At 42.5% G+C, this 144179-nt stretch overlaps 2 protein-coding genes and 1 pseudogene across 7 annotated transcripts; all 3 read right to left on the reverse strand.

Annotated features, from left to right (window-relative positions):
• Nucleotides 1–3341: 3341 nt before the first annotated feature.
• Nucleotides 3342–95052, reverse strand: Prelid2 (PRELI domain containing 2). Of its 6 annotated transcripts, XM_063277588.1 has the most exons (8): nt 94410–94707; nt 80636–80693; nt 78194–78268; nt 77634–77668; nt 75878–76038; nt 53829–53934; nt 12598–12667; nt 3342–7987 (listed from the first exon to the last, which is right to left on the reverse strand). In XM_063277588.1, exons 1-7 carry the CDS (start codon nt 94482–94484, stop codon nt 12608–12610), a joined length of 570 nt encoding a protein of 189 aa, XP_063133658.1. In that variant the 5' UTR covers nt 94485–94707; the 3' UTR covers nt 3342–7987; nt 12598–12607. The 6 variants fall into 6 exon arrangements, 5 of the variants coding, with proteins under 5 accessions (XP_063133658.1, XP_038953050.1, XP_008770395.2 ...); XM_008772173.3 differs by lacking the exon at nt 77634–77668 and having other exon boundaries at nt 7003–7987; nt 78195–78268; nt 94639–94714; NM_001271333.1 differs by lacking the exon at nt 77634–77668 and having other exon boundaries at nt 7726–7987; nt 78195–78268; nt 94410–94520.
• Nucleotides 31582–39875, reverse strand: LOC103694262 (cyclin-dependent kinase 1 pseudogene; annotated as a pseudogene).
• Nucleotides 95053–118086: 23034 nt separating the features above from the next.
• On the reverse strand, nt 118087–131492 carry Grxcr2 (glutaredoxin and cysteine rich domain containing 2). Its single transcript, NM_001191078.1, has 3 exons — nt 131157–131492; nt 123910–124137; nt 118087–118688 (listed from the first exon to the last, which is right to left on the reverse strand). The coding sequence occupies exons 1-3, from the start codon at nt 131490–131492 to the stop codon at nt 118506–118508; spliced, it is 747 nt and encodes a 248-aa protein (NP_001178007.1). The 3' UTR covers nt 118087–118505.
• Between the last annotated feature and the right edge of the window lie 12687 nt (nt 131493–144179).

Genomic DNA, 144179 nt, shown 5'->3' on the forward strand with positions numbered 1-144179 from the left:
AAGCACCACACACATATAAATGCCCCAAACAAAGCTATTAACTTGCTTTAACATTAAAATTTTGAGAAAAGCAGACACCACAAAGGCCTTCTTCATACACATCTCAGAGACAGCTGTAGATCTCTAAGGGAACGGTGCCCTATTCTGATAATCACAAGCCATGGGCTTCAGGAAGAAGAACAGAGGGGAAAACACAGTCTGCCAGCCTCTCCCCCGGCCCCTGATTTGTCTCCACGAATCTCATCCTTTCGCTAAGGCCCAAAAGCATTGTTAACATTCATTTCTTCCAGGAGGTCATTCTTTATAACATTTGACAGAACAATTAACACCAAAGAAAACAGGTTCCAGTACTTGTCTCTGACTTCACACATAAACACTGTTCTCTATGCTACACTGGCTCCACTTGTAATCTAAGCCATAATGTTTCATCTAATTTAAAACTGTAATTAAAAACTGTAGTTAGCCAGCACCCAGACTGCACTGAGCTCTTTTCTGTTCTAAGGATATGGAAGATTGGGGGCACCGCAGCAAAAGGGAAGACATGATTGACCATTCTAAACCTCTCTGCCAGAGCCTGTGTCTCTGAAATGCCATTTGCAAAAGAAAACAGTCAATATCGTTCCCTCATAGCCACCCAAATCTAATCAGCCACAGGTATGGCCTCAGAAGGGCATTCCTCACTCTCCAACATCTTATTTCCGTTATAATAAACTGTCCTTTGGGGTCATTCATTCACGAAAATATTTTCCCTAACATTATAGGGACTTTTAATCTTAGAAAAATACCCATTTGCAAGCATGTGTTGAAAACAAACGTTTCAGTTTCTCTCGTAGCTTCTATATAACCCACATTTGAGCATGTTTTCTATAGCCTGAATTTCTAGCCTCCCCCCCCCAACAAAGCTCCTACCGTAAGGACCAGGAAGATTTTTTTTTCCTTTGACTCACTGACAAGGGCAACTTTAGTTTCCAAAGATCAGACTAATAACCACATCCTTAAACAAGCACAAATGACAGTGGGGCTTCCATCCAGAAAGTAATTTCCCCTAAACCTCTAGAAACAAAGCAAAACTAAAAGCCAGCAATGTGACAAGTTCCATGTGTGAACAATTGATGAGCTTCTGAATTCAAGGGGACACCTCAACTCCAAGTAGGAAAACAAAAGCATGAGGCAAGCAAGCAGCACTCTCTCCCGTCCTCCAATCTAAAAGTTCATCTTGGCGCCCACACAAAGAAGTAATGATTCCATCAACAGCTACCAGATGGCAGGCACGAAATGGCCGTAACCTTCTCAGAGAACGCTGGAGAATGGCTCCATGGAGTTTAATTTAATGGTGGCTGCCATTTTCTCTCTGCTACTTCTTGCTCAGCGTGTCTGTCCATAGTTCGTAGGTCCGACTGTGCAGTGACTGAGGTCAGCACCATGAGATAAGCAAGAATTGTGGGGTGGCATTTGTTTATGAGACCTTTTTTCTTCTTTACCTAGGATCCTGTTTGCAGAAAATGGAAATCGAATTTCTGGTCATAACCAAATAGGCTGTTTATGGCTGGATATATTTTACATCACTTTTCTTCTTTTAGTAATTAGGAAATATTGTAGCACTTTTTTTCATCAGGTAGATAATTAATCTCTTAGTAAGGGACCATAGGCAAACACCAAAGGGAGGTCTGCATCACACTTTCTCCTCAGGGGGCTTCTTACAGTGCCATTCCTCTAAAGTCAGTGCAAACCACTGTTATGACCACCTGTGGACCCCTCCCCAACCCTAACACAAGGGCTGCAACCAAGCCAGTCTACCAGAGTCTCCAGGCACAAGACCCAGGCATCAATCATTTCTCAAGTTCCTCTGGTGGTCCAAGGATGACTAAGGTATACAAGAAGTGATACATTTGAAATTTTTACATGCTTTTGTAAAGTGATTTATAGAAAGCTAGCTTCTGTTACTTAATTTCTATCCTGGGTCACTCTGACTTGGGTTTGGTACTTTTGGTAAGTCCCTTCTCTGGTCTCCCTCCGTTACCCTCAGTTTCTTCAAGGTTTTGTTAAAATGCTCGTGTTTGGAGGTTAACCTGTCATCATTCGCATGTCATCCTGTCCCATCAGAGAGACACTGTTCTGGCACTGCAGCTCTGAACTACAAGATGCCAGGTTGGGCTGCCAATGAGAGTCTGAAGGTAAAAGACTCACAGCTGAGTGCCCCATATCCCGTTACCACGACACAGCTCACTGCTATGGTAGAATGGTCGTAGGAGGCTGCTCCACCCTCTGTCTACTACAAGACACAAGATCTGGATCTACAAGAAGCCGTTATCATCTAAGATGCCACATGGCCCTCCCTAACTTAGGCAATATCCAGAATCTAGTTCAAGTCAAAAGAGATGGCACGGCCAGCCAGCCTTTATGTCTCGCACAGCAAGTGCTCAGTAAATGCCGGGTAAACTAGCGTCTACTCCTAAAGTCAAGTCACCAACCTAGGGAAGGAAAACATCGATAAGGTCTGCACAGGCACTTCAATAACAAGGTATAGCTATCACTCCAACACATCCAAGTGAAGATAGATGTCTTAGTCAGGGTTTCTATTCCTGTACAAACATCATGACCAAGAAGCAAGTTGAGAAGGAAAGGGTTTATTCAGCTTATACGTCCACGTTGTTCATCACTAACGGAAGTCAGAACTGGAATTCAAGCAGGTCAGGAAGCAGGAGTTGATGCAGAGGCCATGGAGGGATGTTACTGGCTTGCTTCCCCCTGGCTTGCTCAGCTTGCTTTCTTATAGAACCCAAGACCACCAGCCCAGGGACAGCACCACCCACAGTGGGCTGGGTCCTCCCACCTTGACCACTAAGTGAGAAAATGCCTCACAGTTGGGTCTCATGAAGGCATTTCCACAACTGAGGCTCCTTTTCTGTGATAACTCCAGCCTGTGTCAAGTCGACACACAGAACTAGCCAGTACAGCAGACAAACAGAAATACAGAAATACACAACAGAAACATAGAAGATAGTCTCAGAAACAATGTGCAGGAGACGGCGCAGAGGTTTGGGCCAGCCAGAGGCAGAGCAACTGTCCCCCCCTCCTCTCTGGGGCTACCTGGCTCCACTATGCACACTGTGTCTTTTCCTTTGGCCTACGTGGATCAAATGGTGGCCTCCCTTTATATCTCAGAGAAATGTTATGGGCTCATCTTGAGAGAGCGAGGAGTGAACATCTTGTTATCTATCACCTTTATCTAAAGCAGATGCCAAAAACCAGGATTGCTACTGCAACCCCTAAACACAGATTGGGAGGGGGCGGGGGAGAGAGGATGTGACGTTCCCAAGAAAGGAGTGTTCACTCATAAATACCCATTGTAATGTCTTTATTTCAGAGTAACTACAGAATGGCATTTCATAGCTCTAATTCACAGTAACACTGAATTTAAAACACGTTGTATATGTATAAAAAGCATTTGCATTTGGATTTTTGGATTTTAATCCATATTGGCTTCACATTATCAAGAGAATACATATGAAAATACAAACACAGCTGGGAAAATAAGGGTTTATACATCAAAAGACATGAGCCCGAGCTGCATCTCACTTGAAGTCACAGTCTGAGAACTGTGGCTGAAAGCAGGAAATACAAAGACAGTTAAGCCACTGAAACAATTCCTCAGGGCATGACAGCAAGTTCATTCATTTTAATGTGAGCAAGGCCTCTCACATCCTCATCAGATACTGTTCACTGCTACTTGACACAAACTGTGTTGTCACATGACTTCACGAGCCCACAGAAAGTGAGAGGACGGCAAGTAGAAGCCGACATGGTAATGGTGGCAGGCAATGGCAAGGAAAGGACACCTCAAAAGAAACTAGAATCCGGGCGTTGGGGATTTAGCTCAGTGGTAGAGCACTTGCCTAGCAAGCACAAGGCCCTGGATTCGGTCCCCAGCTCCGGAAAAAAAAAAAAAAGAAAGAAAGAAAGAAACTAGAATCCAAAGAGCAGTCAGTCGGTAGACAGGGGCTTTCAGAAACCTGGGAAGGACCCCAAAGAGTTAAAAAATATGATGGCCCTGAAGAATCTTCAATAAATTCCTTTTACAAAAGTGAGAAATATATACAAAATGAAGAGGGGGAACTTGCCTATACAAAGTAATTCACTTGAAAAGGTAAGAACCCTCCCTGGTGAAAGAATTAAGTCACCCAGAAGGCACTCAAGCTAGCTTCCTTCCTTACAAGGACCTTACACTGTATTCTGAGCAGTTGACTAAACTGATCAAGGGATTCCACTGGTGCAAAACCTTCTTAAAAGGCAGGAGACATAGAGACCAAAACTTGCCCCATCGGATTCTCTCAAAACGTAGTCTGTGTTACAGAACCACAAATGTACTACAGAACTTGCTTCAGAATGTACATCCAGAGACTGTACATTACAAGAATCAGAGTCTGTGGGAGAAGGGCTGAACCTGAACTGCACTGGTATCTGGGGGTGTCTAGAAAGTCTCCACATAATGGTACAGCCTCATCTTGAACGGCAGGCTCAGCAATGCAGTCAGGAAACTACCCAGGCCTGTGAGTGAACATTCCCCACTCTTGTGACTATGGTGCCCAATAAGGCCACACTCCTGACTTTGACATTTCTTATCTAACTCATTAGATGACAATATACATGCTTTGATAAAATATACATAATTTTAAAAAATTAAAAAGAATCCTAATTATAAACAGATTTTTAAAGGATTTTTGTTATTTTTACTTATGTTTATATGTGTATTTGTGTGAATAAATGTCACATGTATGTGGGAAACCCTCAAAGGCCAGAAAAGGGAATCAGATGCCTTAGAGTGGGAAATACAAAAATTTAAGAGCCTCCTGATGTGGGTAGGAACCAAACTTGGGTTCTCTGGAAGGACAGAAAGTGTTCTTAACCACCAAGTCATCTCTCCAGCCCCAGCCCTTTATATTTTTATAAATACTTTTTTTGTTGTTGTTAAGGTTTTCTTTTTAATACTGGGAGGAGGACTGTATGCACATGAGTGCAGTGCCCTCAGAAGCCAGAAGAGGTCACTGAATCACCTGCAATTGGAGTTACATATGGTTGTGAGCCACCCCAAGTAGGTATTGGGAACCAAACGCCTCTGGAGAAGAAATACCTGCTCTTAACTGCTGAGCCCTCTGTCTAGACCCAGGACTATAAGATTTCTAGAATGTGCCAGTCAAACTTTAAGCAACAGATGTCTGAGCAGGGAACAACATTGGGTGAGAAAGAGTATTTGATGCAAGTTAAGAGATTTGGGAACAAAGAAAGAGAATCAGCTAGAAGCTGCCTTGGCAGAAAGGCAGAGTGCAGCTTATATTTAGAGTACAAAAAGCATCCATGATGTCTGGCTGAGATAGTCAAGCCAATCCTAACACCCTCAAAGCATGGGCTCAAAAGTACTGGCTGGGCTGGCAAACGCCACTGCAAACAGAAGAGTTTAAGCCACTCTGAATTTGTTGTTGACACATAAAAGTTAAAAAGTTTCTCCTCCTCCTCCTTCCTCCCTCCCTCCCCTTTTCTTTTTCCTCTTCCTCTTCCTCTTCCTCTTCTTCCTCCTCATCCTCCTCTTCTCCCTCCCCATCAAGGTGAACAGTGCAAAAGCCACATTAAGCAGCCATGGGCTTAACAGAAGTCCACCTTCAGCCAAGCATGGGCTCCAGGGTCTCTGCAGTAACCTCAGGCAGCTTCACTCACCACAGCAGCTGTCAGGACCCACACACTTTCTCAGCAGCCATCCCAGCTTTCAAAGAATCTGGCACAGCTTCAGCCTCTCCCGGCCTTACATTCTTAGTGAAAATTCCTGCCTCACATGTGTTAAGGAAGAAATCAAGGAGAAGCTGGGGCAGGACACTTGCTCCAAGTTGGAAGCCAGGCTGGAGTACACAGCAAGTATTGGAGCACCCTAAGCTACGCAGTGAGACCCTATGTAAAATAAATAAATAAATAAGAAATAAAAGAAGGAAAAAATCAGACTTTAATATGGGGCTCTTATCCTTGGATTCCTATTGGGCACACCCGAGGAACTTTAAAGGCAGTGATCCCCAAAGTCTCACGTTCAGGGATTCTTATTTCTTGGTCTGGGGTGCACTCTGAGCTTTGAGATAGAATGAAGTCTCCCAAGGGACCCTCAAGGGTAGCTGAGGAAGAGAACTCGGGCTTTGAGAGGATGTGAGCTATTTAAGTGCAGAGAACTGTATTTACTCCAATGTCAACCTCCAAGTAAAAAACTCGTGCCTCTCTCATCCATAATAAATCACTTACTTTTGGAAAAGGGAAATTATTCCAAACGCCATTTACAAGCTGGAAACCAAGGTCAAATATGCTCTGACTTCTACCACTCATTTTCCCTCCAACACAACGGAAGAGTAGAACACTAAGGAAGGAGGGGAAATTATCCCAGGAGACAAAACTCAAACAGCACGAATGGCTCAGACACAATGAGAGAAGGCTCGTGGTGGCAGGCTTGTATGAAAAAGTACAATTGCTTTGGAATTCATCAATGCACTGAGCAGGAAAAAAGTTCAAATCATAAAAAAGAAAAGAGAAAAGAGGGAACAATTTCCTTACGTCGTTTCAATAGTGGCCTAATTTTTACCTTAAGATGAGTTCTAAATTATTACTTCCTTTCAAGCTTCCTGTTAGATGGTGCGCATTTACATTTTGGCTTCTCATCATGTCATGCAAACTAATGTCATCTAAATTTAAATATTAACACCACACACAACCCAGTTAAAAAGCGGGTGCCCGGGCTGGCAGGCTCCGTTGGTGTGGCACTTGGCAGCGTGCAGAAAGCTCTGAGCCCGGTCCTCAGCACATACCGCAATTCCAGCACTCTGGAGGCAGAAGCAGGAGGATCAAAAGTTCAAGTTCATTTTCAGTTACATAGAGTTTGAGGTGAGCCTAGGCTACACCAGACCTTGTCTCAAAAGAGGTAAAAGACAAAAAGAACACAGAAAAGCAAATGCTCCAAAAAAAAAAAATCACTTCACATAATAATGGAATCCATTTAATATTCCTACATACCATCTCAGGTCAGTCAGACAACCTCATTTTAAAGCCATTACCTCATCGCACAATTTTGATTTAAATTCGCTTTGTAGGGGTTTAAAAATGATGTGCAAGCCCACTAAATAATGGTAGGAGAAGCTGGGTTTAATCCACGCCAAACCAACTGGCCCCACGCCTGTACTCTCCAAGCTAAACCTACAGAGAGAACTATGTCTGACTACTCACACTTTCTGGTCAAAAGAGAAGTGGAGAGAACAAGTTAGTGGGAGCCACAGCCAGACCCTGCCTTATGCTCTCAACTCCATGTTCTCACGGACCAGCAAGTCAGTTCATGTGTTATCTCCTAAAAGCTGTCTGACTTCTGAGAATATCAAAAATCCATGCACACGTGGCTTAGCTGAGCATGGTATGAACATGGCTTAGTTGACCATAGTATACATATTACTTAAGCTTCTTCAGCAGGGTGTACTTGTGGCTTAGCTGCACATGGGTCTGGCACACTGACTTTCTATTCCAGATCTCTGGAAAGAGGTACTAGGATGGACCTCTATCTATCATTCCCAGAAGCCTCTTCTGGATCCTCTGAAAACAGATGCTGGCATCATAGGCACACAAGGAGCTTCCCCGAGCCTTTATCCTCCTCTTGGCTTCCCTGACAGCATAGCAGGGAATCAGCAAAACATCTGGAAAAAGCATAGATGTCATCTGATAGGTTTTTCCCTTTATTCATGAGATTGTAAAGAGACCATGTCATAAAACTCCAGCTGCAAAGTCTCATCTCTGTGAGTCCCATGATTTGAAGCAGGCCCCAAAGGGGAGTGACAAGTCTGTACTCTAGCAGGAAGGTCCCCTCTTCTCTAAGCCACTGACTCTGTCCTGGAACCAGCATCCGGTAAGTGTGCCTATGATGTTGTGGCCAAGAAGTAAGTCTCAAGGAAGAGTAGACACAGTGGCAGCTTCCCTGCAAGAGAAAGAAATAGGTTTTATCACCTAATAAACACGTCTCAGCAATCAATACTTATTTGCCCTCTTGTCTAAAGCAACTCCCGAGAGTCACTTGAATTCTCTCACTATGGATAATTCTTGAAGAAATTGCATTCCTACCTCCTAATGATCTTCGAACAAAGCAAGGACCTCATTTTATTAAGTCCTGCTACCTAGAGGAGCCAGTTCAGTGCGGGGCTGAAGATACAGCTAAAAGTAAGGTCTTAATCATTCTGGTGGGATAGAACTCTACTGTGTTATCAGACCTCACCAAGCCAGTCCTGAATGCCAGTGGCAAGAACAAACAGATGTCAGTACTATTTGTTTTATTCAAACGTGACAGGAAATCAAAAATCCATCAAACAGATGTGTCAGCAGCAATGCCACAAGCATATTGGTTACTGAGATTTATGGGCCTCCATTTCAGTCCATGAGAAAATTACCTTCTAAGCATTCTACATCTTCAAATGTCCAGTCGGACGCACAGGTCAGAGAGTTCATGAATGTTACTTCTGATGCCAGGTACCAGGGAAAATGGAGGCATATTCTACATGAATGTAAAAATTTTTTTTTTGATATGGGGTTAACAATACAGCCCTGGCTGGCCTGGAACACAGAGAGATAGGCATGCATCTTGAGTGCTGGAATTAAAGACATATGTTGTAAAAATATGAAACAATCTATGTTGTAAATTTGTGTAAATCTACGAATTGTCTTTTAAAGGCAGAGCTCAGGCTGGAGAGATGGTTCAGTGTTTAATAGCACTGACTGCTCTTCCAGAGGTCCTGAGTTCAAATCCCAGCAACAATATGATGTCTCACAACCATCTGTAATGAGATCCGATGCCCTCTTTTGATGTGTCTAAAGACAGTGTGTGTATATACACACACACACACACACACACACACACACACACACATATATATATATATATATATATATATATATATATATATATATATATATATACTGGGCTGGGGAGATGGTTTCATGGGTTAAATGCTCACTACACAATCATGAGGATCTGAGTTCAAATACCTAGAGACCATGGGAAGTCAGATACATTAGCACGTGCATCTATCAACCCAGTACTCAGATACGATGGAAAGTGGAAACAAGAAAGTCCCCAGACGATCCCAGGCCTGGCACACAGAGCAGAGCAAGAGATCCTATCTTAAATATGGTACAACATAAGAACCAATACCTTAGATTATCACCCCTCCTCCTTCCCTCCCTACATCTCTCACACACACACACACACACACGTCTGCATATAAATGCATACATACACATATGCACACATGCAAAAGACAAAAGAAAACTAAGAATTGCAAAATTCCCAAGTTCGTATATCAGTGAAGTTATATGCAGTGCTCATACTATGACCGTGCTACAGTGATTTTGTCTGGGCCCCTCTGAGTGACTTCGGCGACCACTGTTGATGATACTTTTAACTTCATTGTTATTAGCATTTTAATATGTCTTTATGCCTTAAGATAGCATCATGTGAGTCTTCGCTAAGTGAGGGTGTTAGCACAAATGCAGAGGAGATAAACAGACAGTACACAGCAGAGATGTGATGTGATCGATTTTATAGGTTTAAAAGGCCATACAATCTCCACCACAATCCTTGGTGTTAATTTAAAAAAACTAACTCAGGAGACAGCAATGTTTTCTTTCTTGTTTCCAACAAACAACAACTGGAGCATAAAGTAAAGAATTTAGACTTTAAAGGTAAAGACTGCAGGGTCTCTGTCAAAACTATTCGAGTCTGCTGTTGCCGCTTTGAATGCAGCCACAAGCACAGCTATGTTCCAATAAATCTTTATTTATAAAAGGCAGCAGTCTGGATGTAGCTTATGGGGCTCTTGTTTTCTGAACCCTATTCTCTGTGTGATCCCTCCTACCCATTATTATATTTTAACTTTTTTTTTTCTTTTCTTTTTTTCGGAGCTGGGGACCGAACCCAAGGCCTTGTGCTTGCTAGGCAAGCACTCTACCACTGAGCTAAATCCCCAACCCCATATTTTAACTTTTTTTATTTTAGTCACATTTGTGTGTGTGTGTGTGTGTGTGTGTGTGTGTGTGTGTGTGTGTGTGTGTGTGTGTGTGTGTGTGTCCCCGTGTGTCTGTGTATGTGTGTGTACTTACACAGCCCATGTATGGAAGACATAGGACAGTTTCAGTACCTTCTTTCTACTAGCTGGGTCCACAAGACTGACTCAAGTTATCAGGCTTGGCGGCAAGCACCTTCTCCGAATAAGCCATCTTTGAAATTGTTATTTTGATTTTTGAAATAGGTCTCACTCCATAGCCAAACCTCTCAGCAATCCTGCCTCAGCCTCCCAAATGCTGGCCCCTTTCCATTTAATTTTATTGCTTTCCATCTCCTAAGAACAGTACATTCCCCTCCTACAACTTATTTTTCCTAAAGCTGTTTCTGAGAAAGTAAAAAACGCTCCATCAAGTCGGAGGGAATTTAAACTACAAAGGCGTTGTAAAAGCTGTCAAGAAAATGGGGAGGGGAGAAAATAAGCCTGTAGCTGGGTTACAGAATCAAAACCTCAAATTTTCCAAATCTACAGAGTTGTTTATACTTCACAAACTGGTACACCTCAAAATCAACAATTAAATCATCAATTTAGTTATATATAAATAAGTCAATGATAGTGCTTGGGGAACAGCTCATGCCTTAAATAGTTTATTCAGTTTATAGTAACTGTGGACATCTCTGTGAAGAATTATGTCCTTTGAGAAAGTGAGTTCTGAATTGTGACACCCCACTCTGCATAAAATGTAGGAATTATTCTATGGCACAAAATGATAGTACCCCACTCAGAAGTCCTGGCATTTTGCAGACCCAACCACTTAGCTACTTGAGAGAAAGTAAATGGCTTCCCATACACCAGGAAAAGCCTAAGCTCAGGAGCCCACCTAAGACTTGGTCAACCAGAACTCTAAGAGTGAGCTCATTCTTCTATGCTTTAAAATCCTCCAGATGATTCTGACGCTCATTAAAACTTTAAAACCACTAATATAAAATTTGGAAAGTATCAGGTTTATACCTTCCCAGTGTTAGCACAGGCCCCTTAACTCCCTCACATAACTTTGAGCTGACTTCAGATCTCACTCCCTGGGTAAGATGGGATCCATGCCCAAGTGCACAAGCACATTAGTATTTAGTGAGAGTGGGGTCCATTATTAACATTGAAACAGAAATGGAAGCCATTAGAGGTGCCTCTATCTGGAACAACAGTAAAGAAAGCCATTATTGAATCCCTGAAGAGATTGGTGTCACCATCAAGGCCATAGGGGTGGTGGCTCATCCATATCTTCATTTAAGTCTACTTGACCTGTGCAGATTCAGTTCTAACATTTTATAAGCACCTACCATTTGCCATGCCTATACTAAATAAAACTTTATTTAGCCCTCCAGTAACAGTGAAATCTACTATATGTCACGTGTACATAGCTAAGTATTCATCAGAATATCGTTCAACTTGCAAATAAACGGAAATGCGACTCTCCAACTGATGTCCATTCAGAGGCATGATTGGCACGCTTTGAAACTCAAGGTTCTTGTATGTGAGTGCTCCTATCAGGTCTTCTTTGGCTAATAGCTCTCAGAATTCATTGTATACCACAATTAGACTGGTGAGTTGTTTACAGGAAGCCACGTGTAGTGTCCTTTCAAGCTGGCCTAAGGTAATGAATTACTAGTCTGTACCAATGACAAACAATCCTAATAACTCAAGGCCCTCCAGCCAGAGGCCAGCAATTATTCCTAAGATTCAGATTCCTTCAGAACAGTACTTTGAGCAGTGGAACATGTTTACTTATTAAATACCTCCACAAATATTTTGGATTGGGAAATTTTCCATATTTTTTGAAATATTTTCACATACCAAATGAGATTCCCTAGAGCTAGAACCCAAGTGTAAACAATAAATTCATTTCTGTTTCATGTAGTCTGTATAGTCCTACCCTGAAGATGATTTACATACAATTCTCAGTCCCCTTGTCTGGACGTCCACCCACCACCCTACCATATAAGGTCCGGCATAAAGGTCACACATCACTTTAGGTCCGCATTCTGGAAGTTGCATATTTGGGAGAATTTCGTATTTTGGTCTTGGGGGTTGGTTTCCAGATATATTTGTTTTCTGGGCCAATCAACACATTCCTGTTGATCCTTGTTGTTTCTTGTGATCCTTCCTGCCCCAATTAGAGCTCTAAGTCTCTCTTTTTATTGTTCTGAGAACAATCAACTAAGCCTCAGTTGATCCTGAGAGCTGCCTTTACAAATCTCTGCCACCTCAAGGGCCTCAATCATGCTAGATTATACTGAACAGTTTTAGCGATTTGAAAGCAGTTGTAACTCAGCGCACAGTACAAAACTGCTTTGAAAATCAGAGAGCAAATAAAGCTGCTGAACAGATAACAAAATGCCTGTGAAATAGTATTCTACGGGTATCACTGGGAAACGCGAGCGTGAATAGCTCAGGGAGCCTGATTCATAATGCCAGGTTTATAAGCATGACAACGCGGCTTGAGTAAATAATTCTGATTTTTGCTTTTGATACTCACTGATGATTTTTTATTCCACTAAGGGGGAACCACACTGTTCCTTCAGCAGCATCTCCATTATTCTAATTCCCTATGGAGAGAAGAAAGAAAGATCAAAATGCCATCTATCATAGACAAGCACCATTACATTTATCGAAACCTTTTCCCTTCAGGGAATCCAGGTCCCGACCATATATTCATTGCAGAAGAGAGGGCTCAGTCATCCCTGACATTTCTGTAATATTTCACTAGGCAACCTCCCTTCTGTTTTCACCGCATACTCTTGGAGCTGGGCAGAGCAGAATTGAGAATCTGCTTACCGCATCAGAAAGCAGCCCACGCCAAGGTAAGCGACGTCTCACAAGTGGCACAGCTTGCTGGCGTTGGGATAATGGCAACTGTAAATGTTTGCTGAACACTGACAGTTGTGATGCTTTCCCTGCCAAGGTTCAAGCATGTCGGTGTGGGCAGCAGGTGCTGCCGTGTCCCACTGAGATGCTCTCCAAGATGAAGGCACGCTTTCCCCATCCACAAGAACCCGTTACGGACTGCTGCAGGCACAAGTCTCAGGATCTCAGCCAAGGCAAATCATCACCTGAGGTCATGACCCCTCTCCAGGGCCAGCCCATACCCTATGGTTGGTGGATATGAAGATATAATGGCTCTCTTCCCTCAACTTCAAATAACTTTGAAGGTATTGCATCCCCACAGTCCCCCATGGCATAGCCGAGACCTTTGCTGCAGCTGCACCATAGTACCCTGCTTCCCTCTGCATCACACGGATGCTCCCAGACCCCCACCCAATGTGCTCCGGATGAAAACCCCCACTTCTCCGACACCTTATTCGAAGCAGACAAAACCACTTTCCTAGTTAGAACACAGATGTTCAAAGAGCTTTAAGTGTGTGCCGAAAGCTCTGACGTGGTGATGCCAACAGGCAGCACTCCAGTCTCTCCTCTGCTCCTTCCCGGGCTGCCCACACCACCTTGTTTATCACTTGAGTCTTGGAGGAAAGAATATGGCAGCTCCTCCTCCCCTACTTTAGAGACCAGTTCTGTGGGCTAGAGAATAGCTTTCACATAGAAACATGGACAGGAACAAAAATATTAAACACCCAGACCACCCCACCACCCCACCCCTCCCAGAGCTCCCAGGGACTAAACCATCATCCCAAGAGTACACGGGAGTAACCATGGCTCCAGCAGCATATGTAGTAGAGGATGCCCTTGTCGGGCATAAATGGGAGGAGAAGCCCTTGGTCCTGGGAAGGCTCCATGCCCCAGTGTAGGGGAATGTCAGGGCAGGGAGATGGGAGGGAGTGGGTGGTTGGGTGAGGGAGCACCCTCATAGAAGCAGGGGCAGAAGGATGGAATAGTGGATTTCTGGAGGGGAAACCAGGAAAGGGGATAACAGTTGAAATGTAAGTAAAGAAAATAGCCAATAAAAAGAAAGAAAGAAAGAAAGAAAGAAAGAAAGAAAGAAAGAAAGAAAGAAAGAAAGAAAGAAAGGGAAAGGAAAGGGAGGGAAGGAGGGAGGGAGAGAGAGAGAGAGAGAGAGAGAGAGAGAGAGAGAGAGAGAGAGAAAAGAAACTAACAGACAAACAAACCTGGACTTGAGGCATAATTGTGAGGTAGGATCTTAAAGAAGGAAAGATCCAGAAGGATGGGGGCCTGCCATTCACAGACAAGAAATACTGAGAAAAGTAACAATGAAAGGAATTTTAAAATGTTTCCTCAGGCCCTCCCAGAAAAGCCGGTTTAATGGCTCTGGGGGTTGGGGGTATGGGTGGGGGTGGGGGTGGGGACAGAGTTTTGTTATCTTTGACAACCTTTCACATGATTACCTTAAGGTAAAGCAGGGCTGGGCCATGCTAAGTGGGCCTACAAAAGAAGGGCTAGGACCCACCATTAGTGTTTGTGTGCGTCAGGAGATAGGGATTGGGCGGAATCATAAGCATCACGGGGGAACACAGTAAAATATCTTAGAGGCTGGAGAGACGACTGCATTGGGAAAGTGCTCAGTGTGCACAAATGGGGACCTGAGTTCAAATTCCCAACTCACTTGTTTAAAACAACCAAAACAGGGTTGGGGATTTAGCTCAGTGGTAGAGCGCAAGGCCCTGGGTTCGGTCCTCAGCTATGGAAAAAAAAAAAAAAGACAAAATAATAAAACAACCAAATAAACAAACAAAAAAAAAAACAGGCAAGCAGGGAGGGAGGAAGGAAGGAAGGGAGAGAGGGAGGGAGGAAGAAAGGAAAGGAGGGAGGAAGTGAACCACAAATCTATATTCCCAGCCCCGGGAGGCAAGGGAGCAGGGACAGATAGATGGACATAAGGAGTTCATTGCCAAGCAATTCTAGCCAAGTCTGTGGGCTCAGGGGTCAACTAGAGACCCATCTCAAAAACACGTGGTAGAAAGTGATAGGGAAAATGCCTAACAGCAACCTCAAACACGCACATAACCCTTGTATGCACATATGCATGCCAACATGAACATACACCATATATATATATATATGCAAACATGCACATACACACATATGTGCATATGCACAAATACACAAATAAACACACATACATGTACATATACACAAATAAACACATAGAAACACACATTCAAACATACACACCTATACACAAATACACAGAAACACACACATACACATATACACAAATAGGCACACACACTAATATGAAAGCAGAATAAGGGGGTTGGGGATTTAGCTCAGTGGTAGAGCGCTTGCCTAGGAAGCGCAAGGCCCTGGGTTCGGTCCCCAGCTCCGGAAAAAAAAGAACCAAAAAAAAAAAAAAAAAAAGCAGAATAAATGGCATATAATCCTGAAGGTCTTTCCAGTTGTGCCAGGGCTATCACCCCACATATTGTTGCAGCATTAAAGGATCTAGATAGGGCCTGAGAAGCATGACTTGTCAGATGAACTAGTACAGCAAGTACCAAGGCCTTTGAGGCCAACTGGATCAATGCTATCTATTTCCTGCACACCAAACCAACCATCTCCCGATACATTAGAGGCTCCTTAGCCCTAACAGTGATGGCCTGGATCTGTACATTGATAACACAGTTCATGTGATTCTAACATGCAATTCACAAAAATTTGTAAATAGTACCTTTGTAATATCTCTAAGGTCACTTCCAACTCTGCTCATCTGGGCATGATGAATTAGACTCTCCTTAATCAGACCTGGAGATGTTCTCCAAAATTGTACTTTTAAAGCTTATCTCCTGTCAGGGCTGGAGAGACAGCTGACTAGCTAAGATCACTAACTGTTCTTGCAGAGGACCTGGGTTCAAGTCCCAGCACCTACACCAGGCAGCCTTCGACCTCCTGTAACACCAGCTCTAGGGGAATCCTACACCCTTTTTTGGCCTCCTCAGACACCTGCAGTCACATGCATGTACAGTGTCCCACATACATAACTAAACATAAATCTTTAAAAAAAAAAAAGCTAGTTTTCTAAATCCCTGGGGAGAAAGAGGTGGGGACAAGGGACACAAAAGGTAATAGGATAAAATCCAAGCAGATTCTAAAACCCAGACCAGGATGGTATTCACTTCTGTTCATTTATTCATTTATTCAACAACAAAGCTACCAAATATTTTTGTGTGCCTACTATGTGCACTGGATATTAAATGTTGAAGAGATAAGACAAAAATCACTGCCCTGATAGAATTGACAAAGAATTTTCTTCCTTGTTTCAATTTTATTCTTGTTCCAACAATCCCATTAAAGAATTAAATGTCCTTTCACCTCCCGGAAGAAGGAAAAGTGCCACATAAAATCCTTTTTTCAGACTTAGTTTTTCGGGGTGCACATGCAGGCGGTATGTCTTTAAAACAAGCAAAGTGCATTACTCCTTGGTAAGGTAGAACTAAGCCATGATCCACCCCATCATCTAAATTAAGACCTCCACCACTACTGGGCCACTAATTGATGAAAATAAAGATTCTGAGGTTTGCCCTGGGACTTGAAAGACGTTATTTATTGAATCAATTATGTTCGCAATGTGACAGTTGATTTTGTTCTTTCCCTCTTTTCCCCTCATACCACTTTACTCTTAAGAAGAAGAGTTAGATGCAGAAAGGGGATCGTGAGGGCAGGCGGGGCCAAAGGCCCATCGATAGAACTTTCAAATAAAGTTTATTCTAGTTGTCAAATCTCACCCCTGAGAGATGAGGCTTAAAGAAGCTAAATTTATACCCCTTATCACACGATGAGGCCCACATGCAGAGCACACATTAAGCACATCCACCTTTTAGATGTGCCTTAAAAGCCTTCTGGACTGACAATGCATAAAGCAGCTTGATCTCTCTACCTTCAGGGTGTTTTTCCTTTATCACTGGGGCATCTTTCCCCATTTATCAAAGCCCAGGCAACTAAGGCACCTCAGGGCTGTGTGTCCCTGACGCCAGGACAGCGACGCCTAAAGCTACTTCTATAGTCTCGGAGCCTTTCACGCTCAAAAGCCTTCACAACCAGCCCACTCTGCTTCTGAGAAATTGGTGATTATCGCTGCAAGACCAAAGTGTGTCTTCAGGAGAGGTCAAAACCTAAGACAGCTAACTGCAGACAGTGTGTTTGTTTTATAATCAAGTGGACACTCCCTTAGGAAGCTCTGATTTACCTGGGAGACTCCAAAGGGAGTCATATTAGACCTTACAAAATTACAGACATCGGAGCCATTCCCAAAAGATATACCCATGCAGAGCTCTTAATAAGAGAGCTGCTCACTTAATTATCACAGTAATAAAAAAAATGGTGTCAAAGACCCCACTGGAGATAACTCCTTCTGGTTCATGGCTTTGGAGCAAATACTGCCTGTGCTAGCTAAATTTTTGTCAACTTGTCACAAGCTAGAGTCACCCAAGAGGAGGGAACCTCACTTGAGACAATGCTTCCATAAGAAGGAAGACCAACAGAATCAACTAACCTGGACCCTTAGGGCTTTCAGAGTCTGAACCACCAATCAAAGAACATACAGGGCTGGCCCTAGGCCTCCCTGCACATATGTAGCAGATGTGCAGTTGGTCACCCTGGAGCTGTTTCTTGTACTTGGGATTTGTTCTATTTGGGCCGCTCTGTCTGGCCTCAGTGGGAGAGGAAGGGCCTAGACTCGAAGAGACTTGAAGTGCCAGGGAGGGAGATACTCAGGGAGACCCCTATCCACTCAGAGGAGAAAGGGAGGAGGAAATAGTGAAAGGATTGTAGGGGGTGACTGGGAGGCGGGCAGTGAACGGGATGTAAAGTGAATTAAATTAAATTAAAAGAATGGCATGTATACAAGCCATAGGATATTTTCTTGGTTGATGAGGAAGGGCCTATTCCTTTGTGGATGGCGCTATCCCTGGGCAAGTAGTATTGGAATGTAGAAAAACAAACTGAGCAAGCCATAAGAAGCAAGCCAAAAAGTAGCATTCCTCCATGGCTATGCATCAGCTCCTGACTCCAGGTTCCTGCCTGGAGCTCCTGCCCTGACTTCCTTCAAGGATGTGACTCTGATAAGGAAGTGTAAGCAAATAAACCCTTTCCTCACCAAGTTGTTTTGGTCAATAATAGTATTTTATCACCTAATTAACAGTCTATCCAATAGTATCAGATGCCACAATGTACACAAAGCTGCAGCCAGCAGCACTGAGATCCAACAGGACAAGATGGCCCCACACAGAGGTCATCTGTCTCATGGGAGAACACAACTGGAAGATGAGACAATCTCTGAGAAGTGCTGTAACTTACAGAGGAAAGGGCGTATGAAAGGAGACCGGAAGAGCAGGTCAGTCACACAAGGAGAGAGTGACTTGGGGGAGCAACCAGAGGAGGAGACATGCAAACTCCAAAGCCTGGTTATGACAGTTCCCAGAGACAGCAAAGATCAGGAAAAGGCGCGTGCGTGGGGGTTGGGGGTGGTGGTGACGCACACTACATGCTCACTATTAAGCAATTAGCACCGGGAACTGGACAGAAGGAAAAGGATTTCCCATCTTTCAAGGTCCTGGTGCCCCACCCACCCACACCCACACTTTCCCATCCTTAACTCCACTTCTTACTGGAAGAGACAGTAGCACTTAAAACCTAAGTAGCCACAAATGACACTGTCGTTTGGCTAATACTCTCGTACTGAAGACATTTAGGTCACATCCAAGCTTGCTGTGAAACTTTGTGCAAAATTTAAAATTCTTTATGCCTCGATTGCCTCCTCTTTGAATAAAGATAGCAACATGGACTTGTTTGGGGGGTAAAAACATGTCTAATCTGATTACCAAGATTCCTAGTGTTAAAATGCTAGTTTACACTAAACATCCTGTAATTAAATAGCCAAGCTTCCCCTGAATCGTCCTTAATCCTCTGAGGCCAGGGAAGTAGCTTAGCTGGTTCCCAGCATGCACAAAGCTCCTTCTCCAGCACTGGTTAAAAATCAAGTGTAGTGGTATATAGCTGCAACCCCACCCTTCAGGAGGTAGTGGAAAGGGGAGCAGAAATTCAAGGTCATTTTTGGCTACATAGCAATTTCAAAATCAGCCTGAGATACAGGAAACTCGGTCTTGAAAGAGAGGAGGGGAGGGGAGGGCTGATGCTACGGCTTAGGTAGAAACCCTTGCCATGAAATCTTGACCAACCACATCTGATCCCTATAAAGAAAGTAGAAGGTGATGAGACCACTTCACAGAGTTGTCATTGAAGGACCCCAGTTCTTACTGAAGTGTAAGAGCTATTGAGAAGCTTGACCTGGTAGAAAGTAGGTAGGTTATGGGGCTCATGGGAAGGACCCTAGGGGCTTTTGCCAGCCTTATATCCATTGCCTCAGATCAAGATTAGGCCAAGTACCAGCTTCCTGCCTCGGGTCAAGGCTAGGCCAAGTTCCATTCTCCACCCACAGTTCTTGAGAACAGCAGGGACATTCTTGGAAAACTGCAGAATGTACTCAATGATAGTCACCTGACCCTCTGGTCCCAGATAGAGTTCCAATGCATGTCATATGCTTGCTAGCCAATACATTCAAAGGTCAGTATGCCTAGCCAATAAGTTGAAACTGTAACCTTGCTGATGTAACCTGTACCCCTAAAAAGTATAAACACTGCTTGTTATAGCCATTCGGGGTCATCTTCTAGTCACTCGATATGAGGGGCCGATTTAGGGTGGACCCCAATACACCAAAAAATAAACCTCTTGCGTTTGCATCAAACTCCGTTCTCGTGTCTCACTTGAGGGGAGGGAGGGTTTCCTGGTAGTTAAGACTCACTTTGAGCCATACAGTCATGACTTCCACATACACAACATAGCATTTGATACCCACAAGCCCCCAACTTCCACCCCCAACACACATAGAATAATAAAAAGGCAAACAAACAAGAATACAGCCTTGGGACGAAGAACACATCATAACGTCCATCGAATGAATTAATGAACCCATTAGTTAACCAATCAATCACCAATTTGTATTCCTACCACTTTAGATGAGATGCCAAGGTGCTCAGCTAGGGAAGAAATTTTGCTTATGTTTTAATCCCAGTATCTTGGGCGGAATTTTTTGACACACAGTAGGTGGTCAATGCTGATGGGTTGTAAAACTTTTCACCTTATACTTTTTGAAAATGCTAAAATGAGTTTAAGATGAACTGCCCTCAAGGAGTCTGCCTCACACTCAGCATCCTTGAAGTGTGGGTGGGAAGATCAGCATCACAAGAGCTGCTACAGGGATGAAGAGACAAAACAAGTAAAGGATGGAAAGACCAGAGGAAGAAGATGTGACATGGAGGGAGCCAGCAGCACACACCAGATCAGTCAACAAATACTCAGAGTTAGTCAACAATTACTTGTCCATGCTGAAGTTCACGTTGTTAACCACTGGACACAAAAAATATTTGCATCAAATTTACTCCATGAACTTCAGACCTTTCAACTCCCACTTTCCGTTAAGATGGACTATGTAGAACTTGTCTTGCCTCAACTCACAACTTGACCTATGGTCATCATCATGCTTGTTGGGCTCTGTCCAGTCCGTTTCTGTCTCTGTCTTTCAGCCAGGGCCCTCTGCATTCTCCTCTGACCACGGACATGACTCACATGCCAGCTTCCTACTCAGAAACCTGCCAGTGCCTTCTTTCTCACTGCCTGTTCTCTCTGAGGAGCATTCTTGGTTCTTTTAAGTGGCAACCCTAGCTCTTTGCAGCATTCACAGCTCAACTGATCTAGCCCCTCCTCAGAGAAAACCTCCTCCCAGGGCCACCACCCCTGCTCACACATCCCAGCCAGTCAAGAGCAATCACCATGCCCCACTGTCTATATAGCATTCATATAACAATTTTCAAGCTTCTAAATAAAGCCTTGTCTGTTACTTCCAGTGAGAAGTTATATTCCATGAGATCAAAGAAAGATGCTATGGGTATCTGCTGCTGAATCCCACCTTCACTAGAACCTGATAGGATGGGCAAGACATGAGGAAGGGTGGGGTAAAAGGACAAAGCTATCTGCATCCAGCTTTCTCATCAAAATATGAGAAGCACTCAGCAAAGCTTTCCAGAAAGAGATATTTTATCACAATAAAGCACCTTTTAATTGGATGCCCAGCTCTTTTCAATTTAGAGCTAGCTTCATCTACAAAACTGGAATAGGACCAAATAACAATAAGAAAGATTTATTAGCACATGCTATGTGCCAAACACTGTGTGTGAACCTTCCCAGAACAAACTCCTTCTACCTCCCATCTGCCCTAAAGGCTGTTATTTGTGTTTGAGGGTGACACCAAAGCTCAGAGACATTCAACATCCCATCCAAACCCACACAGTAACTAAGAAACAGAGCCTCCATTTGACTCAAGGCAATCAAGCAGAAGAGCCTGGATTTCAACTAGGCTGGAAGTTCAAATGAGAGTGTGAAAAGCCTATTACAAGGCTGGATGTGTACCAAGAGCTTTTCTCCCTCTCCTGTTGACTATGGCTCGAAAATTCTGATAAACAAATCAGATATTTTAGTCCTGTTCCCAAACAAAATGTCATGAATTTTAATATATGAGTCAATATCTAATCACATCTACAAATTATCTCAAATACAATACCTTTCAAATAGGACTAGTCAGATTCAACAGCTATGATATAATTTTTCCATATTAGTTGAACCGTTCTTCAGTAAGATTAATTTTTGTTTTCATTAATCACACCAAATCTTTAGGTGTGATTGCATAACATTAACTGTTACAATGACTTGGACTCCTCAGCTTCATATTATTAATTTCTCCTGAAGGAGAATATTTAACTCGCAACAGGAAATAATAATTCCCCAAATAATAAAATCTAAAACTTGGGAAAGACTTTATATTTTCTAAACCAGAATAAAGGAAATCCTCAGCAAAGGGTTGAAAAGTGGCCCATTTGGTTTAGAGAAATCTAGAGCCAAACAGAAGAAAACCTGGCAGAGCCATTTCCATGGCCCTTTCCCTGTAAACCCCAACATGACAAGCTTCAAGTCTCTGGTACCACGTTCTACTACCACACTCTTTCTCCACCTTCCAAAAAGACTTGACCTGCCTTAATTTTGACTGTGACCTGAACATAATTGTATTTCTCCTGATTTGAACTTCACAGCTAATCAAGGCCAGCTTCTCACTCAGAGGCACGCCTCACCCAGGACCATCCCGTAACTGATCATCCACATCTGCTGAGAAGGCTCCATCCATGGGACGAGCTCACCATTCTTTACTCCATCTTTGTTGGTCCTAATTACAAGGGACTCTCTCTCATCCTCCAGCAGAGAGCACCTTTAGTGCCTGGCACCAGTGGGACTCGTTACCTACTCTTGTTGTGACAAATGAAAAAAATAACGAGGCTTCTACAAGTTCCTTTTATCACCTTTCCCCCCTGTTCATCAAACTTAAGCCAAAGTACAGCTTCTCCATTTTCCTTCCTCGCTCTGAGACAAAACGGAGAGCCACAATGTCTGTCTATTTTTAATCAATGAATTGTCCCTAAGAGAATGCATAAATCTAACTGTCCCCAGAAAGTAAATAAATCCAATGGATTCCTTTTTGTTCTATTTCTACCTCTGCCCATATTCATACTTCTTTTTTAATCAAGAATATTTGCATGCATGTCTTCAAATCAGGTGTTTCCTTTGAACAAATCATCATTTCCTGAAGCCACAAGTTAGTAAAAAGCCCATCTCAGGAAGTCCCAGCATCCTCAAGGTTACTACCGATCTGTTACCGACTGACTACAAGCCTCCATCTCGCCCATATTTTTAATGTTCTCAACAGTCCCATGAGGTTTGACTTCATCATTTCCAGGGAAGGAAACAGTCTCAGAGTGGAAAACTGAAGGCCACATGGTCATTGAGTAGCTAACCTAGAATTTCAACCTGGATTTCTCCAGTTATTTCCATAATGAGCATTTACCTCAAAGGATGTGTTTCCTCACTTGGCTGGAATAGAGTGGAGAGAACAGAAGGAGCATTTTGCTTTGCAATGTTACCTTTAAGGATTAAATGAGATATGCAAATCACACATCATGCTTGCGTTAACAATGCTTAACCTTCTCATTTTCCTGTAGCCTAAAGACAAGTGGTAACCTCTGAGACCACAAGGCCCTCTTCCATCAGTGTCCAGTGGCCCACAAGAAATGCCACCAGAGATGCACTTTGAACATCTTTACGTTCAAGCATTTCACTTGCTGGTTATATCACCTCAAAGAGATGCTCTGTGATGCGAACTAGCCTTCACTAGGTCACAGAACTGGTCAACAATAGGGACACAACTAGAATTCGGTCAAAGGAAGTACTGGTCCTCAGCAGACAGGCTAAAAGCTCTGCAGCACCAGGCTGAGCACACAACACACCCAGTCTCATCAACTCCTCTGGCTCCCAAGTCATCACACCGCAGAGATACTTGCATATCCATGTCCACTGCTTACAGTTCACAGAAGTAAAGGACCAGCCTAGAGGCCCATTCAGAAGGTGACCGGAAAAAGGAAACATGGTACTCACACAACAGGCCTTAAAATGGCCATAAAGAAGAACAAAATGACATTTTCAAGAAAAAAAAAATGGATAGAACTGGAGATAATTGTGGAAAGCAAAAGCCAGAGTAGGAAGGACAAATATTGTATGAGTTGTGTCATATATAGAATGCAGATTTAAATTTTATGCATGTATTTAGGTTTCTGTGTGCATACAGCCCATAAAGTAAAAGGGAAACTATCACAGAAATAAAAATCTAAAGTGGAGACCAAAGGAGGTTAGCAAAAGACATCTGACACAGAGGCAGAACGAAGAGTGATTTACAGAGTAAAGGGGCCCAGTAAGAATAAAGAAGTGGAGAAGAGGACAAGATTTTTGGGGGTCAAAATAGTAACCAAATGTATACGTATATAGGTATAAAAATGCTACAGTGAAAGCCATTCCTTTGTCTACTAACTAAAAATCAGTAGATAATAATAAAATCGCAATAAGTAAAATATTGGGGTAAAAAACATTACCTGTTCTTAATAGTTTCATTACCATCCCATTGTTTCTGTATTTGAAAAGAAATTACTTCTCTTTAATAGTAATTTAAAACAGAATAGAAGCATAAAACCTCTTACCATTCCTGGGAAATAATATAACAATACGTTCATCAAGTCAATAGATAGCCACTGAACCCTGAGCAATTTCTGGGCCCTGAGGATAAAGTAGTTCATTCCATCTAGAAGTGGTCAGTAAGGAACATGAAACTTTACAAAGACCAGGGTAACAGTTACATATGTAGGAGTCCTTCCATTAATATTTTCTAAGATAGTGTTGTAAACATGAAAGGTTCTAACCTGAAGATGTTTCACCTTGGGTCACTTTGTAACACTGTAACATTGAGTAACATCAGTACTAAAGAGAAAGTAAGTTATAACTATTTAATGAAACATTATGTGGCAATGAAAATGATGGCTTTGAAGTTTATGTAGTTAGAATAAGAGGCATTTGTGATGAAATGTTATTTTTTAACAGATGTATAACTGTATTAATTCTGTAGGTATCAATGTCTGAAATCTACATATAAAACATGGGTGAAAAATGTGCCAATTAGTTATTAACATGTTTTTGTCTTTGTTTTTAAGCCTAAGTCTTGCTATATAGAACAGGCATGATTCTCCCGCCTCAGTATCCTGAGTGCTAGAATTACAAGTATACACCACCAAGCCTGACTCCAATTTGTGCTTTTAATAAAAGCATATATACATTACACTTAAGTTCATATGGAATAATAATTAATATGAATTAAGTTATATGTATGAAATTAGGAAAAGTCCAGATGATAGCTTACAAAGGAAGAAGCCTTCTGGTTTGACCCTGCCACCAGAGCAGACCTGGAGCACTGACTCTGCACACATTCCTACAACACCCAGAGAAAGCTCGACCCCCAGGGACTCTAACATGCCCAGGATCACAGATGAGGCCCCAACATCTGACCCATAACCCCAAGTAACTGGGACCCCAGGGATTCAGGAACACAGGAACACCACACAGTCAGTGGCACAGGTTCCTTCTGGTTTGAACTTGCACCCAGAGCAGACCCGGGGTGCTGGCTCTCCACCCATTCCTACAACACTGAAAGGGAAACCAACTCTCAAGTGCTCTGAAATGCCCATGATTACAGGATCACAGGATCACAGGATAACAGGATCACAGAGGAAGCTCGATGGTCAGGAGATCAGACACACCCAGGATGACTGGAGCTGACATACTCAAGATCACAGATGAGGCCACAGCACCTTTCCCAACACCCCTCATAACTGCGACACCCACAGGAACCAGGAAACACAAACCCCACCCAGCCAGAGGCACGAGTTCCTTCCATCTTGTACCTGTCTCCAGTGCAGAACCAGGGCTCTGGTTCCCCCACCCACTCCTGCAACATCCAGAGAAAGCTTGACTCCCAGGAGCTCTGAAAAGAAGAGTAGTATCTCAAGAGCTTGGTTACACCAGGATTTCAGGAATGCAGAGGCAGCTTGACTCCCAGGAACAGTGACACAACCAGGATCTCAGGATCATAAGATCCCAGAATCACAGGATCACAGAGACAGCTGGACTCTGAGGAGTTCTGGCACAACCAGAATCACAGGAAGGACAGGCTCCAGTCAGACACAGCAAGGTCAGTTAACACAAGACATAACCAGACAGCACAAGGCAAGCACAAAATCATAACAGAAACCAGTGCTACTTGACAACATCAGAACCCAGTTCTCCCACTACACCAAGCCCTGGATACCCTAAGACATCTGAAAAGCAAGATTCAGACCAAAAATCCCGTCTCATAAATATGATAGAGGAATTTAAGAAGGAAATAAGCAACTCACTTAAAGAAATACAGGAGAACACAGGAAAACAACTAGAAGCCCTTAAAGAGGAGACAGAAAAAGCCCATAAAGAAATACAGGAAAACACAATCAAACAGGTAAAAGAATTGAACAAAACCATCTAGGATCTAAAAACAGAAATAGAAACAATAAAGAAATCACAAAGGGAAACAACCCTGGAGATCGAAAACCTAGGAAAGAGATCAGGAGTCACAAATGTAAGCATCACCAACAGAATACAAGAGATAAAAGTATCTCAGGTGTAGAAGATACTTTACAAGACATTGACACAACAGTCAAAGAAAATACAGAATGCAAAAAGCTCCTAACTCAGAACATTCAAGAAATCCAGAAAACAATGAACCTAAAAATAATAGGTATACAAGACAGTGAAGATTCCCAACTGAAAGGGCAAACTAACATCTTCAACAAAATTATAGAAGAAAACTTCCCTAACCTAAAGAAAGAGATGCCCGTTAACATACAAGAAGCCTACAGAACACCAAACAGATGGGACCAGAAAAGAAATAATTAAATATATGAAGTGCACATAACAAAGAAAGAATATTGAAAGCAGTAAGGGAAAAAGGTCAAGTAACATATAAAGAGATACCCATCAAAATTACACCATATTTCTCACCAGAGACTATGAAAGCCAGAAGATCCTAGGCAGATGTCATACAGACCCTAAGAGAACACAAATGCCAGCCCAGGCTACTATATCCAGCAAAATTTTTAATTACCATAGAGGGAGAAACCAAGACATTCCATGACAAAACCAAATTTAAACAATATCTTTCCACCAATCCAGCTTTACAGAGGATAATAGGAGGGATACTATACCCAAGAAAAAGCAAGAAACTAATCTTCCCACAGCAAACCCAAAAGAAGAGAAGCACACAAACATAATTTCAACTCTAACAAGAAAAATAACAGGAACCGATAATCATTGGTCCTTAATATCTCTCAACATCAATGAACTTAATTCCCAAATAAAAAGACATGGATTAGCAGGCTGGATATGAAAACAGGAGCAAGCATTTTGCTGCACACAGGAAACTCATCTCAGTGACAAAAACAGACACTACCTCAAAGTAAAAGGCTGGGGAAAAAATTTCCAAATAGTTCCAAGAAACAAGCTGTAGTAGCAATTCTAGTATCCAATAAAATAAATTTTCAAACAAAAGTTATCAAAAAAAAGATGCTACATACATACTCAAAGGAAAAATCCACCAAGAAAAACTCTCAATTCTGAACATCTATGCTCCAAATGCAAAGGTACCCACAAATGTAAAAGAAATATTACTGAAGCTCAAAGCACACATTGAAATTCACACAATAAAAGTAGAAGACTTTGTTTTTACCGGAAGTCCCACACCGGCGGATCCCGGACCGCAGCAGCTCTCTGCTCCCAAACCCCGTGGGAGAGAGACCTCACCGCCTGATCAGGTGGGCACTCCTGAGGCTGCAGAGCGGAGGAGACCACCAACACTGCCCACCCCTGCCCACATCCCTGGCCCAAGAGGCAACTGTATAAGGCCTCTGGGTTCCCATAGGGGAGGGCCCGGGAGCGGCAGGACCCCTGCGCCTGAGACACTGCCGGAACCTGAAGGAAACAGACTGGATAAACAGTTCTCTGCAACCAAATCCCGTGGGAGGGAGAGCTGAACCTTCAGACAGGCAGACACGCCTGGGAAACCAGAAGAGACTGCACTCTGTGCACATCCAGGCGCCAGAGGAAAACACCAGACGTCATCTGAAGCCCTGGTGCACGGAGGCTCCCGGAAGGAGCGGCACAGATTTTCCCGGGTGCTGCCACAGCGGAGAGGACTTGGGCAGTACCCCACGAGCAAGCTTGAGCCTTGGAACCACAGGTGGGACCAACTTTTCCCCTGCAGGAGGCCTGCCTGGTGAACTCAAGACACAGGCCCACAGGAACAGCTGAAGACCTGTAGAGAGGAAAAACTACACGCCCGAAAGCAGAACACTCTGTCCCCATAACTGGCTGAAAGAAAACAGGAAAACAGGTCTACAGCACTCCTGACACACAGGTTATAGGACAGTCTAGCCACTGTCAGAAATAGCAGAACAAAGTAACACTAGAGATAATCTGATGGCGAGAGGCAAGCGCAGGAACCCAAGCAACAGAAACCAAGAATACATGGCATCATCGGAGCCCAATTCTCCCACCAAAGCAAACACGGAATATCCAAACACACCAGAAAAGCAAGACCTAGTTTCAAAATCATATTTGATCATGATGCTGGAGGACTTCAAGAAAGACATAAAGAACTCCCTTAGAGAACAAGTAGAAGCCTACAGAGAGGAATCGCAAAAATCCCTGAAAGAATTCCAGGAAAACACAATCAAACAGTTGAAGGAATTAAAAATGGAAATAGAAGCAATCAAGAAAGAACACATGGAAACAACCCTGGACATAGAAAATCAAAAGAAAAGACAAGGAGCTGTAGATACAAGCTTCACCAACAGAATTCAAGAGATGGAAGAGAGAATCTCGGGAGCAGAAGATTCCATAGAAATCATTGACTCAACTGTCAAAGATAATGTAAAGCGGAAAAAGCTACTGGTCCAAAACATACAGGAAATCGAGGACTCAATGAGAAGATCAAACCTAAGGATAATAGGTATAGAAGAGAGTGAAGACTCCCAGCTCAAAGGACCAGTAAATATCTTCAACAAAATCATAGAAGAAAACTTCCCTAACCTAAAAAAAGAGATACCCATAGGCATACAAGAAGCCTACAGAACTCCAAATAGATTGGACCAGAAAAGAAACACCTCCCGTCACATAATTGTCAAAACACTAAACGCACAAAATAAAGAAAGAATATTAAAAGCAGTAAGGGAAAAAGGTCAAGTAACATATAAAGGCAGACCTATCAGAATCACACCAGACTTTTCGCCAGAAACTATGAAGGCCAGAAGATCCTGGACAGATGTCATACAGACCCTAAGAGAACACAAATGCCAGCCCAGGTTACTGTATCCTGCAAAACTCTCAATTAACATAGATGGAGAAACCAAGATATTCCATGACAAAACCAAATTTACACAATATCTTTCTACAAGTCCAGCACTACAAAGGATAATAAAGGGTAAAGCCCAACATAAGGAGGCAAGCTATACCCTAGAAGCAAGAAACTAATCATCTTGGCAACAAAACAAAGAGAATGAAAGCACACAAACATAACCTCACTTCCAAATATGAATATAACGGGAAGCAATAATCACTATTCCTTAATATCTCTCAATATCAATGGCCTCAACTCCCCAATAAAAAGACATAGATTAACAAACTGGATACGCAACGAGGACCCTGCACTCTGCTGCCTACAGGAAACACACCTCAGAGACAAAGACAGACATTACCTCAGAGTGAAAGGCTGGAAAACAATTTTCCAAGCAAATGGTCAGAAGAAGCAAGCTGGAGTAGCCATTCTAATATCAAATAAAATCAATTTTCAACTAAAAGTCATCAAAAAAGATAAGGAAGGACACTTCATATTCATCAAAGGAAAAATCCACCAAGATGAACTCTCAATCCTAAATATCTATGCCCCAAATACAAGGGCACCTACATATGTAAAAGAAATCTTACTAAAGCTCAAAACACACATTGCACCTCACACAATAATAGTGGGAGATTTCAACACCCCACTCTCATCAATGGACAGATCATGGAAACAGAAATTAAACAGAGATGTAGACAGACTAAGAGAAGTCATGAGCCAAATGGACTTAACGGATATTTATAGAACATTCTATCCTAAAGCAAAAGGATATACCTTCTTCTCAGCTCCTCATGGTACTTTCTCCAAAATTGACCATATAATTGGTCAAAAAACGGGCCTCAACAGGTACAGAAAGATAGAAATAATCCCATGCATGCTATCGGACCACCACGGCCTAAAACTGGTCTTCAATAACAATAAGGGAAGAATGCCCACATATACGTGGAAATTGAACAATGCTCTACTCAATGATAACCTGGTCAAGGAAGAAATAAAGAAAGAAATTAAAAACTTTTTAGAATTTAATGAAAATGAAGGTACAACATACCCAAACTTATGGGACACAATGAAAGCTGTGCTAAGAGGAAAACTCATAGCGCTGAGTGCCTGCAGAAAGAAACAGGAAAGAGCATATGTCAGCAGCTTGACAGCACACCTAAAAGCTCTAGAACAAAAAGAAGCAAATACACCCAGGAGGAGTAGAAGGCAGGAAATAATCAAACTCAGAGCTGAAATCAACCAAGTAGAAACAAAAAGGACCATAGAAAGAATCAACAGAACCAAAAGTTGGTTCTTTGAGAAAATCAACAAGATAGATAAACCCTTAGCCAGACTAACGAGAGGACACAGAGAGTGCGTCCAAATTAACAAAATCAGAAATGAAAAGGGAGACATAACTACAGATTCAGAGGAAATTCAAAAAATCATCAGATCTTACTATAAAAACCTATATTCAACAAAACTTGAAAATCTTCAGGAAATGGACAATTTCCTAGACAGATACCAGGTATCAAAGTTAAATCAGGAACAGATAAACCAGTTAAACAACCCCATAACTCCTAAGGAAATAGAAGCAGTCATTAAAGGTCTCCCAACCAAAAAGAGCCCAGGTCCAGATGGGTTTAGTGCAGAATTCTATCAAACCTTCATAGAAGACCTCATACCATTATCCAAACTATTCCACAAAATTGAAACAGATGGAGCACTACCGAATTCCTTCTACGAAGCCACAATTACTCTTATACCTAAACCACACAAAGACCCAACAAAGAAAGAGAACTTCAGACCAATTTCCCTTATGAATATCGACGCAAAAATACTCAATAAAATTCTGGCAAACCGAATTCAAGAGCACATCAAAACAATCGTCCACCATGATCAAGTAGGCTTCATCCCAGGCATGCAGGGATGGTTTAATATAAGGAAAACCATCAACGTGATCCATCATATAAACAAACTGAAAGAACAGAACCACATGATCATTTCATTAGATGCTGAGAAAGCATTTGACAAAATTCAACACCCCTTCATGATAAAAGTCCTGGAAAGAATAGGTATTCAAGGCCCATACCTAAACATAGTAAAAGCCATATACAGCAAACCAGTTGCTAACATTAAACTAAATGGAGAGAAACTTGAAGCAATCCCACTAAAATCAGGGACTAGACAAGGCTGCCCACTCTCTCCCTACTTATTCAATATAGTTCTTGAAGTTCTAGCCAGAGCAATCAGACAACAAAAGGAGATCAAGGGGATACAGATCGGAAAAGAAGAGGTCAAAATATCACTATTTGCAGACGACATGATAGTATATTTAAGTGATCCCAAAAGTTCCACCAGAGAACTACTAAAGCTGATAAACAACTTCAGCAAAGTGGCTGGGTATAAAATTAACTCAAATAAATCAGTTGCCTTCCTCTATACAAAAGAGAAACAAGCCGAGAAAGAAATTAGGGAAACGACACCCTTCATAATAGACCCAAATAATATAAAGTACCTCGGTGTGACTTTAACCAAGCAAGTAAAAGATCTGTACAATAAGAACTTCAAGACACTGAGGAAAGAAATTGAAGAAGACCTCAGAAGATGGAAAGATCTCCCATGCTCATGGATTGGCAGGATTAATATAGTAAAAATGGCCATTTTACCAAAAGCAATCTACAGATTCAATGCAATCCCCATCAAAATACCAATCCAATTCTTCAAAGAGTTAGACAGAACAATTTGCAAATTCATCTGGAATAACAAAAAACCCAGGATAGCTAAAGCTATCCTCAACAATAAGAGGACTTCAGGGGGAATCACTATCCCTGAACTCAAGCAGTATTACAGAGCAATAGTGATAAAAACTGCATGGTATTGGTACAGAGACAGACAGATAGACCAATGGAATAGAATTGAAGACCCAGAAATGAACCCACACACCTATGGTCACTTGATTTTTGACAAAGGAGCCAAAACCATCCAATGGAAAAAAGATAGCATTTTCAGCAAATGGTGCTGGTTCAACTGGAGGGCAACATGCAGAAGAATGCAGATCGATCCATGCTTATCACCCTGTACAAAGCTTAAGTCCAAGTGGATCAAGGACCTCCACATCAAACCAGACACACTCAAACTAATAGAAGAAAAACTAGGGAAGCATCTGGAACACATGGGCACTGGAAAAAATTTCCTGAACAAAACACCAATGGCTTATGCTCTGAGATCAAGAATCGACAAATGGGATCTCATAAAACTGCAAAGCTTCTGTAAGACAAAGGACACTGTGGTTAGGACAAAACGACAACCAACAGATTGGGAAAAGATCTTTACCAATCCTATAACAGATAGAGGCCTTATATCCAAAATATACAAAGAACTCAAGAAGTTAGACCGCAGGGAAACAAATAACCCTATTAAAAAATGGGGTTCAGAGCTGAACAAAGAATTCACAGCTGAGGAATGCCGAATGGCTGAGAAACACCTAAAGAAATGTTCAACATCTTTAGTCATAAGGGAAATACAAATCAAAACAACCCTGAGATTTCACCTCACACCAGTGAGAATGGCTAAGATCAAAAACTCAGGTGACAGCAGATGCTGGCGAGGATGTGGAGAAAGAGGAACACTCCTCCATTGTTGGTGGGATTGCAGACTGGTAAAACCATTCTGGAAATCAGTCTGGAGGTTCCTCAGAAAATTGGACATTGAACTGCCTGAGGATCCAGCCATACCTCTCTTGGGCATATACCCAAAAGATGCCTCAACAATAAAAGAGACACGTGATCCACTATGTTCATCGCAGCCTTATTTATAATAGCCAGAAACTGGAAAGAACCCAGATGCCCTTCAACAGAGGAATGGATACAGAAAATGTGGTACATCTACACAATGGAATATTACTCAGCTATCAAAAACAACGACTTTATGAAATTCGTAGGCAAATGGTTGGAACTGGAAAATATCATCCTGAGTGAGCTAACCCACTCACAGAAAGACATACATGGTATGCACTCATTGATAAGTGGCTATTAGCCCAAATGCTTGAATTACCCTAGATCCCTAGAACAAAGGAAACTCAAGACGGATGATCAAAATGTGAATGCTTCACTCCTTCTTTAAATGAGGAAAAAGAATACCCTTGGCAGGGAAGGGAGAGGCAAAGATTAAAACAGAGACGGAAGGAACACCCATTCAGAGCCTGCCCCACAGGTGGCCCATACATATACAGCCACCCAATTAGACAAGATGGATGAAGCAAAGAAGTGCAGACCGACAGGAGCCGGATGTAGATCGCTCCTGAGAGACACAGCCAGAATACAGCAAATACAGAGGCGAATGCCAGCAGCAAACCACTGAACTGAGAATAGGTCCCCCGTTGAAGGAATCAGAGATAGAACTGGAAGAGCTTGAAGGGGCTCGAGACCCCATATGTACAACAATGCCAAGCAACCAGAGCTTCCAGGGACTAAGCCACTACCTAAAGACTATACATGGACTGACCCTGGACTCTGTCCCCATAGGTAGCAATGAATATCCTAGTAAGAGCACCAGTGGAAGGGGAAGCCCTGGGTCCTGCTAAGACTGAACCCCCAGTGAACTAGACTATGCGGGGAGGGTGGCAATGGGGGGAGGTTTGGGAGGGGAACACCCACAAGGAAGGGGAGGGGGGAGGGTGATGTCTGTCCGGAAACCGGGAAAGGGAATAACACTTGAAATGTATATAAGAAATACTCAAGATAATAAAAAAAATAAAATAAAATAAAATAAAAATAAAAATAAAAATGGGAAAAAAAAAAAAGTAGAAGACTTTAACACCCCATTCCCACCAATGGACAGATCATAGAAACAGAAACTAAAGAGAGACACAGCAAAACTAACAGAAGTTATGAACTAAATGGATTAAACAGATAGTGTAAGGCTTGAAGTGAGTTTTAACTACCAGAAGATGCCCCCGCCCCAAGTGAGACAAGAGAATGGAGACAAGAGGTTTATTTTTCCAGCACATCAGGGTTGACATTCAATCAGCCCGTTGTGGTGAGTGACTGGAAGGCACCCTGAATGGCTATAACAAGCAGTGTTTATACTTTTTAGGGGTACGAATCACATCGTCAAAGTTACAGTTTCAACTTATTGGCTAGGCATAATGACCTTTGAATGTATTGGCTAGCAAGCATATGACATGCATTGGAACTCTATCTTGGACCAGAGGGTCAGATGACTATCAGTTCATTCTGTGGTTTTTTTGTTTTGTTTTGTTTTGTTTTTCAAGAATGTCCCTGCTCTTCCCAAGAAATGTGGGTGGAGAGTGAAACTTGGCTTAGCCTTGACCCAAGGTGGGGAGCTAGTACTAAGCCTAATCTTGACCTGAGGCAGTGGGTATAAGTTTGACAAAAGCCCCTAGGGTCCTTCCCATGAACCCCATAACTTACCTACTTTCTACCAGGCCAAGCTTCTTAATAGCTCTTACACTTCAGTAAAAACTAGGGTCCTCCAATATCTATAAAACATTTCATCCTAAAACAAAAGAATATACCTTCTTCTCATCATGTCATGGCTCATTCTCCAAAATTGACCATATAATCAGACAAAAACAAGCCTCAATGGATATAAGACATTTGAAATAATCACATGCATCCTATCAGATCACCACATACTGCAGCTGGTCTTCAATAGCAACAAAAACACTGGGAATCCCACATGCACGAACAATGCTGCACTCCATGATAACTTGGTCAAGAAAGAAATAAAGAAATGAAAGACATTTAATGAAAATGAAGGTACAACATACCCAAACTCATGGGACACAATGAAAGCAGTACTAAGAGGAAACCTCATAGAACTAAGTGCTTCCATAAACAAATTGGAGAGAGTATACACTAGCAGCTTAACAGCATATCTGAAAGCTTTAGAACAAAAAGAAGCAAATACAACCAAGATGAGTAGATAGATGGCAGGAAATAATCAAACTCAGAGCTGAAATCAATCAAGTAGAAACAAAGAAAACTACACAAAGAATCCACAAAACCAGAGCTGTTGAGAAAAAACAAGATAGATAATCTCTTAGCCAGACTAACCAGAGTACACAGAGAGAGTATCCAAATTAACAAAAATCAGAAGTGAAAAGGGAGATATAACCGAAACTGAAGAAATTCAAAAATCATCAGATTCTACTACAAAAGCCTATACTCAACAAAATTAGAAAATCTGGATGAAATAGACAATTTACTAGGCAGATACTAGATACCAAAGTAAAATCAGGATGAGATAAACCATCTAAACAGTCCCAATAACCCTAATGGAATAGAAGCAGTCATTAAAAGTCTCCCAACTAAAAAATCCCCAGGAACAGATGGTTTTAGTGCAGAATTCTATCCGACCTTCAAAGAAGACCTAATACCAATTCTTCTCAAAGTATTTCATAAAATGGAAACAGAAGGACCACTACTTAATACATTCTATGAAGCCACAGTTACACTAATACATAAGCCACACAAAGACACAATAAAGAAAGAGAACTTCAGACCAATTTCCATCATGAATATTGATGCAAAAATACTCAATAAAATTCTTGCAAACCAAATGCAAGAACATATCTGAATGATCATTCACTGGATCAAGGTTTGATCCGAGGGATGCAGAAATGGTTCAATATATGGAAATCCATCGATGTAATCCACTGTATAAACAAACCGCATGATCATCTCATTCAATGCTGAAAAAGCCTTCCACAAAACACAACACCCCTTCATGCTAAAAGTACTAGAGAGAATAGGAATTCAAGGTCCATACCTAAATATAGTAAAAGCAATATACAGCAAGCCAAAAGCCAACGTCAAACTAAATGGAGAGAAACTTGAAGCAATCCAACTAAAATCAGGGACTAGACAAGGCTGCCCACTCTCCCCCATCTATTCAATATAGTACTTGAAGTTATAGCCAGAGCAATTAGGTAACAAAAGGAGATCAAAGGCATACAAATAGAAATGAAGGAAGTCAAGATATCACTATTTGCTGATGATATGATGGTATACATAAGTGACCCAAAAAAGTCCACAAGAGAACTCCTATAGCTGATAAACTACTCCAGCAAAGTGGCTAAATGCAAAATTGACGCAAACAAATCAGTAACCTTCCTCTACTCAAAGGATAAACCGGCTAAGAAAGAAATTAAGGGAATGATACCCTTTACAATCGTCTCAAATAATGTGAAATATATTGATGTGACGCTAACCAAGCAAGTGAAAGATCTATATAAGAAGAACTTCAAGTCTCTGAAGAAAGAAATTGAAGAAGACCTCAAAGGATGAAAAGATCTCCCATGCTTATGGATTGGCAGGATTAACGTAATAAAATTGGCCATTTTACCTAAAGCAATCTATAGATTCAATGAAATTCCCATCAAAATTCCAACTCAATTCTTCACAGAGATAGAAAGAGCACTTTTCAAATTCATCTACAATTTAAAAAACCCAAGATATCAAAAACCATTCTGAACAAAAAAAGAACTTTTGGGGGAATCACCACACCTGACCTCAAGTTATACTGTAGACCAATAGTGGAAAAAAAGAACAAACAAACAAACACATGGTATTGGTACAGACAGACAGGTAGACCAGTGGAAAAGAACGGAAGTCTCAGAAATGAATCCACACACCTATAGACACTTGACCTTTGACAAAGCAACTAAAACCATCCACTTTCTACATTTTCTTTTTTCTTTCTTTTTTTTTTCTTTTTCTGAGCTGGGGACCGAACCCAGGGCCTTGCGCTTGCTAGGCAAGCGCTCTACCACTGAGCTAAATCCCCAACCCCCATTTTCTACATTTTCAAGGCAACATTTTCAACACATGGTGCTGGTTCAACTGGAGATCAGCATGTAGAAGAATGCAAATCGATCCACTCTTAACTCCTTGTACAAAGTTCAAGTCCAAGTTGATCAAGGACCTCAACATCAAACCAGATACACTGAAACTAATAGAAGAGACAGTGGGGAAGAGCCTCAAACACATGGACAAAGGGGAAATTTTCCTGAACAGAACACCAATGGGTTATGTTCTAAGATCAAGAATCAACAAATGGAACCTCACAAAATTGAAAAGCTTCTGTAAGCCAAAGGACACTGTTGTTAGGACAAGACAGCAACTATCAGTTGGAAAAAGATCTTCACCAATCCTACATCCCATAGAGGGCTAATATCTAATATATACAAAGAACTTAAGAATTTAGACTCCAGAGAAGCAAATAATCCTATTTAAAAAAAATGGAGTACTGGGATGCAGAAATGGCTCAGCAGTTAAGAGCACTGACTATTCTTCCAGAGGTCCTGAGTTCAATTCCCAGCAACCACATGATGTCTCATAACCATCTATAATGGGATCCGATGTCCTCTTCTAGTGTGTCTGAAAACAGCTACGATGTATTACATATATGAAATAAATAAGTAAATCTTTAAAAAAAAGTGGAGTACTGAGCTAAACAAAGAATTCTCAACCGAGGAATAGCGAATGGCCAAGAAGCACCTAAAGAAATGTTCAACATCCTTAGTCATCAGAGAAACGCAAATCAAAACAACCCTGAGATTCCACCTCACACCAGTCAGAATGGCTAAGATCAAAAATTCAGGTGGCAGCAGATGCTGGCGAGGATGTGGAGAAAGAGGAACACTCCTCCATTGTTGGTGGGATTGCAGACTGGTACAACCATTCTGGAAATCAATCTGGAGGTTCCTCAGAAAATGGGAAATAGTTCTATCTGAGGACTGGGCTATATCACTCCTGAACATATACCCAAAAGATGCTCCAACATATAACAAGAACACATGTTCCACTATGTCCACAGCAGCCTTATTTATAAGAGCCAAAACCTGGAAACAACCCAGATGTCCCTCAACAGAAGAATGGATACAGAAAATGTGGTACATTTATACAATGGAGTATTACTGTGCTATTAAAAACAATGATTTCATGAAATTCACAGGCAAATGGATGGAACTTGAAAATATCATCCTGAGTGAGGTAACCCTGTCACAAAAGAACACACATAGTATATACTCACTGATAAGTAGATATTAGCCAAAAGAAGCTCGGAATACCCACAATACAACTCATAGACCATATAAAACTCGAGAAGAAAGAAAATCACACCAAAGTATGGCTATTACAGTACTACTCAATAGGGGGAAGAGAATAATCTCTGGGAAGTAGAGGGAGTGAGGGATATGGGAGTGAGAGAGGAGGGGGAGGGAAAAGGGAGGGTCAGTTCAAATATGGGAGGAGAAGAGAAGTACAGAGGTTCAGGAGTTTGAAAGTAGTTGTGTAGCAGAGGGGTAAGGGGAAGTGGGAGTAGCCACTAGAAAGTCCCAGATGCCAGGGACCCATGAGGTTCTCAGAATCCAATAGGGAGGACTTTAGCCAAAATACCCAACAAAGGGAAAACAGAACCTGTAGAGACCGTATCCAGTGGATAGGCATGGCCCCCAGTTGAGGGATGGGGCTACCTCAAAAATATTAATCTAGAATTCTACCTGTCAAAAAAAATGCAGGGACAAAAAGTGGGGCAGAAACTTAAGGAAAGACCATCCAGAGGTTGCCCCACCTAGGGATCCATCCCATCTGCAGACGCCAAACCCAAACACTATCGCTGATGCCAAGAAGCACTTGTTGACAGGAGCCTGGTATAGCTGTCCCCCGAGAGGCTCAGCCAGAGCCAGACCAATACGAATGGAGGTGTACACAGCTAAACATTGGACTGAGTGTGTGGACCCCAATAGGAAAGTTAGAGCAAGGACTTATGGAGCTGAAGGGGTTTGCAACCTCATAGGAAGAACAATAATATCAACCAATCAGACCCCACCACCACCACCAACGTTCCCAGGACTAAACCACCAACAAAAGAGAACACATGGAGGACTCATGGCTCCAGCTGGATATGTAGCAGAGGATTGTGTTATCTGGCATCACTGGGAGGAGAGTCCTTTGGTCCTGTGGAGGCTTGATGACCCGGAATAGGGGAAAGCTAGGCCACTGAGGCAGGAGTAGGTATACTGGTAGGGGAGCACCCTCTTAGAGGTAGGAGGTAGGGAAGAGGAGATAGGGGGCTTGTGGAAGGAAAACTGGGATAGGGGATAACATTTGAAATGTATATAAATAAAATAAACAATAAAAATAAGAGAGAGAAAAGATAGGAAGAGAATCAACAGTAAAAGCTACTCTCTCCCCCTGCTTCAGCAGGCAGGGACTTCCACAGAAAGCTGCGCCTTAATCTGATTGTCCAAGTCATCAAAGTACGGGTGCTTCAGGGCTACTTTGCCATAAACTTGTTTGGCAGGATCAAAGACTAGCATTTTTTTAGGGCAAATCTGAGCTGTTTCATCCAGATCCTTGACATGGGCTACAAGGATCCCTGGCTTCCACTTAGGAAATGTGTTCTTTATTTCCAGTCAAACCTGGTTGTTAGAAGTTTCCAGATCTTTAAAAATCCTGAAAAATTGGTCCGTGTCTGAATCGCCGATGAATAGCAGCTTCTTGGCCGTTCTGGAGATACGGTCCCTCTGCTCCAGAGGTCATGCAGAGTGGAGTATAACTGATCCCAGCAACATTTCCAAAGATGGCTACCACAGTGTCGCCACCTCTGAGTGCACAGTCTTATCTGTATTCTGAATGCCATGACAAGGCCAAAACCAGCTAGGTTGATTGCTCCTTTGTCATCAATCAATAGATTGAGTTTTCAAGTCTCTATGAAGTGCTCTTTGGGAATGAAAAACACGATCCCCTGGAGGATTTGGACAGGGAACTCTTAAAGAATAAGGAATCCATGAACTGACCTGGAGGGATTAAATCCAAGTACTTCTTGTAATCCAGGAACAGGAATTCAAAACTTAGATACAACCTGGAGTTCTGCATGAGCACAGTCTGAAGTCTGACTATTTGGATGACCAAGTTCTCCAAATTGCATTACTAGGCACTCTTTCCTCACTTTCAAGACTGATTTTCTCCCTGGTGTCTGGCCTGTAGTTATACACTGCTATACACCGTACAAGTACCTTCTCCAAGTTTCTCTGTTTTGATATAGTCTTCCACAGCTACTCAACAGGTTACCGCAGACCCTCTCTGTTCCCATGGCAGCCACACGACAGTTCAGGACCTCACAGACTCGGCGAGCAACTCTGGGAACTTGGAGGGCAAATGCCTCCAAGTTGGACTTTAACATAAAAAGATGACAGTGACCACTTATGGTCACTTCCTGTGTGCCAATGTATCAGAAGTGCTTCATTACACTTGCCTGTGATTCTCATACTCATGACGTAAACAGCATTCATTATTCAAATGTCACCCAGAGAAAGGCTGGGCTACAAGATTTAAACCCAGGTCATAATGACTCCAAAGACAGGCTCATTATAACCACTAAAAATTGATGGCAGTCCTATAATGGGGAAAATAAGTTTTTGCTTTTAACTGTCTTGCGCTTTGCTTTTTAAATAACGACAAAACAACTGATCATTTGCCTTGTCCTGAGTCCTGACCCTTGTTGTTTTACATAACTCATTTACTCTTCCCAAGGACTCTAGGAAGTAGAGTCCTCAAAAGGGAGATGTTAATGGCTTGTCCAAGGTCACACAGCTATTCTGGGCAGGGAATTGTCATGAATGGCTCTACAAAGAATCTAATTTAAAAGAGGAACTAGTTATTTAGTTCATGTACTATTACTTAGAAACAGTCTTTAAAAAGCCTCATAAAAATTATGTAAAAGATTTATAGTCTTTGGGAGAAGAATGTCCTAATTTCTTTGAATTTTAACTATTTCAGACATATGGAAAAGATTAGAGAATAATAAAAAAAGTCAATGTTTTAACAAATTAAGAATCTTTAAAAGTAACAAAACCTATACCCTACTAAAGGTCACTGACCAGGAAAAATTTTAATTAGACCCTTTAAATTCCACTTATGCTGGGAATCAATACGAAAGAAATTAATTAACTGCAAAAGACACCGTTTTCTTTTGCTCAGGAAATTTGGGGTTAAAAATAAAAAAACAGTTTAGGGTCACATGTGACAGACAGCTCATGCCTGTAATCTTTTTTTTTTTTCCTTTTCTTTCTTTCGGAGCTGGGCAAGCGCTCTACCACTGAGCTAAATCCCCAACCCCTCATGCCTGTAATCTTAGTACTTGGGGAGCTGAAGCAAGAGAGTCACCATGAATTCCAGGCCACCCTAGGATACGAAGACACTATCTCAAAACAATAACAACGGCAACAAAAATCCAGAAAGAGTAAGGGGAGAAAAAGAAGGAGGAAGCAGACAGGAGAGAGGGTTTGAGGCAGGGAGAAAGGGAAGAAATAGAAGGGCAGCTGTTTAAACTGCCTCCAAGGAAGACAGATAGCTAAGGTCTAGCACGAGTCAAAAAGCCAAATACCAGACAGCAAGTAGAATTCAAAACAAACAACTTGAAGGTCACAAAAAGACATACTTCAGCAAACTCACTAAATACAACACTCCTCTGTTCTTGAACAGGAAGACACAGAAGCCTCCTCCAGACACCCTCCAGGTGCTCTGCCCACTGCTGAGGTCTCTCAAAGAGTAGACATGCATCCAGCACCAAAACATGAACTCCTACCACAGAGTAGAAGTCTACATAAGAAAGAAGTCAACCCTGAGAAGAGGCAAAGGACCCAAAAATAACAAGTCCACAGAACCAGAAACCCAGGAAGCCTTTAATTAGCATTATTTAGACCTACCTCAAATACCACAGAGTAGATATCTAGATAAGCAATCAACACACCCTTCCCCAATCTCAGCTGAGTAGTGGTGGCATACACCTTTAATCCCAGATCTCTGGAGGCAGGGGCAGGCAGATCTCTGTGAGTTCAAGGGCAGGCTGGTCTACAGAGCAAGTTTTAGAATGGCCGGGGCTGCATAAGAGCAACCCTGTCCCAAAAAAAAAAAAAAAAATAGGAAGGAAGGTGTGAGAAGGTGGATTACTAGACAGACTACCAGTAAGAAATGAAGTTACCTTTCAATTGAGTAGCCATTCCTATACTTCTGAATTTAACTCCTGAGCTGAGATTTTTTTGGTCTTTGGGTCAAATTGAGAGCCTTAATTTAGTGCAAAGAGCCTAGCTGGGGACAAGCTAGAACCTACCAAGTGTTTTGATCCACAGAAGATCTGTACCTCTGCTGTGGTGTGCTTAGCATTCAGCCCATGTACTGTGCAAACTCTCTTCTTCCCTTTTTCTTCCTTGCTTTTTCCTTCATTATTTCTTCTTCTTCTTCTTCTTCTTCTTCTTCTTCTTCTTCTTCTTCTTCTTCTTCTTCTTCTTCTTTTTCTTCTTCTTCCTCTCCTCCTCCTCCTCCTCCTCCTCCTCTTCCTCCTCCTCCTCCTCCTCCTCCTCCTCCTTCTTCCCCTTCCCTTTCCCCTTCCCTTTCCCCTTCCCCTTCTTCTTCTCCTTCTTCTTCTTTTGGAGGTGGTGCATCTTGGTTCAGCCTGTTTCAGCTTTAAGTTCTGTGCCTGCCTCATTTTATATCTAGAAGGTAATGTTTTATGGTGGCCACAATCTGTTTCCATTGTCTTAGTATATTTGAACTTTTGCACAACAGAGTAAGTGCACAGGCTCAGAAAACTAACACACTGATGGAAGATTTGATCGAGGACAGTGGAGAGGACTCAGCTCATGATGACGTCCTAGTACGGGATTGAGTAGAACAGAAGAGCATTTGAAACTGAGTGACACAGTAAGAGCCAAGATGGCAAGTGTATGACCTCTGCAGTCTGACAACTGTCCACTTCAAGGTCATAGGTACACCTGCTGTTGCTTCAGCTGGGCCATTGTCTTATCTCCTAACCAAGATTCCTGTCTTCACACCAGAAGCTAAGAGAATGGGATTCAAGTTCCAGCATTGTATGCTAGATTCATTTCGACATTTGTAGGAGGAAAGCTGGGAATAACTACAGCCCTTTTCCAGGCTATCGAAAGGATAACTGTAAAACTACAAAGTGCTTGGATCACAACGTGCAACCACTGATTAACTACTATCATTGTTCTATCCGGTCTCCCTAAAGCTTCTAAACTGTATTTATGGAAGGTACAAATTAAAAATAAGCCATTTTGCTCTATTACTGGGACCAGCATGCCAAAGGCCTACACATATTTATAATATGGCATTTGGCTCATATGAACAGAGCTGTATTATAAAATTATAAAATCCCTAATGCATGTTCACTGCCTTTCCTGCTAACTAGTGTTTTATGAGCATGTTTCTCATTTTTAATACTTTATTGTCTCCTCAACCTTTAACCATCTACTTTTTAAATGGTTTATCTCTGGTGCTCTTTAATCTAGGCATACCTGAAATTATTTAGTTTTTAATGTAAGTTTAAAGATTAACAATTAGAAAAATGCTTAGAAATAACAAGAAATAGAAGAGAATGAAAAATAGATATAATTTTAGAATTTAAAATTATTTAATTGGGGCTGGAGAGATGGCTCAGCAGGTAAGAGCACTGACTGCCCTTCCACAGGTCCTGAGTTCAATTCCCAGCAACCACATGGTGACTTATAACCATCTGACCTGATGCCCTCTTCTGGTGTGTCTGAAGGCAGCTACAGCATACTTATATACAATAAATAAATCTTTAAAAAAAAAAAGAGGAGGTAATGCCTATTTTAAAGTAATGTCTTAATGCAATCTAATTTTACAGAAAATGATAGTTTAGATTGAAGGACCCTAGGGCTTTCAGCCAGCCTTACACCCACAGACTCGGGTCAAGATTAGGCCAAGTACCAGCTTCCTGCCTTGGGTCAAGGCTAGGGCTGTAGTGAGCCATATTGGATTTGGGCCTGGATAGCTCAAAGTGGCTATGTGACTCTTGGTCACACATACTCCACGAGAGCCTCTCCCATGTATTTACGGCACAGGAAGAAAAGACCAAGTAGTAAACATGCGGTGTCTCCACTGCATGACTGCTGAGCCCGGCTGATGCATGTGGAACTGACACACCTGGACCACACCTGGGTGGTGGTCAATTTACTTCTGCCTTTTGCTTCTTCAGCTTTTATCCTTGAAATTTAGGCTGGTCTTCTCGGATTTCTCCCTAATTAATTCAGGTCTCGTAGTCGGTCACGAGCCAGGGTTTCCCACTGTGCTTCCCAGATATTTTCTACCTGGGGAACTTGGGTACATAAGTGGTGAATAAAGCTACAGGAGGCTCTCTCTCACTTCCTCTCCTGGCTTGACATGAATAACCTGTGTGTGTGTGCTTCTTTCATCCCGCAGGCTTTCGCCCGATTCTCGGTACCGTGCCCGTGCTGGCGCCGACATAGGGCAAGTTCCATTCTCCACCCACAGTTCTCAGGAGGAGCAGAGACATTCTTGAAAAACTACAAAATGAACTGACTGATAGTCACCTGACCCTCTGGTCCCAGATAGAGTTCGAATGATGTCGTATGCTTGCTAGCCAAAAGATTCAAAAGTCAATATGCTTAAGCTAATAAGTTGAAACTGTAACCTTGCTGATGTAACCTGTACCCCTAAAAAGTATAAAAACTGCTTGTAATAGCCATTTGGGGTCGACTTCTACTCACTCGCCACGAGGGGCTGAGTGAGGGCTGACCCCAACATACTGGAAAAATAAACCTCTATGTTTGCATCAAACTCCGTTCTCATGTTTCACTTAGGGGATCTCCTGGTAGTTAAGACTCACGTCAAGCCTTACAAGAGCAGAGCAAGCAAAATGAACAACATGGTTATCAGAGTTTGGCCAAAACAGGCCTGGGTTTCCTAACGCATGGCCAGGTCAGCACACTCATTGCTGCACCATGTATTCATGGTCTCTCCTACCATCATACAAACAGTGACACCACACATATCGGAACCTTGGTAAAACAATTTTAACCTTTCAGACAAGAGCTTAAATTCCCAGATTTCATCTTCCTTCGGAGAGAAAACATTCCAGAATTGCAGCTTGCTGATTTAAGAGATTCCCAAAAGCTATGGTGGTAAGCAAAGTCTATTACAAACAGATGAATTCAAATGAGCCATCCAGGAATTTGGGATTCCTAGACCTTATAGTCAAAAAAATATATATATAGCTCACAGAATACTCATTTTTCTCTGCTGGGATGGCTGTGCTTCAGGAGCCTAAGACTCTAATGGCAACAGAATGAGCAGAGCTGATAGGGAGGGGCAAAGCAATAGCACAGGCCTATCTGGAAATAAATTGTTAAGAAGTAGTCTCCTTTATAGCTAATACCCACTTATAAGTGAGTCCATACCATATGTGTCTTTCTGCCTCTGGGCTACCTCAGTCAAGATGATAGTCTCAAGTTCCATTCGTTTGCCTGCATGACTCATGATGTCTTTGTTTTTAATAGCTAAATAGTATTCTAATTCTGTAGATATAACCATTTTCTTTATCCATTCTTCAGTTGAGGGACGTCTAGGCTATTTCCAATTTCTGGTTTTTACAAATAAAGCTGCTATGAACATAGTAGAGTAAGTGTCCTTGTGGTACAGTAGAGCATGTTTAGGGTATTTTCCCAGGAGTGGTATAGCTAGGTCTTGAGGTACCCAATGTTCTGAGAAACCACCAAATTGATTTCCAAGGTGGTTGTATGAGTTCGTATTCCCATCAGCAATGGAGGGTGCTCCACATCCTCATCAGCATGTACAATCACTTGAATTTTTGATCTTAGCCAAGGAGCATGTAGGGGCTACACATTTGTAGCAAATATGCAGCTTGGTCTTCATGTGAGTCCCTAACAAGTGGAGTGGGGGTTCTCTTGGTCTCTGTCCCCCTGTCATTGGATCCCTTTCCCCCTACCTGGATTGCCTGGTTGGGCCTCAGTGGGGGATGATGTGCCCAGTCCTGCTGTTACTAGATGCCCCAGTGTAGAATGATACCCAAGAGGAGCTTCCCTTCTCTGAGGAGGAGGGGACAATGGAAGGAAATTTGTAAGAGTAAATCTGGAATAGGGGAAGGGAGAGGGACTATGATCAAAATAAAATAAAATAAATATATAAAAAGGTAAAAATAAAAAAAAGAAGTAGCCATCTCATGGCATCAAGAGAAGTAGTCATCTCATAGCATCAAATGAATTAATACACCTGTATCTCCTGAATTGGTCTATTTGAGCTCTCAAGAGGTGGGTTAAAGAGCATTATCAACCTTTAACCCCAGCATTCAGGAGGCAGAGACAGATGGGTCTCTAGTCTACACAGTAAATTCTAGGATAGCCCAGGCTACACAGAAAAAGTCTCTTCTCGTGCCAGTAAGTTTTATTTATGTTGTGGAATGATACTTCTTCTTGCTCTATTCTTCTGTCTTGGGGACACTGACTTTGAAATGTCCATCTCTTATTAAGTGTATACATGGGACACAAAGTTGTCAGTTAAGGAACTCATCATTCACAGAGCAGCCATATCAACATCACACAACAGAAAAGGCCCAGACGGGAACTGGGGCCAAATGATGTGCCAATGGCAGAATCAGTAACTGTTATCATTTCCAGAGCAGATAATTGGAGGCTCGGACAGAGCTGGTAATTTTGTGTCTGCTTCGCAATTCAATGAGCTAAAAATAATCAGCCCTTTGACAGTCCTAAGACGTCCACGTTCATTCAACTCACAAGAAAACTAGGGATGGCCAGAACAGAATTGGTAAAGAGGCTGCAAACTGGCAGAATTATTTTAGACAGGAACTTGCTAATACACATAGAAAGTTTTAACCCAAGAAGTAATCAGATGTGTACAGAAGTATTTACACTTAGGGATTTGACCCAATACTATTTCCAGTAATGGAAAAAATAGAAATTGATAACAAAAGCTATTACTCAAAGAGGAGACTGTACAAACTGTCAAACTTCTGAAGACTGCACTGTCTAGTTACCTGGGCACACCCATAAGCCATGCTTGGGAGGCAATGGCAGGAGATTTAAATTTCAACACCGGCATGAGCTAAGGAAAGAGGTTATGGCAGCTTAGGCTATTTGTAAAAACGTATCTAACAAAATCAAAGAACAACAACAACAAAGGAAGTATGTAATGACAAAAAAAGTTAAAATATGTCCGTAAGTGAAAACACTAGGCTGAATAATTCCAACTTTTTAAAAAATAAAAGCCATTAATCCAGACACCTGCAAAAACAGAGATACACAGAAAAAGCTATATCAACATGCAAAGAGGGATACATTATTATAATTTATATTTCCTTGTACTTGAATCAAATATTGATAATTTTTAAAAATGATAAAAACACAAAAAGGGAACAACCCAAAGCTCTCTCTCTGTTACCATTGTAAACGTCTCTGTTACCATTGTATATCTAAAATATTATCCAAGGCTGGAGACATCTCCAACAGCCTACACTCTCTCTCTCTCTCTCTCTCTCTCTCTCTCTCTCTCTCTCCCTCTCTCACTCACACACACACACACACACACACACACACACACACACACACACACACACAGAAGAAGGGATGTAGGGAAGTAGGGAAGCAAGGAACTCCTGAGTAATCAAGTAGTGTTTGATTTGGCACAGCCATAACAAAGATTCCAGATCCACAGGAATGGCAAAGTCTTCCTTGGGTGAGGCTCAAAGGGACAGAAGAGTCGTCCTTGGATCCCAGTGCTAATGCTACAATGTGTGCAGAAAATGTCTCCCACAGCAGTCTCCTCCTGGATGTTTGTGACCTGGAGACAGCTCCCCTACAGAAACTGCTCCTACAGAGATTAACTAGATCCTCCTCCTGTTCAGCTGCATATAATAAATAACCCTCCCTCTGCATTTATCTGTACGTGATAATAGCGCCTCCCTCCCTGTTCAACTGTATATAATAGATACTCTGAGTCCCAAGGTGCTGTGATTTCTCCATCAGATCCTAGCTTTTCTGTACCCACATGTAAGTTGTTTCTTCATTCCCTTGTTGCTCCTTGTCATGGTTCTTGGACCGAAGCCAATAATGAAGCAAAGGGGGAAGCAATAGCACCTACAACCAAGCTCAATTAACTGTCAAGACATTTCCAAAGGCAACTGAAATCTCATCTTGGTGGGCTACTGTGGCCCACACTGGTAACCTGAACTTGGAAGCTAAGTCAAAAAGATCCTGAATTTTAGGCCAACTAGGTTATATAGCAAGTTCCAGGCCAGCCAAGGATACTACAATAGAGATTTTTGTCGCAACAAAATAACAACCAAAATCATTCTAAAGTAAGTACTTAAGCTGTTTATAGGGCTGGCACTGTAACTCACTTGGTAAAGTAATTGTCTTGCCAGCATGAGGACCAGAGGTCAATCTCAGAATAGAAGTAAGCCAGGCATGGAGGTATATACTTGTAATCCCAGTGCCAGGGAGGCACGGACAGGTGGACAGCCCTGCCATTCACTAGTTTGCCAGCCTTCCCAGAGATCCCCAGGTCCCAGCAACAGGTGCTGTGTCAGAAAACAAAGTGAATGGCATCTTAGGTGTAATGCAAGAGGTTGTCCTCTGTCTTCTACACTCATGCATGCACATGTGCATGTGTTATCTGTTATCTTCCTACACACACACTCTCACACACACACATTCTCTCTCTCTCTCTCTTTCTCTCTCTCTCTCTCTCTCTCTCTCTCTCTCTCTCTCTGTGTGTGTGTGTGTGTGTTTTATTTACATATAAATCTACTTTTTATCAGAAAACACCTTTTAATACAAGTAATTACTGAAGTTTAATATGTGCCAAGCATGCTTACAGGCTTATGAAATCCTTTCCAATCTCTGTGGAATAAAACTATGATCGCCCATTCTACAGAAGAAAAGCTGGGGTCTGGGTTGTAACACGTGAATCTAGAGTAGCAGACCAGTGGCCAACGAACCTTTCTCTAAAGCTTCACATTCAGTCGCTACACTGAGCACCTGCCCAGAATTCCACCTCATTCCAAACAGCCTCTGAGAAGCAGGCACACTCTTTAGCTCAGGGGTTGATACTTGAATCTGGCTGTCATGGTGTCTATGATTTGCTCCAAAGCACTTGAGTATACACACTGTAATAATGTAGCATGTATACATTATGTGCTGTCATATGCCAGGCAGGCCCAGTGCCCTCAGGGCCTTCACGCTCCAGTGGTCATAGTGACTACTCTAGTCAGCACCTTCACTTCAGAAATTTCCATTATCATTATCCTTGAAAGAACATTAGCCCAAGGAATGTGAACTGAGTTTTCACTGGTGAAATTGGTGTCTCAATAACTACCATAGTGAACGTTAGAGATAGACTCTCATTAATGGCATGAATGAGACTTGAGATATAGGGATCAGGTCAAAATTCTAGACTTGAGATATAGGAATCAGCTCAAAATTCTCAAGATTTTCCCATCCTCACCTGATCTCAATTAAAGAGATGGAGGCTATATCTCAATTAAAACCATTCAGGATCAGATAGTCCTATAGCAAACCACTGGTTCAGAAGACTGTTTGACTCTACTTCCTTCTCCTTATTATGAGTCTGTGACACCACAAACTGAGGATCTGTGTGTATACTCTATTACACCTCTAATTTTCATTCAGACAAGACATTTTTGCTTCCAAAGCCCAACTCTTCCCTCTTGTTAACACCACCCCATTGAGAAAGGGCATTTTGCACCACAGTGAATGAGATCCAGGGAAGCTTTGCTTCCATCTCTGCAAGTCAACAGAAGTCACCGCCAGCCACACACACCCTGCCCCGCCCCCACTCCCAAATAAGAGGCAAATCTACATCATCGCTTTTTGGTAAGCTGTTCCCATTTGGTTTCTCTGGGGGCCGAAATTCACTTTTCACTTCTCCGTGGAGGCTTGGAAGATAATACATGGTAACAATCTTGTCATAAGAGTGTTCTTTTTTTAGCCAGTTTGTCTCTGTGGTTAGGGACAGCTACGAATGCCTCGGAATGCAGAGTTCTCATTATACAATCACACAGACGTGCTCTTTCTTTAAGTTTGTGAAATATATTTTTCAATGTGTGATAAAATAATTTGTTATTTGCAGCCACTCTTGTAGAAGGCCCCATTATTTGTGCCACGGGTATTCTAATCACGCTGATCAGAAGGCTGGAGCAGAGATGGCATGCAACAGCGTGTGAAATATTTGTTACAGAAACAACTGTGGGCAAGTCAGACCATTCAAAAATGACTTTCAAGGTCTGACTTGGACCTTGAGTGGATCTGATCTTTTTTCTGGTGGTGTTTTTCAAAGCCACTCTATTGGCTATTTATTGCGACGAACAAACTACCCCAACTTTGCAGATTAAAACAACATGTGCCTCCTACCTCTCAGGTTCTGTGGGCCATGTCCACACTCATGGGGAGAGGGCCACACCATAAGAAGAGAACATGAGGGGTTGGGGATTTAGCTCAGTGGTAGAGCGCTTGCCTAGCAAGCGCAAGGCCCTGGGTTCGGTCCCCAGCTCCGAAAAAAAGAAAGAAGAAGAGAGCATGACAGAAGCATGTGACTGTCAGGCTTTTCACCCTTCAAATTAGAGAACGGCAGGAGTGATGGCTCAGTGGTAAGAGCACTGACTGCTCTTCCAGAGCTCCTAAGGTCAAATCCCAGCAACCACATGGCGGCTGTAATAGGATCTGATGCACATTTCTGGTGTGCGTGAAGACAGCTACAGTGTACTCATAAAATAAATAAACAAATCTTAAAAAAATAAAAAACAAGGAGAACATGTGTTTATGCGTGACCTGTGTGCCTCTCTAGGAATGTGTAAAAATCCCTCTTTGGCAGAAAAGCAAACTTGGGCAAAGAGACTCCTGCTGGGTCACAAAAGCAATGGGAGGGTGCCCAGCCGCCACCTGTGTACAGGCACTTACACTGCAGGAGCAAAGCTGGAGCTTGGCACTCTACGGAAATCAATAACTCTGATGACCACTCCACCTAACCCAAGAGGAGAGCAGCTTCTGACTGGGCTGTGAAATCCAGCGTGTGCGCCAGAAAGTTACAAGTTACAAACTGCACTAGAAAGTGAAGGGAAAGGAGAAAAATACAATTGAATAAGCCCGCAGAGGCTCAGACACACAAGTGACCTCAGCCTACAGCCCCACATCAGCCGCTCACAAACACAGAAAGTCTGAGCGTTTAGTTTTGCTTTCTCTAGGGGAAAAGAATAGCTATCAGCTCCTGCCTTTACCTCTGCTAAACAGCTTCAAGGACAAAGCTCAAAAGTGAAAGTACAGTCACCTAAGCCGCTGGCACAGGCACTCGGGCAGAACCCAGTTATGCAGGTACAGCTCTGAGGTTTACCAGAAAGGCAGGCTGGCCCTCAAAACCTCAGCACGTGGACAAGATAAAAGACACTTAAGCACAGTTGTCTCCTAAAACCAAAAAGCTAATTAAACTTAGCCTCTTCAGAAGGCAACATTAGAAAAGCTGGTGGGGTTGGATATAGTCTCTTCTGAACATAATAAAAAAATAAAGGGTTGCTCTGGTTGGTAAAAGGGTTGGTGGCTCGGTAATGTTGGTTTTGTTCCCATGAATATTCAAAAGAATCGCTAACAAGGCACCTTGCTGTGTACTCCTCTCCCCATTCATTTCCACCTGCACAAACCAGGCGCTGTCCAAAGTATCAAAAGTAATGGAGAAACAGGATCAAGATTAATAAAGTTGTGGCTGAAGAAACGATTAAGTGGATAACAACATTCTCTGTGCAAACGTGAGGACCTGGGTTCATATACCAGTACCCACCACATAAAAAGCTGGACACACACACACACACACACACACACACACACACACCCCTGTAACCCAAACTCAATAGGTGGGTGGAAGACAGGTGGATGGCTGGGTCTTACTGACCACCAGACTAGCTTCAGGTTCAGTGAGAGACAGAGTAAGACACCTACATCCTCTTCTGGCACACATGGTGTACAGGGGTGGGGGTGGGAGTGGGGGTGGGGGGTGAGGAGAGAGAGAGAAATCTTTCTTGCTCTCTCTCTCTCTCCCATTAGGGTACAGGGTACAGAGTCCACTGTGAGACCATGCTAGAAACAAAAATGCTTAGGGAATATTTTTTCTGAGAAGAGAGCTCAGTCCTGATCCCCATGGTCATGGCAGAGAAGAAGGTCATGTTCTGTAGCTGTCACTCTACCTCCTAATAAGTTTGGTGTGCTTACAAACAAGGCCCTCTGTTTCCAGAAACATTAGAAAAAGAAGAAATAAATGGACAGTTATTTTGCTGGCAGAAAGAAATGAAAAGGAAAGAGAGAAGGAAGAAAGGAAGAAATAAACAAATGAATAAACAAAGATGATAGACACATAGATACATAGACATAGATGATAGATACATAGAGACAGAGATCCATATAGATAGATGGATGGATGAATAGAGAGGAGATAGATTAGATAGATAGATAGATAGATAGATAGATAGATAGATAGATAGATAGATAGACAGACAGACAGATAGATACATGCAGGCAGTCTTTCCATTGGCTAGAACTCTATTCAACATAACACCTGGACAGTAGACCCACATTCCCTCTAAACATAGAGAGCCAGGCTGCAGGAAAAAGAACCATGAAGCACACAACCATCTCTACAGACAGAGGTAGACTGGAATCCTACAAACATATTCATATAAGCTCCCGCCTCAGGGAAGTCCTTCCTGAAGCCAACAGTCAGTTTCAGCACCCTTGTACCATTTCAATGACCAAACTAACATGTGTTTTGTCACTTGCAACCAAAGAATCCTAACATATCCAAGAAGCATAGGCATAACACAAGTCTGCCCCAGAGCAGGCATCTGTGTAAAGTTAATTGTCCTGAGATGGTAAGGTCATTACCACATCTGCCTGGGGCTTTGGATGGGAGTGAACACACCAATGAAACATGGGATGTGAGTCTACAGCCTAAATTTTACTACTCCTGTGACAGAATAAATCCATTTACCCATAGTTTACACAGTTCCTAGCACAATGCAGGTACTCTCTCCTGTAAGAAGAAGACAGGTGAGATGGAAGGACTGTATGGGGCATCCTTATTTAATCATCTTTCACAAATAAAATGGGGATCAAGATATGATTAACAAGTATCACCAGGGTCAGACTGAAGACAGGTAAAATACAGTCACTGGGCTGAATGGGACACGTATTTATCTCAAGTGCAGCAGTCATAACCCCCCAAGATGCATACAGCCCCCCACTCTGTTTTCATACAAACTACCAGAAAGGATTTTTTTTTACAGATGTCTGTGTGCAGCCAATTTAATAATAAGAAGCCTCAACTCAACTTTTAAATATTATCTTTCCCAAAAGGGATCCCTTCTTTTTGATGAATAGACTTATGTGCAAAACAATTATACTTAATTATTATTATGGCTTTTCTAATATGGGATTTAATAGATGAACAAGGAATCAACTTGTTCAGCGACACAGTCATAAAATTAATTTTCTCGCCAGGGGCATTATTTTGCAGCAGCAATTTTGCAGATGGGAGGATAGCAGTGTTATTTTTCCTTTCTTTCCTTTTTTTCTTTCTTTCTTTTTAAATAAATGCACATATTGCAGACTAGCAGAAAACAAGCCCAATAATGTTTCAGTGAGTAAAAGTGACATCTGACCTTCTAGGGTTTCAGCTACTCCCTTCCAGCCTGGGCTAAACCAATCTAGATCCATGGCAGAAACCCCTCAACTAGGCCAAGAACACATTACCAAGCTCAGTATCCCTGTGCAGTGCTTCTTAGAACACGTTCAGACTGGTTCAGCCTAGGTTCAAAGGAGAAGGGTAAACTCCTGACTCAACAATTATTAAGAGAAATTCTGGGGATATGTTTATTCATTAACTCCCTATTTTTATCATATCTGTCCACAACATTCTTCTATGATGTCTTAGTCAATACCCAACTGAAACCTCCATGTTTTTTTTAAAACTAATGTTAGTTCAAAGTAGAAACAAGCTTACCTTTTGGGCTCCTTGTCTTAAGAACGTACTAGCAAAAGTTTCCAAAATGCAGTTGAGAAATCCAGCCCCTGTGATTGAAATTCTGCCTGTTTGAATGAACTCTGTCCTGCAAAAAAAAAAAAAGACACAAAATTCATCTCCATGAATTTTCATCTGTATAAAATATGCATATGCATAAAGTAAACTAAAGCAAGCTTTGAGCACAGAAGGGAGACTAGTTAGGAAGAGTCAACTAGCGTGGCAAAAGGAAAAGGAAAAATGATGGACATAAACACAACACAACAGTTTTTCCATGGAATTGTCGAAAAACTCATCTTTCGTGTCACTTTGCATTTGGATATGTAAATTATAGGCACCTTCGGCAGCATAATTACCATTTATAATCAACACAAAATAATATTCATAATAATAGAGTAATTGCTTGTTACAACAAAATATTCTATTTAAGGTTGACCTAACTATATACAGTTTATTCAGTATAAAAAAAACCAATCATTTGAATTAGAGAATATTTGTGTCACCATGCGAAATGCCTCTTCAAGAAGCTACCACAACCATTTTTGCTCAAATGGATGCACTGCTTTCCAAACACTTAATTCTCATGCCCATAGATTAGTGCTGCTCTCATCTTATAATGAAGAAACTGCTTTTTGCAGTAGATGAATGCCATTTGCAAAGAACCTCAACTGGCCGTAGTGCAGTGATCCAGTATCTCTGGAGTTCCCATCTATAACATCTCTAACAGGCCCCTGAAACACCCAAGAAATATTATCAGAGCCAGAGAACAGGGAGGAATGATGTCTTCTAGATATGAGGAAGATGTCTCACCCATGGACCCTCAACAGCTAAAGCTGCCTGCACAAGACCTGTGCAAGACCACGCCTGTCAGCATTCTGGCATGGATCAACATGGGCTCACAAGGTCACCCCTAGTTGACCAACTAGAGGCAATCCAGTTTCTGAGAACACTCAAGTTTTCTTCACAGACAAGCTCCTGATAGGTTGGCCATGCCTAAGTGGTCAGCCACACACGCATATACATACAGGCAATGTTGATTGGACTGTGTCGGGGAGGGTCAGGGAGGGAAGGGTGGAGATAGGATTACAGTGCTTTCGATTCATGCATAAAATTCAAAATAAAAACAGTTTAAAAAGAAATGATCACTCTTTGGAGGAAGGGTGCTGTTTTTCCCAAGATAGACTCTCATTACATAGCTCTGACAGCCCTGGAACTCGGCCTTGAACTCAAAGAGATCCTCCTGTCTCCTCCTGTCATGTGCTAGAACTAAAGCAGTGCGCCAGCATGCCCAGCTGTAACTATCACTCAGCTTGAAGTTGAGGGGATGTATACGTTCTGTGAACATAACATCTAATACATTTATTTTCATGGCAATCAGGACCAAGAGTCCCTTTCACTATATGACTATCATAAACTTTCTCCGTGACAATGAATGTAATTAAAAGAGAAATGCCTCTTAAAAATTGAATCTGAGGGGTTGGGGATTTAGCTCAGTGGTAGAGCGCTTGCCTAGCAAGCGCAAGGCCCTGGGTTCGGTCCCCAGCTCTGTAAAAAAAGAAAAAAAAAAATTGAATCTGAGACCAGTTTCTGCTTCCTGACTTTGAATAAAATACCTACTTTCTATAATCAATTTTCTCATATGTAATCGTATGTAATCATATGTAATCACATGTAATAATATGTAAATGGGATTCCAGCATTGCCCACTTACAACTGTGGTAACAAAGGAGTTTATGCATATAACCGGGATATGAAGAACGAAGGACATGTGCTGAGCGTTTGCTAAATGCTAGCTAGCAGCAGTTGCTAAAGAGAGACAGACGAGCACAGAGACTGCAAAGCCAGAAGTCTGCAATAGGTACTGAGTCTCTGACAAGGGCTAGAGGCGACAGGGAGCAGATATGTTAGTATATCTATCATTTTAATTACCAAAGTTCTACCAATAGTCATTGTCCCCAGCTCATAAAACAGAGATTTGGATTACACTTGGGAATGATATGATGGCCAAACTGGAAGCCTCCAGTTCTCATCGTCCCATGAAAACAATGATTTAACAAAAATAAACAAACAAAATTACCTTTGAGAGACCTCCTGAATCCAATTAGGAGGTGGAGTATACCCAGTGAGGGTAGAACCAAGAATAGTCAAGCCAAAGCAGCAGAAATGTGGGCTGCTATCACTTACTGTAGGAGCAACCTTTCTACCAAAAGAAAACCTGTGACAAAATGCCTCAGGCAAGCAAATGCAGGAAGGAGAGGGTTATACTGTTTGTTGATGCTGGGACCCAGTGTCATGTAACCAAGGCTGCCCTCAAAGTCTGTGTGGTAGGGATTAGCCTTGACATTCTGACATCCTGTCCCCAGCTCCCAAGTGCTAAGCTATAGGAACATAGCACCATGCTGGGTAGGGAGGAGAGGTGTTTCAGGTCCTGGTTCATCGGATGATCCATCATGGTGGGGAGAGACTGACTACCTGGCCAGCTCTGGTCCATGCCACTGGGAGGCTACCTGCCTTCATCTCAGTGGATTCACAAACCAGGAAAACAAACAAACAAACAAACAAACAAACAAACAAGGCACTTGGCTAGCTTCTTCTTTTCCTTTTTTTTTTTTTTTTCCAGCTCAGGACTTCAGTGCAGGGGTTAATGCCACCCACATCCAGTGCAGATTTTCTCCAGTTTAGCTTAATCCAGAATGGAGACACTCTTACAAACACTCAGCCCTGAGCCTCACTATTGCCCTGGGTATTACTTAATAATTAATGCGTCTATATTAGCCACCAACCACTGATAGCTCCCTTCCATCTAGCACAACAGAGAAGAAAGGGGGAGAAGACTGCAAAAGTCTGTTTCTCTCACAAAAGAGAAAGAATGTAAAAGTTCATTCAACTCGGGCTTCAGCAAGCATTGCCTGGGGGCGTGACTCTCAGGAGGGGAACTGTATACTTGGAGGCTTGTACAGCAGGTAGGTACAGCCTTTAAGAGCCTGCAGTACCCTTGTTATATGTTGGAGCATCTTTTGAGAGATATGGCCAGGAGTGATATAGCTGGGTCCTCAGGTAGTGCAATGTCCAATTTTCTGAGGAACTGCCACCAGAGCCCTACTAATACAGATGAGGATGCCTGCAGCTAACCATTGGACTGAACAAGGAGACCCCAATGGACAAGTTAGAGAAAAGACTGAAGGAGCTGAAGGGATTTGCAACCCCATAGGAAGAACAATAATATCAACAAACCAGACCCTACCAGAGCTCCCAGGGACTAAACCACCAACCAAAGAGTACACATAGAAGGATCCATGGCTCCAGCCACATATGTAGCAGAGGATGGCATTGTCCAACATCAATAGGAGAAAACTCTATTGGTCCTATTACATTTATATATTATATTATGTCACTCACGGGTGGAATCTCAAAGGAGAAATAACTGAAAATGGAGAAGAGAGAATATATAAAGCAATATTGACCCAAAATCCCCAGATTTTAAAAAAAGAAGATGTGCATACAAATTCAAAAATCTCAACAAACTCCAACTAGGAGGTGTCTGAAGAACGACATCAGACATGTTATCCAGTATGAAAGGTCACAGGGAAAATATTGAAAGCAGCAAGAAAAAAGTAACCTGTCCTATACAAGGGGCTTCCAAGAGGCTGGCAGTGGACTGTTTATTCCATCGGAAACTTTGTAGGCTGGAGGGAATTGGGTTAATATTCAGTGCATCAAAAGAAAAAGTAAATAAATAAACCAAAAACTCAGCAAAACTAGCTTCCAGAAATGAAAAGGAAATTAAGATTCCTTAGCTATACAAAAGCTGAATGTGTGCATTCCCACTAGAGACGTGGGTTGTCGTTGACCTGGCCTAACTCATTTGTTGAAACTACTGACTTCACAGTTACTATGTGCTCTATATTACATATTGCATATAATCACACACACATAAAAATATCGCAGAGCTATGGAAAGGACTCAGCAGATAAGAGTGAAGTTCAAATTCCCACACTAAAAAGCTATGTGTAACAACTTGCTTGTAACCCTACCAGCTATGGCAGGAGGCCACAGGATCGGTGGAACGTGAAGATAGCCAATCTAGTTCCTGATTCAGTGAGAGGTCCTATCTCAAGGAAATCAAGCAGGACACCCAGTGTCTTCCTCTGGCCTCTACACATACAGAGAGATGGTCATACCCTCAGACACACACATACACCATGACATACATACCACAAAAAAAAAAAAAGGCCGTGAATCTGTTTTAAAATGCCAGTCATACTAAGAAACATTTTCAGTTAAGACACCCGGTAACTTTGGCTCGTCCTTTACTTCAAGACATCTTAAGTCACCACTTGCTTTTCCTTTCCCACACCATACAGAGAACTAGAGACTCTTCCAGGACCTCACTGTCTTAATAGGAAATAAAAAGGGGCAAGTGGGAGTGTCAGCCTCAGCCAATGGAGGCAAAGCTTTCCAAGACAGAAAACCTATAGGGTCCCAACCAAAAACCTGGAGCCTCAGACAATACAGAGGAGCCACACCCCTAGGTTGATTTCTATTGCTGTAATAAAAACTATTACCAAAATGCAGCTTGGGAAGGAAAGGATATGTTTGGCTTAGACTTCCACATCACAGTTCATCACTGAGGAAGTCAGGACTCAACCTGGAGGCGGGAACCTGAAGCTGAGACCATGGAGGAATGTTGCTTACTGGCTTGCTCAGCTTTCTATTTTATAGCACCCAGGACAGACAGACAGTCCAAGGGAGCCACCACTGTCGGCAGTTGAGCCCTCCCACATCAATAATTGCTCAGGAAGGTGCTTCACATACCTGGTTACCATCTAGTCTGATGGAGGCATGTCCTCAAGTGTGACTCCCTCTCAGATGGCTCTACCTTGTGTCAAGGTAACAAAACAAAACAAAACAAACCCCTAACACACACACACACACACACACACACACACACACACACACACACACACTGTATGAAAGTGCCCATACCTGGCACAGGCCTCATCAATCCTGTGAGAATCTCTGGAATTACATGGTATGCAGGCTTCTGAGTCAGATGTTATCCCAGGGAAAGAGGCTTCCCTGCAGAGTAACTGATACAGATTAACAGCTGTCGGAACACCAGTGACCTTTGCTGCCACCACTGACGCCTGTAGACAATTCCTTAGGCCCCATTTGCAGAGCAGTTCTTACACTCCATGAGTGCCACGCGCTTGTTAAATGAACTAGCTAAAAATCTTTGCAAGCAGACTACTCAGAACAGAACGTGTTTTCTCAATTCTCCTAACTTGTTTATATCTTACAGGAGAAAGGACCCAAGTCTCCTATATCTATGTTCCTATGTATATATACACATGCATCAAATATACACATATAAACATATGTATGTATACATGCACGCAGACACACACACAAAAAATATTCTGAGAAACACTAAACTCAACAAGACATGGTTTTAGTCAATATAGGTAATATGACCTTATCTTTTCTATCCTTTCTCCCAGTGCTAAGTATTCAGGACCTTATGTAAGACAAGTTCTCCATTCCTTATAATCAGCCCCAGCCCATAAACTCTTCCTTGGATCTAACAGCAGCGCCTACATTTAGATCAAGATCACGGCAAAAACCTACACTTTAGGCCTCCATCCTACACTTTAGGCATCCTCCCTCCCTCCTTCTCACCTCCTAGTTGCTCTTCTTGCTCATACACACACACACACACACACACACACACACACACACACACACACACACCACAGAGAGTTATCCCACCCAATCAGACACACGCCCCTCTGCCTAAGCAGCTTCTTAGACTTAAGCTCCCTTAAAGTGCTTTGTTCATGTAAAACTACATTCTAGTGACACTAATCTCTCCTGTCTTTATTCTGGATTAGTCAGTGTAGACTTTTACAGTGATTTTAATATTTTAAAATGAGAAGCTGAAGAGGCTTCTGCTCTTTAGGAGATGAACTCTTCAGTCCTCGAGCAAGTGTAGGTGAGGGATTAATCAAAGTCTCTCTTAGATCATATTCTAACCAGTATTTCTTTCTGCCAGTTTGAGAAGTGAATTCTCAGAAAAGCATGCTCAAGGTTTGCCCACATGCCAGAGAGCAGCAGGCAGTAAAGGGGGGGTCACGTCCTTGCCATCCACAAGACAGGAGTTCACTCTACTATATTTTAAAACTGCCAGAGAAGAAAATACTACATTTTCTCAATAATTCAAAGCACCAGAGCATTTTCTCCTTGTGACACAAGACCATCCCAGATGCCTCTTGTCAGGACGAGCTTCTGTTTAAATGACTTTGAGAAGCACAGCTCGGGGCTGGAGAGATGGCTCAGCAGTTAAGAGCACTGACTGCTCTTCCAGGGGTCCTGTGTTCAATTCCCAGCAACCACATAGTGGCTCACAACCATCTGTAATGGGATCTGATGCCCTCTTCTGGTTAGTGTGAAAACAGATACAGTATACTCATATAAACAAAATATATAAATCTTTAAAAAAAGAAAAGCACAACTGGTTATGCAGCATAGTTTAACGTCAGATGTTTTCTTCTGGTTTGTGTTCATTGAGAAATGGGAAAGAATTAGGGCCAAGGAGATAGCTCAATGGGTAAACAGCTAAACAAGTGGAAGGACCTGAGCTCAGATCCCCAGCACCCATGGAAAGCTGATGCAGTAGATCATGTCTGTAATCCTAAAGCATTTATGGTGAGATGGGAAGGGAAGATAGGAGAATCCAGGAAATTTCCAAAAGCTCACAAACCAACTTCCTCGGTATAGGAAGTGGCAAAGAGGAGATTCTTTCCCAAATAAGGCAAAAAGTGAGGAGACCCAGCAACCAAGGACACCCTCTAGCATTAGTGAGCTATCAGCCCCTAAAACACACACACACACACACACACACACACACACACACATACATACACACACACATTTTAAAAGAAAACAAAAAACGGAGTTGGAGAGATGGCTCAGTTGTTAAGAGCACTGGCTGCTTTTCCAGTGAACCTGGGTTCGATTCTTAGCACCTACAGGACAGCTCACAACCATATGTAACTCCAGTTCCAGACCTTGCAGTGCTCTCTCCTGACTTTCACAGGCAATGCATGTACATGGTGCACAGACAACATGCAAGCGAAATACCTATACGCAATAAATATTTTAAAAGAAAAAACAAAACAGGATAGATAGACTAAGATGTCATGTTAACAAAATCCATGAGCATTAGAATTAGAGCTGTTACATATTTATTATACTCTCCTATGGTTTATAAATCTTATGTACTGGATATGTATTACTTTGGCAATCATATAAAATGAGTAGTAAAGCCTTGACTACCATTTCTATAAAGTAAACCATTTTGAATATGTTCTGTGCAGCCAAGAACCATTTTCAGCAAAAGTGCAGCTAGCATGGGCTAGCCCATCATTCAGTCTACACTCTGAAAGGTTGGTTCTTCCCCTCCAGCCTGCACATGATGTGGCTGGTGTTTATAACAAGAAGCACACATGGTGATTCAGGTTTTCCACCTGCCTTCCTCTCTGTTACGCCTACAGACAAGACTGCATCACACTCACTTTACACACGTTTTCCACCCTCTCGGTCACACTCAAAACTCTCCATGCTCATCGTACGTTAGACTGCACGTTCCCAGAGGCTGCCATACTTTGAAAATTAGTTTCTCTATATAAATAAGAAGAAACTGTAATAAATAGATGTTGAAAAACTTACCCAAAGGCAGAAGGGTTGATCCTGTTCAGAGCCATCACACATAACCTCAAAGCCTTCTCCTTTCTCTGCCCCTCCTTACCGACAGCCACAAGTGTTACAGTTTCAGATATCTCGTCAGTCACTGATTATATTCAGTTTATTTCCACTGACCCTCAGGAGGTCACGCCTTTCTGCCCTTTTTACTGCTACTGCCTGACATTCTCGCAGTGCCTTCTCTTTTTACTTTCAAGTCAGCCACCTCCCCTTAGGGTCATTGTATCTAGAATGCAGTTCCTCTACTTTACCCTGCTCAAAACTCAGCTGTCACATCCCTGCCCGCTTACTGAGGTGGGGCAGATAAAGAATGCTCAGACACTAACTTACACTTCCCAGACACCTCTTTGTTGCACATATCTGGAGGATGCCCAGTTTCATCTCCTGCATAACATTCCACTTGCTGTAAACAAGCCACATTACTTATCCACGTTTTTAGCACTAAGAGGTAGCATGGTCTGACTAGTATGTATTATCAACAGTGCTGTTGTGAATATATATACTGCAATTCTAAGTGTGTGTGTCCATATGTCACTGTAGCGTCTAGCAGTCAAACGGCTTACTAAAGAAGTCTAAAAAAATTTCTAAGTAGAAGTACCTCTTTTTTTCCTCCTACAGCATCAATTTCAATCATAATAACTAGTATGTAGTAAGAAATCACTAAATGTACTAGGAAGGAAGGGGGAGGGCAGGAAGAAGAGTGGAAAGAGATGTACTTGCAGATTATTTTGTCAAGGAAATTATTCCTTATTATGCAGCTGCTAAGGTCAGTAGGGGGCAGTCTTCACCAGCTGAGGGACCAGCCGACAGCAACACAGCAACACCTGTCAATGAATCTGGCTTACTTAGGCAGTGCCAGGAACCAGTTATTTTTGTCCATACACAGGCAATTCAACATACAGAACACCAGAACCACAAAAAAGAGCACGTATTCCAAGCCTAGGAGCTCTGAAAATTAACAGTAGTTTAAACAACCAAGGCTCCTTTTTTGAGTGTTTTTCCTTCCAAATTTGGGGAAATAGGAGTCCAGGGAAAACACAAATGAAGACGAATCCCTAGGTCACAGGGTCATAGACTCAGAAAGCTTAAAGGGTCAGTTTGCAGAAAAGCAGAGTCTCTTAATGAGATCCTGGCCTGGATTACTGGCTAGCTGGGTGTGGCAAATCCTGTCTGATGTCTAATTATCTTCACAAGGGAAATTTAACTAAAGTGCTTTTGAAGGGAGGGAAAATATTCCACTGGAGTTATGACTTGGTGACATCTCAGTTCCAATCACAGAGTTTAAGGCCTTCTATAACCACACAGAAAGAAGGATGCCCCAAAGGAGGCACAGAGCATTGCAGTCAGCATGCTCACTCACTGAACAATCCCCAAGCCTAACACTGCTGCAGAGCGCCCCCTGGCGGAACCTGGCTCCCACCATGCCAATTCAAGTGGTCTCCCCTATGCGATTTGACAAAATCCATTTCTGTAACCATGATCCTGGTCACCCACACAATCCACAGAGCTCTCAAGTGCACAGTTTTCAGCTAACATAAGCAAGTATACAGGCTATGTCTTCCTACTGGACAAACAGACAGATGCCACTTCAGAACAGGGATTGATGAGGCAACTTCTTAATTCCCCTGTGAACCCTGGGCTAAGACACAACTCTAAACCAATGGAGGATTTTAAAAAATCAATAGATGTCCACTAAGATATTTCAAAAGCTCTCACTTGTAAGTGTCACAGAACGCTGTCTTGGCTAAAATCATCCTCATGGATCCTCATCTCACCTGGCTTCCTTAACACATAACTAAATCCCTGAACCTCTCTAAAATTCTACTCCTCTGTAGAATGAGGTTAGTACCTACTACCTGAATTGTCCCACAGTTGAATAAAGCCATCTGTATAAGGTGCTCTAGGTGACACACAAATGCTCAGCTTGCCTTTTTATGCAATCTAGCAACTATCTGCTCAGGGGATGACACCACCCACAGTGGGCTGGGCCCTCCCACATCATTAATCGATAAAATGTTCCAACAGACTTAGCCACCCAGCCAAACTGATAGAAGCATTTTCTCAACTGAAGTCCACTCTTTTAGATGTCAATTAAAAAAAAAAACTAACCAGCACCCCCTCGCTATGGTTAGAATATGGAACAGCCACACAAAGCTCATGTGGAAGGCTCGATCCTCAATAAAATGGAAATGAGTAGACTGAGGTAAGATTGAGATAATGAATAGACTAATCTCTTGACCTGTATTGGGAGGCTGATGGAAAGGAAGAAATGCAACATGAGTACCTCTGAAGAGTATAGCTCAGGCTCATTCTCTCCCTCCCTCTCCTCAGATGCTGAGCGTCAAGTGACTTTTCTCTACCATCCCCTTCCTTGATGGTGTAAACCCTACCACAAGCTTGATAGAAAGCAGCAGAACAAGCTGGCCATGCACTGGAATCTCTGAAGAAGTGAGACAAAAGAAATGGTGCCTCCGTTAAGTTGGGATTTTTTTTCCTCTAGAATGTTGTCACAATGACAAAATACAGCCCAGTTGTATTTTGTGATAATAAAGTTTCTGGGCCAATGAGCTTCCCGACAATGGAGGTGGATCTGAGACTGGAGACTGTCACCGTGTTCCTCTTGATTGTCTTGGGATATTGATCTGCCCTATTGTTCCCTGGCTAATAAAACACTATCATTTTAATATTCTAAGCATTTAATTTATTATAGAGTCAAAACTAACAAAGAAATGAGCCCATGGCATATGGTCCCTGACAGCAGACAGTAGCACCTCTCATCAGTCCACTTCCTCACCCCTTCCCTTCATCCGCCATTCCTCTCACATACATTCAAGAGGTGCCGAGTTTCTCATGCTTTTTAGCAAGAATTTTTTCCGCTGGGAAATGTTTGCTGTTTGCTGGAGAGTAAGATTATCAACTTCCTGTCACGCTTTACAAGATTAGCAAGGACTTTGCAAAAATAGGGGCGCCAGCTCTGTATCTGCTTATCAGTAAGGCCATAGGACATAGGGCTGGTTATCAAAGTTTGCAAAGTTTCTAGGCAGATTCACCCAGAGCCTCTGTAAAACTAGACTTGCTGTAACATATTTAGACTTCTTAATTCCCCTGTGAACCCTGGGCTAAGACACAACTCTAAACCAATGGAGGATTTTAAAAAATCAATAGATGTCCACTAAGATATTTCAAAAGCTCTCACTTGTAAGTGTCACAGAACGCTGTCTTGGCTAAACATCATTGTTTCCACCTCAGTGATCACCACTTTTCAAGCATGGTTCCTTTTAAGAGCCACCCAATATCAGAAACACACACTCACCATTAGTGACAATAACTCATACTCGCTCTGTATTTAAATCCTCCAAGAGTAGAGCGGTCCCACTTGGGACCTCACTAAATCGTCAGCTCACTCTGTGAAAGAGCTCAAGTCAACTTTTCCCAGAGCAAAGAGAGCACAGGTGAGCAGGAACATCAATGAGAGCTCCCCATACCACTGCATAAGACTCCTACCCTATCCCACCAGAATTTCCCAAGGTCTACTTGCCCTTACCCGGTATCAGCCCTTTTCCTATCCCTTCCACCACTCCAAGTATGGACTAGATGCATCCCATGAACATCAATCATTCATTTGTCGAACGAACCGGAGCATCTTCTGTGCATCACACACTATGCTTGACTCTGGGTTATGGAAAACCATGACATCAGCGCAAATCCCCTACAAGGCAGGAAGTACAAGAAGGGAAACCGGAACAGACTCTAACTGTGTGAACACAAATAGCAGAAGGCAAATGGGATCCTTTTAGAGGTCAGTCATCCTGCGCACAAATAAGGCTCTCCCCAGATGTTGAGTTTGAGCAGAAGGGGCCTTAGGGTCATAACCAGCAGTGCACTCTGCTAATTGTTAGATCACCCTCTGGTGTCCTGGAAATCAAGGTCAATGTGAGCAGAGAGAGTTGCATCTGCAGATGAAACTGGTAGTACTTATTCGGGCTATTAGGTAACAATACCCACAAGGCCTTCAGCATCAGGACTGAGGCTTAGAAACAATTGTCAAGTAAGGCAAGTAGAGCCGGAAGATGCTAATACCTTGGAAACCATGAGCCTGGAAAGCGATCAAAAGATGGCAGTACCAAACTTAAAAGCTCACAGAAGTCACCCAACTACTACATCTGTTGCTGACACAAGCGTACTACAATTCCTGAAGAAGAAAGAGGTAAGTGCTCAAAGAAACTGCCCAACAATTACCTCTTGAAAGTCATAAATCACACTACTTGATTTGTCAGGTAATTACTTGAAACTTGGCACTTTTAGCCAAGAAAACTGAAAACTTCAAGGCTACATACCTGTTTATTAGAATGAGTAATATTCACCTGAGGAGTCTCTATAAAACTATAAAACTAGGCTGTTCAACCCGCTAATTTAGTCTGTAAAATTTCATGTGTACTCTCAATGTCTATTGTACTCTGTTATAGGAATGGTTTCAATGAAATTTTCATAAAAACCAAATCTTCAGTGTTCTTGGTATCTATTCAGCTGAGCATTTTAAAGCCAGATGTGAGATGTCATACCAGCAGAGCACGCGGATGGAGTATTGGGCATAGAAGAGCTCAGATAGGAGTCACTGAGATACGACACTGGGTGTAGACGAAACATCTTGTCACACAAACCAAAACTCCACCAAAGCTCTATGAGGGAGAACCTGAAGATACAGCTATTTTAACTTGCTATGAAAATACATAGAGTTATGGGATGTGGAGTAGAAGGCAAAACCCCTCAAGACAACAGTTATTTAAAACTGCATTTCTTAGGTAAAGTAGCAATGATTAAAACCAAAGCAACTGTAAATCTATCATGCTCTAGACAGTACAAAAAACTTTATTATAAAGGAAAAAGAATAATAAGACTACTCAAAACTACATGAGTAAGCGCTCAAGAACTCACAACAGCTATGGTTCTTAACACTCCATCACAGAAGGATCGGGGTCCAGAAGGCCTCACCCCTCCTGGAAGATCTACTGACAGAAAATGGTTACCAAACAAAGAAATAACATTCCTCGGTGCTGTAGTCACTGCTTGACCATCCCACCCCCCAGTAAGTAATCCCCCAGACCATGCTCATGCAAACAATTCTAACTTAATTTGATAGACCACACATACATTCACATGCAACATGAAAGTAGAAGGGGGCCTCATTGGGCATTTTAGCAGGAAAGAACGAGAATGAAAGCTAGCAAGGGGGGAGGGGTGTGAAAGTGACCAAAATTCATTATTATCTATGTATGAAATGTTGATGAACTTTTTATTATGTGTATATAAATGTGTGTGTCTGTGTGTGTGTCTGTGTGTGTGTGTGTGTGTGTGTGTGTGTGTGTGTGTGTGTGTGTGTTTTGATTTTTGAGATAGGGTTTCTTTGTATAATCCAGGCTGTCCTGGAACTAGTTCTGTAAATCAAGCTGCCTTAGTGCTTGTGTTAGTTAAGGGCATGCACACACACACACACACACACACACACACACACACACATCTGGATCTACCTGGATCTTCTTATTATTTTTAAAAGGGCTAGAGCAATGCCTCAGCAGGTAAAACTACTCCACCTATCCCGACTATCTGAGTTAAATCCCCAAGACACATACACACACAGTGGAAAGCGACAACTAACTCCTACAAGCTGTCATCTGACTTCCAAGGAGCATGCACACATGCACTCGAGCACACATGCACTCAAGTACATGTGCACACAAAATAAGTACATCAAAAAGTTTTCAGTTGGGCTGGAGAGATGGCTCAGAGGCTAAGAGCACCCGACTGCTCTTCCTGAGGTCCTGAGTTCAATTCCCAGCAACCACATGGTGGCTCACAACCATCTGTAAAGAGATCTAGTGTATCTGAAGACAGCTACAGTGTACTTACATATAATAAATAAATAAATCTTTTAAAAAAAAGTTTTCAGTTACAAAATAAAAACTCAAAACTGATCAATGTACTGGTTAGAATGCATAAGCATCATTGCCAAAACGGCCTTAGTTCTGAGGCTGCCAAGCTAAGGGCAAGAGACAGCAAGCTAACTCTGTCTTCTTAGTCAAAATTGCAGCATTTGAGTGGCAGCCACTAGGTGCTGAGCCTCCAAATCAATAATGGCATACTTTAATTTATAGATGTCAGAAGCTCATTAGGAATTTTTGTAAAATAGCCCTCAACAACTGCTTATACTAATTATATGTAGATATGATATTTTGGACCTATCAGGTTTAATCAAATATATTATTAACATTAAAAAGGAATCAGTTCAAATACAAGTGCTAAGAAATTAATAAGTCTATCTCATAATGGAGGTGTTTACAAAGCAAACTATCACTTTTTTCTTCTTCCAAAAAAAATATAAAACAGGGCACCACTATTCTCCATTTTCTAAGTAAAAGCACACTCCCACAGGAGAAAATTTTAATTTTGCTCTGTAGTTTTATCTACTTTTCTATTTTCTGGTTTGTCCCGAGAAGTCACAAGGGCAAGGAGAAGATCAGCCTGAAGTCAGAGTCCAGAGGCTCTGAAATTCGCCAGAACACTCCATATGGCATCCTGGACTAACAAACACCAGTCGCTGTACAAGAGAAAAGACAACAGCAAATACGTGTGATTGTCTGCCAAATACATAAAGCCCTGAATACACATCTTTCCCGGACTTAAATATGGCTCTGGAAGTAAAACAGCAGGTTTCTAGTCCCATCACTCTTAAATGGTGACATGAACACTTCTGGGGATGGTGTACTGAGATGACACAGAATGTAAATACTGGAGCAGAATCCTGTGAGTCTTGCAAGTTAATGGGAAATAGGTATAAACATAGTTTCTGTTTCTATATTTTGAACTATGCAAACTGAACTACAGCTCAGTGGTAGAGCACCTACCTAGTTTGCCCAAACCTTCAGCAACAAATATTCATATTCAGTCATTTTTCTCCTGTAATTTTAGTATTGGGGAAGTTCATGGTCATAATTGTTACATAATGGATTGAAGACCAGCCTTGGTGTCATGAGATTCTGTCTCCAGAGAAAATAATTAAATACATGATAAAATATACAATCACAGAGATTTTCATTATAACACTGCCATCGCTAAAACTTCAGAAACCTGGGAGTCAAATAAGAATGAACCAAGACTAATATGTAAATAACATGTAAACAGTATATAAATGAGCATGATCTCTAGTTAATGTGAGTTGTTTGCCGATTGAACTGATTAATATTAGATAGCAGTGTCATGTACTATTTTTCCTATAATCAGAATTCTTTTCATTAAAAAATAAAACTAAAAAGTGAAAAGTTTCTCGGGTTATCAGAGCAAATCATAATTTAACTCTCATGAACTGGACAAGTATTCAGTTCAGCTTTTAAGACTGCACCCAAATGTAACAATAACAGCAGCACAAACCATACTAAAACAAAGAGAATGAAGTCCTGCATGGAATCGGACAAAGCCATCCTTTTACCACATCTGCATACCAACGACAGAGCTCTGCTCTCTGGCTCAGGCCTTAATCCCATCCATGCCCTAGGTTAGCTTTCAATATCAGCAAATAAAAACCATGAATCAATGAATCTGCCTCTGGTGCTTCCTTCCTCGTCATTGATGTATGGCCAAGTTGTGCAAGAGGGGATGATCTGGAGAAAGGCTGGGCCTTAAGGACAGCTTTTACATTGGGACAATTAGTTATTTGAGGTTTTACTATTTTCATTACAACTGTAACTATATAATAAAAAATGTCAAGCCACACGGAACAGTAACAATAAAACACAGCAAACGATCCCCTGAAATCACATTATTCACAGTAGTGGTTTAGTGCTTGTGATGTTTTATTTTTGTTTCAAAATCTACCTTTGAATACATGAAAAAATGATATGGGGAAGTTGAGGCAGGAGGATGGCAGGGGCCTGGGAATTTAAGACAAGATAGAGTAAATTCTCAGACACTTGTCTCAAAAACAAAACAAGGGGACTGGGGAGATGGCTCAGCAGTTCAGAAGCACAGGCAGCCCTCACACAGGGCTGGGTTTCGTTCTCAATCCTCACACAACAGCTCAGACATCTATATATAATTCCACTTAAAGTTCTGGCCTCTGCAGACATGAGGTATGCATGTGGCGCACATTTATATACACAGGTAAAACACCATCCACATAAAGATATATAAATCTATCTTCAAGGAACTGACCGTTCCTCACCCACTATACTTATAAAAACTTAAATGTGTATTAATTAATTATAGACTGTGCTGCAGGGAAATGAACATTGTTGGGTGCTATTATGGGATACAAATGTGTATTAACATCGGAAGACAACGTGCCCTAATCTGTGCTACAGACCATATGTCTGTGTACCCCCAAATTTATGTTGACATTTTTATTCTATTATTTTGCATTTGATTGATTGATTGATTGATTGATTGATTGATTTTGTGCTGGGGATAGAACTGAAGAGCTCATGCATGTGGGAAAAGCTGCCTCCAGCCCACTGCCTCCAGCTGAAACCTTAACTCACAGTAGGAAGGACTTAGGACTTAGGCCTTTGGGGAGTAATTCGTTTCCGTGATTCCAAGAACTCGGCCATGGAACCTGGTCCATGGAGAAGAAGAGCCGAGCACATGTTCTCTACTGCCAGGATTAACAGAAGACAGATGTCTACAAAGGTAGAGGCAGGCCTCCAGACACAGGATCTGACAGTGTCCGCTGACTGGAATTCCCAGCCTGCAAAACTATGAGATCAGAAATGTTGCTTGATGCACATAGACTGTAGTGTCTAATTACAGCAGCTCAAACCAAGATTCCCTAGAACTCAATCTGGGTGTGTCCTAAAAACCAGCCCGCAGTACTTTAAAACTAACTTATAAGGCATACACCTAGAGCTCACTTATTTTAAGTTCACACATTTCAGAGGAATTGACTGTACCTACAGGGTTTGGCAGGAAGTGGGACAGTAGTGACTTGAGTTTATATATTTGTCAAAACTCAAAGAGCTGAATGCTAGGAAAGGTAAATTTGATTGTCTGGTAAACATAAAAGATAAGTGTACAAAAACTTAGATGATGCAAAAGCACATGTGTAAAAATGATATGCAAATTAACTGCACAGTGCCTCTGGACACAGGGATATAGGAACAGACAGCCACCGCTACCCACGGTTCTGTTCTGTGCCAGCCCAGGTTACTGTATCCAGCAAAACTCTCAATTAACATTGATGGAGAAACCAAGATATTCCATGACAAAACCAAATTTACACAATATCTTTCTACAAATCCAGCACTACAAAGGATAATAAATGGTAAACCCCAACATAAGGAGGCAAGCTATACCCTAGAAGAAGCAAGAAACTAATCGTCTTGGCAACAAAACAAAGAGAATGAAAGCACACAAACATAACCTCACATCCAAATATGAATATAAAGGGAAACAATAATCACTATTCCTTAATATCTCTCAATATCAATGGCCTCAACTCCCCAATAAAAAGACATAGATTAACAAACTGGATACGCAACGAGGACCCTGCATTCTGCTGCCTACAGGAAACACACCTCAGAGACAAAGACAGACACTACCTCAGAGTGAAAGGCTGGAAAACAACTTTCCAAGCAAATGGTCAGAAGAAGCAAGCTGGAGTAGCCATTCTAATATCAAATAAAATCAATTTCCAACTAAAAGTCATCAAAAAAGATAAGGAAGGACACTTCATATTCATCAAAGGAAATATCCACCAAGATGAACTCTCAATCCTAAATATCTATGCCCCAAATACAAGGGCACCTACATACTTAAAAGAAACCTTACTAAAGCTCAAAGCACACATTACACCTCACACAATAATAGTAGGAGATTTCAACACCCCACTCTCATCACTGGACAGATCATGGAAACAGAAATTAAACAGAGACATAGAGAAACTAACAGAAATTATGAACCAATTGGATCTAACAGATACTTACATCCGAAAATAAAAGGATATACCTTCTTCTCAGTACCTCATGGAACCTTCTCCAAAATTGACCATATAATTGGTCATAAAACAGGCCTCAACAGATACAGAAAGATAGAAATAATCCCAAGCCCACATATACATGGAAGTTGAACAATGCTCTACTCAATGATAACCTTGTCAAGGAAGAAATAAAGAAAGAAATTAAAGACTTCTTAGAATTTAATGAAAATGAAGGTACAACATACCCAAACTTATGGGACACAACGAAAGCGGTACTAAGAGGAAAACCTCATAGCTCTGAGTGCCTGCAGAAAGAAACAGGAGAGAGCATATGTCAGCAGCTTGACAGCACACCTTAAAGCTCTAGAACAAAAAGAAATAAATAAACCCAAGAGGAGTAGAAGGCAGGAAATAATCAAACTCAGAGCTGAAATCAACCAAGTAGAAACGAAAAGGACTATACAAAGAATCAACAAATGCAGGAGCTGGTTCTTTGAGAAAATCAACAAGATAGATAAACCCTTGGCCAGACTAACCAGAGGTCACAGAGAGTGTATCCAAATTAAGAAAATCAGAAATGAAAAGGGAGACATAACAACAGAATCTGAAGAAATTTTAAAAAAAAATCATCAGATCCTACTACAAAAGCCTATATTCAACAAAACTGGGAAATCTGGAGGAAATGGACAATTTTCTAGACAGATACCAGGTACCAAAGTTAAATCAGGAACAAATAAATCATCTAAACAAACCCATAACTCCTAAAGAAATAGAAGCAGTTATTAAAAGTCTCCCAATCAAAAAGAGCCCAGGTCCAGATGGATTCAGTACAGAATTCTATCAGACCTTCATAGAAGACCTCATACCAATACTGTCCAAACTATTCACAAAACTGAAACAGACGGAGCACTACCAAATTCCTTCTATGAAGCCACAATTACTCTTATACCTAAACCACACAAAGACCCAACAAAGAAAGAGAACTTCAGACCAATTTCCCGTGTGAATATTGACACAAAAATACTCAATAAAATTCTTGCAAACCGAATCCAAGAACACATCAAAACGATCATCCATCATGATCAAGTAGGCTTCATCCCAGGGATGCAGAGATGGTTTAATATATGAAAGTCCATCAATGTAATCCACTATATAAACAAACTCAAAGATAAGAACCACATGATCATTTCATTAAATGCTGAGAAAACATTTGACAAAATTCAACACCACTTCATGATAAAAGTCCTGGAAAGAACAGGAATTCAAGGTCCATACCTAAACATAGTAAAAGCAATATACAGCAAACTAGTAGCTAACATCAAACTAAATGGAGAGAAACTTGAAGCAATCCCACTAAAATCAAGGACTAGACAAGGCTGCCCACTCTCTCCCTACTTATTCAATATAGTACTCGAAGTCCTAGCCAGAGCAATCAGAAAGCAAAAGGAGGTAAAAAGGGATACAAATTGGAAGGGAAGAAATTAAAATATCACTATTTGCAGATGATATGACAGTGTACTTAAGTGACCCCAAAAGTTCCACCAGAGAACTACTTAACCTGATAAACAACTTCAGCAAAGTGTCAGGGTATAAAATTAACTCAAATAAATCAGTAGCCTTCCTCTACTCAAAGGATAAACAGTCTGAGAAAGAAATTAAGGAAATGACACCCTTCACAATAGTCCCAAATAACATAAAATATCTTGATGTGACTTTAACCAAGCATGTGAAAGATCTGTATGACAAGAATTTCAAATCTCTGAAGAAAGAAATTGAGGAAGATCTCAGAAGATGGAAAGATCTTCCATGCTCATGGATTGGCAGGATTAATATAGTAAAAAATGGCCATTTTGCCAAAAGCAATCTACAGATTCAATGCAATCCCCATCAAAATTCCTACTCAATTCTTTATAGAGATAGAAAGAGCAATTTGCAAATTCATTTGGAATAACAAAAAACCCAGGATAGCAAAAACTATACTCAACAATAAAAGAACTTCTGGGAGAATCACCATCCCTGACCTCAAGCAGTATTACAGAGCAATATTCATAAAAACTGTATGGTATTGGTACAGGTAGATCAGTGGAACAGAATTGAAGACCCAGAAATGAATTCACACACCTATAGCCACTTGATCTTTGACAAAGGAGCTAAAACCATCCAACGGAAGAAAGATAGCATTTTCAACAAATGGTGCTGGTTCAACTGGAGGTCAGCATGTAGAAGAATGCAAATCGATCCATTCTTATCACCATGTACAAAGCTTAAGTCCAAGTGGATCAAGGACCTCCACATCAAACCAGATATACTCAAACTAATAGAAAAAAAAGTGGGAAGAGTCTCAAACACATGGGCACTGGAGAAAATTTCCTGAACAAAACACCAATGACTTACGTTCTAATATCAAGAATCGACTAATGGAACCTCATAAAACTGCAAAGCTTTTGTAAAGCAAAAGACACTGTCATTAGGACAAAACGGAAACCAACAGATTAGAAAAATATCTTTAACAATCCTCTATCTGATAGAAGGCTAATATCCAACATATACAAAGAACTCAAGAAGTTAGACTCCAGAGAGCCAAATCACCCTACTAAAAAATGGGGTACAGAGCTAAACAAAACATTCTCAGCTGAGGATTATTGAATGGCTAAAAAGCACCTAAAGAAATGTTCAACAGCCTTAGTCATCAGGGAAATGCAAATCAAAACAACCCTGAGATTCCACCTCCCACCAGTGAGAATGGCTAAGATAAAAAACTCAGGTGACAGCAGATGCTGGCGAGGATGTGGAGAAAGAGGAACACTCCTCCATTGTTGGTGGGATTGCAGACTGGTTGAACCAGTCTGGAAATCAGTCTGGAGGTTCCTCAGAAAATTGGACATTACACTACCTGAGGACCCAGCTATACCTCTCTTGGGCATATACCCAAAAGATGCTCCAACATACAACAAAGACACATGCACCACTATGTTCATAGCAGCCTTATTTATAATAGCCAGAAGCTGGAAAGAACCTAGATGACTTTCAACAGAGGAATGGATTCAAAAAATGTGGAACATCTACACAATGGAATACTACTCAGCTACCAAAAACAATGACTTCATGAAATTCACAGGCAAATGGAATGAACTAGAAAATATCATCCTGAGTGAGGTTACTCTTGGTATGTACTCATTGATAAGTGGATATTAGCCAAAAAGCTCAAATTACCCAAGATGCAATCTACAGACTACAGGAAGCTCAAGAAGAAGGATGACCAAAATGCAGATGTCCCCACTCCTTCTTAAAAGGGAGAAAAATATTCATAGGAGGGGATGTGGAAGCAAAGTTTAGAGCAGTGACTCAAGGAATGGCCATTCAGAGCCTACATGCATGTGGCCCACATATATATAGCCACCAAAACTAGTTAAGATTGATGAACCTAAAAAATGCATGCAGAAAGGGACTGGATATAGATCTCTCCTGAGAGACATAACCAGAGCACGCCCAATACAGAGGTCAATGCTAGCAGCAAATCACCGAACTGAGAATAGGACCCCCTTAGGGGAAATTAGAGGAAGTATTGTAAGAGTTGAAGGAGCTTTCAACCCCATACAAACAACAACGCCAACCAACCAGAGCTTCCAGGGACTAAACCACTACCAAAACACTATACATGGACCGACCCAGGGCTCCAACTGCATATGTACCAGAGAATAGCCTTGTTGAGGCACCAGTGGAAGGGAAAGCCCTTGGTTTGGACCCCCAGTGCAGGGGAATATGGGAGTGGGCAATAAGGGGGATGTATAGAGGGAATACCCATATGGGGGAGGAGGAGGGGAGGGAATGGGGGCTTATGAACAGAAAACCAGGAAGGGAATAACCTTTAAAATGTAAGTAAAGAAATATATAATAAAAAATTTAAAAAAAAAAAAACCCTGCTTGGATTGGCTGGTGCCACTAACAGGGCTACTACACAGGGCCACTAACAGGGTCACATTCGTGATAACATTAAACAAAATGTTTTCCTTATTTAAGCTCTGTTGAATATCTAGGCTGCCTTTAAAGGTCCAAACGAATATTCAATCAACTGGTGCCATCACTGCCTTTGAGTAAGAAAATACCAGAATTTGGAGGGAACTTGGACAAGAGTTGAGTTCTGCCCTTCTTCCTCCAAAAGATATTCATCTACTTATATGATAAAAATAAAGTGAAGTATGTGCTCAATGGACAGAGACCATAAATATGAAATTGTGTGCTTGCATATTGATCCCCTCCCCTAACACACACACACACACACACACACACACACACGTGATCTTACCAATTTGGATTCTCCACACTTTCCCGGAAAACTGACTCTTCCCTCATGGATGCATACTGTGTCCACGTGAGGCAGTGACTCCGGATAGCCATGTTCCTTTTCTGAAGACTGAGCCATGACTCTTCTTCTAGTTGGATATCAGGTACCTTTAAAATACTCACCTGCCCAACAGAGAAAGGACAGCATTCTCAACTTAGGAAGAACAAGCCACATGAAGACTCTGCCTAGAGCCCATCTCAGTCTTGGATAACAGGGGGGACCACTGATCCTGATGTAGATAGCACTTCAACCTATCCGGACACACTGTGGACTCACTACATGCTGTGAAGGACTTGCGAGTGACCCAGGACTCATGGAGAACAGTAAACAAATTATCAGCTGTTCTGTGTCTCTTCTGGGGCTGGCCTCCTCGAGTTGATGGCTTCTCACCAGGCCCACCTACATGCTCCCATGCAGGGCAGTATCAAGCGAAATAGTTTCCTCGTTGTAATCTCTGTTCAGTCCCTAGAAATCGATGCTTTCCCAGGTGGAGAGGACAAGGAAAGCTACAAAGGCAGAACTGTACAAGTCAGAGCCTTAAATTATTTAAGAATTGAGATACAAGGCGAAGCTGAATGCCTTTCTGAATAATAGATTCTAAGTGCTATATAGGGCAAAGGCAGCTATGAGCTCTGCAAAAGCCAGTGATAATTTGCTGTGGAAGTGTAACGCGGTTTCCCATCTGCAAGTCGAAAGAAGTTCATTTTCTCTGTAGTTCCAGCTTTCTCTCCATTGAGAGAATAACAGTTCTTTAACCCACAATGAAGAATGGATGGAAGCTGCCATTTTTCCTAGTATAAGCACAGCAATTTAATTTGCAAGCTAATGCTGTGCCCAGCTGTGTCCCATATCACAGAGGGAATCTCTTCCGGGGAGTCTTTTAAAGTGTCTGTCCAGATGCTCTCCTCTTATGTCTTAAAAGACCCCCATCAAAAATCATACATTGTGATGGGAGAGCATCATAGCTATCCAAAGCACTAGGCTAAGTGACAGTGAGTGCTTAGTCATAGATAGAACATCTACACCCATCACCCTAAGGGTCAGGGAACAAGGTGCCAGAGAGAAGAGAAATACTGAGGAAGGGGTGGGTGCTGTAAGAGACTATCTTACAGATATGACATGACTGTTGCACACATAAACTCCTAAAGGCTGTGTGTTCCTACATAAGACCCGCCCAAGATGGAGCCAGTTAAAAAGTCCAGTCTAGATAGCATCGATAGGCAAAGGCTTAGCCGAGGAGTTATTGACAGTTGATGTCTGCTAGAGGAGGGAGAGTCACTTTACTTTGGAGAGGTACCCATGTCCCCGTAGATAACCACAAACCCAAGTAGATATTGGCAACAGTAGTTAGACTCAATGATTAAAAAATACTAACACTAGAACAGAAGTTAAAACAGAGGTTTGGAGGGAAATGTGTTGGGAGTCTGAAAGGAGTTGGGAGTGGGGGGTGTCGATAAGATCAAGACATTGTATACAGGTATAAAATTTTCAGGATAAATAAAAATTATCTTCAATAATATTTCTACAGCTAGGAATAGTGGTTCACATCTGTAATCTCAGCACTTAGATGGCTGAGGCAGGAGGATTATTCTCAGTCTGAGGGCAGCCTAGGCCAAACAGTGAGTTCTAGGCCTGCCTGGGCTATAGTGTGAGGCCTTCTCTCAAGAAGAAAAATCTTCAGATGGTTCAAGCCATGCAAGTGACGGTCTCCACTCACCTCCGTCCAACACAGAATCAGCAGAGTGCTTAAGGGTATCAAAGAGAGAAAACAATTTTCTATAATGAAGATTCCAGCATCAGCAACCTTATTGTACAGAAATACACACCAGAAGGCTTGCACGGGACACTAGGAATATCGCGCTCTCTGAAACAGCTATTATGTCTGACCATGCATTACAAACAGAAGTGTGGCCTTCCTGACCTAAAGGGGATTGACATTTACAATCTGTTCATTTGTAATTGTCCTTACCTAAAGGCCATTGGCAATTATGGGCAGACTAGAAAAGAAAACACTTCGTTCAAGACATCAAAAGTACCCACAAAATAATCATCAAGTCTCCCCACATTCACCAAGGATGGAAATCAACACACAGCATATCATGCAACATCTGCCAAAACTAGGGTGGACATGGAAGAAATATTCCCCTACCAAGCTATGAGATTTGGAGAAGCAAGAAATTCTAACACCACTTCATATCAGAAAAAGCTGTCTTTTTCTATGATTATTAAAGTTCTTCAATTCTATATCCACTGTGATTAAACTCTGAAATGAATTTACCTTTCTTAAAACTTCTGGAACCACATTCTGACAGATAGCAATCCTCTTTCTATAGATGAGTCCTGTTGATTCATCTAGAAAAAGAAAATTTCATAGCCAAAAAATAATTAGAAAAGTAAAATGTATTCTTATCCAGGAGTCCATAGAGCTTCTTAATTCAATTTAGACTGTCAGCATGTAGAATTCTTACAGATAAGGCTTAATATAAAACTCAGTTCTCCGGGGACTGGAGAGATGACTCCCTGGTTAAGAGTGCTTACTTACAGTTCTTACACAAAATAAACAAAGTTCAGATCCAAGCATCTACCTCAGGCACCTCACAATTTCCTATACCTCCACTCCCAAGGGTTCCAATCTGATCTCCTCAGACACCTACACCCAGGCGCATATACGCACACAGACATACACCCATAAACACAATACAAAGTAAAATCAATCTTTTCTTAAAACATTCTCTGTTTCTGATCAGTGTTCTGAGCCAAATCTCAAATGCTTAAGGGAATAAAGATAGAACAACACAGAACACACATACTAAAGCTGAAAAAATGAATCACCAATGAGCCACCACTCTGAGTGACTAATGTCAAGCGTCCAGCAGCAGTGGCCAATGGCCACCTGCTCAACAACAAGGAAGATGGAAACAGGTTCTGCCACATCCTGGACCACAGTGTCAGGCGCAGATTTCTAACTGTATACTTAATTAACTACATAAGTCACATTCTTCTCTCATAGAGGAATAAAACGTGTGACCAGAGCATCATCCTAGAGGAATGTTAAAACTACCCATAATAATGACAACAATGAGTTAAAATAAAAGGAAACAGAAGAAAAGAAAAAGATAGCCTGAAGCATTGCCATTTCTCTATGAATTATTAAGGCTCAGTCACAGTGCAGGGCTTCCCAGACTCTGACTACAGCTGTCCTGGCCCCTGATACAAACACCCTGACCACCAGGATCCTGTTGGCAAGAAACAAATGCTCCACCCCAAGCAGTACTTTGGTCATCTCAGCCAATGTGAGCAACACATATACTAAAAATCGAGTAGCTTCCGAGCATGGTGGTACATGCCTTTAATCCCAGTCCCTAGGAGACAGAAGCAGGTGGTTCTCTATGAGTTCTAGGCTAGCCTAGTGAACATAGCAAGTTTCAGGTCAGCCAGGGCTACCTAGCAAGACTATGTCCTTAAAACAAACAAAAGAAGAAGAAAAAAACAGAGGCAAAGCTGACAACATAAAATCACAACCAGCACTCTATGCCACTCTAGAATATGGACTTTATCGTCTCGTTTGGTCCTCATAGCAATCTAAATAAACAGGATTATGTTTCCCCACTTGACAGATAAAGACCTTGAGCCTTTAAAAAGTTCTAAGGCCAGATAGCAAACTTGTCCCTCACTGCATACAGGTATGTGAGAAAATGCCTTTTAGCAATCTATTTCTATACCTGCAGATATGCAGAAAGCAACCCCATAAATCTGACAGTTTTGGGCTTACGAAGCACAGAGAAGGCTGTGGCCATATTACCACCAGTAACAGCCCATGGCTTCTAAGGCTGAAGAGCATGCTGGGCCAGGGTCTAGATGTCTCCACACTTGCCTGTCAAGTGTCCACATCATCAGAGCTTCTGGCACCCCAACTTCTCAAGTCCCAGAATTGATGGTGACAACTTAGGAAGGGAATGCAAAAAGTCCCAAAGGTCCCTGTGGAACACAGTCAGCATTGTCGGAAAGGGGTCATGGAGTAGATAATTCCTCTTTGTATGCCTCCTCAGCAAACACCCAGCTCTTGCTGTTAGTCAGATGAAGCAGCCATTGGTAGCATACAAACAGAGGAGAGGGGTGTCTAACCACTCGGCAACAAAAAACAAACAGCATGGGCCATAATTGCCAAACTACAGTTACAGTTCCACAATCTAAGAACTTTATGTCAACATCTCATCTATAATGAATATATATATATATATATATATATATTACTCCAAGGTAGCCTTGAATTCCTGATCTCCTGCCTCCATCACTCAATAGCTGGGATCACAGGCATGAGCCACCATCATCTCCGTGTTGTATACAAATGTCTTACCGTCCACGAGTTGATGTGTGTTAAGGATACAGCTGAGTGAGTTTGGGCAGGCTGGTCCCTCCATGTTTTTGTTTCCTTCTGCATTAACGAGGAATAGCCATCATTCCTACCTCAACATTATTCTATAGGTTGAATGAGTCCATGAAGTAGGGAGCTGGCACCCATTGTTACCTGTACACTTACACCCAGCCTCAGGCTTACCATCAGCTGTCATTTAGAAAGTAACCAGAGCCCTGCTTAAGATGTAGTGGACATGCACACAGGCGCAAACACACATATGCACATACAAATACATCCTTTACAAAGTCGGTAGACTTAAGGACCTTAACTAAAGTAAGAGTTTAGTCAGAGAACTTACTTACCTTTCTTTTCTTCCACAGTTTTTACAGAGATGACATTTTTATCCATGGGGTTCGGATACTGAACAAAAATACATAAAGAAAAGTTAGCATTCTCTTCTGTCAACATGAATTAGCTGATAGAAGTGACAGGTTGTCTGCAGGACTAGTAAATATCTTCCAGAAAACCTCAAGGAAAACCCAGTGTTTTGTGTGTCAACTTGACACAAGCTGGAGCTATCACAGAGAAAGGAGCCTCCCTTGAAGAAATGCCTCCATGAGAACCAGCTGTAAGGCATTTTCTCAGTTAGTGATCAAGGGTAGGAAAGCCCAGTGTTGGTGGTGCTGTCCCTGGGCTAGTAGTCCTGGGTTCTATAAGAAAGCAAGCTGAGCAAGGCAGGGGAAGCAAGCCAGTAAGCAGCAGTCTTTGCATCAGCTCCTGCCTCCCAGTTCCTGCCCTGTGTGAGTTCCAGTCCTGACTTCCTTTGGTGATGAACAGTAATGTAGAAGTGTAGTACGCTTAATAAACCCTTTCTTCCCCAACTTGCTTCTTGGTCATGATGTTTTATGCAAGAATACAAAACCTGACTAAGACATCCACTTTTAAATCAAAGATCTTGGTTTTAGCACTTGGATTCAAACAAGTGAGGCAGGCATTCATGAAATCCAGGGAAGTTTTCTTCAATTTTGTGTGCATGGGTCTTGCCTGCCAGAGTGCTTGGTGTCAAAGAGGACACCAGGGGGCAACAGATCCCCACCTCCCAGAACTGAGGTTACAGTTGATTATGAGCCACCGCATCAGTACTGGGAATTGAACCTGATCCTTCAAGAGTAGTAAGCGTGCTCAACCAAAGAGCCATCTCTGTCCCAAAGGAAGATGCCATCTAAGCCCTGAGCAAAGATGAGAATGAGATGAGATTGAGGATAATTTTTATTATTATTATTATTATTATTATTATTATTATTATTATTATTATTATTAAAAAACCAGGATAACATAAACCATGCTCCCTGTGCTAAATACCTTGATTATATCACCCTGTCTAATTCTAACAGCTATTCTATTGTGAGGACACTACATAATATTATTAACCCCAATTTTCAAAAGTAGAAACTGAATGAAAATTGGATTGTTTCAGTACCCAGATGGTCCATGGGAGTCAGAGAACTAGACAGGCCAGTCCAACACAAAGAGAATTCCTTTATTACTGCCCTGACGATGGCTTGGTGATTGTGTTAGCATAGAAGGATATAGGAGACATTTGATAAATGCTCTACTTCTTTTATTAAATTGGCCTGAAAGACAAGTTAGATACACCACGGTTGATAATTGCTACCATTTTCTAACTTTGTCAATTTACACACACTGTCTGTCTATTCTCAGAAACATGGCATAAAATTATATGGTGTTTGTTTTCTATTTTACATATGAGAGATAAGTCTAGGAAAAACTAAATACCCTGCTCAAAATAGCTAATAATTACTGCACCTGGAATAATGTAACTTACCCCAGATACTGTCTGGCTGCCCCCACATCCATCATGAAGTCACCTCAGAGTTACTTTAACCTAACCTTTCTATTCCTCAGATGGAGGGAGGGAGGAGGGAGGCTGGCAGGGAGGGAAAAGGAGAACAGGAATCTCTCAAAGCCACAAGATAAAGTGGCTTCTAACTGGAGCCTGATGCTCTTGGGCTCTCCCTGCTCTTCCCCAGGTTCCCAGCTTTATCCTGTGATCCAATGGCACTGTCACACACTGAGCACCTCAGCCAGGCTCAAGCTGAGGTGGGGAAAGGAGCCCTTTGCCTGGAGAAACTTGAGCTTCAGGACTCCCAGACCCTTAGAAACAGAATATAAAACTATCAGTATGGGTCTCAAAGAACCAAAATAAGAATGAAGGTGCCTGAGTGGTGGTGATCCTGTGAGTCTGAAGCCAGCCTGGTCTACAGAGTGAGTTTCGGGCTACACAGGGAAACCCTGCCTATCAGAAGGAGGAAAAGGAGGAGGAGATGGGAAAAGGAGGGGGGGGATGCATTTGTGCATGTTATTCACGCAGTTCAGTCTTAGAAGGAAAGGCTCAAAATTACAAAGACTACTTTCATGAAGATTAGCCCTCAAAAGATCCATGCTAGTAAGAGGAGGATAAATTGGGGATTCGGTTCCTCTACAGAGGAGATGTCCTGGACCAGAGACATGTAAGTTGCACATAGCTCCCTAAACCATGTGGGCAGGTATGTGAATTAACCTTTCACACTAACAAAAAGTGTAACTGCTTCCTTTAATGCATCCCAGTATGTTCACTAAATATCCATAAATGCATTCTGAGTAAAGGTTACAGTCACACTGTAAGTTGTAGGAAGATAACTAAAGTAAATTATGAAAGAAAAAAAACAGAGTGTATCACTAGACAGGTATAGTAATAAAACGTCCTCAGTTCTGATTATATCACTAAATTGTCAGTGAAACTTTTACAGGTAAAACTATACTGCTTCACATTTTCACTTAATTTTAACATTTACCTTCTGAAAGGAATGATATTCATTTAAACAATAAGACCCTCTTTGTCTTCTGTGATTAGTCAGATAGATATACAGACAGATGAACTGAGAGACAGATGAATAAATAAATGGATACATTAGATAGATGATTGATAGATGATAGATAATTGATAGGTAGATAAGATAGATAATTGGTAGATGAATAGACAGATTAGATGACTGATAGATAAGTAGATAGCTGATAGAGATAGATAGATGATTGATAGATAGATTATAGATAGATAGATAGATAGATAGATAAATAAATAAATAGATAGATAATGGTAGATAAGATAGATAGATAGACAAACAGATAGATAATGGTAGATAAGATAGATAGATAGATAGATAGATAGATAGATAGATAGATAGATAGCATGCCAAATACTGTTTCAGACACTGAGGATGTAGGAGTGACATGAAAACTATGCAGCTCCTTACAAATTCATCTATTAGTTGAAGAAACAAAAGCAGTAAATAAATGTCAGATGCGCTTAAGAGAAAATAAGGCAGGGTCAGAAATGGAAAACCGTGGAAGACACGGTAGCAGTGAACACTTAAGGGTCACTCACTTTGTAGTCCTTGCAAATAGCAAGAGGAAATGGGACTTTTAATAGCTGACCACAAGAGACCGTGAACTATTCATGCTAATAAATATCATTTGCAAAATTTAAGTCATTTTCCCTGATGGCTGCTTCTGGAGTTAACAGACATAAACCTCGAGTTTTCATGAAGAATGGCAACAAAAAAAAAAAAATTAGAGGTTTGTGTGAAACAACTAAAGACTGTGGCATGGATGGCCCATATTTTAACTCTTTGCAGAAATTAAAAATGTATTAAACCAAGGCTCCCTCCACCTGGCATTACTTAGAATAATAGAATGCCATCTTGTGGTACCCTACATAATCATGTTTTATCCTTACACACAAAATGTATCAAAAACCTGCTACAGAGCAGAGAATACTGTGAGGGAGAGCTGCTCAGAGTTCTGAATACCACCACGGGAGCTTTTCCCATCAGCCTGGGCAGGCATCAAGTAGGCACTCAGGAGTTCTGGACACCTATTCAAACACCACATGACTATGGAATTGATCCAGCCAGATCCAGATCGATACTGTGCCCACCTGTGTGTGTTACCCAGCAGCTGCCTGACATGATCCCATTTAGTTCTCTTCCAAACAGGAAACATATTAATGGGTATTAAGATATGGCCTCTTATTGTTAAAAGTCTCATGTGTAAATCCTGCACACAAACAAAAATGAGCCTGCCCATCCCCACTCCATACCAGACACTCCTGGAAGCCATGTGGTCTGTTGACCCAGTTTCTGCCGAAAGCCTTGTCTATCGAGCCTGGTTTGATGGTGGCGTACACACGCCAGATGCACTGTAGTTTATCAGTGACTCCAGGGATTTTTCAAGGTATGTTTGGCTTCATTTTTTAAATCTTATTTATGATTTTACTTTCTTTATAGAATAAACAGGCTCACTCCTTCCCTTCCCAACAACACAACTTTCCCAACCGCAACACTAACAAAGGTAAAATGCACACTCACTCCTGAGGCTCTTGCCCATCTGTTCCTATTTTCCTTTTTACATATTAAAAGGGTCCAGAAACCATTTGAGTGGAGGTATCTTGTGCAGGTAGACAAAGCTACTCCTAGAAGTCACAGGTTATTAATTGAAAATCCCATTTCCAGGGATTGGGCTACTACCTGCAATGATCTTTCAGGGGCTTTCAAAATAATACAGTGGGCTCCTGTTGTTGGCTGCCCACGGGAACTAGATGGTAAGATCATCTTGATGAAAACAGCACATACTCTGATGTAAGGACACAGAGAAATCAAGCTACAGGTGATGCCGAGGCTGGCATCACAGTGTACAGGGGGTTGTGGAAACACTGCCCTCAGTTATTTTCTTCAGCTTTGGATCCTATTCTACTGAATTGCCAGGCAAGATGTGCCCACTAATGCAATGGTGGCAAGCCCATTATCGGTTAATGTGATGGTTTGTATATGCTTGACCCAGGGAGTGGTACTATTAGAAGGTATAGCCTTGTTGGAGTAGGTGTGTCACTGTGGGCATGAGCTTACGACCCTCATAGTTGCCTGGAAGTCAGTATTCTGCTAACAACCTTCAGATGAAAATGTAGAACTCCCAGCTACTCCTACACTATGCCTGCCTGGATGTTGCCATGTTCCCACCTTGATGATAATGGACTGAATCTCTGAACCTATAAAATAGCCCCAATTAAATGTTGTCCTGATAAGACTTGCCTTGGTCATGGTATCTGCTCACAGCAGTAAAACCCTAACTAAGATAGGTAACCAACCACTTTCTGATTGGACTTGAGACCTGCTTCACAAAAAAGAATGAGTCCTCAGTACTGTAAGCCTGGCCAAAGCCCTGTGGCTGGATAGGCCATGGGTCCTAATGGGAAAAGCACTGCTGTTGGACTGTTCAGTGGATATGCTTTTTCTACCAAATTGCCTTCTAAATAATTATGTTTACCCACACAGATTGTGCGCCGCCACGCTTGGGCAGGGCCCTTCTTGCAGTAAGTGGTGGTTACTGAGGAAACTTATAACTGATCAAAGTAACTGAGTGACTGAGGAGTGCTCAGCCCTAAAGAGGACATTAATATCATCCCCTTCAAGACTCAGAGAAGAGTATGAATAAGGAGAGGACAAAGGGGTGGGATGTTGTAGAACAAGGTATCCTAAGTATACTATATCTGCTGCACTCTTAAACTCACAGCAGCTGCAAAGCACTGGCCTATCAACACGCCCTTCCCTGGAGCTTTAAAGGAAGTTAACCTCCCTGACCACGCCCTACCCCTCTCTCACACACCTTGAAAAAAGAACTAGTTGGCACGGTGAAGGGCATCAGCTGGAGTGAAAGGGGAACAACAGAGGGTAATGAGTTTAAACATGATAAAAATACAAAGTACAAATGTACAAATGTCGTGATGTAACCCATCATTACATAAACACACATATGCTAATTAAAAAAACTTTTATAAAGAGCCCAAAAGCCACAAAATGCCAAGCTCAGAGAATATACATTAAAGCAAATATATAATTATTAAAGGGAGAGGTCAAGAAATTGAGTCCATCTATTATAGGAATAATATATATTCCTATCTAGTATATGTTTTATTTACACACACACACACACACACACACACACACACACACACACACACACACACACACGGTGGAGCTTTATGGAGATTAAGCCTCTACATTTGTTTGCTAAGGGAAAGTTCATCATTCAGAAAGCACACTCTTAAGAGCAGGAAGTTATTAAAATATCAGCTATCTGAAAAGTTGAGAGGTCAACACCTGACTTTTGAACAGGACCCTTCTCCTCAGTCAGTGCCTTCACAGGAGTCACTGTGGGCCCTCTTTTGAATAGGGTTATCTGAGAAAGCACAAAGAATGAGGAACTGCAGTACTCCTGGTTCACTGGCATCTGCATATCTGCTCAATACACTATTAGGGGATTTGCTACCCAGCTGCTTCCAAACACATACAAAGGGCCTTGCTGCATGCTCAGTTATACAGAGACATCACCATACACTGCCCAACCTTTCCATGGTCTCCATAAAGCTGCTCACTCCGGAAGAAAAGTGAAGTTGACTTATTACCAAGATCAAATGAGTCTTCAATTAATCAACACTCCTTTGATCTGCCTGGCGTGGTCGTCATGCCCATAATTGCAGAACTGGAGAGGCTGAGGGAGGAGCATCAAAGTGCTCAAGGCCAGCCTGGGCTACATAGGAAGATGCAATTTTAACAAATGTTCCTTGCCCCACACTATATGTCTGTATATTACCCTGAGAAAGCTTGGCACAATAATCTATACATTCCTCTCTGCTCCACCTGGCAGAAAGCACCTTCAGGACAAGGTCTTGTTTTATTTATTGTCAAAGGGTGCACAGACTTAGCATGAATACCAATTAATAGGCATATAATGAATATGTAGCTATTAGCACTTTGATAGATAAAAAATCTTCTTTCAGACACAAAGCCACATCCTCTACTGGATGAGTTACTAAGCACACTTTAAAATTTAAATTGCACTTAAAAAATAATTTATCATTCAGATGTGCACATTATTCATGCTCACCTTCTCCCTTATTGTTCTAAGTTAGTAAAGATTTCTGCAGACTGCTTCCCCCAGCTTTTCGGTTTCCCATTCCTGGACAAACATAAAACTCGCTAGAATTCAGCAAGTGCTTTCAAAGCACTTACCATGCCCCAGCAGTAAGGTAGGTGCTTTCATGGAAGTGCATATGTTAATTAATGTCCCCCGACAACCCTACAAGTTAGCTATTCCTCTAATTCTGCAGACAAGGAAACTGAGGCACAGAACTATGAACTCACCTGTCCCCACCCCCACAACTGTGCACACTGCACCCTGACATGAGAGCCATGCTCCTCACATGCCACACCTCGGCTTTCAGGAGAGCCTAGGGTGGAAGATGAAAAGTGCAACACAGCATGAGATAAAGAGCATCTGTCAGCTCTGCACACACTAAGGCCTAACATCTAACCAAACCCCCATTCCACTGCGAAATGCACATAGATCCTCCCTAAGTACCCCTGGAGCTCCGTGGGGAAAAATGTTCTACACATGTAAATGTCAGGTCTGCAAGAGACTGAAGATGGGATCAGAAGGAAGCATTATTAATTATCCAATCAGCTTTCTACTCTAAATGGAAATGGCCATTCATAAATCCATTTTATAAGCTTACGGGTAAACACCGACCCATTCCACGCAGCACGCCACTGGAATAAATAAAGCCTTAGGTCATGAGTGGAAGTAAAAATTTATTTTACTCTTTTTTATTACAGTAATCCAGAAAGTACACGTTCCTGTGTTGGCTTTCCTCTCTCGGGGTTTTGGTTTGTTTCGTTTTGTGAAATGGTCAGAGGGCGGCTCACTGTGTTGCCCATGCTGACCTCAAACTTCTGAGCTCAAGCAATCCTCCTGCCTCAGATTCTCAAATAGTAACTTTAGTGTAAAATTACATACTGCAAACTGAAAGACCCCAGCTTAGCAGCAGTAACGCCATTTTGCAAGGCTGTACTTAAGATGACTGGTTCAGGGAAAGGTTAGAACACTGAGTACACAGCGGCTGCCAAGCAGGATGTGTTTGGTTGAAGGCCTGGCAACAGGACGACTTCGGTTGAGCACCTGACAATGAAAAAAAAGCCCCGGGAGAGGTCCCACACCCTGGTGGGGGGCCGAGTCAGTCGTTATGTTCCAAGAAGGTAGCTAAGAAACTTGCCCCCGGGCTAAACCCTTGCCATATTAGAATCCACCAATTATATCCCTGTAACCATGCATCTGCTTCTATATGCTTGCTTCTGCTCCCCAAAATCCTATAAAAGCCCATCCTTGGTTCCGTGGGGCGCGCCAGTCCCCCGAGTGACTGAAGCGCCCGCAGGTGCCTGTGCCTGTGTATCCCGACAATAAACCAAATCCTCTTGCTGATTGCATCCTGTGGTGTCTCGGTCTGGTCTTTGGAGTTAGAGGATCTCCATCCCGAGGGAAAGTTCTCCCTGAGAGCTTTTCACAAACCACAGGCAGGTGAGCTTTCCTCATGGAACAGGGGTTTGCTGAGTGTTCCCTGTGTTCTAGAGCCTGTCCAGTGCACTTAGGGTACAACAGAAACAACTGACACAGATCCCCATGGAGTTTGCCCACATTCGCAAAGAGCAAAACCAGCCTAAGCAAGTCCACGGTGAGAAACCTCAAGCTCTCTGCACTCATTCGGACCAACATGGAGACCCACTCATCACCACAGCTCCCATGCATCCTTAGTAATGACTTTAAATTCCAGGCATTCGACATGTAAGGAATTCTCTTAGCATATCAGAGACACATCCATCAAAAAGACCTACACAAGCCTCCACAAAGAGGTGTCTTCTAGGCTTCCACACTTGTCCAAACAACTTTGTGTTCTTTCCCAAGATGATTTTTAGTCAGTTGAAAGGAAAATACACTAACTGATGAGTGCTAGAGAGGTAAGAATTGTATAGCTGGGTGGCGGTCACACACATGCCTTTAATCCCAGCATTCACAAGGCAGAGGCAGGCATATCTCTGAGGTCAAGGCCAGACCCGGTCTACAAAGAGAGAGAGTTCCAGGACAGCTGGAGGCTACACAGGAAAAAAAAAAAAACTCTTGAAAACATTGAGAGAGAGAGAGAGAGAGAGAGAGAGAGAGAGAGAGAGAGAGAGAGAGACTTGGCTTGGCATGGGCTTTTGAAACCTCAAAGCAAAGCATACCCTGAATAAAACACTTCCTCAAAGCCACTCCTAATCTTTCTAATCCTTTCAAATAGTGCCACTCCCTAGAAAGAAAGGAGAAGAAAAAAAGAAAGAAAAGGTAGAATTATACAAAGAGGGGAGCCAGGAATGCAAGGACACTGTGCAGCCACTGCTGCAGTTATGGGAAGCATAGCATAGCATCTGAAGGAGCCATGCAGAGTCAGCACTCTTCCATGAGGAGAAGGAGTCCTGTACTCCACTGATAAGACTGTAGCCTCCGTTTTCTAGGTACCACTCACAGCATGCAGCTAATGTTCTGCCCTCAGAAGCCAACAGACAGGTGTAAGGAGATCAGGCATTCCTTGGGTTTTAAAAATAGTACTGAATTGGAACTCGAGGCGAATCTGCACATACCAAAAGCCACAGAGCAGTAGATGCTATTTAAAACACAATGTCCTCAGTTCTAAAGCAGCCTTGCCCACTGTAGGGCAAAATCCGATTAAACGTCCGGAGAACTTCTCACATGACTGTCTCTTCTGCTCAATTTTTTTAATTGTCATTTTTTTAAAGTATCATCACACGGTCTAAAATTATTTAAAGCATATTTTGCCCAAAATACAACTTACTACCATAGGCCCTATCGAAAGCACATGCCTGTAGATCTGTTGCATTTCTGATCTTCACAAGAAATCTAGAAGACGGTAGCATCATCACTAACAGAGGAGAAAAGGAGATTGTCTACACAGGCGTACATGCTGCTCAGTGCACAGGGGCTCCTGTGCTATGCGGGTGCATCAGTGAGCCATGTGTACTCAGAGGAAGCAATTCCTTTTTTTTTTTTAAAGATTTATTTATTTATTATATATAAGTCACTGTCTTCGGACACACCAGAAGAGGGCATCTGATCTCATTACAGATGGTTGTGAGCCACCATGTGGTTGCTGGGATTTGAACTCGGGACCTCTGGAAGAGCAGTCAGTGCTCGTAACCGCTGAGCCATCTCTCCAGCCCGCAATTCCTTTTTTAAGATATAAATACTTGTATTAATTCTTTGAGATTCTCACACAACGTACTTTGACCATATTCACTCTCGACTCCTTCCCTTAACTCCTTCCAGACCCACACCCACCTTCCTATCTACCTCCACTTCATGTCATTATTATTATTATTATTATTATTATTATTATTATTAGCATCATCATCATCATTATTTAATATCACATCAACTCTAAGCTATGCCGTCCATACAGTTCTAAGTGTGGGGCTATCCACTGGAGAATGGTAGACCTACGAGGAGCTACACTCTTAAAGAAAACTAACTCTCTCTCTGAGAAGCTGTACACTGTCCATAGGTGACAGTTAGGAGTGAAGGCTCACGAACCCTTTGCCCTCCATGCTACAATGCTGTCTAACAGCTCTCTGACATCATGGGGAAATGTTTTGTGAAGTAGATGGTGGCTATTAGAGAAAGTTACAACTAGTCAAAGTGCAGAATAAGAGACTGTGGAGTGAACATCAATATTACACACACACACACACACCACACCACACCACACCATGGCTCAGAGGGACCATTCAAAAAAGGATTGGAAAGATTTTAAGACCCAGGTCTTTTAGTCATGACCAAATACTGCACTCATAATTCATGGTCGTAATGGCTGCCCACAGGAATTCCCTTCTGTTAATATTTTAGTTTAATTTGTTTGGTTTTGGGTTTTCTGGGTCAGAGTCTAGCTATGTAGCCCAGGCTAGCTACAAACTGCTAATCATCCTACCTCAGACTCACCATGACCTGGGATACAGGCATGAGCCACCACACCTGGGTCCTTCCATAGTTCTCAAACATGCCAAGCACTTAGCTGACTATCTTATAAGAATGGCATCAGATACTGAATGTTCTTATATAAATTACTTCAACCACACTACACTAAATCCAACCACATGAGCTCAGTCAACCCACAGAATCACTAGAATTAAAAGCCTGTCACCAAGCAAGGCCACTAAGTTTTAGAGTGATTTGTTGCACAGAAATGACTAGCAAATACTGAGTCCCACCCGCGCACACCTAAGCTAAGCAGCACATTAGGTGCAGAGTCCACCCTGATAAGCAAACCATGAGAGGCAAATGAACTGAGGGGCAGTATTCCCAGCAAAGCTGAGCCCTGTCTCAGAATCTCTTGAATGGCCCCTGTGTGCAGAGGTGGAAGCACAGTCTGCTGGTGAGCCATGGGCTTTAGATTCAGATGAGCTGAGATCCTAGCTCTCCGACCTACTAGCTGGGGGCGCTGGAACAGTTAGACTTCTCTGAGCCTGTTTCCCCGCAACGTAAGTGAGTCAGTTATGATGACTTCTTAGCCTGCTCGGAAGAGTAGAAATAATACTGTATTATACAGAGCAAATGTGTATAAACAGAGAGAGAGAGAGAGAGAGAGAGAGAGAGAGAGAGATTGCCTAGAAAACTCCTCTTCATGTTTCAGCAAACCTATTAGTGTCGCCTTACTGAGAAAGCCTACCTACAAAAGCCTCCACGTGGGACTGCTATAGCTGTTCTGACCCCCACCATCCCGTATGCTCCTTGTGTGAAGTACGCATCACCCATTGAAATGACGCCAACCTCATCATCATTTATTAATGTTGGTCTCACTCTCTAAAACCCATCACCTTTACTTGAAACTGATATGTAGGAGGGAGTGTATTACAAAGAAGAAAATGTGTGGTGTTGTATGTGTGGCTTTGCAAAGGGAGATCTGCCCAAGGCGAGTTGAAAGGGGCAGGGAGGAGGGAGGAGATGGTCAGCGAAGCCTAGACAAAGTGTGTTCTCTCCCATTCTGAGAAGGCAGAGGTCTCCTTTTCAGGATAACGGTCCTTTTTCCCAGGTGGCAATGGTGCTGCAATCTCCATCTTGAATATTCCCCAAGGAATAAGTTAATGGTTAGGTCCCAGGGCAACCCTACTGGGAAGTGGTAGATGCTTGAATAGGTGGAGAATTGTGGGAAGAGATCTTTAGGCATTGGTATACACCCTTGAATTGGATTATGGAGCTGCAGCTCATCTGACCTTTCTGCTTTGCTCCTTGGCTCAGACTTCAGCAGATTTACTCTACCACAGGTTCCCACAGTGAGACGTTCTGCCTTTCCACAGGCCCAGAGTGGCAGGGCAGCTGGGCTGGTTATTTCTTGTCAGATTGAGACAAAGTAGCATCAGCTGTTAAGAAAGAACTTCAACTGAGGAATTTCATCCATCAGACTAGCCTGTATGCATATTGGAAGGCTCTTGATTAATGACTGATGTGGGAGAGACCAAGCCAGTGTGAGTGGTACCTCCCCAGTGCAGAATGAGCAAGGCACGGAGAGCAAACCAGCAATGTCCCCCATGACCTAGTGCTCCACAGTGACCTGTGCTGTACTTCCTGCCTCCCGGTCCCTGCCTTGAGTTTCTGCTTCGACTCCCCTCAACAATGACCTGGCAGAAGTAAAATAAACTAAACCCTTGCCTCAACTTGCTTTTTGGTCAGTATTTTATCACAGCAAGCAAACTAGGACAGAAATTGGTACCGAACAGTGGGATAGTGCTGTGGTTGTGGTTGACCTGACCTTGTTGTCTGTGGGGAAAATTCTGTATAGATTTTGGGGTTTGGGGCCGGAAAAGGCAGAATGTTCAGCTTCATGAGCTGTTGCAGGAGACTGGAAGAAAGTTAACTGAGCAAGGCCAGGAAAGCAGACTCCTCCATGGTCTCTGCTTCTGTTCCTGCCTTTTGCTCCCACCCCTGACTTCATGCAATGAATAGCCTGTAAGCTGAAATAAACCCCTTCCTCCCAAAGCTGCCTTTGGCCAATGTTCTATGGCAAGAAGAGAAAACAAACTAGAACAAAGTAACTATGAATGGGATCCCTCGTAGCAGTGAGCCAATATAGATAACTATCTCCTTGTTATCCCAGACATCCATCACAGGGCAAAGTCGACTAACACAAAACACACTGGGGACCCACACTCCAAACTGTGAGTCTGATCAAAGCATGGGGTGTCAGCCGTTCCTTTTATGTGCTTAGAAGCCTGATCTACGGCAGAGTGTACACCAGATTCACTCATTCATTCGTGAGACTTTTGCTGAGAAGGACCTAGCAGATACAAGGAATGGAGGCTCCTCTTGTAATGGGAGGTCCCAGCTGACCATCTTCACAGCCCCTCCTCAGTTTAACTTCTAGGCTAGACAGATTTCCTCTGACCAGAGTCACCCAGAGACCTAACTGAACCAAAAACAGATTCGAGTTCAGGGTCCCGCCTCCCAGGCCTGGTGACAACTAGTTCTTAGGGATGTTTTTCATTTTACTGTTAGCCGGAGGCACAGTTCTTAGAAAGAGCCTCCATTATGAGGGCCATGGAATCCCATAACAACAATAGTTGAAACAGCAGTATTTCTGAGCCCTTACAATCATCAATCCTGTGATAAACACTCCCTATTAATATTTCACTTAAATCCTCACGACAACCCTGGGAGTGTGCACTGTTTTTCTCACACTACAGATTAGCAAACTAAGGTCCAGAGAGGGTGAGCTCTGCGGGGAGTCCCACCGCTATTTAGTTAAGAGAAAGTCTTGAAACAGTAGAGTAACACCCGAGAGTCTAGCGAGATCACAGTTTCAAAGGCATGCATTAGCGTTTAAAGAGTGGGACATAAACTAGAAAGCAGGTCTAGACAGTCCATCCTGGAAGGCCACCGGAGCCCACACTCTCTGCCTGAGGAGGGAGGCATGTGGACGTGATGCCATGCACGGCGCCCTTCGCTCATCCCTGTGAGCAGCCTTCGAGGAAACCCGCCTCCACCCTTGTCCTGCACATCCCGGGAGCAGCACGCGCGCAGGAGGGGGACTCGGAGGGTGACTCTAGACCCCTGAGGATTGGGTCCGGTCACCACGCGACGTAGGCGGGGGGCACTTCAGGCTCTCCGCAGCGGGCACACTTCCCAGGTCAGAGGGACTGGTACCTTTCGGAGGAAGCAAGCGACCACCTGCTCGAAGGGGTACTGGAACACCTGGTGCACGTCCACGGTGACCCCCATGTCATGCACCCGCCTTCGGTCTCCTCGCCGAGCTCCGGCCACACCCCTCAGCCAAAGGGGCGTTCACTTTCTCTCCCCTCTTCAAACTTCTCAAACTTTATTGTCCTCCTCCGAGACAAGGCTATAGTTCACACCCACGTCCCCTTTCACTTACGTCCTATAAAGCTGTCGCCCGGGACGCCCCAGACCCCAGCGACTGGAAAGTGTGTCAACGCCCACGTTCCCTCCCTGGCCACGCCTGCAGATAACTCCCTGTCTCTGAGCCACCCAGTTACACGCCGCAACACTGCGATTTGCAGCCAGAATTCCAAACCACCACTGCCGGAGGTCACAGAATTATCCTCTGTTGACAACCAGATAGAAATAAGATATAATAAACAGGTAAGCCACCACCCTGAAACTACGGGTGTGGTGCTACAGCCCTGCGCTGAGAAGTCCAGAGAGACAAAGGCCAGCAACCGCACACTTCGGGGGTCTGGATGGCTGCCTGAAGCACGGGGCTGGGCCTCTGGCCTACAGGAAACTGCCCTTCTCCCAGAACAGTCTAGGAAAGAGTTATTCAACTCTAGGAAGTTCCTGGATTAAGGTTAAGCAGCAGTCAGCAAGAAAAAAGATACAGAAGAACTGTGTTTTCTTTCCTCCAAAGAGCAACTGTTGCTAGAAGCAGCAAATGTTACATTTCTTCCCTAAGTTATTCACCTACTTCTGCGCACGCGCGTGCTGTGTGCCAGAGGCTGTAGATTCAGCAGCAAATTCAGCTGGTCCCTGGGTAAAGGGAGTAAGGCATGGGATTTGACACCCACTCAATAATACAGCAAAATAAAGTCCCAGGACCTAGGACGTGTTGGTGCAAGGTTAAACATGGACATTCCCTGAGGTGTTGGCATCTACATTTGCCTGCGCCATTTGTTGTCAGACCTCAAAAACCACCAACCTCAACGGGTCTTTTCTCTTCCCTCCCCCATTTCCTGTGTGTGTGTGTGTGTGTGTGTGTGTGTGTGTGTGTGTGTGTGTGTGTGTGTGTGTCTGTGTGTGTCTGTGTGTGTCTGTGTGTGTGTTGGGTTGTTCTCTCCCTGCCCCCAGCTTTTTTTTTAAAGAGGGGTCTCATATAACCTCGATTTATTAGTGGATTACCTTGAATTTCTGGTTCTTCTGCTTCCACCTCCAGAGAAATTACCGGCTGGGTTTACAGATATGCATGACCACACTCAATTTTTTATCATTTTTTATGTGGTGCTGGGATCAGGCTCAGGGCTTCTGCTTACTAGGCAAGCACTTTTTTTTTTCCTTTTTCTTTTTTTTTCCGGAGCTGGGGACCGAACCCAGGGCCTTGCGCTCTCTAGGCAAGCGCTCTACCGCTGAGCTAAATCCCCAACCCCTAGGCAAGCACTTTTATAACTAAGTTATGCACCCTTGGCTCCTTCCAAGAGCCTTTGAATGGTGTCTGTCCAATGGTCTATCAACTTACAAAATGTCTCTAATCTACCTGTTCTTAGACACTCCCTCATCTCAGGCTTCCATTGCTGTCTTCCCCAGCCCTGTTGCCAGGCCAAAACATAGATGTCCTCCTCACTCAGAAATAGAAGCATTTCACCTCGTCCTGGTAGGTGAATTCTCTGAGCTTAGTTTAAGGACCATCTGTTCACTTGGCTTCCAAAAGCAAGATGGACAGACAAATGCTTTACAAACTCCTTCCCTTACAAGGCAAATCAAACAGATTGTAATTTTCCACTAAGCTGCCAGTTTTTGTGGTGAGAATACTACTGTGTTTAAAGCTAATCTCACTATAGAGTTGGGAATAGAACACAGGACCAGCAAAATATCTACATAGGGCTAGTCAAAAGTAACCTCAGCATAGATAAAAGACTAGTGATATCATTAGGAAATGATACATCTTGAATACTTACTATCTTTTAGAATATAATTTCTTAAGTATAACTGTATAATGCTTAATGTTTAGTGATGGCCATGTTCACAGCCAATCCCAGCACATCACTGAAACCTCCTACCTTCTTTCCTACTTGAGGGCTCTCTCTAGCAATGGCCCTCCTCTTTCCCACATCATCAGCACCCATACTTAGGACATCATTACACCCAGCACACAAGAACACTGTGATTTCTTTCACCCTACAACAAAACAAACAAATCAGTGTTAACCCCTGTATCTGTCCAGACATCTCGCCTCCAATGTACTCCTCAGGGGAGAGACAAATCTGTGATATCGTGAAACCTTTCCCATAGCTTTGTCCTCCACCATCAAACTACACTTATCAAATTCCCAGTGACAAAACTGCTAGGTTCCGTAATTAATTCTTTGTGGCTTATGTTTTACAAGTCCCTCATATTCCGGTTGAATAGCTTGTATAACAAGAATATGATCATTGTTTTTCTTCTTTTAATTTCTCATTGATATGCTCATTATGCACAGTATTGTATTACATAAGGCCATTGTCATACAAGTATGTATCATAAAGTGAGCATACCTTCTATATCTCCCTGACCCCCCTCCTTTACCCCTCTCCTGTCTCCCCTTTATTCTCCTAGCTTGTTTCATTTCTCCTTCTTTCTTTCATTCTATTTTGGTTTTGTTGTTGTATTGTTCTGTGGGGTTTTTTTGTTCGTTTGTTTTGAGACAGGGTTTCTCTGTGTATCCCTGGACATCCTAGAACTTGTGCTGTGACCAGGCTTGGCTCGATCTCAGAGATCCACCTGCCTCTGCCTCCAGAGTGCTGGAATTAAAGGAGTGCTCTACCATCACCTGTCCATTTCTAATTTCTTTGTTGCTTATGACTTTCTTCATTTGGCAATTCCTGTGAGTATATACTTTGGTCATTTCACCACTCATGACCGTCTTTCCTCCCCAGTCCCACAGAATCCCCCCCTTCTTCCCACTTTCAACTGCATGGTTCTATTGGTGTCACCAGGGGTGGGGGAGGGAACTGAACCTAATTAGTTTTAGTGGCATGAGCTTGAATAGGAAGTCATTAACTGGAGAATGGACGACCAACCAACAGCCACACCACTAAAGAAAATGACTATCCCTGAGCCCCAGCAACCATTAGTTGCTAATATTTCCTCATGCAGGAAAAGGAACTCACGGTTCCCTCCTCTGTCCATGATGGGATGTCTACAGGCCCAGTCTGAGTATGTCTTGTGCAAATAGTCAAATCTTCTTTTTGTGATTGCAACAGCTATAATGTATCCAGAAAACTGTTTCTTAGGACTTCTCGCCATTCTGCGATTCCCATACTCTTTCATCCATCTCTTCCTGGGTTTTGGAGGGGGTAACATAAACATCAAGACTAAGGCTGAGCACTCAAGGGTCACTTATTCTCAACACTTCGACCAGTTATGAGCCTTTGCATTAACTGTCACCCACTTCCAACAGAAGCTTCTCTGACCAAAGCTGAGAGTAGCATTATTCTATTACTGTAAACATAAATATTTAGACGGCAGCTTGACACTGTGTTCATTTAGCAAAACAACAATAGTAGTTTCCTAACTAGAGCCTATGACTTCCCCAGTCATAGTTTTTGGCCGGATCTACAGTACCAGAAATGAATCCCCTCCTCTGAAGCGGGCCTCAATGATAATCAGAAAGCAGTTGGTTATCCCCATAATGCCGTGCCGTTATTACACCAGTGAGGCACTCTCACCTGCAGATTCATATTGAACCACATAGGTAAAACTACTGATGAGTTTTCACCACCAGCAGCCTACATAGCACCTTCCAACAGTACGAAAACTAGCCAGTGGACAGGAAGCTTCTGACTTAGTTCAAGCTTGATTTCTCTATGTCCCACAATCACTTTCATGTCATGTAAATGACCAAGCCAGCTCAGTCAGTCAAATGGGTCTCGAGGGAGGGAGTAAGGACTAAAGAAAAAAAGAGAGAACTAGACAACATTATAACACTACTCCAGTGCTGAAACTGAATAAGGTTTATTTTTTTCCCAGCCCGCTTTTATACAGTTCTAGGTACTTGCAAAGAATAGGGTCAGCTCTTAAATCAAAGGCAAAGTAGTCAAAGAAAGCAATAAACAAAGCCCCATGGTCACTGTCTTCAGGGACTTATCAGGATAACCAAGATACAAGGAATACAATGCATTCCTCAGCTGTATTCATCTTGAGCCTACTTCCTTGCCCTAGCCCAATGTCAAATTCTTTCCAAATTCCTAGCAGTCCCAAGAGTTCTCCACATGTAGACATACATTAGTTTTTATAACCATATAAAGTTCGGGAACCACATGAGAAAAAAAACATAAGGCTTCATTCACTTCTTACAGTGATATCCTATTGCGTGCATTTCCTACAAACAATGTAACTACATTCTTCATTAAGGCTGGAAACATTCCATTGTCTACACACACCACACTTTCTTTATTCCTCTGTTGATGGACACCTAGGTCAGTTCCATAACTTATTTATTGTGTTGCAATAAACATTGATGAACAAATATCTTTATGATAAAATTGACTTGCAGTAAATTCCCAGAAGTGTAGATCTATTTTTAGTTTTTGAAAAATCTCCATACTGATTTCCATGGTGGCAGGACTCTCTCTCTCTCTCTCTCTCTCTCTCTCTCTCTCTCTCTCTCTCTCACACACACACACACACACACACACACACACACACACAGCAACAATGGTTAATTTGTAATCCCTGTGTTACATAACTTTTCCTGGGAACACAGGAACAAGCATCTGTTCACTGAATTTAGGACGCCAACAAAAGACCAAATGCCAGAGTAAATAAACCATTCCATCAAAACCACCCTGGTGAACTGACTGGTTAATCGAAGCCATTCCCAGAAGTATGAATAAAAGTAGCTGTGTCACCATAAAACCCACCCATAACTGGTGACAACTCACAGAAGTGCTAACCCTGAAACTCTTTACACAGGGAGAAGGCAGTTCCACCAAAGAGTCTTCTTTCCCCCACACAATTGCTTGCTGCCTATGTGACCTGGAGACAGATCCTGTGAGATTCTTGAGTCCTCTAGGTTTCATTGCTTCCTGAGTCTCATGAACCCCCCTCTAAAGAAGACGGCTTCGATTCAGAGGAAAGAGTTACAGAAGCCCCACCTGAACTAAACCTCTAAGCATCATTTCTTTGGCATGCTGAGTGATGAGGTCCTATAGCTCCTACTTCTGATGAGAAAACTCTGCGGTGTCACCAATGCTTTCTTACAGAGGGGTAAAAATATCTCCTAGTATGCCTACAAGTTGGGAAGTAGAAGCAGAACAAAGTGTCCAAGTCCAACCTGGACTACAATAATATTGTATCTCAGAACAAACAAACAAAACGAATCTCCCTGAGAGCCTACACGAACTCACAAAGCAGAAATCATTTGCTTGCTGGAGTTTATTGTACTGTTAAGAATGATATCCCCAAAATGTGGTAGGTTTGGGGGTGATACAGTTTAACTGAAAGAAACGAAAAGACCTTACCAGTAGACTCAGAACCTCATCTTGTCTCTTCCCAGCAGAGCAGGGAGAGACTTTCTGTTTAGTTTCCTTATCAGCATTAGAGCCAGTGAAGAAATGACTACCTCTAATCTCTACCCTGAGCATTCATTAACTGAACTCATAAAGCAGGTGAAAATACTGATCTGGCAACACAATCAGATAGGCCTTTACGTCACACGTCATTGTCTTCTATTTCAGTCTTACCCAATATCCCCCAAAGAATCACCTCTAACCCACTGTCTGTTATGTAGGCCCGGTAGACTTTGACCATGGCCATGTGTGTTCCTCTAGGCTCATTCTGTTCTCCCTGTCAACCATCACTGAACTTAAAATCCCTGTCTGCCTTATCAATTGCTTCCTTCCCTGTCCCATGGAATGGGAGTATATGAAATTTTAATCATGTTGGGATGGGGTTATTTCCACTCCTGTTATTTTCTCCTTTTTATGTTAATATGCTTTTTGGGTGTTTTTTTTTCTTTTCTTTTTTTTTCTTTCCTTCTATCTTCCTGGTATGAGTTCATTTTGAGACTTCTTCACAAAGGATAGAGAGGAAAGTTCTCTTAGCTCTTGTAGTACTCAGGTCTGCTTCTATTACAACATGTAATGTCTATTCCTGGTTGTCAACTTGACTATATCTGGAATGAATAACCGTCCAGAATTGGAAGGCTCACCTGTGGTTCAGATCTTGAGGCTGGGAGACCCCAGTTTCTGACCGGATCTTAGCATGGAGATCTTGAGGCATAGTGTCTGTGAATCCCAGGAGACTAAGGCAAGGAAATCTCAGAGTTCAAGATCAGTGTGAGACAAAACAAGTCCAAGATTCATGTGTGGTGGTATACACCTTTAATCTGGACCACCCATTTCTGGTGGAGACCTACATAATGACATTAGAACCAGGAAAATTTGTTCTTCTTTGCCTGCTTGCATTTACTTCAAAGCACATATGCTGGAATCTACTAGCCTTGTGGGACTGAGCAACTACTAGAGCCTTGGACTTCCATTCACAGCTGACCATTATTGGGGAGATGGACTACAGACTATAAGTTATCACAACAAGGGCTGGAGAGATGGCTCAGCGGTTAAGAGCACTGACTGCTCTTCCAGAGATCCTGAGTTCAAATCCCAGTAACCACATGGTGGCTCACAACCATCTGTAATGAGATCTGATGCCCTCTTCTGGTGTGTCTGAGGACAGCTACAGTGTACTTATATATAATAAATAAATAAATCTTTAAAAAGAAGTTATCACAACAAATTCCCTTACTTCATAGAGACTATCCATAAATCCTGTGACTCTAAAGAACCCTGAGTAGTACAGCACAGAATGGCAGCCTTGGGTCCCCACTCTACTCTGAGCCACAACTTTGTTCCAGCATATGTCCCTAGGCAGCTGCTCACCAACCTCTGATTAAATGACCACAAAAGGCCAAGAGTGTGTCCTAAGAGGTTACAAGACCCAGCTCTTGTTGGCACTATGGGAGGTTGGTTGGCTGAATAGACCTAAAAGCAAATGCCACCTGCCCATTTCAAGGTCATCAAAACAGTCTAAGGGTAGGAAAACATGCCAAGTTAAACAGCATAAGGTTTGTGATCACATGACTTAGAGTTCCTGCCAGTCTGCATACTAGAGATCTTCATTGCTGAGTTGGAGCCACAAGGAAAAAGGACTATGAAACTTACTTTAAAAACGTGTTGGTGTTTTGGTTACCTTTCTCTTTGCATGACAAAACACCACAATCGAGACAACTTAAAAAAGAAAGCCTCTAATTTGAAGATTCACAGTTCCAGAGGATTAGGATCTATGGCCTTCATGGTGCAGAACATGGTAACAGGCAGAAACGGTAGCTAAAACCTTACCACAAGTATCAAATACAAGGCAGAGAGAAAAATGATTGGGGATGGTGTGAACTTTTAAAACTTAAAAGCTCACTATCAATGAAATACCTCCTCTAACAAGGTCACCCCTCCTAATCCATCCCAAATTGTTCCACCAACTGAAAGCCAAGCAGTCAAATATATGAGTCTAATTTGGAGATGACATATAAGTGAATTCCAGAGAGTCTCTCATGGGGGAGAGAAACAGGAGAAAGTTAAGAAGGCTCTAATTCTTTAAAAGTTTAGAGTATCTAGTCCTAGATAGCTTCCAAGGTCTTCTAACTTCATTTTTCCCAGTGCTAGGTATTAATCTCAGAGCCTTAAGTGTGCAAGACTGCTACCTCTGAGATATACCATCTGCCAATCTCATTTTTTTAATACAAAAATACCCAGAAGTTGGGTCTTGTGGTGCACACATCTAATCTTACCAAATATAAAAGTTGAGATGGGAAAATGACAAAGTAACTTGAGTGACACCATAAGACTTGTCCCGATTAGATAGATAGATAAATAGATAGATAGATAGATAGATAGATAGATAGATAGATAGATAGATAGATAGATAGAGGCTTAAATAGAGGCTTTTTAAAATGCATGTCACTGTATTACTACAAAAGTCCTGTGTTGAAGTCCTAACACTTCTATAACTGTATTTATCTTCCTTTTCATTTATTTAGGGTGCTGGAATTTGAATCTAGTATCTCACACAAACCATGAACACACTGAGTTATAACCCTAGTGATGTAACTATACTTTGTGATGGGGCTTTTGAAAGATGTTTAAATTAAAATAATGTTATAACATTGAGCCCTGATCCAATATGACTGTGGCATTAGAAGAGGAAGAGACATGCTCCGCGGGAAGGCCTTTGTAGGACAGAGGCAGAAGTATCATCTACAAGTCACAGAGAAATCATTCTGCTGAGAGCTCCACCTCAGACTTACAGCCTCCAGATCACTGAGAAACACGTTTTGTTTTGTTTTGTTTTAGATTTATTTATTTTATATGAGTACACTGTAGCTGTCTTCAGACACACCAGAAGAGGGCATCATATCCCATTACACATGGTTGTGAGCCACCATGTGGTTGCTGGGATTTGAACTCAGGACCTCTGGAAGAGCAGTCAGTGCTCTTAACCACTGAGCCATCTCTCCAGCCCGAGAAATATGTTTCTGTCGTTTAGTCCCTGAAGCTCCCTTATTTACTATGAATCCTGGCAAACCAACTCACCAGAACTTGGTCATCTGCTGAGAGCCCTCCTTCCTGATGAGCTGGAATTCAGAGGTACTGGGATTGGGATGTCGATACATCTTTAGAGAACACACTTTAACCTATAATACCAGGCATGGACTAGCAGAGATGGAAGGCAGAGGAGATCCTGGTGGCACTGGACTCCATCTCCAGTCCCTGCATTGGTGGGAGTGGAGATGTGTCATATGCAAATTCAGGAGGTCAGAGGACAGTTTTGAAGAACCACTTGTCTCCTTCCACATTGAGGTGGAGTTTGGGGATAGACCAGTGACACATGTATGTGGAAAGCATGTTTAATCACTGACCATATTCCCAGCACTCAGAAAAGACTTTCTGAGGTTCCTCACCTTAAGGTGCTATGCTATAGTGGGAAACTTGTGGATAAGCCATGGACTTGGCATGTTTGAGGCTCCTGGATTAATCCCCAGCATCAAGAACAAAAATCACATGAGGCTTAATATGTCATTTGCATGTCTCACTACATTTAGTTGTCTTTTTTATTTTTGTTTTGTTTCTTTGTTTTAAACCTGTGCCCTAACCCTTGACCTCCTGGAGGCTGAGCAGCATGGTTCCATTTGAAGTTCTCTCTTAATCAACACTCTCTGTCCCTCCCTTCCTCTTTCCCTCCCTCTTCCCGGCCTCTCTCTCTCTCTCTCTCTCTCTCTCTCTCTCTCTCTCTCTCTCTCTCTTTCTCTCTCTCTCTCTGCACACATGCATACATTTGTGTATGTGAGCATGTACATATAGGATATGGTGAGCTGGTGGTAGTCAGGGGACAACCCCAGGTGTAAATTCTCACCTCCACTGCCAGCTCTCTCTGTGGTTTGCCATTGGACTGGGTGCACTGAGAGAGCTAGCCCTCAAGCTTCCAGGGGCTCTCTGGTCTCTGCCTCCCATCTTGCCACTGTGATGCTGGGATCACAGAGGAGCTATCGAGCACCTAGCATGGCATGTGTTCTGGGGTCCAGACTTACACAGCTAACTCTATCCACTGATTCTTCTCCCTGGCTCTGTCTTTCGGATTTTAGACATTATTATTTTCTGCCGTGTGATTGCAGATGCCCTTCAGTAATTTCTGGCTTTCCATCTGGTATGAGATCAGTCTTTTAAAATCCATCGTCTCTGACAAGACGTTTCTTAAATAGAGGCTTTTAAAAATGCATGCCACTAATGAGGTGAGGTAGCTGGCCTTTTCATAATACAATTTTACCAAACAAAACGAACAAATTTCTTTTTGGATTTTTCAACAATCAAGGTGAAAGCAAGGTGAGTGTGAGCGGCAGCTTGGCTTTCCCAGGTTTCAGGAGCTGAGCTGCTCTGGGGACGGAAAATAGACCGGACCATAAAGGATTTGCTTTCTTTTAGCACCAAACTTATGGCAGCTTATCCTCTCCTCCTACATCGTACTGGTAGGTAGGAGTCTTAGTGCCCAAGTTAAGTACTAAAAGAGAGATTTAATGGAAGGGTCTTGTTGAGGCTCAGAGAATCCAACCACACACACACACACACACACACACACACACCACCGCCGCCGCCAACAACAACAACAACAACAGCAGCAGCAACAATAAAGGCTTTCTTCTTGAAGGGTTTTTTTCCTTTTCCTACGTGTGCATATTTTTGCAGTGCTAGATATCAAAGCCTAAGAGGACATGCATACTAGACAGGCACTCTACCGTTGATCTGCACCCCTAAGTCCCCACTTATGTTTCAAGGGAGGTGGGATCTAATAAACATTGAAGAATGGGATTGGGTATGGGAAGCAGGAGAATAGTAGAGACAGGGTGACCAACCACAAGGAGCCCCAGAGCAAAGAGAGGGTGAATTGGGATGGTTTACAGTCCTAGCTTCAGCTAACCATTACCTTTTTCCCTCAAAGAACTGATTGGGGTGATTGGCTGGAATGGCAATAATGTTATTAGCCAATAAAGTATCTACCACCCAAGAATACTGACAGACAGCAAACGTAGTAATGATCTCTGTTCCCAAGCCCAGGTGTTGCCCAAAAGCTCTACATATACAGCCCACCTGCAACAGTCTGAAGAGATATGTGTTTTTCTGTAGATTGGTTTCCCTGGCAACAGATTTCCAGATGAGGAATCATATACATGAATATTAAGAGATGCTTTGGGAAGATACACCTAGAGGAAGTTAAGAGCCCAGGATGGGGCTGAGGGTCAATCTGCTCCCAGATTTGGTTCCACTTGAGATCACATCAATTATTCAGAAAGCTCTATGTGGTAGATAAACAAACCCCCATAGAAAAGGCAAGTCTGAGCAGGCCTTGAGGAGGTGAGAGTACAGCCCACGAGGAGAGGTGTAGCAGAGTGCTGACACGTCATTACTGTGACTATTCATGGACTAGGCTGAAAAGGCTCAAGCGTGGAGAGAGTAATAACCCAGAGCCTTAAAATCTAGTCTCCCTACATTCTGCAAAGATAGAATCTTCCCTGTGCAGAGTAAGTACAAGAAAACCGGGCTGCTTTGAAGCCTTAACCACAAAGGTCCAGATTAAAGACACTGACGTTCGCAAAGAAAGGATGCAGTGTGCAAAAGAGAGCTGGGTACTTAGGAAATCATGGGAAAACTGAACTCAATAGGTAAATATGATAGTCAAGAACTTCTTCCAAACAGAAGAAGAAGATTCTTGTGACTTCATATATCTCCCTACTGGCATAATAATAATAATAATAATAATAATAATAATAATAATAATAATAATAACAACAACAACAACAATAATGGTGGTGGTGGTGATGATGATGATAATTCTCCTAAAATGATTAAACCTTAAGCAAATGCTTCTTGCCACTTTTGGTGACACACACCTATAAAGCCATCTTTTGGGAGGCTGAACCAAGATCTCAAGTTCAAGTTCAAGGCCAGCCTCACCTACCTAGAAAACTCTAAGCCAACTAGAGCTATAATACCAAGATCTGTCACATTAAAAGCAAAGGTGACATTAAAATGACTGTCTTAATAAGGCACAATGGCACGTTCTATAAGTCCAGAACAAGGGAGGCTGGGGCAAGATGATTGTGGGATACATAGAAAGTTCTAAGCCAGTGTGAGTTAGAGAGAGAGAGAGAGATCTTTTCTAAAGGCGGGGGGGGGGGGTGTACTTCTTCTGGGTTGGTCATTTTGATAAGCAGGGTCACCTAAGTCAAAGGTGTATTTTTTGGTTGTTTTTGAGACAGCGTCTTATTGTTTAGCCTAGACTGGCCTCAGATTCATGATACTTATTCAGTTTTTCAAACATTGAGATATATGCCACCAGACCTAGCTTTTGTTATTTTTTTCCTCTTTTGAATTGGATATTTTATTTATTTACATTTCAAATGTTATCCCCTTTCCCAGTTTCCCCCTCTGTATACCCCATCTCCCTGATTCTATGAGGGTGCTCCCCTACCCAGCCCCCACCCCTACCTCACCGCCCTGGTATTCCCCTACACTGGGGCATTTTTAACTTTTCCTCTTTGGAGTTGTCATAGGAGATAGGGGAGAGGTAATGAAGGTCAAGCCCAGGTAATGAAGGCTAGGCCAGCCTTTATCACTGAGTTACATCCCGAGTCCCCAAAAGAGCATTTCTGATTAGTGTTACTCATTTGCAGAATAGTATGACTCCTTGGTACCCTAATTCTATCCAGAAGTCACAACCCCTTGCCTAGGCACAGGTAATATCAAGCATGCAAAGTGTGAGAGTCAAAGGGGAGTTCTAGAGATGACACATGCACCATGGTGTTATCTGTTCATACAACTAGAAACGATAGAACTTCTGTCTTTCACTTTAATTCCATTGAGCTGCATGTGCAAACCAGGAGGTCAAGTCAATCCATGTTCTCCACATGAAATAACATTCTAGTGATAATGTCAGAATGTCTTGAAAAGACCAAGTAGGCAACTGTCAAGGGATGGGGAGCACATTCTCCATACCCTCTGTGATGGTTTATTTATGCTTGGTCCAGGGAGTGGCATTATTAGGAGGTGTGTCACTGTAGGGGTGGGCTTTGAGACCCTCCTGCTAGCCAATGGGGAGCCAGTCTGCTCCTGGCTACCTTTAGATGATGATGTAGAACTCTCAGCTCCTCTAGTGCCTTGATGCTGCCTTGCTCCTGCCTTGTAAGGCAGGGTGATGATGCCTTGATGATAGTGGACTGAATCTCTGAACCTGTAAGCCAGTCCCAAATAAATGTTGTCCCTTATAAGAATTGCCTTGGTCATGGTGTCTCTTCACAGAAGTAAAACCCAAACTAAAACCTCCCCCCAAGATACTAATTAACCCATTAGCAGCTGCTTCCCTAACCTCGGACCTATAATAAAGAAGATGACTAAAGGGCAAATTTTCTGGGCACAATCTCAAAAGATTGATTCATCCAGCATAACGTATGATAACAAACAATCAAAAGGTGCCCCGTGATCTCCAAATGAATGACAAGTGTCACAGTTAATGATTTATCAACAAAAGATCTCCAGAGGAAAGGGCCCATCTATACCTCAGGACCCATCTATAGTCCCGAAAGTGGGTGGAATTCCCATGAGAGAGAACTCAAACAAGGAAAAAGCAATGGTCTTAGTTCCTGGGTCAAGCATTTCTGGGATTCAGAAGCTGGTGTAAGTGAGTAAATGACTCTTGGTCCATCCTTATTGCTCACTCTTCCAGTAGTTCTTAAGTATTTTCTATATTACAGTATAAAGGAAAGACAAATACAGATCCTCCTTCAAGGATAGATCTTGAATAGTCTGTCGTCTATCAGGATTTGTCCAGCCTTTCCATCTTCAAACAGACTCCTACCCTTCTTCAGACTCTACCTCGATGCCAATAAGCACCATTCCCCAAGAGAAAAAGAGAAGGTAGGGGGCCCAAGCTTCAGAACTGAGCATTCAGTCACCTCTACTGCCAGAAAAGAACCCCAGTAGGCATAGAGCCCAGTATAGACCAGAGACATCAAAAAGGGTTTGTAGGGTTGAAGGAAATTAGCTCTGCTTTCCCTGGATATAAACAAGGACGTAATTCCAACCAAGGCTAGCAAACATCCCATCCCTGTAGCCTCGCTTGGATGCCTTACGAATTTGCTTTACATCAATTAGATAAATACACTGTCAAGAGAATCAACAATTCAAAAGGAGGAAATTTTTTTATTTTGGCCTCTGGTTTCAGAGGTTTCCATGCATGGTCAATTGGTCCCATAGCCTTTGGAACTCTCAACATGGTTAGGAAGTTGCTTGCTTGTGGTACTCAGGATGCAAAGAGAGGAGAGTAGAACCCTAACCTTCTCTTAGGGACATAGCACATGTGTTCTAACTTTATTCTACTAGATTCTTGCTCCCAAAAGTCCCTCCATCTGTCAACAATGCTACTGGCTGGCAGCCAAGCCTAAACTCAACACAAGGTTTTTGGGAAACATTTGAGATCTAAACCATCACTTTAATTCATGGCGTTAACAATATGAAGAAGACTAGGATTTTAATGAGCACTGTTTTATCGAATCCTGAACCAACTATTTGAAATATCATACAATTTTCATAATGATATACTAACAGATCCATTTTTTTAGCTAGCTACTCTATAGCTTAGGCTTGACTTGTAGATTTAAAATAATAACAACAACAACAACAACAATAATAATAATAATAATAATAATAATAATAATAATAATAATAAGCAGCAACCTGGGGCTGGAGAGATAGCTCAGTGGTTAGGTGCACACATTGCTCTTGCATGGTCCCGGCATCCATGTCAGGAAGTAAGCTCATGTGCCTGTAATTCCAGCTCCGGGTGATCTGATGCCATTTTCTGGCCTGTGTGGGCATCTGCACTCTCATATACTTCGATACTCAAACACAGATGCCTAAAGATAATTTTTTAAAAAACAATCCCAACTAGAAAAAAGCTCACAGCCTAGGCTCAGCTCTCCTGGAGAGACTGCTTTTTCTACCCTCAAACTATGAATGGAGTATTGAAACTGGTGAATTTCTCAAAGATGCATATGTTTAGGAATTAACATTAAGTGCTTAATCATCATGCAATACAAACAAGACAAGGTGTAAACTTTAATTTCTTAACAATGATGGCTAGCATGTGTTGGGTTCTGTACACAAGTGCCAGTCACTCTTGGTGACTCTTAGAGTAGCTGGCATATATTAAGTCATTTAACCCCACAGCTGGGCACTGCCATTGTCTACTTTTACACTTGAAAAGCTGAGGAGAAATTCTGTTATTCGGATGTATATTTAAAAAAAATCCACTTACAACCAAAATTCTCAATAGTCAGATAGATGGGATAGTAAATACTCAAATTCCCAACATTCACCTGGGCAGGGTGTTCCAGGCTAGCCTAGGATACCTAATGTAAATGAAATCAGAACAGTAACAAAACAATCACAGAACTACTACAGAACTCTTAGTTTGAAAATCATGGCAAAAATATCCGAATGACAGATGTTTGGGGCTCATTACACCGAAGAGGAATGTGTAAAAGGGTTGTCTTAGCTCTATTTAGTAGTGTCATTAAAAAAAGAGAGAGAGAAAAGGGAAAAAAAGAAAGGGAGGGATTGTCAATTTAGGAGATCAGTTTGGAAGTTAATGAAACTTATGTAACACAAGAACAGTAAAGAATAGCAACACAGTCGGTTACATTGGAAATATCCGTGGGAAATAATAACCTTTAAAAGTCCTTTTCCAGCTCTGAGTGACCCGGCAGCAACATCAATAGCACCTAACCCAGTGTTCCAGTCCATTCTCAGAGCCCTACACAAGGCCTTTCGTGTTGTTTTCTTCTGAAGAGAGACACAAATCCTCAGAGGATCTCTAAGTCTGGAACTGAGAACAGAGGGGGAAAAAAATCAGGACATCTTCCTACTATACTTTTGTTACCAAAAGGGAAAAAAATGTTTTCAAGGACATCAGCACCCGTGTGCAAAGCATAAGGGGCCTCCTAAAGCCACCCCTGACTATACAGTGACAGTGTTTGAAATAAAAATTGTATTGTGGATTTATGTATTGATGACATGAGAATAGAAGTGAAAATGTCTAGGCAACATGAGGGGCTGATGGGAAGGTATGGGGGATGGGTGTGTGTGGGGGATGGGAGGGTGTGAGAGATGGGGTATGGGGGGGTGGGAGTGTGTGGGGGATGGGAGGGTGTGAGGGATGGGGGTGTGGGGGAGGGAGAAAGGGGGATTATGCCCATAGTATTGAATACATCTGCTTGAACATGGCCTTATGTAACTCCATGTAATAAAAAGTTAAAGTTTACTATAGAAATAAGGTACAAACAACAAAATGAAACAAGTTAAATGTATTTCCAGGTCAACAAAATCAAACAGTGCTACCCAAACTATTAAGTCCCTTCCCACCACCCCAGGAGCCTTGTTTGTTCCAGCCACACTGGCTTCCCTTTCTGCAGGGTGAACTCTCCCAGCAAGATCCCCCTTTTGTCTTCTTATACTTTCTATGGTGTCTTCTCTACTTTTTCTCAAAGGAGAGGGAAAGGAAGTAGTTTCTAATGCGATGTTGTAGTTTGAGCATCAAGTTTATTATCGTGGCCATCATCAACACACCTTCCAGGAACAAGGTAAGTCTTGTTGAAAAAACAGAAGCTCAAAATGACACACAGTAGAAAAGCGAAGAAAACTCCTGCCCAGAGGTCATTGTAGTACAAAATGGTGAGCACAGTCCCTACTAATTTTAATATTAAGAAGGGAATGGTGCTGCTTCTAGTAATTTTGTGTACATGAGACATTAGTCATGTGGCCTTTTCTCCCTGCTTAAGGAAAATGAATGTGGAAACTGTAAGGAAAAACCTGATAGAGCTATTCCGCCTGAATGAACCCTTGCATGAACAAAAGAGGAAAAGGGTTCTACAGTGATTTCCAAAATAAAGAACGATTAGCTGCAAAGTTCCCAGCTGCAGACCCAGTCTCTCAACTGAAGAGATTAAGTCTCCATGATAATAAGAAATATGCCAGCCTTTAATACTAAGAGAACAAATCAATATTTGATTCTGACAAAGCAATCGTTATATAACAATTGTCAAGAGAGAATCTTTTTTTTTTTAAACTCAAGAATAGGCAGTAGGTTGCAAAATTAAGCCTTAGGCATAAGTGACAACCTGAAATAGTCATTGTGATGTGACAGATGTCAATGAACTATACAAAAGCCTTGAAGGAAATGGCGATTTGGATTAAAATCAACTCAGGAGACACAAGTAAGCCTGCCTAAAGATTAATCCATTCATGTACCAAGGCCCAGTCTCAGGTCCTGATAAGATAATCTTTTCTTTGTGTCTGCTAAGAATTTTGTGACCCCAGAAGGAAAAAGAAATAATAATAAGACTGAAGCCGCAGGGGTTTGTCCAAATGAGCAGAGAAAAACAAGCACAGAAATTAAAACAAACAACAAAAACAAAACAAAATACCATGCAGTCAGTGATGCCACAGAGATGGGGTGAAGCTTCAGCCCCAGGTCTTACCTTCTTTTTGTGTTCATGAACTGTGTTGTTACAATGTTTAAAAGGATTAGCTTCCTAAATATAAAACTGTAGCTACTTTAAACTTTTAAAATTTACTTATATTTTAATCAATGTTTAAACGCTTTAAGAAAAAATTGGTTGGTGATTTGGGTATTGAGCATGAATCACAGAAAGAGTCACAAGTGTCTCTTGACCTGCAAAAAAAAAACAAAAAACAAAAAACCTAGGAGCATAAGAAGCCCTGATGAGAAGCTAAACAGAAGGATTTCTTGGCCTGGATTAGTTACCCAATCTTCCAGAACCACCCACCGAGTCTTAAGTGCTTGTGTCTTTTGTTTGTGTGTTTGCTTGTTTGTTTAGATCCCCTGTCTCAGCCTGGCTTCTAGTCAGTGTTTAGCCAAGGGTGACCTTAAACTTCAGACCCTCTGACCCCACCTCCATTCCTAATACACTACAATGACCGTTTGTTTGGTGCAGATGGTACCCAGCACTTCATGTACGCTGGGCGAGCAGTCTAGCAACTGAGCTAAATCTCCAGCCCTTTGCTTACCATCTACAAACATTTATTAACTAGAGTCACAAGCTTGGATCAGCTGACTACTGTGGCTGCAGGGCTGTCATTGTCACACAGGTGCCAGGCACAGCTGCAACATTCAGATTGTCCTGGGAAAGCTCCCTCCTTTGGTCACTGACAGGTTGCTGAGGGATTAGAGGCTAGAGGTCACATTGTACTCCTTGCCCCGTGGACCTGTCCAAAACACACATGTGGCCTGGGTGAGCCAGGGAAAGAGTTACTCTTCTCTACAATTAAATCTCATAGGTGACATCACATCTTGGCCCTGTCCTCGTATTAGAAGAAAGCCTCTGGGGCTACCAACACCTGAGGGGAGATGATTGTACGAGGGCACAAATCCAGGACGTGGGCCTCACTGGAAATGATGTTTTTAAATGTATGGTTTCAGTATGAACTCTAGCCTGAGCTCAAACTGAAGAACCCCTCGCCTGAGTGCCTGCACTGGGATATGTGTCACCACACCTAGCTTGTAATCACTTTTAAAGCTATCTACTTGTGAAGCTTTGTGAATACTTTGTGAAGTATTGGCACACGAGATAACAAACACACTGAAGGCCCCGGGGCGAAGCTAGATGTACCTCAGCAAGTAATCTCCGAGTCTTCACTGATGCCTGTGTCCTGGGCACTATGGGAAGATGTGCATACAGCGATGACCAAGAAAGGAACTCTGGAAGAACGACTTCGCCACTCTTCTTCTCTTCTCTCTCTGACACCCGCCACTCTGTTTTTCTACTATCTACTTAAATCTCTGGTTTCCTGAGAAGGTGAAATTGTCCCTGAAGCGGAACACCTCTCTTTCATCTTTGTGCCTACGTGTGTCTTTCACGTTACCTGATGTGTTGGAATCCTCAGAACACACACTTTGAGTTTATAAAAGCAGATGTGGTTGGCTGTCTCTATGTTATATATACCTTCCTCTGAAGTAATGGTCCCGGTGTTCTGAGAAATACCCACTGATGGGCGGGAGTGCTTAGGAGCCCGATAGCAGTGATACTGAGGGACCTGGGCAGGCAGGAAGCACAGCGGGCAGGCCAGCTGCCCTTCCTTCGCCCTTTTCCCAGCTCGGTGGGCGTGTCTGCTGAACTGACTCCCAGCTCTTCTCTTCTTGAGGCTTTACATGCTCTGTGACAATGGCAGGGCTTAAACTCCACAGTTATGACACTGACTTAACTCCATTTCTCTCTCAAATAATTGTGTGAATATGAACTCTCTGATAACAACTATGTTTAATTAGAAAATGAGAAGATTTGGCTAATGAGAACAGGTGATTAAAAACAACTGAACATTTCTCCCTGATTTACTTTTTGCACAGACTTCACTCCAATTAAGCTCCAGAGAACCACCACAATTTTTTCAGAACTGTGACTAGTGCTCATCTGAATGAATACATTGCTGGAATAATTCACATTATTCATAAGTGGAAAACTTAGAAAACATCATCTTCCATAGGACTCAGACTTCACTGATGTTTGGAACCAATTTAAGTCAGGAAGGCAAATTTGGGGTCACAAAGTTAATGCTGAATGCAGTTTCCAAAAAAAAATTTAAATGTGTAGTTCACTGTTTGATAGAGATATTTTCTAGAAGTAAAAATGAACTTCTTGTTTGTTTGTTTCTTTTTTTCGGAGCTGGGGACCGAACCCAGGGCCTTGCGCTTGCTAGGCAAGCGCTCTACCACTGAGCTAAATCCCCAACCCTGAACTTCTTGTTTCTTAAAGTAGGGAGGCTGGGGCAGTAGTAGCTCAGTAGACAGAGCGCTTGCGCAGCAGGTACAAGGTGCTGGGATAGATCCCCGTATTACACAAAATTGGATATGGTGGCAGCGGCTATTTTCAGACGTAGAGACGGGGTAATCAGAAGTTTCAGGTCAACCTTAGGCACACAGTGAGTTTGAGGCCAACCTGACATAAATGAGACACTGTCTTTCTTTGCATCTTTCTTTTTTCCTCTTTCTTCCTTTCTTTCTTTCTCTAGAATCAATGGTTTAAGATCTCTGGGTAGTGCCTTTCTTGACTCTGCAGACATTGGTATATAGGCATGGAGGGGACATGCTGCCACTCTAGTCCACAAGGGCAGAACTGAGAAAGGAGGGCCCTGGATGCTAAAGGGCCTGTGTGTGAAGTCTAGGTGTCCTGTCGGGTGCAGGGCCAAAGAGGTGAGCCATTCTCCTCACAGCACAAGGAAAGGGATGAACAAAAATGGAAAGGCAGAAACCCTCAAAGTCCATCCCCAGTGACATACAGCCTACAGTAAGGCAAAACCTTCTCAGACCCTCACACAGTGCTACCCCAGGCATTCAAATGCCGAAGCCCATGGAGAACATTCTCATTCAAACCACCACAGGACTTGAGGGAGTAAGAAGACAGTAATAAACTTAATAACTGAATACATTTTACTATGAAGATGGTTGAAGGAACTGGGAAGTGAAAAGAACTTAGAATAAAGCCCTGCGTCCATTAAGGCTCATATGTGTTTGCTAAATGAAATAAATAGAATCTGTACACACCCATCAACTGACCTGGCTAGGAAGAGTAAATGAAATCCACTGACACAAATAGCAGTGCATAGCTGTAGTGCTGTCCCCAGATTGGAAAGTCAAAGCCACGTATTACCTTGACTTACAGGCCCAGTGCTGTAATTTCATTAGCAATAAATTCTTTTGTGCTTGTTTCCTAAGGGGCACATGCCTGGAACTTAATGGAAAACCAATGTAAAAACAGTTTGGTGATACTTCTGGATTTTTTTTGGTTTAGTTTGTTTTGTTTTGGCTTTTTTTTTTTTTTTTTTTTTTTTTGGTCTCACTAACCTATGCTGATCTCAAACTCAGCATTCTCCTGCCTCCTCCTCCCCTCCGCTGGACGTCCAGGCATGGGCCGTCATACTCTGTGAAACATTGGATGTTTGAAATTCCTTGTTCACTTAAAAAATTCTTGCACTTTCAGAGAACATGGCACCATGGTATCGTTGTATCACCGCATCACTGTATCACTGGCTTCATCGTATCGAAGAGCAGTAAACAAACCCGTGGTTCTACCTTCAGAATATAACATTCATATTGGACTACTTTGTACCATAAGCCACCACCTGGATCGTGGCAACTATTCCCTGCCAGCCTCCCAAGTCTCCCCTTACCCTACTGTTTTCTTCCCAATGCAACAACCAAGCAGCTAAAAATAAAAAACAAAAACAACAACAACAACAAAAAACTCCTGGCATCCACGATCTTCCTCTACTCAAAACATTTATGCCAGTCGTCACTCAACCAGGAAGAGAAGCCATTCTACACATTTCTAACAGGCAATTCATTACAGGATTTCGTTATAAAGATTCCTAATTGGTAGAACAGAAATGCTGTGACAGAAGCTGCCGGGAGCCTGACTTTAAGGAGGACTGTAGTGGGGGTTAGGTAGGGTGTCTTTCCTTTTTTTTCTCCCGGCCGTACTTCTCATTGGCAGAACTTGCCCGGCCCCCATCTGGCTAAGGAGTCTGGGAAGTGTAGTCTGCAAGCCCACGTCCCGGGCGTCAGGGGGAAATTATAGAAGGGGATCCTGTGACATTGCCTAAACAGAAAGGCCCAACCTCAGCTGCCTGTCACAGTAATACCACAGCTTCTGAAAGAGGCTCCTGCCACCCAACACACAAACACACATACATACACCACAATGACACACCTTCTTTTCTGACATCATCCCCCACCCCTGCACTACACCCCATCTGTCCTCTTGTGTGCTGCCTGCAACCACACTGCCTTCTTGACCCCTCCCCTTCCTGTAACTGTTTCCTCAATGTCTACTCTTACCCGAAACTTCTGCTACGTCTCTACTCAAGGCACTTTTTATTTATTTTTATTTATTTATTTATTTATTTATTTGGGGAGACGTGGTCTCTCTGTGTAGTCCTTGCTGTCCTGGATGGAACTTGCTCCATAGACCAGGCTGGCCTTAAACTCACAGAAATCCACGTGTCTCTGCCTCCTGAGTGCTACAATTAAAGGTGTGTGCCACCACTACCTGCCACTGAAGACACTTTTCAATGCCACTGTCTGTAATCACGTCCAGCCCTCGGTCCTTTGCAGTGTTGTTGGTTTTTTTTTTTTAACATAAATTTCTCTCTTTCTAACATAATATACATTCTATGCATAGATGTATTGTATACGTGTACTTTTATCATTTATCTATATCATTTTATGTAACTGTGACTAGTGCTCATCTAAATTAGCATCTATACTCTCTTACCAAAATATAAGCTCTGGAGGAGCCACGATTTTTTTCTTTTTGCCTGCTTCTATAGCTTTGATGATCAATAGTTGGTTTGATTTTGGTTTTTGGCTTTTTAAAGAAGAAAGTTTGGTTTAGACTCATAGTTTTAGAAGTTTAAATTCATCCAGCAGTAAGATTTTATATATTTAATACCTTATTAAGAGGTCAGATGTCAAGTATTTCTATAACAATAATTAATATCTACCTGATGAACACAATTAGTGTAACCATTAATAGACATATTTATTGTGTGATTATTTAAGACATTTGCCACCCTTCAGAGCATGTGGGACAGGTGAGGGAATAACAACTGTGTGTGTGTTGTGTAGTGTGTGTTGTGTGTGTGTGTTTTGTGTGTGTGTGTGTGTGTAAGGAAAATGAGCCAACCCAGTTCACACCTCCTTTGAGCAGCCTCCCTAAACCCACCAAGAAAGTGGCTGAAGATATAATGCAGTGGTGAAATATGTGTTCAGATGTATTAGACCTTGGATTCAAGCCACAGCACCAAATGAAAGAAAAGAACCCACTAAGTGTAACAGGGTACCCTTCTTTTACTCCAGATATATTAATCCCATCCCAGTAAAGCTACATTACACTTTACCTGTTACAAGTGTGCTTCCACTAAAAGTGTAAGACCCAGAGAACACCAAAGGCCTAGGGTCTTTGAATTACACAAAGCCTCAAACACCTATGGTACTGCTTTGTAGGCGAATGGTCCCACCAGAGTAAAGTGCTTAAGGGTCTCTAACATCCCTCCTTCTTCCGCTATGTTGGGAATGCGGAAAGGTGAACAGCTGTAAGAAGTGAATAGAGGCAGTCCCACAGTCAGGCAGTCCCACAGTCCCACAGTCACACAGCAGTGCCAAGGGATCAGGTGAGCACTGGAGAGCCAGCAAGAGCATTGTGGCTTCAAAGAGTGTCCGAACCTTTTTATTAGAAATATTCCTATTGCCTGAATGCCCCCCACTGTTGATCTAACAGAGTAAGAAGAGAATAACAAGCCTTGAAGAATTACTAAGACATGAAGTCAGAATTATTCTCGATGCTAAGCAGCGAGTCTCGCTGAATAACAAACGCCGGTCTCGTTCTCGCTGAGTGTGGAGAGTGGGTGTTCAAGCTACAAAAGTTCATTTACAAACGTGCCTTTAAAACTCAATAGCTGTCTTTAAGAGGGAATAGTCACCCTTCACATGCTCATTCGTGGGCTGTAGAAACAATATCTAGCTACGAGACCTTTTGGTTCTTCTCTTTGAGAGTTGGCGTAGATAAGCCTGAAACACCTGCTGTCCTTCTAAAGAGCCGCTGGCTAGATCTTAGTCTTAAAATAGACCTGTCTGTTTGCTAATTGACTGTGGAGCTGGCAGAAATCTTATTACAGATAACGTGCTCGAGCACCAACCTTGTCCCAATGGCTTTGGCCTGGCTTATAACCTCGCCAGTTAGAGGCACACAGAAGCATTCTACCATGTGGGAGTGCAGCTCCCTGCCTGCCCAGTAAGTGCCAGAACCGTGCCACACAGGAGCAGCCTCACAGGAAGAAGGCCCTCTCAGCTTGTCCGTCTCTGGAATGAGCATCCCGTTTTGCTTGCAGAGGCCTGTGAGAGCATCCAGTGTTGACTACCCGCTTCCCTCTTCTGCTTCATTAGAAATTTCAATTTTACCAACGACAATTTCAGATGCGTTATAAGAAACAGGAATTTGGTTCATTGGAAATCTACTTCTTTATTCCTTTCTGACCGCATAATTTTGCAAAATAGCTCCCGGCCCAGAAAATGACTTCAACCTGCTGCCTGGAGTGTACATTTAGTTATTTGTTCGCTGGCACAAGGGGAAGACTGAGCTAAATCAAGTGAGATGCATGCACATGTTCCTGGAAGGATAATTTTGGAACCTGTTTCAAAGCAGGTTCTAATTCAAAAATGCCCCTGTTACTCAGGCACGCGTAGAGATGTTACCAACTTCACAAAATGTCATCAAATTATTTGAGATTCGCTAGTGGTAGGAGTGATTGCAGCTGCAGGAGGCTCCCTTTCTGAGAGAGGCAGGAGGGAGCAGGGTGGTTTATCAGGAGTAGCGTCATGAGAGAGTACGAGAAAGACACACAGGAGAGCCAGGGCTACAAGCTATGGGCTGCAAATTCGGCAAGGTTGCAGGCCGTTCTCGTTGCAGGCAGGGCACCGGAGGGCCCGATAGGACTCCTTGAATCTGTTAGCCAGCATTGAGAACTTGCTGCCGTGGCACAGAGAACAGGTGGCAATGCCGGACCCCTGGCAGTGGAGACAGTTATCCTCAGGGACCAACCCATCCTGCAAGAGACAAGTCAGACTTCAGTTAGACCAGTGAGTGGTTAATGTCCACCATTCTCTGGGAAATCAAAGCAGTACTGGGTCTTGGCAAAGCCTGGAGCAGAATTGGAGGAAATGTTTCCCACAAATGCTAATGAGGGAGATGGCCAGGACACAGGACAGCAATTTTATCAGACTTCTTAGATGAATGCTATCGAGTACATCTGCCATCACATCTGGCATTCTGCAACTTTCTGCTCTTAACCATTCTTGTTCCCATCTGACATGACTTTTTCTCCCTGACAAGTAGAGTAACAAGCCCGTGTGACGAACCTTAGCAGGCACTCAAGGAAAGCAGGTGCTTCCCTTCATATTGAGACACTATATGACAATATCAGACATACAGCCTGGAAGAAGGGAGGGGGCAGACTCTGATCCCTTGGGACTGAACACCAGAACCCATGGTCTTTATGACTGTACATATAGCCCTTGCTGTAGCTACCCAACGTCAGGTGCTCATGAAGGAATGGTGTCTGCAACTGGCAGGCTCAGCGAGTGAATGGATTAGCTCTGAGCTCTTGTAATACTTTATTCTCTTTAAGAACTGTGTTAGGCGTAATGATTAAAAGCCCTGGGCTGTGATGGACAAGAAGGCTCATGAAGTCTCACTCCTATCTGAGAAGTTTCTGGCAACTGATGGCTGCTGGAGAAAGGGGAGTCAGTTTTCTTCGGGGACTTGACCCTTGAAAGCCTTCCTGTGTTTCGGTATAGTCCTACACCCATGCACTTACCGGTGTTACTAAATCAACTCAGTGCTGTCTTCTTTAAGAGAGAAAGCATCTGAATCAGGGAGGGGAAATGGGTGAGTATGGAACTGGAAATGGGTGGAGAATGAAGAGTGGATTCTATCAAAACACTTTATGCATGGCTGGGCAAATACACACACATTTAATCCCAGCACTTAGGAGGCAAAGGCAGGCAGAGTTCAAGGCCAGTGTGGCATGCATAGCATGTTTCCGGCCAAACAGAGCTATATATAGTGAAACCCTGTCTCAAAAGGAAAAAAGCGTATTATATGTGTATATGACATTCTCAATAAAAAAAAGCTCTGGACTGTGGCATCAGCAGACGAGACTGGAAGCTAGTGTTTGGTGAGGACAGTACAGCTGGGGCCCTCTGCTTAGCCTCCCTGTTCTCTCTATGAAACAGGACTGGTAATGCCTACCCTCTGAGTTCTGCAATACTAAGTGAGGTATCACATGGAAATGCAGTCTCTCTCCTCCTATATAGCCTAAGCTCCCCATAGAAGTCACTTTCTTTCTTAGCTAAGTCTCCTGTTTCCAGAAAATGGCCCTCGACTATGTCTTGAGACAGACTGAAGTCTCTCACAGAAATCAACCATTTCACGCTCTTCAAAACCTGAATCTCCTGAGGAGTTGGCTGCAACCCAGACTGATGCCTGGTGAACCTCGTAATGAGCACTGTCCAGTTCACCTTCTAGACATCCTCTCACATCCATCTCAGGTTCTCCCGCACCCACTTTTCCAGCCCAGGTCCCAGCAATGCTGGCACAAATTCACCCATTCTTGTGAGATGCTCTTTCCAGTCAAAGCAGTCCAACTGAGTTTCCTATCATCCTGACCATCTCAGAAGAAGTAAAAAAAAATGAAACAACAGAGAAAACAGAAAGCTTGGAGAACCCTTTTAACCAACACTTGTCCTCCTGATAAATCCTGATGATACAGCACATACCCTTAGCAGATATAATTTTTTTTTTTACCTAAACAGTAGAGCTACTGATTCCACAGAGCCTACCTGAAAGCTTTCACAGAGCTTCAGGCCCTCATCCTGAGACATGTCTACACAGCCTGGCCAAATCATCTGTTTCCAGAGGTCAGCTGTTCAGCTGTCTCCTGACAGACTTACCCACAAATTCTCCCTTGCCAGGAGTCCCACCCATGGCTGCCCCCTGCCAGAAAGTCTTCTACTCCACTGAGCCTTCCTAAGACCCTGACAAGAAACAGAACCTTTCAATCCTTTTCCTACTCCCTTTATGACCAAGGAAAAGGGGCCATGCTCCCTGAAAACATGCAAGCTCTAAAGACAGCGACCAGCCCAAGACCAGATTGTGCAGAACAAAGTGCCTGTGATCATGACACTGGTACATGGACCTAAATTTGACTGTTGTCTCTAGTGACCTCTGGCAGGTTACTTGACTTCTCTTAGCCTCAGTTTCCCTGTCTGCAGAGTAAGACTGTTGGAATACAGTTGTGAATACTCCAAGGTGTCCACATGAGAATGAAATGAACTATTGTATGTACAAACAGAGAATGGTAGCTGAGCCTTATGAAATCGGTAGCTGCTGCTGCTGCTGCTGCTGCTGCTGCTGCTGCTGCTGCTGCTGCTGCTGCTGCTGCTGTTATCATCATCTTATCCTACTTTCTCAAAGATGAGGTCACAGGAAGCACTAAAGTGCCCAGAGGTTGGCGATTATAAACCCACCAAACACAGGGCCAGGGTCCTCCCTCTTGCACATGCCTCTGAGGCTCACCTCCATTACTCTTGGGCTTTGCTTTGAGAGTTGATAGAGGTTCAAGGTGGCCCCATTCTCGGCCTTGCCCCCACTCTTTCATCAGGCTCTCTCTTCCCAGTTCCACAGAGCAGAGCAAAGTGTCTCTTAGTCAGAAGGACTTCCTTGATGCTCTTTGACCCCTTCTTTTAGAATAGAACTTGTCTGGGCATTTATTGCATGAGGGATTGAACACACAAATATCAATTTAAAACAGAGTTTAAAGGGCAGACAAGGGAAGCACAACCTTTCCCATCAACCTTCTGCTACACACTGCCCTCATTTACAGCACTACAGAAAAAGAAGACCAGGATTCTTCCGAATTGAATCGAAAGGTAATTGTCACGTGGGGCCTGCTGTTGCTTTTTCTTTTAGACTTTGGGATTGACCTGCCCCTTCCTGTTTCTTTCTCTTCTGGGTGGAGAGGGGAGTTCCTCCAAGTTACAAGAGAGTAGAAGAAATAATGGAACTGAAGAAATCTAAAGAGGAAAGGTGGTGTTCACAAGGTCCTGGCTGTTTGCCTGCTGGCATGCATGCTAGGCTCTACATCTTTTAGATGATGATAAGAAACAGTGGGTTATTTCTTACCAGTTGACACTGGGTTTTAAATTCCAGTATGTTTTCCACACACAGCTAAACAATATTTACTGAGCATCAATTATATGACAGGGAGACCCTTGGACCTGGGAACTGCAATGTTGCACCCAGCGTGAACACAGCTTCTATCTCTGTGGAGATCAGATCCCGGTAGGCATGAACGAACATTCGGTCACATAAACTGAACATGAACGAACATAAACGGTCACAAAGGTGAAAGGAAAGTCGAGCTGTGAAGAGCTGTTTAAGACCCTGGTGGGTCTATTCTGAGGATGCTGTCCTCGTGGGAACTATCAAGACACTTCTGAAGGACAAAACTCCATTGAGAATTCAAGAGCTAAAGACGAGTGGATGGAAGACCTTGGAGACATTGCATGAAGAAGGGATCTGCTTCCATCAAGAGAGTGCAAAGTCCCTGTGAGAGATGGACTGGTGGGCAGTGGAGCAGGAGAGGGAGCAAAGGCCCAGTAAGAAATATGTACCAGATAAAGCCAGAGAGGCTAGCACTGATCAGGCAAGCCAGGGCTTTCTAAAATACTCTCTGTTGTTGTAACTTGGAGGAATTCTCCTCTCCACCCAGAAGAGAAAGAAATAGGAAGGTGCAAGTCACTCCCTGGGGCTCTCTAAAATAAAGAGATCTGGTCTTATCTCAAGCAGTGTAACACCACAGAATGCTTTGAGGGGTTGGAAGGCTTAAGAAAGGAATGACAGAAACAGAGAAGCTCATTTCAAAAGTATTAACATTCTGCTGTGAATCAGCCCAATGGGTAGATAGATGAGAAACATGCTCCAGGAGCCTTTTTCTGGAGTCTAAGAGGCCTATGTTCTAGTGGAAGGAATGCTAACAGGGGTTGACAGCAACAGAGATTCTTGTTTCAAAAGCATTTGCATCAGTCCAAAGGGTAGCTGGGAACCAAATTTCAGTAGCCTTTTAATAGAGTTGATGAGGCTTGTGTTCTGGCGAGGGAGGAAGAGAGAAGCTGGATTTTTAAGAGGTGATGTGGAGAGTTAGGCATCCATGCAAGGCAGAGAAATGAGAGAGAGTAGAAAGACTTGGTGCCTTAGCCTAAGGTCACCACTCAAATCTAAGCATGACCTTGTTCTCTTTACCTTCATCCTCAAAGGGCAGGGACATCACTTAGGTTCTCCAAAGCCCTTCTGTTTTCCAATCCATCATGGAGTAGTGGGGTGAGTCCCACAGAAACTAATTTTACATCTAAGGGACCCTGAAGCATGATGATCAGTGATGACAGCAGCATCTGACTCAATCATTCACTCTTAGTATATTGCAGAAAGTTGCAGTCCCCAGGTACCCGGGCTTGTGGGTTTACAAACGATATCAGTTTCAACTCAACCTAATCTTCTAATCGACACAAGACTTTACAGGATCTTCACTGGGTGTAGACTAAGTCCCAGGCCACTAATAGAGGCACAAGTGAACCCATAAGAAGGAGGCAGAGTTGGGGCCAGTGATGAAGCTCAGTGGGTAAAGTGCTGGCCTACCGTGCAGGAAGCCCTGGTTCAATGCCAGCATCATACAATCCCGGGTTAGTGGCACATAACTCACTATCTATTATATATCTATAATCCCAAAAACTCTGGGGAGTAGAGGCAAGAGATAGACGGTCAAGATCATCCTCAGCTACATAAGGGGTTTGAGGCCAACTTGAGCTATAGATCCTGTCTTGGACACATACACACATATATAAATAAATAAATAAATAAATAAATAAATAAATAAATAAACAAACAAACAAACAAACAAACAAACTAGAACAGATTCTTTCTTCATCTCTAAAACTCAGTATTCATTCTCACGGTAAAACCTAATATTCCTAATCACATGGGAAAGAGGTCATCCAAAAATTTAAAAATACATATTTAAAATATGAAATTAAGTCGCTTATGCCAATACTACGCCATTACAATCCAATGGATGTTAAAAATCCCCTCACACTTTAACAGATTTTATAAGTGTTGTTATTCAAAAGTGTTTAGAGAGGTGATGCAGGAGCAGAGCAATCTGCAGGCCATGGCTGCAGGGCCAGCCTGAGGGGAAGAGCAGCACAGACGCACCTGTGTGTGCTGACTGTGGAGAAATGTGCGGTCTGTCTCCGGCAGGGGGCTGCTGTTCTGCTCCCTGTCTCCATCATTTTCCCCTGTGATCATCAGAGACTCTTCTTCAGCCACCTCTTCCTTTTGGAGGATTTTCCTCATGAAGTCCCTTTTGTCCATCGGAGTTCGGATGATTTTCAGGTTGTTGGTGTAGATGATTATCTTCCCAAAGTCTATAATTGGCGGAGGCTAGAGAAACAGAGTAGCATCAGCCAGCACCAAACATTGCAGAACCTGCCTGATCCCCATACCCCACCTGATGCCCCATACCCCACCTGATGCCCCGTACCCCACCTGATGCCCCATACCCCACCTGATGCCCCATACCCCACCTGATGCCCTGTACCCCACCTGATGCCCCGTACCCACCTGATCCCCCATACCAAGAAATAACAGAAGGGCTTTGCACCTGTCAAAACTGTGATTCATCCCACCCCAAGGTTTCTTTCTAAAGAAGGTTCCAAGGTTCTTTCTAAAAGTAAGAAGGGTCTCTCCTTCTTGCTGAGGATAAGAACTAAGGAAGGCTGGACCACTAAGAGGGTAGGACTCTAAAAGTCCCTATTCCCACTATTCCCCAGGATAGTCAGTGAAGGCCTGGGCACAGGCGAAAGGACACTTTAGGACCATGCAAAGATTTCTCTATTTGTCTATGCATAGATAACATTAGCACTGCTTATTGAACACTATATATCAGGTGTCATGATAAGCATTTTACTGACATCCCTTCCCTACCAAACATCCCTATGAAGTAAATGCTATGACTTGCACTCTTTACAGGCAAAGACTAAGTCTCAATGGGGTCAAGTATCTCACTAAGGTTATCACTGACTCGAGAGCTGTGGCTGGGATTCAAACCGAAGATCTTTTTTAAAATTCTAGATTCATTCATTTTACTTTAAGTGTAACAGTGTTTTGCCTACACATATGTATGTACACCTCACATATGTTTGGTGCCTACAGAGATCAAATGAGGGCATTGAACACACCAGAACTGGAGTTCTGGATGGCCATGAGCATCACGTGGGCACTGGGAACCAAGCTTGGGCCCTCTGCAAAAGCAACCAGTGCTCTAACCGTTCAGCCAGTGCTCTTAACCATTCAGCCAGTGCTCTTAACCATTCAGCCAGTGTTCTTAACCATTCAGCCAGTGCTTTTAACCATTCAGCCAGTGCTCTTAACCATTCAGCAAGTGCTCTTAACCATTCAGCCAGTGCTCTTAACCATTCAGCCAGTGCTCTTAACCATTCAGCCAGTGCTCTTAACCATTCAGCAAGTGCTCTTAACCATTCACCCAGTGCTCTTAACCATTCACCCAGTGCTCTTAACCATTCAGCCAGTGCTCTTAACCATTCAGCAAGTGCTCTTAACCATTCAACCAGTGCTCTTAACCATTCAGCCAGTGCTCTTAACCATTCAGCCAGTGCTCTTAACCATTCAGTCAGTGCTCTTAACCATTCAGCCTTCTCTCCAGACACTAAAACACATGCAATTGCTTTCTTTCCTTCCTTTCTTTCTTCCTCTCTCTCTTTCTTTCCTTCCTTTCTTCCTTTCATTCTTCATTTCTCACTTTCTCTTTTTTACATGGTATCACTATGTAACCTTGGCTGGTCTGGAACTCATGATGTAAACCAGCAGACCTCAAACTCATTGAGATCCACCTGCGTCTGTTCTCAAAGGCTTGTATTAAAGGCACACACCATTCATGCCTGGCCCTCAAAAGCTAATATTTTTATACTGCACTATTCACAAGCATTCCTTTCCTCCCAAATAGATCTCAATATAAACCAAATATATATATATGTATATATATATTCAATGCATCAATAAATATACCTTGTCATTATCCATTTTTATTAGAATAATATGGAATGTTTTATGTCAGTGTACTTCTAAATGATCATTGTTATTATCTAATGTCTCATTCTATGGATTTACCATGTGTTAATGCTTTGCTTATGAAATAAATGGGCAATGCTATAGTTCACTAAAGAGGGAGATGGAAGGCAGGGCTGTAAGGTTGTAGTTCAGTGGCAGGGAGCTTGCCTAGCACATTTGAAACCTTGGGTTCAGAAAGCCCAGGAAGAAGAGGGGAAACAAGAAGGAGAAGAGGGAAGACGAAGATGAAGACAGAAGAAGAAGAAGAAGAAGAAGAAGAAGAAGAAGAAGGAGGAGGAGGAGGAGGAGGAGGAGGAGGAGGAGGAGGAGGAGGAGGAGGAGGAGGAGGAGAAGGAGGAGGAGAAGAAGAAGAAGAAGAAGAAGAAGAAGAAGAAGAAGAAGAAGAAGAAGAAGAAGAAGAAGAAGAGGAGGAGGAGGAGGAGGAGGAGGAGGAGGAGGAGAAGGAGGAGGAGGAGGAGGAGGAGGAGGAGAAAAGGAGTCTGAGAATCTGAGAATGCTGGAGAAGAAGGAGGATGATGAAGAGGAGGAGGAGGAGGAAGAAGAGGAAGAAGGGGGAAGGAGAAGGAGGAAGAGGAGGAAGAGGGAAAAATCAACCAGAAGAGGCAATATTCAGGTACCACTTGATCAGGAACACAGAGTTCTGCCAAGTTACACATCTTGGATGCAAACAGCCTTGGATTCCAGTTCTGACATCCACTAGTTACAAGATAGAGGGCAATCACAAACTCTGATGAACTCTATTTTGATCATCTGTATACGTCTTGAGATCTAGCTGGTAGGCATTCCCACAGACAAGCTAGTTCCTTAAATGCAAAATTTCAGTGTACTACCACACTAGTAGTACGTAGATATGCTGAAACTCCTGGATCCTGCCACACATTACTCAGGTGGGGAGCTTCCAACATTGTCAAATTCAGTAGTATAAGGGTTAATGCTAGCTGTGTAGTGGTGGCAAATGCCTTCAATCCCAGCACTTTGGAGGCAGAGGCAGGTGGATCTCTGTGAGTTCAAGGCTAGCCTGATCTACAGAGGGAGTTCCAGAACAGGGCTACACAGAAAGATCCTGCCTCATGCCTCCCTAAATAGGGATTAATACTTAAGACACCAAGTTCCAGGGCCCTTCCGCAGCTCTCTTGGGCTTAGCAATACCCACATGGTTACATACTTTGACGCTAGTACCTCAGGATAACGGCGTCTTCTCAGAACGGAAGGTGGTATGAAACATACAGAAAAAAGAGCGATTTGCAGACGCTCGTGGTGATTTGCAAACGTAAATGTCGTCACTGTTGTTATTAAAACTTTTTGGTAGTGTACATCAACTCAAGCTTTACAACAAAATACCTCAGCATAAAATATGTTTCTTGATTCTAGAACTGGATAACCACAGTCTACTTAGATGATGCCCCACTCTAATATTTAAAGTATTCAGTCAGAATCTAGCGTGAGCAAGAATTCAACGTTCAGACTGCTGTAAACAGCCATGGGGGTTTCAATGAATACTTGAGCCCAGGCTTCCTGTCTGGCCCTCTTTCCTCCCTCTTCAGGCGATCCTGTAGCAGATTCCATTTCCTTTTGTTTTATGCACACTGGATTCCCATTTCGCACTCTGGACTATCAGTTTCTGACATCAGGAGATAAGGATGGTGGTACTTTTGGAAGGTTCTGTTTCTACTTCCTGTAATAGCCAAAAGGTTCAGTTACTAGGAAGCCTCCACTGTCCAGGACTCTTGGTTTCTTCTCTTGGAAGACTCAACTTTCAGTAAGCTCAAAGAATGAGTGATCACCAGCCTCAACTCCCTGCCCCCAAACCAGTCAATATCTAAGATATCAGTCAATATCTAAAGTAGTAAATACTTTTACTCCAAAGATGGACGGTCAAAGCCATTCTGCATGTGTGCTTGGTTTTAGTCCACGTGCCAGCCAGATTCTCCCTTGTGTCTGAGCAAACTCTCTGGACATAGCTAAAGTTTACATGGTCTGGTTACATCTAACTGCCTGCAAGGAAAAATCCTCTCTTGTATTATAGAGGACTGAATGGAGCCAAGAATCTTTTAGCTTCTTGTGAACAGTCAAAATGGCAGCTTATGTGGGAAAGTATCTGAAAATATTCTGGTTTCTGTAGCCACATACCTAGAGACACTTATCCAGACACAGAGTAGCCTTGTTAGGTACTAGAAATTTAATGGGCTTTGGAGTCAGCGAAATCCTATCTATTATTATTATTATTATTATTATTATTATTATTATTATTATTATTTTACTGTTGTCTACTATTATTGTGGGGTTTTTTTATTTTTTGTGACAAGGTTTCTATGTACTTCTGGCTGTTCTAGAACTCATTCTGTAGATCAGACTGGCCTAGAACTCAGAGATCCACCTGACTCTGCCCTACTCCGGCCCCTGCCCCAACACCCAAGTCCTGGAAGTAAAGGTGTATGCCACTACAGCCCAGCTCCAATTCAAATTTTATTCCAATGTTACTTGACAACTATGCTAGACGGACACATTATTTTATCCCTGTAAATGTCCGTTTTCCCAACATGAAAAATTCTTTCTCATTGAAATTATGAGATCACTTAATACAAGTATATATTGGATGTTCAGTAAGTGTTATCTCCCTTCCTTTCCCTGTTCAGTTTCACAAGCCCTACACATTCAGTAGGTTTTGGTTCCTTGGCACACTTTTAAATCTAGTATCACCTTTTGTGCCTGCCACATAAAATAAAAGACTAAACACTTCCTTAAACTGTGTTCACCTCTGCAGTCATGGGTACCACCTGCTAACCATTCAGGATGCCACGCACATGGCAGGCATTATCAACCCTAACCATCTATGGCCCTCCTAAGAAGACTTGTGTTATTCTCAGACGAAGATGATGACATTGAGGTTCAACAAAGTTACATACTTTGTCCAAACTCCCACAGGAGTGGATAGAACTGGACATTGACAGGTATCAGAGCCCATGGTTTGTTTTTATTATTCAATTAAGAGTATGATACACATAAAATGCAATTTACTCTTTTAACCATTTATAAGTGTAGAGCTCCCTGATATTCACATTGTACAATATTTCTCTCTAAAACTTCATCTTCCCAAAGTGAGATGCTGAGTCCAGAAACAGTAACAACTTCTTCTCTACCCCTAGCCTGACAACCGCCATATTCCTTTCGTCTCTATTGATTTGAACAGTCTAAGTTCACTGAGCAGCTGCAATGGTACAGGTTTGCCTCCTTATGCATGGCTTATTTCATTTAGCCTAATGTGTTCAAGCTTCATCCATGCAGAAGTATGTCAAATTTCCCTAAGATATCAGAATATCCCGTTATGTGCATGTACTACTTCTGCCCAGTCATTCAGCAACTGCCGAACAGTCAAGCTGCTTCCACCTCTAACTGATTGAGAATTTCTGTGAATAGTGGCGTATAAATACTTGGCTAAGCTCCAAACTCTTAAGTGAATCACTGCACCCAACTACGGCCTATGGCACTATTATAGACAGCATTCATGAAGGGTTAATTTTCAGCTCCACCTGCTAGTAGGGATCATTAACTCCAGCTCTGGTTTCCTTATTTTGCATGAATAACATTGTGAATTGTTTCACCATGTGTGCCGCACACATCCATGCAGGTCCCTGTCACACTCATAGCAAAACTAGGCTCTGGCAGTTGATAAAACAACAGAGAAAACAGGATATAATGAGGCAAACAGGAGTCCCAGCTTCAGCATGGCATCTGGAATACTGTGCTGTAGCGTGGTCTTGTACATCTATGTCAAATCATTCTAACATGTGCCAAAGTTGGCGTGTGAGTTATGAAGTAGCTTAAATCATCTATCATGGCTTGTTTGCATTATGTGTTCGTTGGTTCTCAACTTCCAACTAAGATACAGCTACAAAGCACTATTGTAAGCACAATGCATTGCTGAGTACCTAGGCCATGAATAAATGGCTAATATTACCGCCATCATCAATGTCATCATTACTATGTAATGATATTCTTTGTTAAAAGGGGATGTTCCATAGAGATTAAAGTAAGGGAAACTAGAGGGTCCAGATTCCCAGTCTGACTCAGCTCCTTAGGTCCCTATAATGATGTGTGGGCCCTTTATCAACTGTGCACATAAATTTCCTCATTTACAAAGTAGAAACAAGATCATATCTGTCTTTCTCCTTGAGAGTTTGGTAAGGAAAAGAACATGACGTGGACGTAGAAGATAATCCATGAGGGGTCCGTATAACACCTAAGGCATTCCATCAGTATAAGGGATTATTCACTCTCAACTTCTCAATACAAACATGAAACCTGGTACTAGTTTTGGTAATACTAGATATGCCTACGATTATCCTTTTGCCAACCACAAAACACTTACCTGCCACGTCCATTTTTCTCAGGAAACTAACAAAAAAAAAAGATTTAAAACAATTATCTGAATAAAACCCTTCATAGATGAGGACATACTGTGGTATAGTTACCATTAATAACTTAGATACATTACATAATTACATGGCCTCTTTAAAAGAAATAACATTTATACTTCCACAACCATAGTGCATGACCAGGCCCTAAGATTCTGGAAATCAGTGAGCACTTCCCAGGTTGTTTTAGCTCAAAATAGAAATCCTGCATGGACTTTTGATTATCTGTGGTGCCAGAGGAGCTAAGGAAACCTGCAGGGAGAGCATGTGCCATTGAACTATTAGTTCAAACTTCTTCCCTAAGCAACACTACCTCCGTTTGATTTGCTTTTCACTATTTCTTCCGAGGACCCCAGCTACACAGCATTCGTATTAATGAGCGTTGGGAAGGCAAAACTAAATAAATAGACTAACAATTTAAAAAGGCAGGCAGTAGGAAAGTGATAAGGAGAAAAAAACAAGACATGGATAAACTACAGCTGAGTAATTGGCTGGAGCAAAACGGGCGCCTTCCAATATTCAATTCTTTCAGGAAACGAAATGACCTACTGCTGCATAATTCCATAAAACGGCAGCTGAGCAACCCGAAAACCATTGCGCCTCTATTTAATTTACACACTGAGGAAACTCAGCCAAAGACCCAATTACTGTGTATTACCCTGGATGGAATCTGAATGCCGTTTATGCTTATTGCGCTTTCCAATGGGTAGTCAACTCGCGTGTTATTTTTATCCGAGAAATATTATTCTAATAACGGCTCCCCATTTGACGCACCTAAAGCTCTGGCCGGTGGCTGAACGTGAGCAAGAGACACATCTGAAGCACTTCGGCATTTATCTAGACATATTCCAAGGAGGGAGCCTAACCTAGAAGGTCATAACCTCACACAATACCAACCTTATGGTCATTCGCCTTATAGTCGTTGAACAGGGGCTGGCTGCCGGCCAGAGTGTAGGCGCTGCTGTCTCTGAACACGCTGATTCTCTGAGCAGTCAGCTTGGGGGAGTACAGCTGGGGCTTGGGGACTTCCCCGGACCCATAGACACCATCCATTGGCTCAAGGGCCTCCTGGAGAAAACTGTGAGGATATTCTTCTTTGGGTGATTCTAATTCTTGCCCGTCCTCAAAAACCTGCTTCAACACTCGGCCACTGTAGGAAGAGGAGATTTTAAACCGTACTTTTCTGGGTTTGTCGTCGCTCTTCTGATTCAGTTTCTTCTCGGAGTTCTCCATCAGCAGAAAGTTCACACTCAAGTTTCCAGGCCTCCAAGTAGCCAGTGGAATCAGGCTCTGAGAAAAAGGCATCTTATTTTCTCTCCCCCTGCATATGATTAATTCAAATAGGTTCTGGAGAATGCTCAATTACAGCAACTGACACCCACACATTAAATATTGATAGACCTCATGGAAACGCAGGTGATCATGGCTATGTGAGTGGATGGAATGGAGGAGAAGATGAGTTCTCTGCCTGGTCTTACGCATACACCTAACTTCACCCTAACTCTGGGGATGAATACATTTATTACAATGATTGAGGACCAACTCGGTAAAATTGGACATTTGATCAATTAGCAATTACCTTGTTATCGTTACCAAAAGTAACTATAATCTAACAAGGAGACTCAAATACATGCCCACGTGACTCTAAAAGCACATGTGGTGGCTGACAGCCATCTTAAGTGCAGTTCCCGGAACTTTGATGCACTCTTCTGGCCTCCACAGGCACTGCACACATGTGCCACAGAAGCAAAATACTCAGAGCACTTAAGATAAAAAGGAAGTCCTCATTTGCAACTGTATCAATAGCTCCTACAGCCTAGTAAACTTAACAAATTCCCATCTCTGAGGTAGTAATTGTGAGGAATATCGGAGAAGCCTGAAGTGTGGGTTCTCCAAACAGATCTACAAGTCTATAGAAAACAGACCTACCTGCCCCATGTGAAATGGCAACCTCGTGCTTAGCGGGTAAAGTGTCCACTGATGGGTCCCCCATGGCTATTCTAGAAATGGAGTACTCTCTGAGATGAGAATACAAGACGGATTGGAAAAGCAGGGTCTGTGAGTTGGGCCTATGGGTCTGGTTTAAGTCTGAAGAGCTGGGACGCTTTACTCACTTGTACAAGCTGAGGTTTCATGCTTCTCAGCCACTTCTATGCTCTCTCTCTCTCTCTCTCTCTCTCTCTCTCTCTCTCTCTCTCTCATACATTATATAATCCTAAACATAATCTGTTAAGTCCATATAATGCTACTAAATCACGACTTCAGATCTGGCTGTTTGGTACTGGACAATCAACTGGTGTGCTTTACCCCGGGGAAGACCATCTCTCCTGTTCCCAGTTTTCCTCAGTTACCTATAGTTCCTTGTTCAGATCACACTTATGGGTGAGATTTCAGAGTGTAACTTTTGATATTCCTAAGAGACACAACCTCACAGCAAACTCTCTGACCCTCTCTTCCCCGTTATTTCCCGAGCCTTAGGTGTAGAGGTGACTTAAGGGTGGGAAGGTTTGGTTTGGGTTTATAATTCTAGTCCATCAGAACATAGAAGCCATGTTGGAATGGCTTAGTCCAGAGCAGCAAGGCTGTGGTGGCAGTAGCTGTCCATATGGAAATGAAGAGGAAGCAGACAGTTGCCAGAACTAGAAACCTTCCACTAGTGATAGTGACTTACTTCCACCAGCCTTGTCTTACCTCCTAAAAGTTCCACCAGACTCCCAAAACAGCACCTGTAACCAGGTAACAAGTGTAATTGTTGTTGTAAAAATATAAAAATAAAAAAGAGTATTGTTGGTCTTTTACCCGCCTAGGTCCACACCGCGGTGTCCCAAGATATCTGCTAGATATCTTGGCGGAAACACATCCCAGCCGCACACTTTCCTACACTCAAACCCTCAAATAAAAGAACACACAACACAATAATCTTGACTGTAGCTCTCTGTCTGGGGTTTGGGGCAGGGAGCCTCTCTGCAGTTCTCCATAGACCCCTCAGACCCAATCAACTTTAAATCCACCAGTACTCCTGCCTAGATCTCTACCAGAGCCCAATTCTGGGGTGAAAGGGAAGTAAACTTTTATCTCAGGTTAGTTGGGTTCTAATGGATAGGTTGGGCGCCAATTTGTTACAGTAACTTCTCCAACCTGAATGGGCCTGCACAAAGAAAACACAACTCAATTAATATGAATACAAGCTAGCGCCTAGATTGGGCAGATCCACAATCCTATTCCCAGCTCTCAAATCCCTCATCACTTGCACCTTTTCTATGCCATGTCTCCAGCTTCTCCTTCTCTGACGACTCCCTCTTCTCCCCCTCTTCCTCTCTCTCCACTTCTCTTCCCCCTGCCCAAATCACTCTTGCCTTTATTTTACAAATTAAATGAGAGTTTCTGATAAGGTCACCTGAGTCCTGAGTACTTGACTAGGCAGCCCTCCTTGCGGGAGTGGAATTAGCATCAAAATAGAGAGAACTCCTAGGCAAACCACAACCTGTAATTGCTTCAAGAACTAGGTGGGAGAACAGAACAAGAGAGGGAGAGGGAGAGGGAGAGGGAGGGGGAGGGGGAAAAGGAGGGGAGGGGAGAGGGAGGGGGAGAGGAAGAGGGAGGGGGAGACTTTTTTCATCCTGGCATTAGAAGACATATTCCTCACTTGGACGCTGGCCCAGATGTACAACAAATTGCAGGAGTCCAGGATCATAATTTTTCATCCTCTGGGAAAGCTTGGTGGACCCCAAGTCTGCATCAGTCCTGTTTGCATCCTCCGATGTATAGAGAGATATTAATGGGCATGTACATCACACTCTGGAGACCCCTAATAAACTACCATTTCCTTATGTCCTGTATTTGTAAGTGACCAGTAGCCAGTCTCGGTCAAGTCAAACCAGTGACCTGATCTCCCTAGCTACCTCACAACCAAGCATGTCCAAATGCTCCACAATGGCCAACATTAACAAGGACAACCTTCCAGAAACAAGGATTTCAATCAGCTCAAAACCCGAAATCAGTTTTCTAAGTAATATTTGTCCGGGACTTTTTTCTCACCCTTTCTCGGCAGGCTTATGAACTTTCAGTGAGTCACAGCAAAGGTGTAGAGAGTTTGGAAATGAACAAGCTCACTTGACAAGTTTTAGATGTTTGTGTTTTCAGAATGACTGCAACTCATACACTTCCAGAAGAATAAACCAAAGGCTTGAAAACAACCTTGGCAGCATTATCGAAAATCTTAAAAATGTTCCTACCCTTGAGTCTTACTAAGGAAGAAAATAACTGCCTATATCAGAAGAAATCATGTCAAAACGCTAATATCCGCCTCTAGGCAGAGGATGCGGAACACTTTTTTCTTTCCCAGTTTTATTATATTTTACATGCCAATGATAAACTCGCCTTACTGTGATAATCAGGCAGAAAATAAATTCTAAAAATCCATTCCTTTCAGCCTAATAATTTCTCCTGAGGAAATAATTTTCAAAGGAGAGAAATATTTATCTAGGTAAAGATATTCTCCATGACACTACTTATACCCAGAAAAAAAAAAACCTTAAATTTTCAACAGTAAGAATTTCACAATATGAAAGACCATGCAATTCATTTTAGAAATTTATAAAAAGTTTGAAATAATATGGAAAATATTTTTGTTAAAAATTAAGTTGGAAAATATGGCTAAGTTTTATTCTGTAGTGAATAATTTACTATAGAAATTTGTAGGAAAGAAAAGAGTGGATACATTAAAATGCTAGTAGTTCTACCTAAAAGGGAGATCAGTGAAGATCTTTTTTCTCTTTCTTTTTTGACACTTTACTGTATTTCTCTAAAATTCCTGGGGTAAACAAGTGCTGGTTTAATATTAGAAGTGCTTCATATTTTAAAAATACAGATGCAATTGACAGAAGGAAACTGATTCACTCACAGTCGACATTCTGCCATTTTTCTCCTGCTTGAATTCAAACTAGACAGAGAGCACAAAAGGTTGTTTTGCTTTAACATCTCCAGCTTTATTAACACACAGTCGATCAAAAGAAATGTATATATTTGCAGTATGCAGTATTATGCTTGAGTATATGTGTCCTATGCAAAATGTCCAAGCAAATTAATATAATCATCACCTTATATTATATCTATAGCAAGAATGCTTATGACTGGTTCCCTTAGCATTTTATTTTTCTGCTTACCATTTATTTATTTATTTATTTATTTAGTTAGTTAGTTATTTTTACTTATCCACTTTATATCCCACCCACTGTCTCCCTTCCAGTTCCCCCTCCCACAATTCTCTCCCCCTTTCTCCTCCCCTTCTCCTCTGAGACTGATACATCAAGTCTCTACAAGGCTGGGCGAATCCTCTTACCTTGAGGCCAGACAAAGCAGCCCAGCTAGAAAACATCCCACATACAGACAACAGCTTTTAAGATATATGCAGCTTAGTCTTCATGTGCGTCCTGAACAACTAGAGTGTGGATGGGGATTGGGGGTGGGGGTATCTCAAACCCTGCTTATAGTCATGTGGGAGCAGAATAGAAAGAAGGGTAAGTTCACAAAGTCAGAGAGATAGCTTGCTAAGTAAAATACTTACTCTGCAAGCATGAAGACCTGAGTTCAGTTCCCACAAGCCACATTCAAAAAGATGAGCATCATGGAGCACATTCGAATTCCTATTCTTGGGGAAGCAAAGATGGGAAGACCCCTGGAGCTCTCTGGCCATGCAGCCTAACCTACTTAGTAGACTCCAGATCAATGAGAGACTCTGAGGAACGACACCCATAGTTGATCTCTGGCTTCCACACAGATGCACACACACATACACACACACACACACACACACACACACACACACACACAGAGGTGGGAGAGATGGACAGGCAGGCAGGCAGAGACATAAATATAGACACAGAGAGAGACAGACAGAGAGACAGAGAGAATAAGCCCACCTCTGAGGTAGTCTAGACCTAAGTCCTTCTTATGTACAAGCCTAGCTCTTGGTTTACAAGAGTGACGGGGCATAGAAGAACTTGTTAAATGACCGAAGAGGAAGCAGCACACAAAGCAAAGCCGCTCTGTGGGACACCTACAAACACTAGTCTCATCCAAGGGTTATTAGATCAGGAAAATCGCATTCCATCTCCACAAAGAGTAAATTGCTATAACTAAACACAATATATGAGCTTTGACTGTTTCCTTGGGAAATCTGTCTGTGGAACGGGTACCAGGTGCAAGTACAGATATTGTTCATGTTCTCAGGCAAGGTAATACCATGTGATCGTGTGAGGCAATGTCCTTTATGTAAGAGATACATGCTTAAATATTTAAGACGATGTGCTGTGATGTCTGCAACTTAATATGGAAAAACTAACCCTGCAATATAGGTACATGCATATTTAAATATATTTGCATATAGGATTCAAGGATAGAGAAATACTGATAATTCCAGGTAGCTGGTTGTTATACTATTGCTCCAGATTTTTACACTTGAAATTTTTCTACTAAAAATGAGACAGAAATTATGCTTTCAACAAAACGAATTCACAGGTAGGGAGGTTTGCCTCTGTGCATTTTGATTTAGATCCAAATCCTTTTAGAAACAGTATCTTTATCCTATCCTGTCTGATGTCATTTACTGAGCCTTGTTTTATGTGTATTTGGGGATTTAGGAGATTATATCAGATATGTGTCTTGGTGAAAGAAATGTACAATTATTGCAAACTGAGTCTGAACGTTATCCTTTAGTGATCTTTCCACAGCTATCCTTTCTAATCAGGGTAGGGCTTCTAAATTAATTATGTCCTTTTAACCTACTCATAAGCTACTGTTCTCTCTCTCTCTCTCTCTCTCTCTCTCTCTCTCTCTCTCTCTCTCTCTCTCTCTCTCCCTCCCCTGCCCCCACGAGTGATCCTTCAAGAGACTGAGCCCCTGGGTCTTTTCAGAGTCACTTCCAAGGTTGCCTGAGCTCTCTCAGAAAGGGATGTGAGTGACTTGGTACAGCCTGATGACCTGTGCCCCATCTCCATTTTCACAGGAAAATCTAAGGAGGAGTCCATCTGAAATGCTGGACTTGGGTGGGGGATCACACTACTTAGAGGGGGAAACTTTTCCCTGCGCCATTTTTTACCAACCCATATACTTGACTGTTTTTGGGGGGAGGGTGATAATCCTAATGAAATAAACGTGGGAAACCCTGAGAGGAAACCGGGCAAAGTTCATTTCTTTCTGCCACGAGTTCTCAGAAAGCTCGCCGCTGCCTTGACGTTCTTTATCAGTCTCACTGGGGACACACTATTTCCAAAAATAGACTGCCCACAAAACTCTTTTATTTCTGAAATTACATTCCCTCGGACCAAACGCTGAGCAAAGGCAGCTTGAAAGATGCTCTCCTAAAAGGTTTACCTGTAGGAAAGTTCTCTGCATCTACCACTCCCATTCCTCTGTAATGAGCCTGCTCCTCCGGGACTGCCTTCCCATGGACATGTTCCAAGGCAGAAATGGAAACTTCAGCCCAGAGAGGTTAAGTTACCTAAGCTAGGTCCCACAGCCATTATGCAACAGTCTTTATTCTAACACAGGTCCCACCTCAAAGCTCATGCCTTTCACTTTTAAGGCTTCTATCTCATGGTGTGAAATTGGCCTCCCAGGGTGAGAAAGTGGTTTGCTAAAACTGGAATACACACAATTTTACATAGCCTCTTCGTGTTCTGAAATCCATAACTAAGTGTTGTCGTGCACAATCAGGTGAGGCTTCTCACTGGCTAGGCTGTTACCTAGTGAGTGGTTATAAGCACTGTCTGGGAGCTAGCCCAGAGTTAGCTTTGAAATGGAGCCACCTGCTTTATCTGGGTATATCTCCAGGACACAGGGATAAGCCACCTTCTTCCTCAGCTTTGAAATGCCTCTCCCTCATTGTCTCTAAGCAGGGCTGGCACAAGTCCTCATATCTTGGGCCAAACTCCCATGTCAGAGCAGAGAGTAAAGGATCTCAAAGACAGGCAGTGGGGGTTGGGGATTTAGCTCAGCGGTAGAGCGCTTGCCTAGGAAGGTCAAGGTCCTGGGTTCGGTCCCCAGCTCCGAAAAAAAGAACCAAAAAAAAAAAAAAAAAAAAAAAAAAGAAATGTATAACTTCAAAGACAGGCAGTGGACAAGAATGTGGAAAAAAAAATCAGCCCTGCCAGAAACCATAAGCCCAAATCTGAGAATTCATCAAAAATTAATCACTGAGCGGGGATGTAGCTCAGTTGATAGAGTGTGTGCCCAGTTACCTCAACGTCCTGGACTCAATTTCCACACTGCATAAAACTGGATTGTGAGGGGCTGGGAGAGATGACTTGGGAGTAGCCCTGGCTACTCTTCCACAGGACCTGGGTTCAGTTCCCAGCACCCATGTGGTAGCTCAAAACCCTCCTCTGGCTTCTGCAGCCACCAGGCACACACATGGTACACAGCTGAATGTGTGAACAAAAACACTTTCATGAACATAAAGTATTTTTTAAACTGGATATAACGGTACACACCTACTACCCCAGAGTTCAGGAGGTAGAGCCAGGAGGATAGGAAGGCAGCTCAAGATCATGCTTGACTACATAGCAAGTTCGAGACCAGCCGGGGATGCATGAGAACCTGTTTGCAAAATAAATAACAACAGCAGTAGCAACAATAACAACAACAACCATCATCACGTCATCACCACCACCAACAACAACACCACCATCAACATCATCATCACCACCACCATCAACATCATCATCTCCACCACCACCATCACCGTCATCATCATCACCACCACCAGCACCACCATGATGATGTTGTCATCGTCGTCATCATCATTATCATCGCTTGAGGGTTTGCCTGTTATTTGCTGGCCCTGTCCCAAAGGCCATGTGCCTTATAGGGAATAAGCCACTGTTTAAAGTCATGTTCATGCCGGAGGGGGTTGGTGGGGGGAGCATGCCTTTAATCCCAGCACTCGGGAAGCAGAGGTAGGCAGATTTCTGTGAGTTCCAGGCCAGCCAGGTCTACACAGAGAAATCCTGTCTCAAAAAACAAAAATTTAAAAAATAGAATAAAATAATTGTTCTCTGTTCCTTTACTTCTGGCACAATTCCTGCCAGAGAGAAAACTGAGAGGGCAGAAAACTGGCCCTAGGTTTTCTCTATTCCAGTGTTCTCCAACAGAAGGGAGGTGCAAGCTCTGGGGAGTATATTTAACTTTTCCCGTAGCAGTATTTTAATAATAAAAATACTGCTACATATTTTGATTATACGTATCTAGAGTATGTAACTACTCTTGATAATGTTTAATCAACCTACTTTCTCATGTAGACGTGTCATCCTGGGTAAAGCTATTCACGAGACTCTTTACACCCATTTGCTACCACTTCAAACTCCTGCCTCTGTTTACATTTATAGGCCACATGGTGACTTCATTGAACCTTGTTACACGTATTTGGTCTGTACCCAGATCTCTAGAAGTGTACAGCGGGCAAAGTGGTTCACATGTCCAAGTTGTTATCATCATTATTAAGTGGTAATTAAGCATCTATTCTAAATTTCATACATAACTTAAAGCATGAGGTTTTGGAACTGGCTATACTATGAGTCCAGCAGTCCCACAGGGCTTGTAACTCTCTTCTACACAGCTTGCAGCAGCCAGAGCAGTCAAGTTCTTAATGAGGCTGCTAGTGCCCCCTAGAGGACATTCTTGAAATTTGTGGAAACATTTTAGTAGTTAGTTAATTAGTTCGTTCGTTCATTCGTTCTATGCCAAGCCAGCCTAGGCTACTCTTCTCTCTCTCTCTCTCTCTCTCTCTCTCTCTCTCTCTCTCTCTCTCTCTCTCTCTCTCTCTCTCTCTCTCTCTCTCTCTCTCTCTCTCTCGTATACACAGCCATTTAATCAAACATTGTCAGTCCTGTTACAGTCCTAGCTATTATAGCCCAGCATCTATTTCATCATAATGTCTATATAAAGTACACCCGAGTGTTTGCTACTGAAAGGTGCACTCCTTTATTTTATTCTCAATTACTTTTTTTCATTTGTCTTTGTGTTAAAGCAAAGTTATAGTGTGTCGTTGAACTAAGACTCATGGGCAGTTATTAAATCGGTGAGATGTACTCCAGAGTAGTAAAGAGATGCTGGAAAAGATGTACACCCTCCCCACCTCATCCTCACCCCCGCCCCGCCCCATTGAGCATCCATGGGTCTGAGGAGTAGAAAGCCACATGTCTGGGGAGAAGGCTGACTGGCAGTAGTTCCTGTAGCTAGCAATCCCTGGCAAATATCTTCAAAGATATTTACATTACGATTCATAACAGTAGCAAAATTGCAGTTATGAAGTAGCAACGAAAATAATTTTATGGTTGGGGGGGGTCACCACAACACGAGGAACTAACTGTATTAAAGGGTCGCAGCGTAGGAAAGTTGAGAACTGCTGGGCTAGAGGGTGAACACTGCCACCTTCAGGCAGGAGTGTGAACTGACATTGAGTCATCACAAGTTATTAGGAAGGACACCAGACCGAGTCCAGCGCCTCTCCCGGAAGACTGGGATACAGCCCTGATGCAGGCTGCCTGGAGGGCCTTTCTCCCAAGTGGAGCGTAAAAAAAGGCAGCATCAAGGACTGGGGGAGCAGGCCAAGCAGGCAAGAGCAATCAACCGGCCAGAGGTATTCCTGGACTAGTCCAGACCTCTCTGCCTACAACCTGTCCAGGCCAGTCAATCCGGGAAAATGTACCAAGATTGGTAGTGTTTCCAATCACAAAGAGTTTATGCTTTTCCAAAGTTTGTACCCATTTAGATAGAAACCCACTTAAAAGCATACAACTAAAACAAATGTGCATCTTTCTCTGTTCAACAAACAGACATAGGAGGTTTTTTTTCAAGTCCCCTTTATGATAGCAAAAAAATAATTGTTACTGTAAATCTAGTATATATCCCTCCCAATGTTTCATGCCTCATCCTGCTCATTAATTAAAATTATGCAGTAGTGAATCAGGGACACAGACATCGTTGAGGGTTTGTGTCACATGACTTGAAGCATTGTCTCATCACAACACTGTGAGGTACGAGTTAAAATCGTGTCCACTGTACACATAAAATGTAAGAGAAGACCCCAAGGCATGGGAAGCCTCTGCGACGAATCTTGGATTTCAACCTGGACTTGTCCCAAGACCCCATGTTGTCAACCACATGTATTCTGCAGTTTTGACTTATACGAAACTTCTGTGTAGCTTAATGCTTTTTCCCCTGGGGACTAATAGGTGTTGACTAAATAGTTCCAAATCCATTTATAGCAGTGTGTACAACTCTAAATGTTGCCACAAATGCAGGTCAATGTGGGGACTAAATCACAGCTCCTCTACCTATGTTGTTACCTTGGGTAACTTGCTTAACCTCTCTGAACCACAGGAAAGTGAATCAGGGCCCTGAGAAAATAAAACACAGTGGGCCTTAATTTTGTATGCCGAGAAGAAAACTGGTCTTAAAGATGTTAGATCCAAGTATCCTGTTGGGGAAATCCAGAATCTTGACATTGTCTTCACTTTCTGACCCATCCCCCTCCAGTGAAATTCAATTCCTTCTCTATCTTCCTTTCTCAAAACTGGCTCCCTGTCTTATATCAGCGCTGTCTCTGATTCTAAGGTTATGGGAAAAGGATTTGACTCTGAAACAAAACTACTAAGGGCTGTAAACCCAGCTTATTTGTAGTTGGGCTCCAATAAATGCTTGTGACAGGAACAAAGAGTAGACTGAGGGGATTAGAAAGTAGGCTCATTTGAAGGGGCTCGAGACCCCATATGTACAACAATGCCAAGCAACCAGAGCTTCCAGGGACTAAGCCACTACCTAAAGACTATACATGGACTGACCCTGGACTCTGACCTCATAGGTAGCAATGAATATCCTAGTAAGAGCACCAGTGGAAGGGGAAGCCCTGGGTCCTGCTAAGACTGAACCCCCAGTGAACTAGATTGTTGGGGGGAGGGCGGCAATGGGGGGAGGATGGGGAGGGGAACACCGATAAGAAAGGGGAGGGGGGAGGGGGATGTTTGCCCGGAAACCGGGAAAGGGAATAACACTCGAAATGTATATAAGAAATACTCAAGTTAATAAAAAAAAAGAAAAAAGAAAAAAAAAAAAGAAAGTGGGCTCATTCCGATAAGGCTGGTAACTTTTTGGCATACAGGAAATAAATTGGCAAAAGTAGAATTGAATGGAGATTCAATATCAGGTCTATTAGCTACAGATACTCAGTGGCAAGTGACATCATCTCAAACCAACTTACAAATAGGAAATTCTTAATCTATGACCCTCAAGAACCAAACCATCCTTTTTGGTATTCACTGTCCTGCTCAGCCCCTCCCTCCCAACTCTCACCTTGGACCCATTGTTTTCTCTGGTCATTAGGAAGTTCTTAAGTGTGACATGAGCAGAAACCCATCAAGATCCTGGCACACTGGGACTTGCCTGGTGGGATCCAGCTCAAAAACCCAGACCACGGAGATCTGAAGACTGTGCTCCCAGACCACGGAGATCTGAAGACTGTGCTCCCAGACCACAGAGATCTGAAGACCGTGCTCCCAGACCACGGAGATCTGAAGACACCATGCTCCCAGACCACGGAGATCTGAAGACCGTGCTCCCAGACCTCGGAGATCTGAAGACCGTGCTCCCAGACCACGGAGATCTGAAGACCGTGCTCCCAGACCACGGAGATCTGAAGACCGTGCTCCCAGACCACGGAGATCTGAAGACCGTGCTCCCAGACCACGGAGATCTGAAGACCGTGCTCCCAGACCACAGAGATCTGAAGACCGTGCTCCCAGACCACGGAGATCTGAAGACCGTGCTCCCAGACCACGGAGATCTGAAGACCGTGCTCCCAGACCACAGAGATCTGAAGACCGTGCTCCCAGACCACGGAGATCTGAAGACCGTGCTCCCAGACCACGGAGATCTGAAGACCGTGCTCCCAGACCACGGAGATCTGAAGACCGTGTTCCCAGACCACGGAGATCTGAAGACCGTGCTCCCAAACTACAGAGATCTGAAGACCGTGATCCCAGACCACGGAGATCTGAAGACCGTGCTCCCAAACTACAGAGATCTGAAGACTGTGCTCCCAGACCACGGAGATCTGAAGACTGTGCTCCCAGACCACAGAGATCTGAAGACTGTGCTCCCAGACCTCGGAGATCTGAAGACCGTGATCCCATCTGGGCCCCTGCTGTGTCATTGCAGCAGTGTTCATGTGAACAGCCTGATGCTCCAGCAGAGAAGATAACCCCACCTGGGTCCCAGTGACTGCTTTAAAGTTAGGCAGAACAAAGCGAACGCTCGCCTGATGCTTCCATTACCTACCAAGAAAACCAATGGCTTCCAGGAGCTGCCCCAGACTTAACTTGGGCCGTAGAGAACATGTCGGCTCTCACGGAGAAAGAAGGCACAGCACTTTCAGAGGAGCAGTCACTGAATGAACCGAGACTTGGAGACATACAGTAAATGCTTAATGCTGTACATCGATTCCTGAATGAACAATTGAAAGCCCCAGTGTTTCTGGCAAAGAGAACAACACAACAGGATGTGTAGAGAGAGGCAAAGCTGGGGAGGGGCGGATAAGCGTCATAAACCTGGTCCTCGGATGCCAGACCAAGGATTCCGACTGTTATGCTGATAAGGAACCTGTCGTGGTTTGATTGTGAAATGTCACCCCACAGGTTCTTTTTGGGTTTGAATATTTGGTCTTCAGCAGGTGAAACTACTTGTGAGGTTGTGAAAACTTTAAGGTAGAACACATGATTAGCAGAAGTTTGTTCCTGAGGGCAAGCCTTTGAAGGCCATAATGCTCGCTCCCTTCCCGCCCCTGCTTTTTGGTCTTCAATCGAGCCACAAGCTCTCATCCCAAACATCTAACCAAGCCTCCCCACCATGCCTTCCCCACTCTAA

The sequence above is a fragment of the Rattus norvegicus genome, chromosome 18 (genome assembly GCF_036323735.1).
Source record: "Rattus norvegicus strain BN/NHsdMcwi chromosome 18, GRCr8, whole genome shotgun sequence".
Classification (NCBI taxonomy): domain Eukaryota; kingdom Metazoa; phylum Chordata; class Mammalia; order Rodentia; family Muridae; genus Rattus; species Rattus norvegicus.

Coding starts and splice junctions, on each gene's coding strand:
- Grxcr2 (NM_001191078.1), bottom strand. CDS start 131,492: ATGGAGAACTCCGAGAAGAAACTGAATCAGAAGAGCGACGACAAACCC. Junction 124,138..131,156: donor ATAAGGCGAATGACCATAAG/GTTGGTATTGTG, acceptor CTGTTTCTCTAG/CCTCCGCCAATTATAGACTT. Junction 118,689..123,909: donor TCCACAGTCAGCACACACAG/GTGCGTCTGTGC, acceptor TGTCTCTTGCAG/GATGGGTTGGTCCCTGAGGA.
- Prelid2 (XM_063277588.1), bottom strand. CDS start 94,484: ATGGGGGTCACCGTGGACGTGCACCAGGTGTTCCAGTACCCCTTCGAG. Junction 80,694..94,409: donor TCGCTTGCTTCCTCCGAAAG/GTACCAGTCCCT, acceptor ATTTTTGTTCAG/TATCCGAACCCCATGGATAA. Junction 76,039..77,633: donor TGATTCTGTGTTGGACGGAG/GTGAGTGGAGAC, acceptor TCTGTTGGGCAG/GTGAGTATTTTAAAGGTACC.